Source organism: Nothobranchius furzeri, chromosome 6, assembly GCF_043380555.1.
Source record: "Nothobranchius furzeri strain GRZ-AD chromosome 6, NfurGRZ-RIMD1, whole genome shotgun sequence".
Taxonomy (NCBI): Eukaryota; Metazoa; Chordata; class Actinopteri; order Cyprinodontiformes; family Nothobranchiidae; genus Nothobranchius; species Nothobranchius furzeri.
Genome location: NC_091746.1, coordinates 36,776,676 through 36,913,976, shown reverse-complemented (window position 1 = coordinate 36,913,976; position 137,301 = coordinate 36,776,676). Strand labels below are relative to the sequence as shown.

Below are 137,301 nucleotides of genomic sequence, written 5' to 3'. Positions count from 1 at the left end.
CCACAAGAGTCACTTACCGGTACATCTAATTGATGGCTTTACCTGGATTTTTGTATAAGCAGCAATATTTATTCAACATGCACCACCCCTTTCCTTGTCTTTGTATAAGCTGTGAATGAACACAAGTGTAATAACTTGATTTGTTCCACTCCATCAAACTGCTGGGTGAAGAACAAACAACTGATCATAAAACTGTAATGAGTATACACGGCAGCAGAACACGACTGCATGTGGTTCAAGTGCAGCCAAGTGGAAGATCCAGACTGAGACAGATGTCGGAGGCATCGTACAGGATGAAGACTTCCTCTCAACCACGCCCAGCGTCAGAGTTACAGGGAAACAGATTTCAGGTGATGTGCAGTTGTTTGTTCTCAAAAATCAAAACAAAAAGTATTTTATCAAGTGTTTCAGAAATTACCTGACTGGCCAGACCACTTTTTGATTGAACATATTTTTCTCAAGAACAGCCGCTTTAGGCCCTGCATGCCCATGATAACTGATACTGTCCAGGTCAGGGGTCACCAGACAGGCACTGAGTCGCCCTCAGCAACCCTATAAGGTGCCCTCAGTCCTGTTCTTAAAATGGCCAAATTCACCACTCAGCAAAGTATAAAATATTATTTTCTGTTGCTATTTTTTTTAAATCCCACTTTATTTCATTAAACACATGGCTTACAGAATTGTGGGAGCCAGAGGAATTAAGCTAATGAGTTATACAAAGAAGCTCAGGGAAAGAGTGGTAGAAGCTACAGCGTTAGGTCAGAAGTGAGTCTTTGTGAGCAGCAGTATGGTTTGATGCCAAGAAAGAGTCCTACACATGTTATTTTTGCTTTAAAGGTGCATGAGGAGGTCTGGGGTGGCATAAAAGAATATTAGAGTGGTGCAAAACATGAATGAGAGCTGTAAGAAAGCCATGTGGTGTGTTGTAGGAGTGACAGAGAAGTTCAAGGTGGAGGTGAGACTGCTTCAAGGATCGTCTCTATGTACCTTCTTGTTTGTGTTGGTGATGAACAGACTGGCAGATTATGTTAGACAGGAGTTTCCATGGACTATGAAGGTTAGCAGACGACATTGTGATCTTCAGTGAGAGCAGGGTGGAAAAGCTAGAGAGGTGGAGATGTGTACTGGAGAAGAGAGGAATGAAGATTAGTCACAGCTAGACTAACTACGTGTGTGCAAATAAGACACAAGGTGGAACAATGATGTTGCAGCCAGTAGAAGTAAAGAAGGTAGAGGACTTTATTACTCAGGGTTTGTGGTCCAAAGCAACAGAGAGTGTGGAAAAGAGGTGAAGAAGTGTGTCCACGCAAGATGGAATGAGTGGAAAAAAGTGTCAGATATGATGTGTGACAAAAGGATTTCAGCAAGAATGAAAGGAAAGGTGTTCATGACCGTAGTGAGACCAGTGATGTATGGTTTAGAGACAGTGATTCATGAGGAAAAGGTAGCCCTACATATGGCTCAGTAATCACGAAGTATAGCTGTTAGCCTCACAAAGTTGTATTCTCTGCTAAGCTCATCAACGTGTCGATGAACTGTGTGAATCTCAACCGAGTTGACTGCGGAGGATGCGAAGTTTAAAACATTGCCAATTGCATTACCAATTGAGAAAAGTCCGTCCAGGAAACGCTTTGGTCTTCTGCTGGTACCGGAAAGTTCACTGATAGAAACTGTGTACTTAAGTGCCTGCTTAAGAATGTGACTGACATCAGCTACTGCATGCTGTGTCATGGTACGAGTCCAGTGTTCCCCCGTTTTTGAGAGGTTGCCGAAGGCATTCTTCATCTTATCAGTACACGCCATAGCGGGGTCGAATTTGACGAAGATCTTTTGTGTAAATAGATGATAGTTAGTCATTAGTAGACCTGGGCGGTCTCGGAGTGCGATACCCGAAGAGGGCCCAGGTTCGTACAGATGCATTAGAGGTGGCCGGTGATGGGTACCAACTGCGGTTGATAGCAGCCCAAACCACGCGACTAACAAAACGTATTTTACCAGACCTGGAAATGGAAACCAGGGACGTTGTCGGTTGTAGAGTGGCACGGCCTTGCGAGGGTTTGGCGCAGGTGGAGGCTCCGAAGGGCCCTCGTTCGACACGCAGGAGCAGTCAGAGAGATCGGAGTCAACCAGTGGTGGTACATGGCACCGGACCCCCTCGCCTTCTGTAGGTGAGTCACCAAACTCTGGGCTAAAGGTCACCAGCGCCTGCTGTATCGCGGTAACGTCAGCGACGTCATCAGCCTGTCCTTCGGCAGGGGGAGTCCCCACCGCAAGGTTCTGAGCTTCAGCCGGAGTATCAGCGCCACCCTCAGTCCCCCCTTTGGCAGGTGGTGTTCCCACCGCAGGGTGCGGAGTCTCAGGTGGTGTCTCACCTCAACCGCCAACTCCCACTAGGGTAGGTGTTTTCCCCACCTCCGTGTGGAGTGGTGTTACAGAGACTATGCAGACTGGATGTCACTGACCTTACTGGTAATGGATTGACCGACCAGGTTGACGGTTCCATTGATTTTGTCACCGCCTGAACCTGTAATGAGGTTTTCAAGGGACGCCAAGGGCGTCGGTTGGGTCGCCTCAGTTTGGAGTGTCCAATCTTTAAATGAAATGCCGGTGTCAAGGCGTCGTAACAGGTCTCCTCCCACTACGAAAGGAAGCGCTTCGACGTTAGTCACTAACACTGGAAGGCTCATGGACATGTCTCCCACTGTGAAGTTGATGGATACCACATCTGACAAGGATCCTCGGTCTGCAGAGAATACCCGGATCTGCGTAAGCAGGTACCGCAGCAGCGACACGCCCTGAGACAGCTGGGCATATATGGAAGGTGTTTGGTTACCTCTCTACCTCTTCAGCAACAATTGTACCAGTGATAAATGTGGTTTTGTTGCAGACAAAGCTGCAGAAGAGTTTGATAGATGTGGGAGTTCATCTCAACTCAGTTAGCTTCTGTTGACAAACGGTTCCATGGTTGAGCCTCCTTAGCAGCACAGAGCCACCAAGAGCAGGAGCCGACAGCCGGCAGACTCTGTTGGTTGAAAGCTCCATCGTCCAAAATATCCACAGCTGATCCATTATGCTGCCATAGTTCTGATGAGGGTTAGAAGATCACTTTCTTCAGTTCTGGCATCATTAATAGTTTACTGTGACTCATCGTCGTCGTCTTCCTCCGCTTATCCGGGTCCGGGTCGCGGGGGCAGCATCCCAACTAGGGAGCTCCAGGCCGTCCTCTCCCCGGCCTTGTCCACCAGCTCCTCCGGCAGGACCCCAAGGCGTTCCCAGACCAGATTGGAGATGTAACCTCTCCAACGTGTCCGGGGTCGACCCGGGGGCCTTCTGCCGGCAGGACATGCCGGAAACACCTCCCCGGGGAGGCGTCCAGGAGGCATCCTGACCAGATGCCCAAACCACCTCAACTGGCTCCTTTCGATCCGGAGGAGCAGCGGTTCTACTCCGAGTCCCTCCCGAATGTCCGAGCTCCTCACCCTATCTCTAAGGCTGAGCCCGGCCACCCTACGGAGGAAACTCATTTCGGCCGCTTGTATCCGCGATCTCGTTCTTTCGGTCATTACCCAAAGCTCATGACCATAGGTGAAGATTGGGACGTAGATCGACCGGTAAATCGAGAGCCTGGCTTTCTGGCTCAGCTCCCTCTTCCCCACGACAGATCGGCTCAGCGTCCGCATCACTGCAGACGCCAAACCAATCCGCCTGTCGATCTCCCGATCCCTCCTACCCTCACTCGTGATCAAGACCCCGAGATACTTAAACTCCTCCACTTGAGGTAGGACCTCTCCCCCGACCCGGAGGTGGCAAGCCACCCTTTTCCGGTCGAGAACCATGGTCTCAGATTTGGAGGTGCTGATCCTCATCCCAGCCGCTTCACATTCGGCCGCGAACCTACCCAGCAAGAGCTGAAGGTCAGAGCTGGATGAAGCTAGGAGGACCACATCATCCGCAAAAAGCAGAGACGAGATTCTCCTGCCACCAAACTCGACACACTCCACACCACGGCTGCGTCTAGAAATTCTGTCCATAAAAGTGATGAACAGAACCGGTGACAAAGGGCAGCCCTGGCGGAGTCCAACCCTCACTGGGAACAGGTCCGACTTACTACCGGCTATGCGGACCAAACTCACGCTCCTCTGGTAAAGGGACTGAATGGCCCTTAACAGAAAGCCACCCACCCCATACTCCTGGAGCGTCCCCCACAGGGTGCCCCTGGGGACACGGTCATAAGCCTTCTCCAAATCCACAAAGCACATGTGGATTGGTTGGGCAAACTCCCATGCCCCCTCCATCACCCTTGCAAGGGTATAGAGCTGGTCCACAGTTCCACGGCCAGGACGAAAACCACATTGCTCCTCCTCTATCTGAGATTCAACTATCGATCGGACCCTCCTCTCCAGTACCTTGGAGTAGACCTTTCCAGGGAGGCTGAATATAAAAACTAACATATAACTCATGATTCTTTCAAGGGAAATTGGCAGAATGCATTAAACTTATGCTATTTTACACCATCCTTAGCAACAAAAGGCACAATGTGTGATAAAACATCACCCGTGGCATTATTGAGAAATAATTGTTTAATGAAACATAAGTAATTTTTGTCACCCATCCCCATGGTATGTTGTGACTGTTACTCATGGACATGCAGACTCATTTATCTCATTTAAAACATTCCAGACCCTCTCTTCTTCTGGACCTGCTCTCATCAAACATGATGAAGGTGGGTTTGGACTAAACAAGTCATTTGATCATAGAAGCAGAAACTTAAGAAACAACCTAACAAACCCCTTTTTCTTCTTTTACCTCAATGGTTTATGCTGTGTTTTTAAGTGAAGCTTTTATTAAAATAATCATTTCCAAAGTAAATATGTAGCGCTGCATGAGCTAAGCAGCAGAGGGTAAAAGCTGGTGGCTGGTCAGCAGCTCTCATTCTGCAGCCTGTCACTGAGGCTCTGCTGGTTCTATTGTGGCCCGTAATGTGAGCCGGTTCCCCGACTCTTGACTCGAGTTTGTTTATTGTTCTGTAAAGTGCTCCTTCTTTCTCTCCACTAAGATCACTGGAATCATGTTGGGCTTGAACTTCCAGGGAAACCCTAAACTTTGGCTTCCAGACAGTGTCCATTAATAACAGCAGGCTCCTGATGACATCCACAGTATACAGGAGGAAAATCAACATTAAGAAGAGGCCTGACACCTGTCTGCAGCTACATTAGCAGAGTGCCACTGGGCCGAGAGTTTGTGGTCAGCAGAGAGACGCTTGTCCAGCTGCCTGGAAGACTTCAGTCTGCAGCTGGAGCGGCTGCTGTAGACAAGACACACTGAGTGTACACGAGCAGCTAGGTTCACAAGTTTTACACAAAATAATGTCACACACTGCTATCACCCACTGCCATTAGGAAACTAACAGTGTGATGTTCCAACCAATGTGCATGTGTGTGTGTGTGTGTGTGTGTGTGTGTGTGTGTGTGTGTGTGTGTGTGTGTGTGTGTGTGTGTGTGTGTGTGTGTGTGTGTGTGTGTGTGTGTGTGTGTGTGTGTGTGTGCGTGTGTGTGTGTGTGTGTGTTTTATTATTTTTGAAACATGCATTTCTTTGTTTTTGGATCTCTGGGTTTTTTTTTAATATGATTTAGTGCTAAATACTGAAAGGGTCAATGTAGTGGGGGTTTTATTATTATACCTGATTTATCCAGACATGAAAGTAAATTTCACTATAGTCAGTCTCTTTCTGACAACGCAGTTGCATCTTTTAAATCAACTGTTCCATCTTTACTGTCTTCAGTATCTCAGAGGAACATAGCAGAGGGCAATATTTTCATTTCTAGCCCTTCACAAATTGATGATCTAGTTCATAATGTTACTTCTTCTTTACGCGTGGCATTAGATGATGTTACCCCTTTTGAAAAGGTTACTAAGCACAGGAAGTTGGCTCCCTGGTTTATTTCTGAACTGCTTGCTTTAAAACAAAACTCTAGAAAATTGGATAGAACATGGTGCTCTACACACCAGGACGAGTACTACTTATCCTGGAAAAATAGTCTTGTGCTTTATAAAAAATAATGTAGCGGGCCAGGGCTGTTCGGGGTTTGTTCTGTTATTGCAGTTATGTGTTTGTTGTCATGTTGCTATGGTGACGGGTGACGCGCTCTCTCGGCGACTGTTTTTCCGGTGAGAGCGCGCCTTTTTGTTGTTGTTGCTGTGTCCGCGCTGAGGTGTGTAGATTAAACGGGTGCTCCCAAAGAAACCTCTGTCTCCTCCGTGACTGAGCTTGCCACATTGGTGTCAGAAGTGGGATACTCACCCTCGCCGTAATGGAGAGAGACATTCGGAGGCTGGAGCAAGCTATTGAGGAAAACATTACCCGTCTGGAAAGCTGGCGATTGAAGAGAGAAGACATGATCGGCCGTGTAAGCTCCCCGGTGGGTCCCGATGGCACGAGCGCAACGAGACGGCGGCCCATCGCGACCGACGCTAGGGCAATGCGTGATGGGCTGCCTCCGTCGGCCGACACACCGGGCCCCCGACAGCGAGCAGTGGTGCCTGCAACGCCAGCTAAAGTACCGAAGTATAACGGGCTAACCCCGCTAGAGCCCTACCTCTCACAAGTACGGCTAGCCGCGAGACATAATGGCTGGAGTGACGGCGAGGCTGCTACACACCTAGCGCTAGCATTGGAAGGAGATGCACTGCAGGTACTCCTCGACCTAGCCGCGTCAGAGCAGCATGAGCTCCAGGCCCTCACCACAGCACTCGAGAGACGATTTGGGCAGCGGCACTCCACTGATCAGAGCAGGGAGCAGCTGACCAACCGGAGCCATAGGCCAGGGGAGAGCCTGGGCACCTTTGCAGCGGATGTGTTGCTGTATGCCCGTCGTGGCTACCCAGAGTTCCCAGCAGCAGCCCGGGAGGAGCTTAGCCTGCATGCTTTCCTGCGAGGACTTTTCCCAGAGCGACTGCGCCAACACGTCCGCCTGGCCATGCCTCAGACTCTCAGTGAGGCGCTCCTTCAGGCTGAAAGGGCTGAGCTGGTGCTCGCCTCTCCACCCCACCAGCAGGTGCCCTCCCCAAGCTACCCTCAAATCAGAGCCGCAGACTGCGATGAGGAGGGGGCGGTCGCAGAGATATGTCAGCTGCGGCCCTCGGTGCCTCGGAGGCGTCCTCGTCGTCCCACTGACCGCTGTTACCGGTGCGATGAGCCTGGCCACGTGGCGCGAGACTGCCCGGCACCTGCCCCATCGGTCAGAACTCCAGGGACTCCGGGAAACGGGGTGGGAGCGGTGTAGTGAGGGGACCACCGCCCCAGCTTCCTGCCCCCCTCCAAGGACGATGCACAGTGGTGGGCCAGGTTGGGCACCTCAAGGGACTCTAACTGAGCTGCTGCATTGAGGGCCAGCCATGCCAGGCCCTGGTGGACACGGGGTCTACCATCTCCCTGATACGACCTGGCGTGCTCCCTGGAACATCCGGGTTGTTGGTGGAGGGTTGGACGCCTACCGACACCCAGCTGATGACTGTGACGGGGGAGAGAACTGTATGCGGGGGAAGAAACTGTTGCAGATCCGAGTGAGGGATCTGGAGCTGATTCACGACTTCTGGCTGGCTGACATTCAAGACCAGTGCATCATCGGCCTTGATCTGCTGACCCGCTGGGGGGCCTGCGTTGACACCGCAAAGCGGGCTCTCACTCTTGGAACAGAGACTCTCACCCTCCAGTGCGGGCAAAAGCAGGGAGCGGGGGGGACCAGAGGCAGACGTCAGGCAGCTGCCGCTCAGCAGATTTCGGGTGCCAGTGGGTCCGGGTCATCTGTACTCACCGCAACCCCGGCCCCTCAGCCCAACAAATCTCCCTCGACCGAAACAGCCGAGGCTGTTGGTGACCTGTGGCAGCGCAGCAGCGTGGGTCTCAACGGTGATCAGCGCCAGCGGTTGAGGTGCCTCCTGGATGAGAATGTGGACATCTTTGCCACCAGTGATAAAGACTGCAGGCAGACAGGGCTGGTCCAGCACACTATTGACACCGGCTCTGCCCAACCTATCCGTCTACGCCCGCACCGGCTGCCCCTTTCAAAACGGCAGGTGGCGGAGGAAAAGATCCGTGAGATGGCTGCAGCTGGGGTGATCGAGCCGTCCAATAGCCCATGGGCGGCACCCATGGACCTGGTGGGGAAGAAGGATGGCAGCCCGAGGTTCTGTGTGGACTGTCGCCGTCTCAATGCAGTCACCAAGAAGGACTCATACCCGCTTCCGCGGATCGACGAAGCCCTGGATTATGTCTGCGGCTCCAGCTGGTTCAGCTCCCTCGACCTGCGCAGTGGTTACTGGCAGGTGGAGCTAGCCCCCGAAGCAAGGCCTAAGACTGCATTCACCATTGGCCAGGGGCTGTGGCAGTTCAGGGTCATGCCCTTTGGGCTCTGCAATGCACCAGCGACGTTTGAGAGGCTGATGGAGAGGGTGCTCGTGAACATCCCTCGTAGCCGCTGTGTTGTGTACCTGGATGACCTGTTGGTACACGGTGGCGACTTCGACAGTGCACTGTCCCACCTGAGCGAGGTCTTCGGTGCCATCCGTCGAGCCGGGCTGCGGCTCAACCCTGCGAAGTGCCGGCTGTTGACGAGAGAGACTACATTCTTAGGCCATGTAATCAGCGCGCAGGGTATCGCCACCGATCCCGCTAAGGTGGCGGCGGTCCGGGATTGGCCGACCCCCTCGAACGTCAAAGAACTGCGGAGCTTCCTGGGCCTAGCCTCTTACTACCGTCGGTTCATTAAGGGGTTCGTAACAACAGCCAGCCCCCTCCACCGCTTAACCGACTAGGGCCAGCCATTTGGCTGGAGTGATGCCTGCGCTGCGGCTTTCGCACAGCTGAAGGAGGCCCTCACCAGAGCCCCAGTCCTGGCCTACCCCGACGCCCAGCAACCCTTCATTGTGGACACTGACGCTAGCAATGTAGGAGTTGGGGGGGTCCTTTCTCAGCAGGGCGATGCTGGAGAACAAGTGGTGGCATACTTCAGCCAAGCGCTGGGGCGAGCCGAGAGGAACTACTGCGTGACCCGGCGGGAGCTGCTGGCCGTGGTACTAGCAGTGCGGCACTTCCGGCCATATCTGCATGGCTGCCGGTTCCTCCTGCGCACTGACCATGCATCTCTGACTTGGCTCCTGAACTTCAAACACCCAGAGGGTCAGGTGGCCCGCTGGCTGGAGGTCCTTCAGGGTTACGACTTTGAGATCCAACATCGGGCAGGTCGACAGCATGGCAACGCTGATGCCCTCTCCAGAAGGCCCTGCATGGCCGTCGAGTGCCGCTACTGTCTGCGACAGGAGGAGCGGGTCCAGGAGGCGCTGGGTGTGGCTGCTGCTCAGGCCACAGCCAGCGGAGGGGGGTGGCTCCCATTGGCCCCACAGCAGCTGAAGAGGGAACAGGAGGCTGATGCGACATTGGTGCAGGTGGGGGCCTGGCTGGAGGCGGCGCAACGCCCCGACTGAGGGGGGGGGGGGGGGGGGTGTCGGGACAGGAGCCCGAAGTGAAGGCCTATTACTCCCAGTACAACAACCTGGAGACCCACGACGGCCTCCTGTACCGGAGATGGCGGGCCCCCGGGCAGGGCAGAGATCTCCTGCAGCTGTTGGTGCCTCGGTCGTTGCGGTCGCAGGTGCTCGAGCTCGTCCACGGCTCGGTGGGGGCCGGCCACTATGGGAATGCCAAAACTCTCCGCCGTCTCAGAGGACGGTTCTACTGGCCTGGCTGTCGACGGGATGTGGAGCTTCATGTGCACTGTTGTGACACCTGCACGGCACAGAAAGGCCCAACTCTGCGCTCCACTGCCCCTCTTCAACAGTACCTGGTGGGGGCCCCGATGGAGCGAGTGGGTGTGGACGTCCTAGGGCCTTTCCCTGTTACGGAGTCAGGGAACCGGTACGTGTTGGTGGCCATGGATTATTTCACAAAGTGGCCGGAGGCCTACGCTGTGCCGGACCAGAGTGCGTCGACGACGGCGGAGAAGCTGGTGGAGGAGATGTTCACCCGGTTTGGGGTCCTGGCCGAGCTCCACAGTGACCAGGGGCGTAACTTTGAATTGAAGGTCTTCAAGGAGATCTGTCAGCGGCTGGGGGTGGAAAAGACGAGAACCACACCACTCCACCCGCAAAGCGACGGCTTGGTCGAACGCTTTAACCGTACGCTGGCCACCCAGCTAGCCATTCTCACCGGTTGCCACCAGCGAGATTGGGACCGACATCTGCCCCTGGTCCTTTGGTCGTATCGGACTGCGGTTCAGGAGTCCAGCCAGTGCACACCTGCCGCTTTGATGTTTGGGCGGGAACTCCGTACACCCGTGGATCTGGTGTTTGGGTCCCCCCCCGAGCCGGAGATTGACGGCGGGCCAGAGATGGACTACTACAGGAGGCTAAGGGAGCGGCTGCGGGTGGTTCATGACTACACCCGCCAGGCCCAGGCCAGCGCCGGAGTGCGACAGAAAAGAGCCTACGACACTAAGTGCCGGGGGAGGGGTTTCACGCCTGGCGACAGGGTTTGGGTGTACTGCCCGGTTCGCAAGAGAGGAGTGTCCCCCAAACTCTGCAGTCACTGGCAAGGGCCGGCGAAGGTCGTGGAGCGGCTAACAGAAGTGGTGTACCGTGTTCGCATGCCGGGCCCGGGGCGCCTGGTGGTGTTGCACCAGGACAGACTCTCGCCGTATCGACCGCTCGCTCAGGCTGAGACCGGGGCAGGGGATGCTGGCAGCACCCCATGTTCTGACCCGAGTGACTTTTTCCCCGCCTGTCGAGACCGGCCGGTGCGCCAGAAGAAGGCACTTGGACGGTTGCAGGACTTTGTGTGAGGTAATGGGGTTGTCGGGGACGACTGACCCCTTAGGTGGGGGCTGTGTAGCGGGCCAGGGCTGTTCGGGGTTTGTTCTGTTATTGCAGTTATGTGTTTGTTGTCATGTTGCTATGGTGACGGGTGACGCGCTCTCTCGGCGACTGTTTTTCTGGTGAGAGCGCGCCTTTTTGTTGTTGTTGCTGTGTCCGCGCTGAGGTGTGTAGATTAAACGGGTGCTCCCAAAGAAACCTCTGTCTCCTCCGTGACTGAGCTTGCCACAATAAGCTTCAACATTTTTTATTGCTAACTTCGGAAACTTGAAATTATCCTAAATTTCTTTTCAGAGTTATCTAAAATATAAGCTTCATCTAAACCTACAACTTGTATTTTAGATCCAATCCCAACCAAACTATTTAAAGATGCATTTCCTTTGGTCACTGCCCCATTCTATATATAATAAATCTATCCTTAGTAAATGGATACGTACCACAGGATTTTAAGGTTGCTGTAATCAAACCTTTACTTAAGAAACCTTCTCTGGATCCAGATGACCCAATGAATTATAGACCAATATCTAACGTTCCATTTTTATCCAAAGTCCTTGAAAAAATAGTGACCAATCAAGTATGTCAGCATTTAAACACCAATGATTTGTTTGAGGAATTTCAGTCTGGTTTTAGAGAGTATCACAGCACTGAAACTGCATTAGTGAGAGTTACAAATGATATTCTCATGGCCTCAGATAAGAATCTTGTGTCTGTTCTAGTCTTGTTAGATCTCAGTGCTGCCTTTGGTACAGTTGATCACAATGCTCTTTTAGAAAAGCTTGAACATGTTGTAGGAATCAAAGGAACAGTGCTAGGCTGGTATAAATCCTACCTGTCTGACAGATTTCATTTTGTAAATGTACATGACAAATCTTCTTCATACTCCAGGGTTCCTTGTGGAGTACCACAGGGTTCAGTGCTTGGACCAATTCTTTATACACACACATATATATTAGACAGCATGGGATAAACTTTCACTGTTATGCCGATGATACTCAGTTATATCTATCCATTAACCCTGATGAACCCGATCAGTTAGGTAGATTACAGGCTTTTCTTGAAGACATAAAAAATTGGATGACTCTAAACTTTCTGCTTTTAAATCAAGACAAGACTGAAGTTCTCATCTTTGGACCGGAACATCAGAAAAGGAAATTGCTTAGTCAATCACCTTACCTGAATGGCATTAAATTAGTCTCCGACAACAAAGTAAGGAACCTTGGTGTTATCTTTGACCAGGACATGTCATTCAAATCCCACGTTAAAGAGCGAGTCACATCTAAATTTAGACATAGATGCGGGTCTAACAGTGGTGTATACATGTGTAATCATTTTATATATAATGTGTGTGTATATATATATGTATTTATATATATATATGGTATATATATATATATATATATATATATATATATATATATATATATATATATATATATATATATATATATATATATATATATATATATATATATATATATATATATATATAAATATATATATATGGGATATATATATATATATGGTATATATATATATATATGGGATATATATATATATATATATATATATATATATATACCATATATAAATATATACCATATATATATATATATACCATATATATATATATGGTAAAATGGTAAATGGCCTGTATTTCATATGGTGCCTTCTAGAGTCCTGGAACCCCCAAGGCGCTTTACAACACATTCAGTCATTCACCCATTCACACACACATTCACACACTGGTGGGGATGAGCTACAATGTAGCCACAGCTGCCCTGGGGCGCACTGACAGAGGCGAGGCTGCCGAGCACTGGCGCCACCGGTCCCTCCGACCACCACCAGCAGGCAAGGTGGGTTAAGTGTCTAGCCCAAGGACACTACGACAGTGACAGACTGAGCGGGGCTCGAACCTGCAACCTTCTGATTATGGGCGAGCACTTAAATCCTGTACCACCGTCACCCACAACACTACCAGTCAAAAGTTTTAGAACACACCGATTTTTCCAATTATTTATTGCAGTTCAAGTCATTCAAGTCCAATGAATAGCTTCAAATGGTACAAAGTTAAATGGTGAACTGCCAGAGGTAAAAAAGGTAAGGTTACTCAAAACTGAAAAATAATGTACATTTCAGAATTACACAGAAAGGCCTTTATCAGAGAACACAGCTGTTCTGCAGCAAAGGAAGTTGATCAAGCCTTGAAAGCTGATGCTACTAATTTCCACAGCTGTTCCAACTTTTCTGGATTACTTACAATTACAGCATATGAATCTCATAATATTGTGAAAAGGTTCAACATTCTAGATGCAAAGTGTCACACTCTAATCAACTCATGAATCCAGAACACCTGCAAAGGGTTCATGAGCCTTTAGATGATCTCGCAGTCTAAGTTGAATAATTATTAAAATAAATGGACCTTTGCACCATCTTCTAATTTTTCAAGTTTCACTTGTAAATTTGAAAAAGACCCAAAAAGAAACACATACGAAGCTAAGAAAATGTGTTTTATACAACCCCGCCATCTACTGGTTATAAAAGGCATTGCAGTCTGTTTTTACTGGACCTCCACTCCATGACATCCAGGGAGCAATTCCACATTTTGTCTCTGTGAATACTGTCATGTCCTGTGTTCTATGTCTCCCCAGTTCATTCCATGTTTCTCCTTCCTAGACGTCCTTGTCCTCCTTGTCTCTTCCATACTCCATCTCTCCAGTCTCTGGTCCCCCATTTATCAGATGGGTTTCCAGAGGTGTGGACTCGGGTCACATGACTTGGACTCGAGTCAGGCTCAAGTGATTATTTTAATGACTTCTGCCTTGATAAAATCTATAAAGGCTTACAACTTGACTCTGACTTGAACACCAATGACTTGCGACTTGAATTGACTTGCATCTGTTAACTTGATGATGACTTGAGCATATTTGAAATTTTAGCACAAAAGTGGCACGACATGGACAAAAATCATAAATCATTCTTGGTTCTGGGTTTGATCTTGTACGGCTAAATGCAGCAGCACTTTGTTTATAACCAGTTTCAGTTGCACTTTCTGCTTGTATCAGCAAATAAATGAAGTTTTAAGAAGCTTTATTTATGGAATTTATTTAGTATCATTGTCATTGAATGGAAGTTGGACAGATGACTTGATTATGACTTGAAAATTCAAAGTTAAGGACTTGGACTTGACTTGGACTTCCACATCATTGACTTTGGACTCGACTTGGTTGTCTTTGTCTTGGACTTGACTCGAGACTTGACTGGAAAGACTTGAGACTTGCGAAGCAGTAACTTTGTCACACCTCTGGAACACACCCAGATAAAAGAAGGCAACACTGCTGACCTGCGGACAAGCGGGACATTCACCTGGACAATCTCTGTTACATGAATTAAATTCGTTAGAGACAGGGTGTCCATCAGGAAGAGAAGAAGAAAACCTGTTTGTGTTTCTTTGCGAGAGAAAAAAGCAAAGCTGTAGTTTACGTGGCTTTGCTGCTGTTTGGATAGACGCTAAACTCTGTTGGAACAGAGAAAGCACAAGTGTATTACCAAAGGGCTGTAGTAGTAGTAGTAGTAGTGATTGTAAATGGTCTGTGTTTCTATAGCACCTTCTTAGGATTCTACAACCCCCCAAGTCGCTTCACAACACAATTATTCATTCACACATTCACACACACATTCACATGTGGTGATGAGCTACGATGTAGCTACAGCTGCTGTAACATCCAGAAAGGGTCAATTTTGACCTATATATTGACCTACATGGTGACCGTTCATCTACCCATGACCCAGAAGATTCTGCAGGGCTAGTTGACATTCCATGAAGACAAGATCGTCAAACTAGGTCTCCAAGCAAAGCTGTCCTCTTATCTCAGACTGCTGGATTCCACACTCGGAAAAAAAAGTGTGACCGCTACACTGCCCTGGTGCACACTGACAGAGGCAAGGCCTGTTGAACACTGACGTCACCGGTCCCTCCGACCACCGCCAGAAGGCAAGGTGGGTTAAGTGTCTTGCCCAAGGACACAACAGTAGCATTCTCTGGTTGGAGCCGGGATCAAACCTGCAACCTTGCGATTACTGGACAACCCGCTCTACCTCCTGAGCTACGGCTGTCCCAGTAGTATTAGTAATTCATTTTCAAACATATTCACTTACAATATAATTAAATGATAGTTACGATATACAATCTTTATTCTTTCATCCATTATCTATACCCGCTTGTCCATGCAGGGTTGTGGGGGGGCTATCTCCAGCTGTCATTGGGCAAACAGGCAGGATATACCGTGGACAGGTTGCCAGTCCATCGCTGGGCAACACAGAGACACACAGAGACGCACAGGACAAACAACCACGCACACACACACACACACCTAAGGACAATTCAGAGAGCCCAATTAACCTAATGGTCATGTTTTTGGACTGTGGGAGGAAGCCGGAGTACTCGAAAAGAACCCACACGTGCACGTGGAGAACATGCAAACTCCATGCAGAAAGATTTCAGTACGGGATGTGAACCTAAGACCATCTTGCTGCAATATAACAGCCCTAACCACTGCGCCACTGTGCAGCCTACAACCGTTGTTATTTGGAAAAAGGAGCAGGCAGAAGTATAAACTTGTTTAGCTCTACCACTTAGATGTAGCTCATCTACAAAAAATAGAAAAAAAATTTTTTCACTTTATAAAAACAAAAACGATACAAAATATAAAAATAAACATAACATTGAAATTAAATTCTACTAAACAACAGAACTAATATAAATATCTTATATAAACCAAACATAAACACAACCAGCAAAACATCATTTCTTCAACTGAACAGAAGATATCATCCCCTACTAGAAAAATATGAAAATAAGATTAAATATAACAAACCAAAACCAACAAAACAAACAACACACCATAATTTCTTTCAACTAACTAAAAGATGAAATAAGCTAAGCAATCACTTTTCTAACAACAAATCAGAACAAAATGGAAGATCTGTTTACTTAAATCACCTCCACGGGCTAAACCATGTCCTTATCTTTAAATTTATGTATAAAATTTGGTTTTTATATCTTATTTTAAACAGATTCATGCTTTTAGTTTATTTTATTATGTTTCACTTTTGCAGCTGTTCAGCAAAACCTTTTTATAAATAGGACATCCTGAAAATGGTATGCAGCCCTCATGAATTCACTGGAAATTTCACAGCGTATATAGAATTTACCTATCTGATTTATACAGAAATGAAAACATGTAAATGTAATGTCCAAAAGGGTCAATTTTCACCTATATATTGGTCAGCATAATAACCGTTCATCTACAGCATAAATCCACTTTCTATTTGGCCTTCCAGAACCAGAAGGTTCTGCTCAGCACGTGTTTACATACCATGAAGACAACACAATCAAACAAACATTCTCTCCCAAGGTCCTACACTCTCTGCATGAAAGCCAGACGTCAACATTCTTCACCCTGATCAAGTGAAGTTTCCATGACTTTGACAACTCATAAGCTTAAAATAATCATATGTGACTAATGAACAAGATGTTTAAATGAGATGTTTGAATAATTTGTGCTTAAATCAATGAATTTGAAATGAGTATTGTTCTTACTATGTGTTTGATTTAACAAATTAATCATACACATCTTCATAAGATACACATTAAGGGTAAGGTTCACCTCACATAAGTGTTTTAAGCCATTCTTATTCACAGTATTAAGAATATTGTATCTGAAGGAAGGCGTGGCTTTCTGAGGGATGTTGGTAAATACCCAGAAACTTGTTTACATGGAAAATCACATTTTATTGGTCATAATAATATGTAATAATTGCTACATAAACATCAAGAGGAAAGAAATGATGTGCTGTAAATTCAGTCACATTATACGTCTCTATGAGAGAGAGTATATCAGGACCACAGAGACCGTCCCTCCTCCACAGGATGATGAAATGATGGTTAGCGAGAGACGTAGAGCTAGAAGAGAAACCCGCAGGTGGACCTGCTCTCACTCAGCTGCTGCTGGTTCCACAGGTGGAACAGTCAGGTGAGTGCAGGTTTAGGAGGTCATTTTTATCTCCAGAATCATTTTATGTTGTTTCATATTCCTGTTCTTGTTTGCAGAATGGAGTGCGGATATGATGTGGACGTGGAGGAGATGTGTCCGGTGTGTGGAGACAACGTATCCGGATACCACTACGGTGTTCTCACCTGTGAAAGCTGCAAGGTAAATGCAAGGCTCTGCCAGAGATGAGTGGCATCCAAAAACAGTCTCTAAACTCCAACCACAACATTACCTTGTCGTTTTTCATCAACACGTGCAGGGATTTTTCAAAAGAACGGTTCAAAACAACAAGACCTACAGCTGTGTGGAAAACCAGCAGTGCAGCATCGATAAAGCTCAGAGGAAGCGGTGTGCCTTCTGCAGATTTCAGAAGTGTCTCCATGCTGGCATGCGTCTGGAAGGTGAGGAACTCCGTAGACAGCCGCTGATGCTTTTACACATCAGAGCAGCTTAATCTACATTATTGGTGTTTGGTTTTACCACGAACATTTAAATATTCTAATTAGTTGCTGATGCCAATGAAAATCTGATTCTTGTGACACAAAAGAAAATATGAACTAAAAGTAAAAAGAAGACAAAATAAACAACAATTAAAACAGAACAATAAAAATCTGGCATTAGACAGTTTCAGTCTGCTGTAAAAATGCAAAAGATGTTGCTGAATATTTTTATTTATGGAAGAATCATGAACAAAATCCCTGGAGATCTTTGTTTTCACAGAAGTTGACTTTTCTAACGTTTGATCCTAATCCCTGCTGCTCAGTTTTACATAAACAAGATGAATCTATCGATAGGACTGCTTTTACCTGAGTTTTTGTCTAAATCACTACGATGACATCAAACTATTCTGTATTCTATACATTTTGTTATTGTACCTCAAAAAGGTAAATACAGTTGTGGTATTTTTTTCTTTTGTTTCAGCAATTCAAATAAAAGAATACTGAGTCTTTTTTTTTTTTTTACATCTGATTCGTCCTTTTTACTTTAGCTTTTCTGTTTTCTGGCAGCTTGAATGTTTTGAGGCGTGGACTTCACCATCCACAGACTCTTCTGAATCTATCGGATCAAAACTTTTCACTCAGCCAGTGACGTCGCTTTCACTTGTTCTCAGCAGAACTTTATAGTTAGACTCAGATCCAGTTTGTTAACTGTCACTGAGATGTTTTCCAGAAGAAAAGTTTAAAAATGTTTATCTTTATTTGGAATAAAAATCCTAAAGCTGGAAAAACAAGCTGCTCTCCGCTGAAGGACTGACGCCATGTCCACATGGTGATTCAACATGAAAGCTGCTTCTAACAAATCCACATTTCTCAACAGCTGTTCGTGCCAATCGCATGAGAGGGGGGAGGAACAAGTTTGGCCCCATGTACAAGCGTGATCGTGCTCTCAAGCAGCAGAAAAAGGCTTTAATACAAGCCGGTGGATTCAGACTAGGAAACACATCTTGTCTGAACGCATCTCAGCAGAAAGCCGTTGCACTAACTGGGAACATCCACTCAGTCACCATCCTTCACGGTACTCCCCTAGACACAGATCAACCTTCATCAGTGTCCTTCCTCCTGCCCCCTGGTGTTGCCCCACACCACTGCTCCTCCCCATCTAACCTCCACAAGTCAGAGATCAGCAAAAGTTGTGCAGATTCATCAGGCTTTGCTGCAGGAATCTTCATTGATCCTTATGACTCATACTCCAGACTCGTTATCAGTCGAGGTCCAAGGGTGCCCCCGCTTGTGATGGAGTTTCTACGCTGTGATCCAGATGAGCTGCAGCTGCAGAATAAAATCATAACTCGCCTACAACAAGAGGAAAGTAACTGCCAAAGAGATCCAAACATCTTCAATCCAGTGTTTGTCTTGGTCGATCAGCTGCTGTGCTCCATTGTAGAGTGGGCACGCACATCCATCTTCTTCAAGCAGCTTCAGGTAAGACTGTTTACTCCGACTGAGAAGGAGACGACAGGTCTCAGGGAGGCTAACCTGGATAAACAAAGATTAAAATAATAAACTGCAGGAATCCTAAGATCGACTTGTTCATGAATCATTCATTATGTGCTCCCAGGTCAGTAGTTTAGAGTTCATTTTCTGAACTAAAATTATAAATAATTGGCAGGGTGGGGTCTCAGTTTTAATAAAATGTGGACCAGAGAGTGTTCCGACTGTTGGGGATTACACTAATGTGCTTCCCAGCTACAGTGTACTAAGGTACATGCAGTCTTACAATCAGGCAAAGGTAGGCTGTTGCCTTGGGCCTCGAGACAGCAGGAGAACTCTGATTCATCAACTCAGCAAGATTTTTTACTGGATGGATGGATGGATGGATGGATGGATGGATGGATTTGACATGAAGTTTCTGGTGTGTGTACTAAACAACAATGACCTAACCCCAGTTCCCCTTGTTCTCGCTGATCAATCCTACCACAGTGAGTTCTGGCTCCCCGGTTTGCTCTGATTATCTCTTTGATTGTTCCGTGTAATGACTTTATCAGTAAAACTCCTGGATCTGCCATAGAGCTGCTGGTGATTGAGAAGATTTGTAACTGCAGCTGACAGGCCACCAATCCTCAGTAAAACTGTCATTGACTCAATAAAACAATAAGAAAGAGGCAGTGGTTCTGGTCAGAGCTGCTCAGACAAGATGAAGACACTTGTCTTGTAGTGGAAAAGAACCCTCCCCTCTTGAAATATTTCAGTGGCTTTGCTTTACGGGCTTAAATCAAAACACCAGCTTTATTTACAGCATCCAACGGAAAAGTATCACAACTACAGTTCAAGAAATTTTTCTAAAACAAAAAATGCTGAGATTAACGAAGGACCACGCATACACACACACACACACACACACAACAGCCTTGAGTCTTTTGGGATACATCACCGTTACACATCAAGACTGAGCCATATTTGCCTACTCTTCTATACAGAACTGTTCAGGTCGGATCAATAGTAATAATAGGTATTAGTGGACTGCAATCTTCAGATCTCCCCTCAGATTTTCAATTGGATTTCAATTTATCAATCAAATTTTATTTATGTAGTTCCTCCTTGAACCGTCACCTTATCGTGGTGGAGGAGTTTGAGTGCCCTAATGATCCTAGGAGCTATGTTGTCTGGGGCACTTAGTGCCCCTGGTAGGGTCTCCCATGACAAATTGGTCTTAGGTGAAGGGTGAGACAAAGAACGGTTCGAAGGATCTTTCATGGCGGTTAAAACGAAGAGTCGGAGTACCCGGCCCGGAGGGTTACCGGGGTCCCACCCTGGAGCCAGGCAAGGGGTTGGGGCCCGTGAGCGAGCGCCTGGTGGCCGGGCTTTCGCCCATGGGGCCCAGCCGGGCCCAGCCCGAACCGGATACATGGGCTCGTCCAACTGTGGACCCACCACCCGCAGGAGGAACATGAAGGGTCCGGTGCAATGCGAATCGGGTGGCAGACCGAGGCGGGAGCCTTGGCGGTCCAATCCCCGGACAAGAAAACTAGTTTTTGGGACATGGAACGTCACCTCGCTGGCGGGGAAGGAGCCGGAGCTTGTGGCAGAGGTTGAGCGGTACCGGCTAGATATAGTCGGACTCACCTCGACACATTGCATTGGCTCTGGAACCCGAGACCTGGAGAGGGGTTGGACACTCTACTTTGCTGGAGTTTCTCCGGGTGAGAGGCGGAGGGCTGGGGTTGGCTTTTTGTTAGCCCCGAGACTCTCTGCCTGTGTGTTGGGGTTTACCCCGGGGGACAAGAGGGTAGCTTCCTTGCGCCTTCGGGTCGGGGAACGGGTCCTGACTGTTGTTTGTGCTTATGGGCCAAATATCAGTTCAGAGTACCCACCCTTTTGGAGTCCCTGGGACGAGTGCTAGATAGTGCTCCATCAGGGGACTCCATTGTCCTGCTGGGGGACTTCAATGCTCAGGTGGGCAATGACAGCTTGACCTGGAGGGGTGTGATTGGGAGGAACGGCCCACCTAATCTGAACTCGAGCGGTGTTTTGTTACTGGACTTCTGTGCAAGCCGCAGTTTGGCCATAACGAACACCATGTTCGAACATAAGGATGCCCACCGGTACACTTGGTACCAGGGCAATCTAGGTCACAGGTCGATGATAGATTTTGTAGTCGTATCATCTGACCTGCGGCCGTATGTTTTGGACACCCGAGTGAAGAGAGGGGCGGAGCTGTCAACTGATCACCACCTGGTGGTGAGTTGGATCAGATGGCAAGGGAACATGCCACGTAGACCTGGCAGACCCAAACGCATAGTGAGGGTCTGCTGGGAACGCCTGGCAGAAGAACCTGTCAAGACGGTCTTCAACTCCCACCTCCGGCAGAGCTTTGACCACGTCCCGAGAGCAGTGGGGGACATTGAGTCCGAGTGGGCCTTGTTCCACTCTGCGATTGTCGAGGCGGCTGTTGCTAGCTGTGGTCGTAAGGTGGCCGGTGCCAGTCGTGGTGGCAACCCCCGTACCCGCTGGTGGACACCAGAGGTTCGGGGAGCCGTCAGGCTGAAGAAGGAGGCCTACAGGGCGTGGCTGGTCTGTGGGTCTCCGGAGGCAGCAGACAGGTACCGGATAGCCAAGCGGGGTGCAGCAGTGGCAGTTGCCGAGGCAAAATCTCGGGCGTGGGAGGAGTTTGGTGAGGCCATGGAGAAAGACTATCGATCGGCTCCAAAGAGGTTCTGGCAAACTGTCCGGCGCCTCAGGAGAGGAAGGCAGCAACTCGCTCACACTGTTTACAGTGGGGATGGGGAGCTGCTGACGTCAACTGAGGCTATAGTCGGACGGTGGAAGGAATACTTTGAGGAGCTCCTCAATCCCACCAATGCGCATTCCGAGGAGGAACCAGAGCTGGGAGGCCTGGGGATGGACTGTCCGATCTCGGGGGCAGAAGTTGCTGAGGTAGTCAAACAACTACACAGCGGCGGAGCCCCGGGGGCGGATGAGGTTCGTCCTGGGTATCTCAAGGCTATGGATGTTGTAGGGCTGTCATGGTTGACACGTCTCTACAACATTGCGTGGTCATCGGGGGCAGTTCCTAGGGAGTGGCAGACCGGGGTGGTGGTCCCCATCTTTAAGAAGGGTGACCTGAGGGTGTGTTCCAACTATAGGGGGATCACACTCCTCAGCCTCCCTGGAAAGGTCTACTCCAAGGTACTGGAGAGGAGGGTCCGATCGATAGTTGAATCTCAGATTGAGGAGGAGCAATGTGGTTTTCGTCCTGGCCGTGGAACTGTGGACCAGCTCTATACCCTTGCAAGGGTGATGGAGGGGGCATGGGAGTTTGCCCAACCAATCCACATGTGCTTTGTGGATTTGGAGAAGGCTTATGACCGTGTCCCCAGGGGCACCCTGTGGGGGACGCTCCAGGAGTATGGGGTGGGTGGCTTTCTGTTAAGGGCCATTCAGTCCCTTTACCAGAGGAGCGTGAGTTTGGTCCGCATAGCCGGTAGTAAGTCGGACCTGTTCCCAGTGAGGGTTGGACTCCGCCAGGGCTGCCCTTTGTCACCGGTTCTGTTCATCACTTTTATGGACAGAATTTCTAGACGCAGCCGTGGTGTGGAGTGTGTCGAGTTTGGTGGCAGGAGAATCTCGTCTCTGCTTTTTGCGGATGATGTGGTCCTCCTAGCTTCATCAAGCTCTGACCTTCAGCTCTTGCTGGGTAGGTTCGCGGCCGAATGTGAAGCGGCTGGGATGAGGATCAGCACCTCCAAATCTGAGACCATGGTTCTCGACCGGAAAAGGGTGGCTTGCCACCTTCGGGTCGGGGGAGAGGTCCTACCTCAAGTGGAGGAGTTTAAGTATCTCGGGGTCTTGTTCACGAGTGAGGGTAGGAGGGATCGGGAGATCGACAGGCGGATTGGTTCGGCGTCTGCAGTGATGCGGACGCTGAGCCGATCTGTCGTGGGGAAGAGGGAGCTGAGCCAGAAAGCCAGGCTCTCGATTTACCGGTCGATCTACGTCCCAATCCTCACCTATGGTCATGAGCTTTGGGTAATGACCGAAAGAACGAGATCGCGGATACAAGCGGCCGAAATGAGTTTCCTCCGTAGGGTGGCCGGGCTCAGCCTTAGAGATAGGGTGAGGAGCTCGGACATTCGGGAGGGACTCGGAGTAGAACCGCTGCTCCTCCGGATCGAAAGGAGCCAGTTGAGGTGGTTTGGGCATCTGGTCAGGATGCCTCCTGGACGCCTCCCCGGGGAGGTGTTTCGGGCATGTCCTGCCGGCAGAAGGCCCCCGGGTCGACCCAGGTCACGTTGGAGAGGTTACATCTCCAATCTGGTCCGGGAACGCCTTGGGGTCCTGCCGGAGGAGCTGGTGGACAAGGCCGGGGAGAGGACGGCCTGGAGCTCCCTAGTTGGGATGCTGCCCCCGCGACCCGGACCCGGATAAGCGGAGGAAGACGACGACGACGACGACGACGATCTTAACTGCCTTCCACTTCCTTTACTGGAGCCCAAGGATTTTGGCGTGAACTCAGACTGGGACTCATGAGGGTGTTCACTATTTTCTCCTTCAGTCACTGTGTGGTCCTCTAACAAGAGCCTCAGTCCCTGAGGCAGAGAAACACCCCCACAACATGACGCTGCCACCTCCATGTTTTACTGTAGGGATGGTATCCTGTGGATTGTGAACTGCGTTAGATAAGTGTACCGTTTGGTGTTGAGGCCAAATAGTTCAACATTTTTTTGGGGGGGGTCATCTCATATTACTGAAATAGTAATATTTTTCAGTTCGATGTTATAAGTTACATTTGATATGTGAAGTGGGTAAAAGATGTTTAAGTGTTTTCATTTAAGGCAGTAAAGCAAAAAGTATTTTTTTCTTTTCTGTGCCCCCTGTATATATTAGGATGGATAGAATCTGTGTTTCAGTTATCCTTCTTTTATCTCACAAGGTCAATGACCAGATGAAACTGCTGCATTGCTGCTGGAGTGACCTGTTAGTCCTGGACATCATCTCTAAACAAGTCCTTTATGGCAGAGAAGGTAGTCTGTACCTGGTCAGCTGGCACCAGGTGGGTCATAGCTTTTCCTCTAACTTTTTATTCATCTGAGATCAAATGTCTAAACATGTATCTACACCCAGCTGTTATCCGTGTAGTGTGTTATTTGTATCAGTAGAAATGTTCTGTTTCTGTTTTCACTGTGTAAATCTGTCCAGTTTGTCACTGTTCAAAAAATGTAATAAATTAATTTCTTTAAATTTACATTTTGCTTCTTAGGGCCAGCTAAGTACACCATATTCAGAGGATTATTTGTTAAATAACTTCAAAAGTAGCATAAAAACATGCTCTCAAGTTCAAAGACCGGAAAACGTGAAAATCAGCCCAAGTTCAAAGAAAAGTTGGAAAAACTTTTAAAAACTGCAGAACTGCTTATCAAGACCACTTTTAAAGACTGTGAGGAAGTCTATAGCTACTGGGAAAGAAAACCAGTTAAATGTGGTTTTAAACTTTTGCACAGGAACTCAATCCTTAGCAGCTGCTTGCTAATGAAGGTGGCAACAAAGGTTGAGGGTTTAGTACAGATGAACTGGTGAGTGCCTTGATGGGATTTTCTGTGGTTCAGTCGGAGCTGTCAGACATAGCTCCTCATAACGACCCTGCTGTGGACAGCTTGACCCAAAGAGGACACCAGTTTGTGGAGAAGCTCCGCATCCTAAGGGTGGACCGTCCAGAGTTTGCCTGCATCAAGTTCCTGATCCTATTTAATCCAGGTTAGTGGTATCTACCCTCACTGAGCTGGTGTCCTTCCTGGCAGCAGAGACTGCTGCCATGTTTGTCCTGTTGGTGCTCCAGTGTACCAGCCTAACACTGCAGCATTTTACTGATAGAATCCAGGTTTAGGATGACAATTTTACAAACTGAGGCCTCACGTCTCAAACTGTGTCAAACATGTGTTGTGTCCTTCACTGTTTTCTCTCTCTCACTGGCCAGATGTGAAGGAGCTAGAAGACCACCGATTTGTAGAGAAGATGCAGGAACAAACAGAAGGAGCTCTGCTGGAGTACACGCTGACCACTTCGTCTGAGAGCTCTGGTCGTTTCACTCATCTGCTGCTGTGTCTGTCTGAGTTACGCTCCCTCAGCGCTCAGATGGAGGACTACCTGTACAGCAGACATCTGAGTGGGGCGCTGCCCCGCAACAACCTGCTCAATGAGATGCTCCACGCAAAGCACAGCTGGACATAAGTCCTCTGGACTTGGTTTTGAAACATTCAGCTCCTATCAAGGCTGAATAGATTGTCTCTGGTGGTTTTCTGTACTTTGAAGTTGAAACGTAATACCGTGTGTAAGATAAAATGTGGTAAATTCATTCTAAACAAGTGTTTCTGAAACAGGACCTTAGGTATGAGTGTTTATCTTTCTGTCTGTGTGATAGATAAGGAATCTGTCTACATTGTACTGGTGTCTGGTATAGTAATAAAATCTGAGATTTTTAAACAACCCCTTCCCTTTGCTCTGTTTATTGCCCAGCATGTTAATTAAATCCCAAAATGTATTTATTTGATGTGATGTCTTTAAAGCACCCTGACCAAAATAATCCAAGGATATTTGTCAAACCAACAGTTATCCAAGAATAACAGACAAAAGTGAAACCTGCTCATCAAAACTTTGTTTCAGCCAATCAATTTAAGGATTTTGCACATGAAATTAAGCGTGTCCAAGTCTATCAGCATTCAATCACACCTGTAGATTGACTGGAGGGAGGAATGGGAATGTTCTTTTTTCCTTCGAAGTCTAGATCAGACCAGGGGTCTGCAATATTTACAAACCAAAGACCCATTTTTCCACCTGTCCACCAAAATAAAACTAATTTATAGCAGCAAATGTTACAAGACCTTTTAAATAATGATAATTTAGAATTTATGGAAGACAATTATGGCCACTGACACAGAATATCTCCTCTATTATTAGGTTTTAAAGTGAATAAATATACTTTAGTAAAAAGAGTATGGATATTATCTATGGGATGTTGACATCTGTTTGTAAAAAGGTAGATCACTAATATGTTTAATGTCATTCTGCTGTGGAAATTTGATGCAGTTATTCCATGAAAGAAAATGAAAAGCTGCGTAGACTGGTGTTTTTATCGTACTGTAGCCTATCTATATCTATGAATTTAAGTTTGTTTGTTTGGGTTTATTTTTTAGATAACTTTTTAGCTAAATTCATAGAGAGCCATTGTGGAAGGTCTGTAGAGCCCCATGTGGCTCCAGTGCCTCGTTTGCAGACCCCTGCTTTGCATCAATGCAGCTTTTATAATAGACAGAGATGCAGATATTTTACAAGTACTTTGTTTTTTAAATAATTCAATTAAAGATTTTAAGAATTCAAAGTATCAGAGGTTTTCTTAGTAATTTAGAACCTGTGAAAGACCAGAACCATCTCACTGATCTTTGCAGAAGCCTGACCTGAACATTCTTTCATCACACATCCCGTGTTACAAAAGAACTTAACTGCAGATCTCTGAAATATTCAGCAAACAGAGTTCACAGGAGTCAAAACTCAGATGGTTTAATAACTGGTTTGCTGTAATACTTAGATGCTCATTACCATGTTTCCTTCTCTTCTTCCTGGTTAGTTTCCTGTTTAGTTTTACTTTTAGTTCCTGTCATGTTTTTGTGCTAAATTTAGATCCTGTATTATTGAATGCAGAAAATGGTTGATTACCTGTGTAATAATGTGTTGTGTGAGTTGGTTTCTCTTTGTAGTTTCTGCCTGATATAATATTTGGTTTTAGGAAGCTAATTCACTTTCAGGTAATAAAGTTCTGTGTTCAGCGTGCCTGATTTCTCCTCCTTTGTTGAGTTTTAACACATTTAACCATGTCTGAAGAAGCCAGCAGCTACAGCTTTCTGTCCTATATATATATATATATATATATATATATATATATATATATATATATATATATATATATATATATATATATATATATATATATATATATATATATATATATACAACTTTCTAGCAGGGCAGGATGTCGAGGTTGGGCCCACTGAGTTTCTTATGACTTTAGATCAAGGGAGAAACTGTCTGACCCTCTCTTCCAAGCAACACGCTCCAGCTCCACCTGGGAGATCCATGTCCTTGTTTATTAGCTAAGTTCAAACGGAGCAGAGATTTTGGAAAACTAAACTGTACTCTTTCCAAATCCTTATTACAGACATGGAGAGAAGAGGCTTTTATTTTGATCCAAGATAATCTGGTGGAACACGGAGTCCAAGTGCACTGGGTAAACAGACAGACTTCCTGCAGGTTGTAACTTGTGCACACTAAACCTTTGTTATTGGTCACTTCGATCCCACAGTTTACACCTTCAGCCACCTGTTTTGCCCTTTCTGCCTTAGTGAGAGGCCTAATCAGCGTAATGCACTCCTCCTGTTCTCTGGTGGAGCCCTATCTGATCTGATCTCATCCACCTCACTGAGCCCATTACCAGACCTTGACATCCAGCTGGCATCAAGTCAGTGCCTGTATTGCTCAAGGACACAGTATGATGGCAGAAAAATACCATTGCCTTTTTGTACTGTAACATTATTTAATTTTTCTTGAAATAACCTAAAACAAATAGAATATACGTAGCTTGGGGCGGTAGTGGTTCAGGTGTTAGAAGTTCCCCCTGTAACTGATGGGATGCCGGTTCAAACCCAGGCTTTATCAGGCTTCATCTGTGCCAGTTGTGTCCTTGTGTCCACTTTACCCTTCTTGCCCGGTGGTGGTCAGAGGGACTAATAGCATCAATTGAAGCTTTTCTTCTGTCAGTGTGCCCCAGGGCTCATGTTGCTACAGTGTGGCTCATCATCACCGTGGGTACAACTGAAGGTCTGTTGTTAGTAATTGCATTTGTATGTTTTTATTGATAAAATTTTTTGATCATATTTTGATGCAAGCCATATATATATATATATATATATATATATATATATATATATATATATATATATATATATATATATATATATACATATATATTAGAGAGAGAAAGATTTTTGTCTGACTTTTTTTTGTTTTGTTTTTTGTTCATCGGCCTAGTTTCATTTCCTGTTTAACTTCCCGGAAACACAAACCTCTACTAATCAAGATGGCGACGGTTGCAGTGAGCCGACCACCTCTCGGGGGATTCAGTTTCGACAACTGTAAGAGGTAATGGTTTATAGTTAATTAAACCACATCAGAATAACGCCAGCCGTAACCTTCACCGTGGGTTTAGCTGTGAGTCTCGCTGTTGTGTGTAGCTGTGTTGTAAAGCGGTTTGGAGATGATGCTAGCTCGTGCGCCTTCCTTACAATGACTCAGGGCTTTAGACTCTACGGCGGTGACTGACTTTACGCTTTTATAACTTCATTTGTCTCTGTTGTAAAACGTTGAGTTCATTGTAGCGATCAAGGTTTAAGTATTTTTAGTGTTATCTGGAAACCGCAGGAGGGAAAGATAATTTCCTCTGGTTTGAGCAAATAACCGCGTCGAGCTGCCAATACGAATAAAACTACTAAATGTTCTTTTGTCTGTCAGGATGTTTTCATTTACAAATAACAAATACCGTAGATTTAAGAGTAGTGAAATAATAATGCACAACAATGTTACTATAAAAAAGTGTTAGCTTTACCATGTAAACGTCTACAATTACTCCCTAATACTCATGATGCTGTAATGATATACTTGATTTTAGAAACGCGATTTTGCAAGGAGAAGCTAACAAGGTGGGGTTCAACCTGCCTGCTGCTCGGAAAACAGGAACAACAATCTGCGGTGTTGTCTTCAAGGTGAGTGGTCGAAGCTGTAACCTCTGGTAGGACAGACCCCTGAACACTGAGAACATCTAGATGTGTTCCTCTGCCTCACAGTTAAAACCTGGTTCAACGTTTTTGCTCATTAATCACAATAAAATATTTTACCTTGAAACTTCATAAAAAGTCCCAAAATAAAAATTAAATGTAAGCTATAGCTTTAAATATTCTTCTTTAAAGTATTAAAGGGGTTCTAGAGCTACTTATTTTTTACAATCGGAAACTGTTCTTCGAGCCTATATAAAGCTTATGAAACTTTTGGAGGCTCATAATGTGACAGGAGCTCTAAAAAATGGCCAAATTAAACTCTGTGGTTGGTAAAGCCTTAATTTGGGTGGACACGCTGCAACTTTTTCACCCGTATCACTCAGCTTCAGCTCAAACTGTACGACTTCCTCGCAGAGCAAATGTCACGAGTCATGTGCTCACACTGTGCGACCCAGTTCGCGGATGCGACCTGACTGCTCGCGCTGTAAATCTGTTAGCAACACATTGGACCTACAAATATGCTAAAAAATAGCAGTTTTTACACAACACGCCGGACTTTTTTGTGTTGTTGATGTCTGTTGTCCTTCGGGAGTGCTGTAGGAGGACACACAGGGATTTATGGGGTTGGGTGAGAAAGATGAAAGAAAGTAAATCAATATTTTCTGACCAGTTTAATTTGACATAAACACGCTTTTTGACAATTCTTGTCATTGTGTGCGGGGGAAAATGTGTAGGAAGAAAAATAAACGAAGTGTGTGTGTGTTAATAGGGAAATAGCTAGCAAGCTCCGATGACGCATGTTTGTGTGTGTGCCGTGAGCGGTTCTGGTACTTTTTGTGTCGCAGCGCTGCATCAACAGTGCAGTACCCTCACGAGTAGGGTTGGGCGTCGTTTGATTTTGAACGATTCTGATTCCTCGTTTCGATTCCAGTTCCTATTGATTTCCGATTCCGATTCTTTCAAGACATGACATGTTTTACATGAGCTAGCTAACCACAGGTCCTACTTGAAGAAATTATCTTAACTTCAACATGAATATTAATTCTATGAACATCAACATCACCTTCATTCAGACAAAAATATGTTTTGGAGAAAAAAAGAAAAAGACTTGCAGCACAACCAGTGTGTTTGTTTCTGACCACAACCAAAGTCTGGAAGAAGCCTCTGGGATGAGAGGCTAAATGTCTCCAACATATCCAGAAACATCCAACAGTTTTCAGCTAAAACTCTCAGGATGATCATGTCCAGGATGACTGAGAACTACACCTCCATGCTGCAGCAGCATTCAGTCAGAACAGAAAGTGAAACTGAAATACAGCTGCTGTCAGTAACAATCTAACAGATTTTAAACATTAAAACTCAACAGAAATAGTTCAAAAAGGAATTAAAATGTTCAGAACTTTGTGTGTGATTTATTTACTTATTTATTTTGCGACGGAAGCTGTTGTGGTCTACATCAGAGAAAGTTGCTCCAGCATGATGACATTTATTATTCTACAGGTTATTGTTCAGCTTTCTGACGCTCACACACACACGAGTGTTGGTGAGAGACTGTGTCTGACTGCTGACGCTCCGTGTGTGTTTTTATTTCTGCAGTGAGACAAACTCACCTCAAACCATCCAGAGTTTGTTCTTTAAAGCTTCTATTACATCCACCGTGTTGAAGTATTTGAACAAGTTTCCTCTACGCTGCAGGAGTTAAAGTTTACGTTACGGAGTAATAGTTCGACAGACGCGTTTGTTTATATCTGGGTGGGGGGAGGGGGGACTCGGTGCTGCACACAGACAGCTGGTGTGATCAGCTCTGAAAAGCGTTGATCACAATTTGCAGATCACGTTTATTTTTCACGGAGATCGGCCGCGGATTCCTCTTCCGGTCGGTATTCTAGGAATCAAAATAAAAAACTTTGAACGATTTCGGGAAAAACTAACAGTTGATCCCGTTTCCAATTGATGCTCAATGCCCAACCCTACCCACGAGGGATGAGCAAAATTTCAAACACGTCAGAATTCCATGCGAGCTTACGATTGCTGATCGGTAGCTGGTCACGTGGTGTTAATCACCTCTTGTAACCCCGTGTACTACATGACGCTCAGCACAAAACTGGCCCTGATCTTGTAGAATCTCCCACGAGGGTAAAATCGGCTTAAAAAAGCGAAAAAGTTGCACAGTGGACGCCCGACTTTACAGCAGAATGAGTGATTTGCCCCGCCCACCCAGCTAGGACATAAATATTAAATAAGCTTCATGCTGATTGGCCAGTTTATCACAATGGCTCTATGACTGTCTGAAGCTAGAAACTTTTTATGTTTTGTTTTTTACAGTGTCTGGATAACTCAATTGGAAAGCGTTGGCTCTATCTGGCTTTCATGTAAAGTCTGAATATTCCCAGTACACCCTGGAACGTTGCATATGTGCCCTGACACTGTTCTCTGTTGTTTTCCTCTCGTCCTTGGGCCACTTTTGTCTGCTGTTTGAATGTAGCCTGATTCCAGCAGGTGCTGCAATGTTTATAAAACTCAAACAGCAGTTTTGGTTCGTAGGATGGCGTTGTTCTTGGAGCTGACACCAGAGCCACTGAGGGCATGATTGTGGCAGACAAGAATTGCTCCAAGATCCACTACATCTCCCCCAACATTTAGTAAGTGACGACTATGGCTTTAAGGCTTGCACTGCTTTGTTCTGATATGATTTTATTAGAGATCCACCAATAAAAACATCAGTTATCAGAACCAGCATTTCTGTTGTACCAAACAGATTCAACTTCAAACATTTTGTGCATAAACTGATGTTAATAGTGACATTTTGGCATGAAAATAAGGTGGAAAATGTCTGAATATCAAGAAAATCGGCCAGTCAAAATGGGCAGAGCATGTCTCCTACATTAGAAAAACCAATATCGGTTGACCTCTAATCCTTATATTCTACTCATACATTTAATAAGACATCTTATTGATCTGTGTGGTCAGATCAGATGCATCAATCTACTGTGAAAAAATTAGCTTACTTCAATTTGTTTCAGTTTGTGGTGCTAAAAGATTAGCTTTTGAGCCTCCCTGACTGCTGTACTCTGTTGTTGTGCAGCTGCTGTGGGGCAGGAACTGCTGCAGACACAGAGATGACCACTCAGATAATCTCCTCCAACCTGGAACTGCACGCTCTGTCTACAGGAAGGCTGCCACGTGTGGCCACAGCCAATCGCATGCTTAAGCAGATGCTGTTCAGGTACGTCTTCCAGTTGTAGGTTTACAGTCTACTGCTCAACTCTGGGTTTAACTCTGTTTAACTCTTTTTTTGGAACATAACATCTGCTAAATCATATTTTAGAAAAACTCATTAAATATCCACAAGAGACTCAGATGTTTCTGTTAAACCTACACAGGTGAAACTCAAAAATGAGAATATGGTGCAAAAGTCCCTGTATTCCATTAATTCAGCTATGACTGAGAGACCATCTAAAGCAGAGGTATTCAGTTCCAGGCCTGGAGGGCCAGTATCCAGCACGTTTTAGTTGTAATTCTATTTCAACACACCTAATTTCAATTAGCAGGTGATTAACAGGCCTCTACAGAGCCTGAGGAGCTGCTGCACAGGCGATTCAACCACTGAATTAAGTGTGTTGGAGCAGAGAAATGCTTACACATTAGCGTCGGCATGGTCGAGCTGGATGGCGTGAGTTTGGGCTGGCGCGGGCAGTGTAGTGTTCACATATAAATCCGAGGGACTTCTTAGGAATGCGTAAATCCCCGAGCCTGTGGGCAGCGCTTAATACGCGCGGGAAAGTCCGCTCCATAGGGTAAACCAGTGTTTCCCTTACATAGGCATTGCCGTGGAGGCCCGCCATGGCTGACGGGGCAGGGCAGGGTGGTTACAGCTAGGGATGAGTCGGATACTCGTCTGAAACGATACGGTACGGATAAAGCATTTTTGATGAATACAAGCATGAAACGAGTAAAACTCGTAAATATCTGTAATCGTGCTGAAGAAAAATCCTCATTGGGTAACTGACTGCTTTCACGCTCTGTGATTGGCCAGTCACATAAAGCGCCCGCCCCTCCCTACACACAAAACTCTGCAGTCGGAAGCTCAGTTCGGCCCACGCACACACACAGACAGTAACGGATCTCTCTGTGCTTGCCTCACTGTTGCTCACGTTTCTTCAGTGCTCCCTAGGTTTTCTTCGGCTCGCCTCTTTTTCGGTTTAATATTCAAAGTTACTTTTTCATAACGTACGTGGTGCGTTTGACAAGATAGAGCTGAAAACGGCTCGTGCATGCGTCAGTCACTGCCTCCGCTCCGGTCAGGTTTTTTCAAATTACTCACTCTCTCTCTCTCTCTCTCTCCTCTCTCTCTCTCTCTCTCTCTCTCTCTCTCTCTCTCTCTCTCTCTCTCTCTCTCTCTCTCTCTCTCTCTCTCTCTCTCTCTCTCTCTCTCTCTCTCTCTCTCTCTCTCTCTCTCTCTCTCTCTCTCTCTCTCTCTCTCTCTCTCTCTCTCTCTCTCTCTCTCTCTCTCTCTCTCTCTCTCTCTCTCTCTCTCACACCACATTATTTTATTAATTTGCTGTGTGTGTCCTCAAAATCTTGTGCCACACACACTAATTTCTCCCCTGAGCAGCTGTCGCTAGGGCAAGAGCTCCGATGCAGAGAATAGGCGCACACACACACTCACAGCTATTCTTTTCTCCCATTCCCACACTTAACGGCAGCTCCATGCTACAGACAGAAGTTTACTCAACAGCATCCAGCATGAGAATGAATCGTGCATGTGGGAACAACCCACCACCAACTCCCAGTTAGTCCGTAGTGTCGCCTCAGTCCCAGTCTGACCTCTGGGGAGAAGGTCTGAGAAAAAGAGTTGCCTCGGCACAGATAACGCAAATCTGACCTGCGTGTGAAACCAAATTCCGGTGCCGTTCGATACCTTATGGGGCCGTGCCAACGCTAAAGTGTAAGCGCCATAAAACGTGCTGGATACCGGCCCTCCAGGTCCAGAATGGAAGACCCCTGATCTAAAGGCTTGAAATATCTGGCTTTGCCTGGAATGAGTATCTCATGTATTAGTTTCAACTTCTACGATGCATTACTGACATAAATTAGCTTTTTCCACCATATTCTAATTTCTCAAGTTTCACTTTTAAAGGGTTTATCATTATGACCTGTAAAAGTACACAACGTATGTGTGTGTCTATATTTGTGTGTGTTGGTTTATTTAGGTATCAGGGTTACATTGGTGCTGCTCTGGTCCTGGGTGGAGTGGACTGTAACGGACCTCACCTGTACAGCATCTACCCTCATGGCTCCACAGATAAGCTGCCCTACGTAACAATGGGTCAGTCTCTCCTCTAGGGTTGCGCCCATTCACCATTTAATGTTACACGTACCAGTTCAACATTGATTTGTAAACGTTTATAAACGACTAGAAATAAATCCTTAAAAAAAACTGCTGCAAAGCTTGGCAGGATCATAAAAGTTGCATGTACCACCTGGACACTTTAGGGGATGGACTGCCGAAGCTAGTTTCTAAGCTTCAGCCACTGAGTTTGGGATTTACTCCTCAGGGGGATTGAAGGAAAGATGTGTACAACTACAATAAAATACAACAGATTCACTACCAGCATGCGGCAGCACCTTACACGTTTCCATCCCGGGTCAGATGAAGAGAAGAACCCAGTGGTTGTTCCTCCTAACCAGCCAGCAATCGAAGGATTATTAAAACTTGCCTGCAACTCCAGCCTGTTTAATTAAACTACGGTGTTACTGTGCTGCAAAGCTGAGGCAGCACCAGGGAGCCTTTGGCTGTTTATAAGTGGTCAGCCTGTGGCAATAACATGGAGCGATCAGGTGTTTTTCACCAACGATTACGTGACGGCAGTATACAGTGGGTGTAGGGACCGTCTCCACTCACAGACTTCATTTCAGCTTGAACATAACTTGTTTTTTATGCCGATTAAAGCCGCGATCCTTAAGCTTTTTCACGAGTTGCTCCAAAAGATGGCTGGTGATCTGAGCTTCTGGTCTAAAGGCCAGAAGCGCCACTTCTCAGCTGATTCTGTTTACAAAGGCAAAACTGACTGCCCTTGTTTACTTTCGTTTTCGTTATTCACATTCATCTGTAGATTTCATGTATAAGTAAGTTGGGTATGTGTTCAGTCTTCTTGTCTATCTAGTCCGATTATAACTTGTTGGTAGCAGATTCTAAACCTCCTAATTCAATGTTGGTGGTAAAATTTAGCCCTAAACAGATTTAATCAGTAAAAGTTTTACTACTGATGGGGAAGTCTGTGAAACTCCTGAATAAAATTCCTGTTTTGTAAGATTTAAGGGTTTAAACTTGGCGTTGATGATAAACAGAACCTTTGTTAGCGTGCATTACATCATTGCTGCCGTTTCCTGCGATTATCATAAAATTCTATGTTTGTAAGGGACTAAGGTGATTTTAAGTGTTTAGATTCCCACAGTAACGCTCAACAACTATAGGTGCCATCGGCCTCTTGCTTTAACAGCTGTAAGTTGATGTTTTTACTGCACCAAACCTGAAGGTGAACATTTAATCTGGTGGTTTGTTTCTGAAGGCTCTGGCTCCTTGGCTGCCATGGCTGTGTTTGAAGATCGCTACAAGCCCAACATGGAGGTGAGTCACACACATGTGATGAGTCAGAGTTAGAACTGTGTGCTGTGAACACCTGAGTTGATCTGATGTGGTGCTAGCTTTCACTCGAGCCTCTGTGTTGTTTTTTTGAAGGAAGGAGAAGCCAAGCAGCTGGTGCATGATGCCATCGCAGCAGGCATCTTCAACGACCTGGGCTCCGGCAGCAACATTGACCTGTGTGTCATCACTAAAGGCAGTGTGGACTACATCCGGCCCCACGATGAGGCCAACAAGAAGGGTGTCAGGTGAGAGCTGTTTGTCCTCAGTCCGGTTATCCAAACCCTTCCTGTCTGGTTGAATATCAGCCGTTGAAATGTTGCAACAGCTTCTGGGTCATTGGTATGGGGGTGCTACTCTAATGTTTAATGTGCATCAGTGACTCGTTCTCTTGCTTATTTTGCTTGAAGACTAAATGATGGAGCCTTGCAGCTGTGAGTAGATGGAGTGTTTTGTAGGTTGTAGACTAACTCGTCTGAATTTAACACAAACACATCTGCACTTACCCAGCGTGCTCTGCTGTGTCAATAGGATGAAACAAGCTGCGTGTTGTGCCTACACACATTTAATCTGTTGTCTAAAATGATCACAATAGACTCAACAACTGAAACACGGTTTCTTTTGTCCTGGCTGTAGAACGGGTGATTACAAATACCGAAGAGGAACAACAACTGTGTTGACCAAGGCTGTGAACCCACTGGACCTGGAGCTGGTGGAGGAGTCCATCCAAACCATGGACACCTCCTAAAACTCGCCTCCCCTCACGACTCTTGACACATTTTACAATAAAAGTTGATTCTAAATTCATATAGTTTGCTTCTGTTTTTGTTGTTTGAAATAAAACATCTGGATGAAAACAGCTTCCTGTGTGAAATGAGTCACTCTGTTGCCAAGTCTATGAAATAGTTTTTGGTCCCTCCTGAGCGCGTACGTACACATGCCGGATTTTTAGTAAGGAAAAGGGAGATTTTAAAAAGTAAGGATTTATAAACATTTTTGTTTTAGCTTCTCATATGAACAGAAAATACAACTCTGTGCTTTCTATAAGAGATATATATAGACAGATGTTTGGTCTGGGGGTTTAACTGCATCAGACAGTCATCACAGTGTTAGATGGTGACCTTGGGTTTGAAATCTGTCACAGCCCAGTGAGGTTTAGAAAAATGACGAGCATAAACCGGTGACGGAACTTGTCCTCTCAGATTCATAACAAATATGCATAAAAGCCAATGTACAAAAATTGTGACATGTTTGGATTATTACTGAATTATGTTTCTAACCTCAATGTATCTGTGGTACAACTTTGAATCTGCCTTTCTCCATCTTTTCCAAATAGTTTTACTTTTGAATCCAAATAAGAATTAAAACAGAAGTAGTCCTTTGGCTCTCAGGTGTGTAACAGTTGAAGCCCGTCTCAGAAAGGGAAAGCCAACCAGACAAATCCACTTGTTTCTAGCACAAACTAACTTTTGCTGTGCTGGTCGCCTTCAGCCAAAGATACAAAACTGGTCATAAAATAATAAATATCCTGAAAGAACGCATGCTTCATCTTGTTTTAGAAAACGTCGGATGGCTCAAGGTCCACCCAGATAATATTTTCTCTGCCAGCTGTAAACAGTTCATCTGAGTATCACTATCTAGACCTGTGGTTTATAAAGATTCCATTTGTAAAATTCCAATTATATAATCAACGTGCTGTACACTGCATAAGAGTTTTTCATCACTTTTATTGTGGTTGGAAATCCTGGCTTGTCTTGGACACGGGCAGGAGGGGTCCTCAAGCAAAAAGGGTTAGAAACCACTAATCTTCAATGCGCTGTCCTTTTAGAAACACGATTACAATTTGCAGATTAAGATGAAATCAAATAAAACTCATCTTGTTTCTTCTAAGAAAACAATGCAAACGACTATCCTTGTTTGTCGTTTACACTTCAGCGTGCAAAAGTTAGCTTCAAAAGCGAGACGTTCTCTACCACTATTTGATTTGTCGCAACCACTCCTTTAGAAACTCAACAGTTCCTAAATCTATGTGTGCATCAGGCTTGTCCTCCCAGTCTGCTGCAGCCAGAAACTCAGCTGATCTACAGAAAACCCATGGACTTTCCTCTAAGGCTGCTTTTCACGCACCGATCATTTTAAAAGATGCATGCTGGCATCACTCACACTAACTGCCCATCATCTATGGCTGCTCCACCCTTTGTGTGTATCGTGTTTTGTTAAATGTTGAAATCTGTATATTGATTATTGTATAATTTGTTATTTTACATGTTGTATGTTACAACCCCCTATCCTCCCTAACAAGGCCCTGCCTTTTACCAAATCACAGTTTAAATAAGACTTTTGTTCTTCCTGGTTATTTAAAAGTCTAATTTAAAAAAATAATTTAATAGCATCTATTAGACTTTTCATTCTCCGAGAAAACCAACCAACCATACTTACCAGTCAGGTATTTGTCAGAATTCTCCAGCCTCCATCTACAAAAGGTCAAAGTTCATTAAAGTCCCTCTAACATAAACCTGTCTGAGTCAAAGCCACACATTGTCTTTTTAGTTTGGACTTGATATGATGACAAGTAATAATGGAAACACAACGCTCCACTTGTTTGAAATGGTGCAGATTTCTACAGCTTCAGACATCTCTCCCATCATGTGGGTCCAGTTCCTCAGAGGAAGCAGAGATGATGAGTGGAGTTCAGCTACTGGAGCTCCACATGTGCATCTGTTTGGCAGTCTGAAGCACAAAGTCAATGTCAGGCCTTTGGTCCGGGTCTGGGTTGATGCACATGCTGACCAGGTCTCGCAGCTGAGAGAAAGAGGACACAATCATACCAATCCAAGAGCTTCAATCTGACAGGAATAAAACATTTCATCCTCTGATGTGCGCATGCTTTATGAACACTAATTGTAATCATGACAATAATAGTAGATGACCTTCTCAGAGTAATGGTCAGGAGGAAGAGGAGGGTAATCACAAAGCTCAATCTTCTGGCAGAGAGACACAAGGGTCATCCTGTCTCCATAGAAGGGACTCTGTAGGGCAGCCATCTGTGGGGTGAGGGCAATACATGATGAGTGAAAGTTCTTAGTTGTTTATTTTTTTCTTATTGAATTTGTTCCAGTTATTTCCCCCTTTTTATGCCACATAATCCACCATAAATACTGTTCCTTTGTAGCCTAGAAATCTAGATCCTTTTGCTCTGCAGGATGTTCTATCTCCGCTCCATGGGAGCCTGGCTAGTTAGCCTGTACAGTAATAATAAACACAGATTGTTCAGCTTCTATGTGAAGGTGTTGAGATGGACCCAAGCTCTCTATGTCCATGTCAGAGACTCACAGTTAGCACCATCAGAGTCCTAGTGGTGGGAGGACCTTACCTCATACAGGAGACACCCCAAGGACCAGATATCTGACTTGAAGTTATATCCATCCACATTGATCCTCTCTGGGGACATGTAGTAAGGTGTTCCCACTGGAAAATGCAGTTAATAGAAATGTACTTGCAGTTTACTGTAGCAGACAAGTACACCTCAATATATAATTAATCTACTCTGGGACACCTGAATACAATATTTCTTACATTTTATGTCATTTCCTGTCAATTGGTGGCTTTAGTAAAACATATACCCTATTATTGTAAACAATTCCTAATGTAATTATAAAGCCTCTCCAAATCCTGCCTGGCCAAAAAAAGGTCACACACTAACATTTCGTAGGACCATCTTTAGCTTTGATACCAGCACACATTCGCGGTGGCATTGTTTCGATGAGCTTCTGCAACGTCACCAGATTTATTTCCATCCAGTGTTGCATTAATGTGTCACCAAGATCTTGCATTGATGATGGTAGAGTCTGACCGCTGCACAAAGCCTTCTCCAGCTCCTCCCAGAGATTCTCAATGGGGTTAAGCTCTGGACTCTATGGAGGCCAGTCAAAGTGTGAAAATGATGTCTCATGCTCCCTGAACCACTCTTTCTCTATTTGAGCCCGATGAATCCTGGCATTGTCATCTTGGAATGTGGCCGAGCCATCAGGGAAGATGGAATAACCTGGTCATTCAGGATATTCAGGTAGTCAGCTGACCTGATTCTTGGAGCACATCCTGTTGCTGAACCTAGACCTGATCAGCTGCAGCAACCCCAGATCATAGCACTGCCTCCACAAGCATGTACAGTAGGCAGTAGGCATGATGGGTGCATCACTTCATCTGCCTCTCTTCTTACCCTGATGCACCATCACTCTGGAACAGGGTCCATCTGGACTCATCGGACCAGTTTTTAATAATCCGTTGGACAGTTCTTAACCCAGTTTTTGTCGTTTCTGCAATCACCTTAGATGTTTTCTATGCTTGATGCATGGGCTTGATCCCAATGATCTGACCCTTCTCAAACAGTCTAACATTTTCTCCACAACCACCAGATGTTTCTTTCCACGTGGTTGTTTAAGAAATGAGAAGCAACTCATTGCACCAGTTGGGGTTAAATAATTAGTTGCCAGCTGAAAGATAATTGCCCATGCAGTAATTATCCAATAGGATGCTCTTATTTGCTGAGTTAAGACAGACAGTGTATAAATCTATATGTAGGCTTACCTGCTACACTGTAAAATCTGAATAGTTACCCATATTTGAGAAAAAAAAAGCATACAAACCGATTGCACTTTAAAATATGTACACAGGAGTAGATGATAATTTGTTGGAGCCACTGATGTGCCCACAGTCAAATGCACTTAAATGCAAGTTACTATAAGTGCAGAATTTACAGAACAAAGTACTTAAATGTTGCTTACAATTACTACTGCTTAAGTCTATACAACTCAGAATGCTAGTTATTTAAGCAAATGTCTACATAATTGTTACTGATTTGTCCAATAATAATAATAAATTTTATTTCAGAATCAGCTTTATTGTCAGTGCTCCAGCGTCCCGAAGCACAGAAATTTGACTCCGCAGTACAGCCTGACCAAGGTTACACACACAAAACATGTAGAGCGAAAACAGATACAGGCAGACCACGAGGGCTGCCATTTGAGGCACTTTACATTTGATACCAAAACTCAAAAGTGCTACAATGCATTAAAAAACAAGACTTAAACACAGAATACTTCGTCTTCGTCTTCGTCTTCGTCTTCCTCCGCTTATCCGGGTCCGGGTCGCGGGGGCAGCATCCCAATTAGGGAGCTCCAGGCCGTCCTCTCCCCGGCCTTGTCCACCAGCTCCTCCGGCAGGACCCCAAGGCGTTCCCGGACCAGATTGGAGATGTAACCTCTCCAACGTGTCCTGGGTCGACCCGGGGGCCTTCTGCCGGCAGGACATGCCCGAAACACCTCCCCGGGGAGGCGTCCAGGAGGCATCCTGACCAGATGCCCAAACCACCTCAACTGGCTCCTTTCGATCCGGAGGAGCAGCGGTTCTACTCCGAGTCCCTCCCGAATGTCCGAGCTCCTCACCCTATCTCTAAGGCTGAGCCCGGCCACCCTACGGAGGAAACTCATTTCGGCCGCTTGTATCCGCGATCTCGTTCTTTCGGTCATTACCCAAAGCTCATGACCATAGGTGAGGATTGGGACGTAGATCGACCGGTAAATCGAGAGCCTGGCTTTCTGGCTCAGCTCCCTCTTCCCCATGACAGATCGGCTCAGCGTCCGCATCACTGCAGACGCCGAACCAATCCGCCTGTCGATCTCCCGATCCCTCCTACCCTCACTCGTGAACAAGACCCCGAGATACTTAAACTCCTCCACTTGAGGTAGGACCTCTCCCCCGACCCGGAGGTGGCAAGCCACCCTTTTCCGGTCGAGAACCATGGTCTCAGATTTGGAGGTGCTGATCCTCATCCCAGCCGCTTCACATTCGGCCGCGAACCTACCCAGCAAGAGCTGAAGGTCAGAGCTGGATGAAGCTAGGAGGACCACATCATCCGCAAAAAGCAGAGACGAGATTCTCCTGCCACCAAACTCGACACACTCCACACCACGGCTGCGTCTAGAAATTCTGTCCATAAAAGTGATGAACAGAACCGGTGACAAAGGGCAGCCCTGGCGGAGTCCAACCCTCACTGGGAACAGGTCCGACTTACTACCGGCTATGCGGACCAAACTCACGCTCCTCTGGTAAAGGGACTGAATGGCCCTTAACAGAAAGCCACCCACCCCATACTCCTGGAGCGTCCCCCACAGGGTGCCCCTGGGGACACGGTCATAAGCCTTCTCCAAATCCACAAAGCACATGTGGATTGGTTGGGCAAACTCCCATGCCCCCTCCATCACCCTTGCAAGGGTATAGAGCTGGTCCACAGTTCCACGGCCAGGACGAAAACCACATTGCTCCTCCTCTATCTGAGATTCAACTATCGATCGGACCCTCCTCTCCAGTACCTTGGCGTAGACCTTTCCAGGGAGGCTGAATACTATAAAAAAAATCTATGTAAATATAAACCAATAAAACAACAGCATATTTAGCTATAGGCCAGAGTAAAAAGGTAGGTCTTTTTAAAAGCATTCATCATCTGTGGGGCCCTCAGGTGGTCTGGGAGGACGTTCCACAGACGGAACAGCCACTGGGAACGCCCTTAAGCCATGTCCTGGGCACGACCAGACAGATGCCTTAGTTATAGTAACTTGCACTTAAGTACATTTTACTTAGTGGCTCCAAAAATCTACTCCTGTGTACTTATTATTTTGCAATGGCTTTGCATGCTTTTTCTATCTGAGGGTAACCAATTAGACTGTCGGGCTTCTGCACCAGCAACCTGGACCTGGACAAGTTGATATTCAAAACTTCTTTTTCAAGGGAGTACTGCAGCAAACATCACATAAATATACATAAACAAAGTTTACTCAATTAAGACCCATATAAATAATAAAAACTATATAATAAAAAATAACTACAAAACAAGTAGATTTTAAACTTTTAAACTATCTAAATAAAACTGTTGCATGTCAGTGAATTGCTCTCAAGATTTCTTTGTTTGGATTTAAAACACTCAGCTAAATAAACTCTTCTGGCTCTGAACTCATCTTCCATTTTGCCTGCAACTCATTCCAAGCTGTTGGCGCTGAGTGGGCAAAAGCTCTCTTTCCAAGTTCAGTACATGCAAACGGTACAGAAAGCAAAGCATTTTCAACAAAGTTAAATCATAACACTGTTATCTTTGTGTGTGTGTGTGTGTGTGTGTGTGTGTGTGTGTGTGTGTGTGTGTGTGTGTGTGTGTGTGTGTGTGTGTGTGTGTGTGTGTGTGTGTGTGTGTGTGTGTGTGTGTGTGTGTGTGTGTGTGTGTGTGTGTGTGTGTGTGTGTTTTTACCTAAAGAATGAGCTGCGGTAGTTTTAGAACTAAAAAGGCGTCCTAATCCGAGGTCCCCCAGCTTCACCTCCCCTGTGGCTGTGATGTACACATTGGCTGGCTTGATATCTGTTTGCAAAAGTAGATCATATAAAAATAAATAAATACAACTCTATGGAGCTGATGAAATATCAAAGATGGTTGAGAGGGAGTGCTCACTGTGATCTGTAGAATCAAGTAGGTACGTGAGTGAGTGAGTGAGTGAGTGAGTGAGTGAGTGATGGTTTATGGATACTTTTTAACAGTTTAATAACAATCCTGTTCCATGAATGTTTGTGAACTGTTAAAAGGTGTAAAATGTCTTGGTCAGTACATATGCATACATGCACGTACACACACACACACTCACACTCCAATAAGCTCAAGACTTAGCTAAACATTTATTCAGGTTCACTTGTCATTTCTCTGGTTAGAAGTGTAAAATGCCTTCTCCAGGGATGAGGTCCTGCCCCAAGTGGAGGAGTTTAAGTATCTCAGGGTCTTGTTCTTGAGTGAGGGAAAGTTGGAGCGATAGGCGTGTGCTGCGTAGTGCTGCATCTGCAGTGATGCGGGCGTTGTATCGATCTGTCGTGGTGAAGAGAGAGCTGAGCCGGAAGGAGAAGCTCTCGATTTACCGGTCGATCTATGTTCCTAGCCTCACCTATGGTCACAAGCTTTGGGTAGTGACCGAAAGAATGAGATCGTGGATACAAGCGGCCGAAATTAGATTTCTCTGCACAGTGGCTGGGCTCTCCCTTAGAGGTAAGGTGAGAAGCTCAGTCATCTGGGTGGGGCTCGGTGTAGACCTGCTGCTCCTCCACATTGAGAGGAGCCAGGCATCTAGTTAGGATGCCTCCTGGTGAGGTTTTCCAGGCACGTCCAACCAGGAGAAGACCTAAAGGAAGGCCCAGGACACGTTGGAGGGACTATGTTTCACAGCTGGCCAGGGAAACACCTTAGGATTTCCCCCAGAGGAGCTGGCCCAAGTGGCTGGGGAGAGGGAAGACTGGGCCTCCCTGCATTGGTTTTAGCCCCCGTGACCCGATGGATGGATGGATGGATAACTATTTCCATCACCACTCTTCAGTTACAATAAAACTGGATTCATCAACGTTATTTATTAAAGAGTTTATTTAATAAAGGTTGACGTTATTCACTCCAGATTTTAAAAAAGTCATAACGTAGGATCAAACTCCTCTTCATTAAGACCTAAAATAGTTATTTCTGGTCTGGTCAAATATTATGATACTCTTAATAAATTGTTATTTTAACTTTAATAATTTAAAACATTTACTTTTAGATTACTACTGTTTAATCAGCCTTTTGAGTAAATCAGTTCATTTTATTTTATATTTATATACGAGTAAAAGTTCAACTTGAGTCATCAGATAACACATTTTGTTGTGAAAGTTACCTGGAACCCTTTATTCAAACACATTTCTAGATTAGTAAACATCTATGAATATATCCACAGTAATTTGAGCTTCCCTGTGGTCATTATTACAACAAGTAAGATCCACGAGTACGCATGCATTGGCTAATAAAACCCTTTTATTATGTTTTACTAAGGTACACGTGGTTAAACCATTGTTCTCTTCACTCAGGGCTGGATTAGAATTGTTTTGAAGCTGGTGAAGACCAGACCACTTCTGTTATTTTCTGTACGTAAAACGGAGCCTTCTCTTTCCCAGGAATGCATGTCCGTCGGTGTTGATAGGTTAACTTGTAAGATTGTTTTAGCAGATATTATATTTCTGAGTTTGAAATTTGACAGTAGAAACAAGCAAAAAGAAAAACAGAGAAAAACGTTTGATACCATACTGAGAAGACTCAGTGAAGATAGAGAAACAGCACAATGGGAATGCAGTGATGAGAGGAAGTGAATTTGTTCAGAGGTATTTACCACGGTGCATTACTCTGCGTGAGTGCATGTGCTCCAGGGCACTGCACAGCTGCACAAAATATTTCCAGATGGTCCTTTCTGGGATGAGTCGCCTCTTCTTTTTAAAGTACTGAAGGATGGAAGAATCAACAGATTTGAAGTGTAAATCTGGTGAAAGTCTGATTCAGCATATTATTCTCCTGAATGATCAGAGTTAAAGAGCTCCTTCACTAATATTTTATTACATTTGCTGTGGTCTCTAGAAGGAATGAATGCCTTGTAGTACTCTGGGGAAAGAAAGCTCTGGTGCACACGATTCAGCACAGATAATTCGGCCAGAAAATAAAGTCGCTTCAGACGACAGGATTAGGAGTCTTTTTTTCGGATATTAAGACATCTCTCCTCTGATTGGCTAACAGCAACATGACTCTCCCAGTGATTTTGTTCTGCAACGTTGATGTTTTAGCTGCACAAATAACACAAGCCTGAAGGAGTTCTGCTGTGTGGTAGAGTTGCTAATGGTTAGCTTCTACTAGCTGAAACATTCTCTGCTGTTTCCTGGACCCTAAACCAACAACAGCCTTCCCCATCGTGAGTCAAGATGGGTGAGTCCATGAATGTTAAGTGACAGTGTGATGAAGATCTGTCCGGATTTTCTAATCCTAGAGTTTTACCACCTATTTTCTATCAGAAGCTAATGCAGGAGATAGGTGTAGGAGACTATATTCATGTTCAGCCTGAATGTTGACTGGAATGACGGATCATTTTCAGAAATAATAAGTAAAAATTGTTTCTCACTGACGGACCTTTTTAAGAGCTGCAGGCTACTGTGGCTGATTAACTAAAATATGCAGACAGGACTTTTTACGAGTTCTGCTCTCTTTGTTGTGGTTAGTAACGTCTGTGTGCTCCAGGAAGTAGTTTCTGACCTGTATCATCTGGGACAGATCTCCAGCATCTGCCAGCTCCAGAACAATGTTGAGCTCGGTGCCTTCAATGAAGGAGTCCAGGTACTTGATCACATTAGGGTGATTTAGCTGCTGCAGTGAACAAACAGATCCTTTAGTTGTGTTTTCAGATTCACCTGCCTTCAAACTGATTCAGGGTCTAAGAAATGCCTTCAGAAGAGCACAGAACAATGTTTAGACTGTTAAAAACAACCTGCAGGCCACATACTTTCAGCCCCTTGACACAATAAAAACAAAAACATTCAAATCAGCTAAATGATAAAGCACCTATTTATGACCCAAGTCATCTCAAAGTGCTACAAAGAAATAAATCTAATTTATGTCAGGTTTGGTCTCAGGCTGATTGGTGGCGAGGGTTCTAGGGGGCGCTGTTGATTCATTTGTCCACAACTACGTAATTCATGTTTACACCATCGACATATATATACACACACAGGCTCAGTTGTAAACTAATGCTGTTTCATTCAGGCTGAAAGAAAGTTGGAACTGGTTCTAACGTGTGGGATGAAAGAGTCAGAGTGAGGTATAAAAACCACAGCACTGCCATGAACACGCTCTCACAGTAAGGTACGGGTTGAGTCATTTCCAACACCAACAACCACTTTTACTTACTTTTGAGTTTTCTACAACATATGTGGACCTTATGAGTCATTTCCGACTTTTCCGAGACATTCCAGACCTCTGCACCACTCGCATTGCTTCAACCCTAAATCTCTGTTTCTTTAAGTTTGGATTTTTACTGCAAAGCTGTAAAGGCATTTTTGATGATGTGACAAAAATTTTATTACAAAATGAGAGACAAACAGCTGACAGAGGAATTCCTTAGAAAATACAGACATTTTCGTTTTCAAATGTAAATGATCTATTTATTCCAACTTCCTGTAGTTCCCTGAGATGACTGGACTGATAACTGGTGCCGTATAAATCAGCTTAAACTGTTAGTGCGACAGACACTGCTGCTCTTTCTCTTTGACACACTGAAAACAGCTGCTTTAGTAGACTTTACCTTTAAGAGATCGATCTCTTTGATGCAGTCCCGACGGGTTTTTGCATCCATCATCTCAGAAATCTGCAAAGGGAAAGATTTAATTTTTATTACTTTATTTTTCTCTGTCTAGATCTGAGTTTTTCTGACCAAGACACATAAGGTGTTGAAGCATTTCCTACTTCTCAAAATAATAGAACACCCTCAGATCAGTCAGACTGGTGTAAAATCAGAATTAGGGATGCACCGATACCACTTTTTTCCAAACTACTACAATACCGAAACTTGGATCGGACTAATCGCCAATACCGATACTTCTACCACACAAAAAAATGCACTGAATTGAAATACAGGTTTTATTTTTTTCTCTGCTTTCAACAGGAAATGACTGTAAGGTAGAAAAAAATAAAATATATTAATAGAAATGATCACTAAACTAAAATATTAGGTGAACAGAAATGACTAGTTACAGCGAAGCCACTTTCAGGTAGCTGCAATGGTATCGGGTAACTTTTACTGATACCAGTATCATTAGTGTAATAACAGATTCTGTAATGGTCACTGACAAGAGAACTCTGAGTTCAGAACCAGAAGTCTACATGGAGCTGAGCACCATACCTGGACCTTCTTGAGCGCCACCAGCTGTCCATCCAGCAGATACGTGGCCTTGTAGACTTCACTAAACTGACCCCGACCAATTTTCTTTTCAATGCGGAAGTTTGCCATAATACAGCAGTTTTTATGTCCTGACATGTTTTTCTGTGCAGAGAAAAAAAAAGACATACACAACTTCAAAGTTCATCCATCAGGGTCATCAGGAGCAGGTGCCTATCTCCAGCATTCATTAGGTAAGAGGCAGGGGAAACCCTGGAAAGATCTCCAGTCCAGCAAGGAGACACAGAGACAAACAATTAGTCACACCTCCTCACACCTACAGGGACAATTTAGAGTCTGCAGTTAGAATTTGGATTTGAATTTATTTATTTGAATGGGACAATGCAGATTAATCGTACAAGACTTAAATATACCAGAATTAGCTAAAAGCTAGTTTCCATCTGTAATCCCTTGTACATAAAGCACAGATATTACAATAAAAAAATAAGATAAAACAATGCAGAAAAAAAATTGAAACAAGGAAAACTAAAATATGTGAATAACTCAACTCCATAAATTCCCCTTATGTACTACAAAAAATTCAGTTAAAAGCTATGAAAAAGTTATGAAATCATCAAAGGTTGAAAGTTATATTTTCTTAAAATCTTACAAATGTGATAGGATGGTAGTTTTTGATTTAAAAAAACAATTTTTTAATGTAAGGTTAGAGTCCAAGGTGACACCCAGGTATTTATAATTTGTGACCAACTCCAATTTCTCAGCTTCCAGGAAAACTGAAGACCCAGACCGTGTTTTTCTTTTCTTAACCAGAGCAGATTTTACAGGTTTTTTTGTAAACATCATGCACGCCATTTTTTTGTGTTCAGGGACAAACGGTGTTTCCTAAGCCAGGATTGGATTTTAGACATGGCGTTTGTAAACATTTCTGCAACAATTTTCTCGTCCTTACCTTGAACAAAAATCACAGCATCATCAGCATATATAACTGTGTTAAGTTCAGGGCATACGGTCGGTAAGTTATTTATGTAAATAAGAGAATAGTATTGGTCCCAGTATAGATCCTTGTGGAAATCCAACCTCGCAAGTAACAGATGCAGATCTGACACCGTTCAGTTACACATTGTGTTCTGTTGTTGAGATATGATCTAAATCACTGAATGCATTCACTGCAGATGTTGAAATAAGTGAGCTTATTCAATAAAATTGAATGGTTTACAGAATCAAAGGCCTTCTTTAGATGTAAAAATACTGCTCCCACACATGAATTTGTATCCAATAGACCTTTGACCAGCTCTATGAATAAACAAATAGCTGTTTCAGTGGAATGTCTAGCCCTAAAACCAAACTGACATGTGGGCCAATGGAAAATGACCCTCATCCATTTTTCTGCAATTTTTGAAACAATGGGTAGAATACTAATAGGTCAATAGCCCGTTCTTAAATATTGGTGTAACAATTGCCTCCTTCCAAGAGGAGGGAACTCTAGACTGGCTCATAGACTGGTTAACCATTAATGTAATTGGTGGGACTAATGTTTCAATGTGGGTCTTGAGAAAAAAAAATGAGTACATTTCCAGTGCATCCTTTGCTTTTGAGCATTTAAAATTTGTAATGACTTTGAATATATCCTCCTTAGTTGCATTAACTGGATGAAAGACAGGCTGATCTTTATTAATTGGGCATGGAATAATCAGCTGTTAGAGGCCCAACTAACCAAATACCACTAGCTGCTGCTCATGTAAGTCCGCCCATGGTGTGGAGAGAGGAGCTGGAACAAAACAAGCAGGATAAAACAAATCTGAACCAACAATAATAAACTCCATAATAAATATGTCTGTTTTCTCTGGTGTAAATATGGATTTGCTGTCAGGAGAATTCGCTGCTGCAGGTAAGATAATGAAACATTTCACTGGATGATACCACTTTTAATAAAGAGCAGTTGCTTAAGTAGCACCTACTGATACAGAATTCAACAGAATTTAGTTACCTGTGGTTCACTTCCTGTGTGTCATCGGAAGTGGCTGCAGTTGGCAGCGAGTGCTGTTTAGTGAGAGAATTCAAACAGAAAAGAGACATGAGACACACTGTTTACTGCAGACCATACAGAAACATTCAGACTTTAACTGGAAAACTCATCCCATTTATTTTACCAAAAATAAATAATGAAAGAAATTATCCAACAGGCCAGTAATTTAAAAGCCTAGTTAAAACAATTAAATTGGGGTTTACTTTATTTGCTCTCACTGCTGCACGTGTGTGTTGTTAGTTTGAATGTGATACTGTTTGACACTTTTTGTAATTTGCCCAAATATCTAAAAGGTTATTTTTACCTGACTCCCACCTAAATGAAACTAATAGATAAACAGAACCAGGACCCAAACTTTAGAGTTTTTTTTTCTTCTTCTTTCATAAAGACCTTGAACTTTCCACCATTTTTGTGAATGTTTATGTTAGACTTTAACACCTGTTTCCTCTTCCTTTGATGGGATACCAAACACCTCAGCGCTTCTTAGGAATTCAACAACAATATTTGTAGAATAAAGATGAACAGGTTTGCCTCATCAGGCAGAAAGACATCTCTGTTATTCTACATGAGAAGGAAGCGACGTGCACAGATAAACTTTTGGTGCACTGACCTGGTGTGCAGAGATGCTGAGGCTGCCCTATCCTGCTACTAGAACGCTAGCAGCTCTAATCACATTGGATTTGGGAGACTTGTAGCAGTCAGAGTTCAAATACACTCACATGCCCGCCATACAGTACAACTGTGTGGTTGTTTGTTACTGCAAAAATCTTTCCAGGTCATCAATGCATTTAGGCATCTACCTGTAATGAAGACATGGAGAATATTTGCATACAATAAAGTGATTATCTGGATGGCATTGTTTCCTTGAACAGCCATTATCTAGACTTCCTGCTTCTTTGCTGTAGCAGTTTGTAAAATCTGCTGTTTCTGTAAAAACACACATGTGCTCAGATAGGAGCAGCAGAGCCTGACTAACTGCTGCGACGGGCCCTCATTACCGGCTAAACTAGACCGGTTTGGTTCCGTTACGACTCTGGTAAACACTTGTTGGGTTCTGTTCACAGCCAATGCTTGACAAAAGGGATGAGTGTCCATTTCAGCTGAAGTACACTTATGTTCCCTCTTCTCCACACCAGAATATCTCTTCCATGAGTCATCTCGGTCAACTTCCTTTTCAGATGCTTTCAGATCACTTTTGCCAGCCAAGAAGAAGTCTTTTTGCTGAACTGACAAGCAGTCATCCTGACTGTTTCTTTGTTGGATTATGCTTGTATTTTTGTGAATGCTTCATTCTGCTGAACAGGAACTACTGAGTATCAGTAGAAAAAAATCCAGGATTTGGACTTCGACCAACTAAAGAGATGTTTTCTAAAACGGATCTACACAACATCACATAATATATTTATCAGATCTGTGCAGTGATCTATTACACCATCCAACATTTCATAAGGATAAAGAAAAAAAGAATTCATACTAATGTTTTGTTATTTTTTTTATTTGAAGGGATTAAGTTCAAATCGCTATTTCACAAACCTTCTGCTGTACCCAGACAACTCAGATTTATAAGCATCTTCATGGCTACGAAACACGATATTCAAGAAAACGTGATTTATTTTTTATGTGTGTTATGTTTTAGCCGAAATTGTGTGGAAAAATGCTTCTTTCACAATATCAAATGTTCTTTTCTTTTGATTAAAGCTAAACACTGGTTATTGAAAAATGGGAGGTGGATCTATCAATCAGCTCTGACCAGAACTTCTGGTCCCAAACTTGTTTAAAAACTTTTAAAATGATCAGACACCCCAATTTACAATTAATTCAGTACAAAATTCTACACAGAGTACACTATACAGGTCATCGGATGTTCAAGATGGGGTTTGTGTCGTCTGACACCCGTACACACTGCACAAACAACATTCCTGACAATTACATTCACACACAGTGGTCCTGTCCACCTGTCCAGGAATTTTAGGGTAGAGTATGTGAGGATCTGTCAAAATGTCTGAAATGTCATATCCCAACTTCCCCCTCTCTTTGTTTACTGGGAAACCTGGACGATGTCCCGATTGAAACATCTTTGGTTCACGTGGTTCTGACTGCCATATGCATCGCTAAGAAAACTATCCTCTTGAATTGGAAAAATAGAGAATCTCTCTAAATTAACCAGTATAGAAATCTTTTGATAGATCAAATTGCACTTGATTTAGCCTCTGCTTCCACTTCAAATCAATCTCTCTGGGCTCCTTTGATCAGTTCCATCACATAGCGATGACGGGGGACCATTTATATTGTCCTGCGGGATGATGTGGGTGGGAGGAGGGGGGGGGGGGGTGCAGGGTCTGAGTTTGGAGTATCTGGACATTCCCTGGAGGTGGGTTCACTGGGGGTGTCTGGGACTGGGGGGCCGTTGCCGCCCTCTGGAGGTGCTTGGGTTGCCTCGAGGGGTGGACTACTGGCGGTTGTGAGTGGGGCCCCTTTGAGGTCTTGGCGGCGGCCATGGGTCACTGCCTGGCAGCTGCATTGCCCCTGGGCGGGTCTGGGTGGGGGCCTGGGGGCTCAGGGTGTGGGGGTGGCCGGCACCGTGTGGGGATCTGGGCGGGGCCTTGGGGGTCGGGTCCTGACATGTATGCTGCTGGGAAGAAGGCAGGAACATGCAGCAGTGCCTGGCCCGGGTTCAGGGGCCTCGGGTAGACCTTGGCTTCTCTGCTGTCCCATCACAGGGGAGGGGGAGGTCCAGGAGGGGGAGGACCCAACCTTACCTGGATGTCCCATCTCTTATATATTCTGGAAGTTGTGCAAATGCAGGGATGGGCATAGATATTCTGCTGGGGTGGGGCTGGGTTGGTGCCCTCGGACTCTGTGAGGCTCTGCAAAGCTGCTGCTTTGGGCCCTGGCAAGATGGGCTGGGGTCTCCATGCCCTGGGTGGCATTTTGACAACAGAGGTGCTTATTGGGGCCAGTGGGGGAGCTGGCTCCCTGGAGGGCAAAGCCCAACCAGCCATTCCTCCCCATCCCTGCATATTTCTCTCCTCCTGCTTCCTCACATCATCACACAAACATGCACATAGGACCTTGGGGGCGGACAAGTCAGGGAGTGCGGGTATGGACCCCATTTCCGGCATTCCTGTGGCAACCTGCCCCCCAATTTTATTTGCACCTTATACGCTTCCACTGACGACATTCCACGCAAATACACACTTAGGGCCTTGGGAGTCAGCACATTCAACGGCACTTGGCAGGGGGATTTCTCAGCCTCCTCCCGAGTGTCGGTGCCCACTTCCAATTTTAAACTGCACTTAGACACCGAAGGCTGTGGGTGCAAGTGGGGTGGTGCGGTGGCATCAGCTGGCATTGGCCAGACAATGCCCACACTGCCCGCTCACCACAGCCATGGAATACACCTCATCAACACACAACACTATACTGGAGCAGGCGGAGGGAGACTAGGGGTCTTAGCACACCTCTGTTGTTGCTTGGCTTCCTGGGGCTGGAGGCTAGGAGGAGGATCTAGCCGTCTGGTTGGGGTCTGGGGTGGTGGGTTGCTGTGCTCAGCATTGGGCGGGGAAGCCTGCTCATCAGCACCCCAGCAGAAAGGGTCAAACTCTGGTGACCGGTAATGGTTGTACCCAATGTGCAGCAGTACCGGGACCAGAGTGAATAGGGTGTGTATGGAGAGCATGAGTGGGTGTCCGGTGTGCATTTTTGTAAGTCTTTGGTTGTATGTGCATGTGTGAGCATGAAAATTCTCTTTATCAATAGTGGAGGTAGACAGTTCTAGTTAGATAACACTTGCCTACAGTTAGACCATCATTTGACCCAGAAACCCTATAAAACCCATGGTGCGCTGCTGCTCCGCACAACGCTGTCACCCCTCCTTTCCACGCGTCTCAGGAGCAGCCCTTACGCACCGGTTCTATTTTCTACGCGCTACACCTCTGTAACGGGCCATGTTCGACATTTTTGGGGAAGGAAAGACAGGAAATCGGACACGGAAACAGAGCGAAGCTTCCCGAGACTTTCAGAATAAAGAAAAGTACTGCCTTCCGGTTGCTTTACTTTTAAAAAGTTATCACCTAGCTTGTGGTCTCCTTTGTTTTTCCATAATGGACGACAAAAGGTTGATTACTGAAGTGATTACTCCTGCTTGATGTTATGTTTACTGACGAAGTCACGTGTGATTTTGCTAATGTCGCGTGACTTCGTGCTCTGACGGTGACAGCTGCTCCCCTGCTGCTTCGTGTCTTGTGGGGAGGGCCAAGCAGCAGCATAAGCGAGCAAGACGTGCTGCTGCAACTTGCTGCTGACGGCTTTACACTAGTTAGACAATGATGGCAATGTATTATCGTACAATAAATTAATAGATAATTATGGCGTATCATGTACTCAAAGTAAATTCATTAAAGTTGTGAAAGCCATTCCCCCTGCAATGATTCAGATGGCTAAAGCCAGTTTAACCTATTCTTCCTCTATAATTCGTGAACCATCCTTAGTTATTGATGATCGTCAATTTAATGGAAAGTCATGCAATAATAAATTCTTAAGGACGATTCTAACCAAACAACTTTTTCCTTCTCAATTAAAAAGAAAATATTTGTTTAAAGATTATAATTTTAGGTTCTTGATTAAATATCTCTCTTTTCCAATTCCACCAAAAGCAAAAGAAAATCACTTTAAAATTTTAAATGCCATATACCCGTCCAAGGACTGTCTTCATAAGAAATTCAATATAGATACGAACACATGCACTTTTTGCAAAACTGATATTGAGACTACAGAGCACCTTTTTTATTCATGTGACAGTTCCAGATCTTTTTGGAATGATTTTCAGTACTGGTTAACCTCTAAAAATATTGATTGCCCTTCTCTAACCTTTCAAGTAATTAGATTTGGCCTACAAACAGAAAATAAGAAAATAGAATTTGGGATTAACAACTTATGTATAGTTGCAAAATTTTTCATTCATAAATGTCGCTTCTTAAAAATTACTCCGAATTTTGCTGGTTTTAAAAATAAAGTCCTTGAAGGCTTCATTAGATAAGTGTAAGTTAAAGAAAGCTCAGATCTTACTTGATTTTTTGATGTTGCTTTTCAACTGATGTAGCTAGAATGTATGTGCGTACTTCTGTTTTTGTTTTGTTTTCTTTGTTTTCTTTACTTCATATGGAAGGTCATTTAATGCAAGGGTATGCTGTTTTGTTATTTCTGACCTATAATGTTCTTTTATTTTTATTTTTTTTGTTGTTGATGTTCTTCGTTTGGATGGCTGCTTTGTTCTTAACCAACTGTACTTATTCATATCTTGTTGATTTGTAAGATATGCGCTGTATTTGTGAATTTGTACAATAAAAAAAAAGAAAAACTTGCTGCTGACGGCTCCGGTGGAAAGGAGGGGTCAGTCTGCGCGTCTACGTCATCACCCTGTCACATTTTACTCTGCAAGGACCACGTGCGCATGATAAACAAGTTTTAAAAGTGACCGAACGAGACTCTGCAGAAGTTCAGAGTGCAGCTGAAGTTTCTTTATTGACTTGAGGGAATAAACATTTGGTCCGAGCTGGTACTGATGTGAAATCCAGTCCCAATGTTTCTAAATGTTCATCTGTTATCCACTGGCGTTCTGTTCGTTCGTCTGCTGCTGCTCTAATTAAAGTTTGTTATAAACTTCAAGAAGCAGTTCACATGCAAAGCCCCAAACCCGCTGATGACTCCAGCGTATCTTACCTGGACTGGAGGGAAGAGGAGAGTTCTGGGAGCAGAAAGACCCGAAAGTTCGAGACTCCGTTGTGCAGCCCATCCGAACCGTCCCTCTGAGTGGTTCGGTCGGTTCTGGGTGCGCTGTGCTGGAGAAGAACCTTGTTCTGAAGTAACGGAGACTGGAGGGCTGATGAGGAGGAAATGTGGCAGCGTTTTCTCAAAAGCTAATTAGGTCAAACGTTGCTTCCTCCCTCCCCCTCCCCCCTCCATTCTCCTCCACTTTCAGGATGGGCGGATGGACAGACGGGGTCTGAGAGGGCAGGAGAGAGACAGACAGACACATGGGTTGGACCCGTCCTCATTTCTGCAAAAAAGGTTACTGGCAGAAATAGTACAAACATGGTGTAAAGCCTTCAGATAGGGTGAATGTGGTCAGTCTGTCCTCCAACAGTCTATACATAACTAAAGGGGTGAGCCAGGATAATCCAGTGTGTTCCCCAGCAGTATAACTCACACATATATTGAGTCTGACATCATGTAGCAAATATATAGAATTACATGTCTATTCACAGGGTCAGATGGAGCTGTTCCCTAATTAAAAAGGAAAGTCTGAAGCCTGAGTCCGTTTATAAATGAGTGTGTGTGTGTGTGTGTGTGGGGGGGGGGGTCATATTATTATTATCATTATTAATAATGATAATAATAATAATATAAATAAACTTCCTGTTTAATTACAATAACTAAACAGTCTCCCCGTACCTTACCCTACCTTCAGGTGGTGAAAAATGAACGCGTTCATATTAAACTTGAGTGAACCGTTACCCCGGTTAGATGCGATTACATTTCGCGCTTTGCATTGTGGGAAATGTAGTAGTTTTACGTTCTTAGATTGCGTTGGGCCACTGCTGGAACGGTTGTTTTTAAACTACAACTCCCAGCGTCTTTCGCGCCTCAGAGCGTGACATACGCGTGTGAATTGACCATGGCGTTGTGTAGCTGTGTGTGACCTGTCAGGCAGGCCATCATCACCAAACAGCTCCGGAAGACGCGTCAGCGCACCGAGACCTGCTGCCAGCGCCGCCGGGGCGACAGATTTAACGATGGGCTCCCGAATCAAGTAAGCCTGTTGGTCCGCTGCTTTTGGCGGGCTGCCTGCTGCTGTTAGCTTTGATCCACTAGAGTCTAACAAGGCCCGGACTTGTTGCGAGACTGGATGGGTGACACACCACCGAGGCTCCTGGAGTCGCGGACCGGAGAAGCACCCTTCTGCCCACCCGTCTGCTCAGGGTGGCAGTGTGGCGTTCAGGTGACTCCTCACAGGAGGAGCAGAGCAGTAGCACCTCCGTTTGGGATCATAACAACAACACTGACCATTTTATGGTAGATGGGTTTCAGGATGAAGGCGTGAGTTTATGTCACAGCAGAGTCTTCCTTCTACACCTGTCTTACTTTAGCTGCTTGTCTCGCAGATCTCTAGTGAAAGTGTCTTTCTGACGGCGAAGTTAGACAGGAGGCTGGTTTGAGTCATTTTCATGCTGTGAGAACAGGTCCTGGTCTTGGTTTCAGAAGCGTTATTCTGTGCTCTTGGTTCGGAGGAAGAAAAGTGAAAAATTCATCTTGAATTCCTTCGTCTAATTCAGGTCACACCGTTTAAAGATTCAGCTGCAAACAAGGCAGGCTTGTTAGAGGCAAATGAGAAAAACTGCTGAAACTAATAATACGAATTGGTATGCGGATAAACCATGAATATAAACTCGTCTGGACCTGGTCTTCACCAGGTTCTACGTGGTTCTGATCTGGTCTCCAATCTAGAAAACACCCAGCAGATTCACCATGTTGTTATTGTTTATTAAACAGGAAGAAATGGTTAGATTTAATGGGATGGAGAGAGAATGCTGCTGTTCTGATGTGATGTATATCTAACGGTGTTGCACTGTTTAAGCAGACTGGTTCTAGTGTGGTTATAGGTCCCATCTGCTGTGGTTCTTTGTAAAAATCTGTGTTTTTCAGCATGTTGTCTCCTGAGAGCAGTGTGAAGGTCCTGCTTTGGAAAAGTCTGGTTACACTCGATCAAAAGGGTGTGATCATTTTTGGTTCCTACCTCCATCCAAACATTACTAATACAGAATGATAAACCGCCTCTCTGATATCTATAGTGGCTCCTGTGCTTGGAAGCCTCACCTCTGTCAGTACAACGCAAGGCAGCTGTGGCTAAATTGTAGCTCGTCATGAATGGACGAATGATACACTGTAGTGTAAGGAACTTTAGAATCTCTGACTCAGGGTCATAAATAAAGTGGGATTTGTCTTTAAAACTCCTTAAAAACACAAATATTCATGAGAGATCATTTCTTATCTTCTGTTCCAGGGAGAGTCCTGAGGCCACGTTCGAGTTGTACGTGGAGGTGGTCCAGCCAGGCAAGCACAGCTCCGGTAAGTCAGGATGTTTGGACATAACATCATAATAAACTCTAATTCGGAATAGTTAGCGTCACTGTAACATGTGTTGTTGTCAGCAGGGAGCTTCTGTTTTAGATGGTTTCATGTTTCTCTCTTGTCGTGTATAATTCAGCGTTGAACGTATTTAATACAAACACAAGCATAACCATGGACGTAATTTTCACTTTAGAAGTGGGGGGGACACGGGGGGTATCTTCACGGTATGCTCTAATGGGAAACAGGCTTCAACAAAAACGATTGTTTTCCACTTGGTCCTAGAGCTCAACCAGTGTCAAATTAATATAGCGTAATATTGTTTTTGGATGGTAAAAAGTGCAGGGGTCAAAACATGACTTTGGAAAAAGTGGGGGGGACATGTCCCCCCTGTTCCCCCCCCCCCCCCCCCCCAAATTACGTCCATGAGCATAATGGACTACAGCTCCCTTACCTGCATCAGCTTCTAAAACAGCATACATTTGATTGAAATTGGGATTTTACAGGTATTGAAATGTGTGGAAAGTTGGAGGATAGCTGAGGATAGAGGTTGACCGATATTGGTTTTTCTTTTGACGATACCGATGCAGATATGTAGTGGTCTGCTGATATGTATGGCCCATTTTCATGGCTGATATCCAGACATTTTCCGCCTTATTTTCATTCTAAAATGTCACTAATAACATCAGTTGATGCACAAAATTTCTGAAGCTGATTCAGTTTTTGAACTCTGAATTTAACTGGCTGTTAAATCTTAACTTTGTGCACTATTAATTGAGAGTATTTATTATGCAGATGTTTAAATTAAATTATGCAGCAGCACCAGATTGCCCAGAGATGTGCTTGACTTTAAATTGGCTTTAATAAGGACAAATATCGACCGATGCTGTTATATATAAAAAAAAACGGTAAATATTGTCCCAGTTATTGGTCTAATCCTAGTTGAGAAGAATCGGTGCAGGTTTGTTCTGACTGATGATTAAAGCTGAAGTTCTAGTTAAACATCTTTGATGTGAAAGTCAGAGCCTTGACCAGCTGAAGAATAAACATTTGGACTTTACTTGTTCAGACATCAGACAGGTGTTCTGGTAAAATCAGAGTTGGAGCAGCTGAAGCATGTAGGCCAGTGGCCCTCCAGGAGGGAGACACCTGTTAGTGAGCAGCTCCATCTAAAGGCGATAAGTGAGGGGTTTGAAAAGGAAAAACTAGCATATCTCATTGTTTTGGGCTTCTTTTATTGTGCAACTACTTTCCTGTGTACTGGGCCGAGCTCATGTTTCTAAAGTCCTTCCTATTGGTGTCTTGAGCTTGTCATAACCTGTCATCACTTCCTGTCGATTCATGAGTCTCCATCTCTGTTTTAACACTGTTCCACTGTTGGAAACAAACATAATAATTTACCACCATTCAAATGTTTTATTATTTTTAATTAAATTCAGAAACCCTACAGTGCTTGGTGAAGTTTGACCTTTGACCTGACCCATCAGTTGACTGAAGTTTGTTCTCCTCTTACAGAGGTGGAGGTCCAGAAGCAATACCCTGAAGACTACACCGACCAGGTCTGAAGCAGCACGGTCACATCGATCCTTCCAGCCCCATTCTCCTAAATCATTCACACATTTAAGGGCCACTGCGGCGAGTGACTCTGCTGTACACCCATTTGCTTTGGTCGCTGTTGTAAATGTGTTAATATAAGCTGTGATTTATTTCTGCTCTCCCTTTTACTCTGATTGTGTTCAACAGCAGCAGAATGACTCTTAACTCTCGTCTGTCTCACAGGAAACACTTCTTACTGTGCCAAAGTTCTGCTTCCCCTTCAGCATGGACAGGTACACACACACACACACGGACAGTTTATTTTTTTAACAGAAGCATGACGTTTTACAGATCTTATTCTAAACGTCAAACTCTCTTTGTGTGTAATCCCTCTGAAAGTCAGTTTTCATATTTTTGTTATGAAATCCGAAGCTGAGTTGTTCTGAAAGTCAGGTTGGTCGCTTTTCCCAGACTGTTGTGTTGACATTTTCTGTGACACCTTGAGGTCAAATCTGACGCCGATTGATGATTCCCTTTGACCTTAATCGTGATTTGGTATAAATAGCATCTTTATGAGGTTGAATCATGGAGAAGCAAAAATGAATGGAGAATCTCACAAGTGAGAAAATCTTCCAGTCGATTCAAAATCGTCAAAGAATTTAACAAATTCCCTTGAGTTCAAACAGCAGGTCGGGTGTCTTGTTAGAAATAAAAACACAAAAAGCTGAAGATTTCTGGTGTTTTCAGGTACATCTGTGCTGTTTTTGACTCATGTCTGGTATAAAGGTCTTTCTGTTCCCACCTGGCCTTCTTTACCTTTCTCCCACTGCAGCCTGACAGTCAGCCAGGTGGGTCAGAACTTCACCTTTGTGTTGACGGACATCGAGAGTAAACAAAGATTTGGCTTCTGCCGCCTCTCCTCTGGGGCACACACCTGCTACTGTATTCTCAGGTGAGTCTTTATGTGAGTGTTCAGTCACTGATGCTTAGGGCTGGCCAGCATGGCGCCAGATCAGTGGGATAAATTGAACAGGTCACCTTGATGATGATAAATGACCTGTACGGAGGCAGGCAGAGGGAGCAGTGGTGGTGATAGATTTGGTCGAGGAGAAGCCTGTTCTCACAGAAATCCTTCAACGACCATTTGGCAACATTTTGGATTTGGTTGTTGCCGTTGACTTCTGCCGGCCACTACCTGCTTCCAGGGTCCGAAATTAACACTCGCCACTCGCCAAATGCGAGTAAATTGCTCCATTTGGCGAGTAAATTTTCGAGCTCTACCTGCCACCTGGCGAGTAAATGTTTGCACCAAATTAGTTATGTTTATCAGTCATCTTCCATGGATTTCTGATACTCCTCCCGCCTGCATGCAACTTAGTACGCGAAACGTGAACGCCGCATCCAACGTCATTTCCACCTATCCCATTCAATCAGTTTATCAAGTTAGCTTCGTGTTAAAACTAGCGGTGAAATGTGGCGGTTTTTAACTGGAGTCAGCCAGCCTTCCAAAGGAAAACTCGTCGAACTGGAAGAAAAACCACCAGGACCAGTGGCAACCAGAAGATTTTGTGAAAAGTGGCGAACTGGAGATGGCGGAGTCGTGAGACAATGGCTACATTATGATGGCCACGTAGCGTTGCTGCCTTTCACAGACAACTGTCCCTCGGCATTCTTCAAATATCCAAAAAATGCCCATACTTCCGACTTTGTCTTCTTTGAGGGATAATAAATGTCCCAAGTGCTGCCGTCTCCTCCTTTGGCCATTATTTCAGCTTTAGCTTAAAGAAAGTTTTGGTCGTAAACAAAGTGCGCATGTGCCGCCGGCAACTTCTAGCAGATGATACGGTGGCTGGTAAGGGTCACTGCGCCTACACCGCAGCCACGGTAATCCACCGAGATAATATATATATATTTTTTAAACAAGACTGTTATTATTTATTGTCAACTTTTTTACCGGGGTTCACTGCTACACCTGTTACCGTGACAACCCTAGCCCTGACACACTTTCAGATATTCTCATGGTGCAGCTGTGTTCTCCAGAGATCAAGGACTAGGACCCAAATGAGGCTGTAATGCTTTGGCACAAAGACGGTGTCAGAAGCAGGAGGCCAGACTTCATGGACAGAGAAAACAAGGTGTCTGACTAGATTTCAATGAAAGAGTTCATAAAAACATCTCTAAAAATAAATAAATAAATAAACAGTAAAAATGACAAAAGAGTTGTTTTCCTTATTAATTGATGTTTTAATTATTTTGTCACTCTGTTTGGAATCAACATAATATAGAATTGCATGCTTTAGGTAGATCTAAATCATTTATAATTTTGGCCGGTAAAAAATATGCTTGGCCGGTAGATTTTCATCATCTACCGGCCAACTTGGCCGGTGAGTAAAAAATTTAATTTCGGACCCTGCCTGCTTCCCTCTCCCACTGCTTCAACATTTAAATCGTCCTCCATGTCCTTACTGCCTCTCCCTTCTTGTTACAGATCAGATGGGGAGGAGTCACATGACTACACAAAGTCTCGGGACTTCTCCCCATCCAGTTTGTAGCGCAGCATCTTAAAGGAACATAAACATCAGCAACCTACGCTCATATTTTAATGTTTTTATACCTAATACATGGGCAAAATGTCTGTAATAGACATCAATTTCTGTATCGATACATTTTTGGCCAGGTTTTGCTTGTTTTCTTAAAGTGACAAGAGTCCTGAAACAACTCATTGTGGAAGAATAAAGCTGTCGAGAGTAAAGCTGCTGAAATATCTATATCTGAGAGGGATTTAGTGCTACGACTGAACATCGACTATTGAACTATTCTAATTTTTTAAAGTGCCCCTTTTAAAGAAGTGAGGAGAGTTGAGCTCTTCTAAAATAATCCGGACCGAGTGTAACCTTTGACCCCTGGGCACTGAAGAGTAAACCTTTTATTGTAAAATAAAACCACGTGTTTTCTTCCTCCAGCTACCTGCCCTGGTTTGAAGTCTTTTACAAGCTGCTTAACATCCTTGCAGATTATGCCGTCAAAGGCCAGGTTAGTAATGACAGCTGGTAGCGTCAAATGTGCCTTGTTTGATTATTATCGTTGCACTGTAGTTCTTGTGCAGGATGCTGCTTGCGTACGTTAGTCTGTTTGCTTGAGAACATGTTTCTTTAAGACCACTGCATTGATTTGGATTGCTGTCCTATTCCAGGAGAGCGAGTGGCAGGAGCTCCTGGTATCACTACACACACTCCCCATACCTGAGCCTGGAGTCCCTGTTCACCTCGGAGTGGTGAGTGATCCCAAGCAGCTGGACTTTCTTCTACCTGAAAATACGCTCTCCTTCTCACTGCTGGTTGCAGTTCTGATCTCCTCCCACCACAGAGTCACTCATCAGTATTATCTGTTCTGAAATAATCACCAGCTGAGTAAATAAGTCGAGTGTGTTTTTATTCTCTGTCTCTCTGATTTATGCAGACTTTCCTTGACTCCTATGTTTCCCCCTCCCCCAGCATTCTTTCTTCACTGTGCCTGATATGATGGAACTCCCCAGCATCCCAGAGAACGTGAGTGCTTTTGTTCAGTTCAAGTTCATTTTGTATTTGTGCGTGGGAAAGAAAACCTCAGACCATGCAGTATAAACAGCATCTAGTGGTGGAGGGAGGGAACTGCAGCACCGAAGGTCCACACATTAGTTTACCCAGTAAATAACGATGTCAGTGGAAATGGAGCTGTGTCACATAATTGGTGCTAAAATCTATTAATTACACCTGTGACCGACGGGACTCTGACATTGTAGCATGGCTGATCTTGTGTTATTGGAGGATTTGGTAGAGCGAGCACTTTGGAGGGAATGCGTCCTCTGTGAGCGCACTCAGCTGGTTCCTGAAGGAGATCTCTGCAGAGCTATGCTGTGATTTGGGATCCTTTGTGGAGCGACAGACAAACTGCACAAATCCCATTCTGCCCCATATTCCATTTTACAACTACAAGAACCCCCAGAACCTCCTCTGCTCCTTGACCACACACTCGTTGCCAAGGTAACCTGATGACTGACAGCTCAGAAGTGGCAGCGCTCTCAGACGTTTTCAGATAAAACTAACTCCAAACAGAACAACTCCTTAAATAAATGTAAATGACAGCCCGTTACTCTACGATTTATCATGTTCAATTTTACGTGGAAACATCTTTATTCCTGGCAGGGACCTCTCCTCGGTCCGGGACCGCATTTAGAACCTCCTCAACTTGTTTGGTTCTCTTGCACTTCAGCCAGTGTCTTGATCTTGCTAATACATTTTTTCTTTCGGGAGGAAGGCAGGGATTCCCTGCACAAACTGAGGACGTAGCACGGCCAAATATGGTTAATTGAGGGCATTTCTGTATGTAAGTGACTGAGAACAGACACGAGCACCTGGATACGCACAGGAGGGATTTATCAACAGACTTTTGTGGAGGAACGTGCGTACGAGGGGCCATCACATGTTTCAAGAATCCGGAGTTGGACTGTTTGTATAAATATTCTAAATTTGTTTGTACGGAAAATAGGAGTATTTCTATGAACGTTTGATGAATGAGGCCCCAGGGATTGTTTGTGTGTTAAGTCCAGGATTGGAATATTTCTGACAAAAGAACCTATTCTACAAACGATTTTAGCATATTTAGTGTGTCTTTATGCCATCTAGATCAAATCACTCTTAACATCAACCCCAGCATAGCTTTATTTAAAGAGCAAGTCACACCCCTACCAGAGTCGTACTCCACCTACTACGCCGGCAGTGACTGACTGCACCCCTATCCCACGCTCTGAGATTCTCTGTTGGAGAATTTAGCCGCTAACACACACACCCCACCTCAGGTGTACAAACAGCAACATGCTTCCTAGTCTGGAGGATTTCTCGCCAGCCCCTTCACCAGAGGAAAGGCAGGAAGGTTTTTTGGAGGAGCCATATTGTTTTGTATGGGCTCTTGAGTTCCCCGAGGCCAGCTATGCCGTACCAGCTGGAGGCGTGGCCGAGAGTCGGCTGCTTTTATGCCCCACAGCGTTTGTGCAGCAGACGTCACAAATACCGGCTAACATATATCACTGCTCAGCTGAAAGTAATAGCTGCTTCGATTTCGAATGAAATGCAGACTTTTAACCTGAAGAGGGCCTCACACTGATGGTTTAGGCTGAATATTTTTATTTTAAATACGGTGCACTAAAATGACAAACTAATGGTTACGCATGACTACAGCACTAATAGACACTTTTTACAGTTTATCGGCAAAAAAAGTTGATTTTGGGGGCGACTTGTTCTTTAACTCCCTGAGGGGTCGTTTTTTTTTTACAGCAGAAACGACAAACTCAAATATTAACATCATGTAGATTTGTTTGAACAATCACACAGTAATTTAAATTGATCCAGACAGCTGACATCTTGGTCTCTTTGAGTAGGAATGGTGATAATCATATTTCTCTGTTATCTCTGCGTCAGTAACTTAATACCGCTAAAACACAGTGCTACCATGACATCAGACATTCGGACTCCAAGCAGATTCTCTCTGGGATGTTGACTCACCAGAAGAATGAGGCTTGTGAACCTTTAGTTTAATTATTACCGCTACAAAACCTCTTTGTCATCATGAAATGATAAAATTATGATAAAGGATGTGATCCGTAAACATGCACAGACATCAAAACATCACTAGTGCTCCTTTGGATGAAAGGGAAGGTTCCTCCATAGCTCCTTATGTTCCTCATAATATAATAGAGAGGAAATGTGATATAATATAAAATAATAATTCAGGAAACCTATTTACTACAGCATCTAATTTCACTTTGGGATTGATAAAGTATTTTTGATTTGAGTGATCTTGTTTATTGATACCTACAGATCTGATGGATTCTGACTCACTCTGAGCACCACAGTACCAGAACTCATGTTTCTCATAAAGACTAGAACATAGGTTGAGTGGTTAAGACATCACCATTTAAAGTAAAACCTTCCATGACAGACTGGGTTGTAAACATGGTCTATTTGCAGCATTTAGGTCTACAGTCATGTTTTCTCTCATCTTTGCTTTTTCGTACAGAAATATCAGAAACATCAGGTACTTTGTGTAATCTGCACTTTTCTGAGTTAATCTTATAACTCTGTTTTTTGTTTTTGTAGAGAAACCTGACAGAGTACATTGTAGCCGTAGATGTCAATAACTTGCTTCATATATATGCCAGTATGCTTTATGAACGTCGAATCCTCATCTGCTGTAGCAAACTAAGCACTGTAAGTACACTCCACTTCTATTTGCTCTCCTTTTGCAGTCTTGTGACAAGTAGATGCACGAATGCAGGTTAGCTCGTTATGAATTGTCCCTTACTTTACTCGGCGTACCTTCTGACATACGTAGCTCTGAGAGTAGAGTGTGTAAATGGTTTGATTTGGAAGGAGCTGGCTTAGTAGTGCATCCACCTGAGGGCAGCAGTGGAGTGTAATTTAGGCAGTTTAAAAACAGCGTCAGATGACTCTCCACACATCGCTATTTATTTCTGAAGCCTTTCAGTTATTTGGGTTTTATTCTACATGTGTGATAGATATGCATTAGCCTTACCACTCAACAGCCATGCCCAGTAGATTTCTGCTTTTACTGGTTTTAGATCCATCACTGCTTTTTTCAGTCCCCATCAGTTCATAATCCAGTGATCACTGAGTATAAAGGAATGTAATTAGATTACATTATCACAGTTTATTTTAAATGCATATTCAAATTATCTGATTTTTCTCTTCAGTTAACAGCTTGTGTCCATGGGTCTGCCGCCATATTGTATCCAATGCACTGGCAACATGTTTACATTCCTGTCCTTCCTCAGCATCTTCTGGATTACTGCTGGTAGGTGTTCAAGCTGAGCAACGCACCGCATACAGGTCCGTCCAGTAGAGTCACAACAACACAGCGAGATCCTTTGGCTTTGGCCCAGAGGTCTGGACTGTGACGTTTTCTAATCAGAACCTTGAAGTTTCTAACACCCAAACAGAATTGGTATTTGTTTTATTATCTTCTAACAGTTCAGTTGGGGGTGTTTTAGTTAGGAATGCTCGATATTGGCTTTTTCTGATATACCGATATTGTCTGACTTACTTTCCAATACCGATACCCATATTTGCTGTGTCCCTCTCTCATTAAAAAAAAGAAAACGAAATATTTTACGTTACTTACATCACGTCTCCAATCTCCTAAATGTCAGTTAAGGTGGTAAAACATTTATAAAGATCTTCATGTAAGAAAAGCGAGCCTTGGGGTAAGATTCTTGTTTATGTTTTAGGCGTTTGTTAGCTGTCTAGCTACACATAGCTACGTGCTGTTAGGACTGCGTACGTTCACAACACAGGGCAAATTTCTACTTCACAGGTTGTGTCGAAGGATTTAAAATATCTCCAAAACTTGTGGCTGAAGAGTTTTAAGTATAATATGTGTATGTTATGTAGAAGTTGTCAATAAAAGACTGAAAACCAATATCGATATTTTCCCATATAAAATTTTAGGCAGATATCGGCCGATATTAACGGTAGACCGATGATATCAAACATCTTTAGTTTTAATGTATCTGTGGGCCTTAAAGTCCTAAAAGCCTATTAAACTGAGATTTTCTTTTATTGTTTAATAAAATGACAAATATTCAAAGATGGAACCAACGTGATGATTGTATCGCTACTTTAAGGCATTTCTTTACTTGTTTCAAAAAGCAGTAAGGTCTCTGACTTTACACTTTGAGCAAAGCTGAAGTACATTTTACCAACTACCGTAATTTCCGGACTATAGAGCGCACCTCAATATAAGCCGCACTGGGCTAAAAGCCGCAGATATCTACTGAATTGAAAACGTAGTTTAACTGAACGTGACTGAACTGATCAGTATCAAACAAAACAGAAAAGTTATTGATTAGTTTATTCATCGTCCTCCTGCGCACTGAAACCACTGAAGTCCTCTTCTTCAGTGTCGGAGTTGAACAGCCTCAGAAGAGCTTCGTCACATACCTTGTCTGTGGCGATGTCAGTGTCGCTGTCCGTGTTGCTGTCATCATCCCGGGGTGAAGCTGGGAAAACAAGCAGCACCGTTTTACTGTGAAAAAAATCCTCCTGGCGCTTTCCGTAGCACTTCTTTAACCATTCCTTCATTAGACTTTCCAGCATCCATCCTTTCTGGTTGACTAAAGCCGCACCTCATTATAAGCCGCATGGTTCAAAGCGTGGGAAAAAGTAGTGGCTTATAGTCCGGAAAATACGGTACTTTCTCAGAAGAGATGGTAAATCTGTTTTTTTCTCCTCAGCGCCCCCATGCCCTACCTTATTGGAGTTCATTCCAGCCTGATGGAGGTAGATCAAGTCTAAATCTTTGCGGCACACATTTACAAGATCATTCATGGTATGGATGTTCACACATGCAACCCTATGGCATGTTGCTAGGTAACCCTGTTCTCTCCATGTTTGTAGAAAGTTCGAGGGATGGCCCTAGATGATGTGGTGGTCTTAAACGTAGATACAAACACACTAGAAACCCCTTATGATGACCTGCAAAGTCTGCCTAATGATGTGGTGAGAAGCTGCTGGAAAGCTACTAACCAGTTTTTAGGAAAAAATCCCACGAAGGATTCAAAACCTTCAGATTAAAATTAAGGCCACTGTTCTTGGAAAAACTGAGTTCTGTTTCTGTGACTTGTTCTCCTGCAGGTTTCATCCTTGAAAAGTCGTTTGAAGAAGGTTTCAGCAACAACGGGCAGCGGCGTGGCTCGAGCCTTTGTGAGGAGTCAGGCGGCGCTGTTCGGCAGCTACAGGAACGCCCTGCAGATCGAAGCGGTCAGTGGATTATTCAGTCCGCAATGATGCTGGCTGCAGAGAGGAGAAGAGAAGAAAAATGTCCGCCTTTCTCTTCCAGGATGGTCTTGATTCTTATTTAAGAACAGATGTTCAGATTAAAAAGCCTCACTCTCTACGTTTCAGCAATTAAAAGTAGGGATGCACCATATATAAGCATCAATACTGGTATCGGCCAGTGTTAGTCATTTTTTAATGCAATAACTGTATTTGTTTTCTCCAGTTGGCATTTGGTTATCGGTTTCAGAAGGGGAGGGGCTGGTAGTGTGTAATTGTTTGGTCATGTGACAGTGGTAGTAATCATCTCAGAAGCATAAATGTATGTGGTGTGAGTATAGAATAATAATATATTTAACTCTAATATTTAGTGCTTATTGGAAAGGAACTGGCAATATGATATATAATATAGGAGAGACGATACAAGATCTTGTGATAGTAAAGGCAAGATGATATTTGTGATTTTTGTTTTCATTGTTTTTACTGAACTTGAAAAACTCAGACCAGATGTCTCCAAGTGTTAAGTGCAGTGTTGCCACAGTTACCTTGAAATAGTAATCTGATTACTGACAACTTATTACTTCTTCAAAAGTAACATGGTTACTTTACTGATTATTTAATTTTAAGGGTAACTTAGTTAGATTACAAGTTACTTTATTAGTTACTTTCAGCAGCTGCCAGTAACACTCCCCGCTGCCTCAACACAAAAACAACCGGTTTTGCCGATACTCGATAGTGTATTTTAACAGTAATGTCAACATGTATCTTCTGACGTTTTAAGTTGAACTTAAACCTTATTTTGTGACAGAAATACGCTTGTATGAAAGTAAAATAGACAGTCTTTCTTGACTTTGCTTAACATAAATACTTATTATAAAAAATAAAAGACCTGTCGCCCACTCGTCACTCCCAACATGCAGGAAAAAAGAAATGGTGACCCTGCTCACTGCAGAACAAGCAATGGGTGAGGTGCATTGTGGGTTTATCGCCTTGGTTGTGTTAGATGTTGTTTGTCTTTGGTTCAGTGGTCTGATTGTGCTGTTTTTGTTTGTGTTAATTTAGCATCATGAGCGAGGGTTCCATTCCAAGGAATGGGACTTCTGTGCCGTTGGGATGTTTAGGTTAAAATTCACTGCTTTTCCTGGATTTAGTATAAGTGCTCCTTTTAATATAAACATCCTGCAATGCCATCTTTCTTCTTAACACAATCACAAAAATAGTAACGTCAAGTGGCTTGGACTTTAAATATAATACAAGTGTGGAAATAGTAACGCGCTAGATTAGTCGTTGCTGAAAAAGTGGTCATATCAGAGTGACGTGTTATTGTGTTGTTCATTCAGAATGAAGGCGGTGAAAACTGCTGGCACCTAGCAGTTGTGGTTTGAATTGCACCTCACAAAATCAATATAGTAAATGTTAGTGTGTAAACTCTCAATAAAAAATCGATACACTGCTTCGATCCAGTATCGTTGCACAAAAATCACAATATTTCAGTGTACTGATATTTTCTTACAATCCTTCTTATATTAATGTAATATCAGTTATCAGCAACAGAGATATTAATACCGGCCCACATTTCCATATCGGTGCATCCCTATTGAAAAGCACTTTTGAGTTGAAAACAGCAGGCGTTTTGATTTTGAATTCCCATTTGCTTCAAAATCTGTCTTTTTTTGCCTGTTTGTATTTTAGATGAATGTTGGCTCTGCAACCTGCTGATGATTAGGAAGTTCATCACACTTTAATAATTACCGAGTGTTTGTGTCTCTTAACTGTAACATTTGGGATTTCCAGAGTTGTAACAGTGATGTGTCGTTTCCTGTTAGGGGGAACCAATAACGTTTAACGAGGAGACCTTCATCAACCATCGCTCTAGTGCCATGAGACAGTTTCTCCAGAATGCCATTCAGTTGCAGCTCTTCAAACAGGTACACACACACACACACACACACACACACACACACACCCAAACTGCGTCTGTACCACACTCTACAGATTCATACAAACAGCTTCATTTCCTCTCACATTCTCACAGTTTGTGCTTCTGACTGCAGTTCATTGATAACCGCTTGGACCTGCTGAACTCGGGCCAGGGCTTCAGTGACATCTTTGAGGAGGAAATCAGCATGGGTGAATATGCAGGTGAGTCAGCAGTAAAGCTTTCTGTTTCTGTTTTTACCAGCAGATGCACAAAATCTAATAACTTTTTATGTAATACCTTCCCCCCACAGGCAGTGACAAGACCTACCACCAGTGGCTGCTCACAGTGAAGGTGAGATAGAAACTCTCCAACAAATACTAAACATATCTTTTACCGAAAAGTTTCCTTGTGCTTGGTCAAATAATGTTTGTGCAATGTTGCAGAAATCACATATCCACTACATCAGAGCTATTCAATTCCAAGCCTGGAGGGCTAGTGTCCAGCACATTTTAGTGGTTTCTCTGGTCCAACACACTAGATTCAGTGGTTGAATCACCTGTGCAGCAGCTCATCAGGCTCTGCACAAGCCTGTTAATCACCTGCTGATTGAAATCAGATGTGTTGAAGCAGAGTTAAAACTAAAACATGCTGGATACCGGCCCTCGAGGCCCGAAATTGTATAGCCCTGCACTACATCATTGCACCTACACACACACACCACACCTAAAGTAGAATTTTGATTTTTGTGTAATTCCATTCATCTGTATAAATCTGAGGGGATTAAACAAAACACGAACATGTCCAAATTAGTTTAAAACTGTCTAATTCAATCAAGTCTAGTCCATATCAATCTATTTTACTATAAGTTTTAAATCATAAAACCAGGAAATTAAAAGTCACCCAGGTCTCTGGAAGGCATGTTTATGATTAACTGGCTATATTCATCAGACTTCATGGATATATAGAACCATCACCAATGGAAATGTGTCCATTAATGACTATTGGTCTTATCCTATGAAAGCACATATAAAGAAAATATTATTGGACCAAGCTCAGAACCCTGAGGAACTCCCAAGAGGAAGATTCATTAATAACACAAATAAAATTGTATCTATCAAATATGACTCAAACCAGTCATTGTTGTATTTTCATCCCAATTCATTTTCAAGCCTCTGTAACAAATATTGTGGTCAGTTGGATATACAACTGAGATCTAAACCAGTATAGACACCAGTACACTGTCTGAGGCCTTGAGAACATCTTTACTAATTTTAATCTCTGATGGGGTTGAGCACCAGTCTAAAAGTGGGCGTTGTTCTGTGATGGATGCTGGATTAAGAAATCTAACATTTTTTTCTGTTATGGAAACACGTCTTTGGACTTTCACTAAATTCAGTTTGTAGGGTCTCCTCTGTCAGAACCTTGGCCTGGTTGTTTTTTCATGTGCAGATTTAATTCTGTGTAACAGTTCTAGAACATCTGAGGGTCACATATTTGTGTTTTTAACAACCTATTCAAGTAGATTTTTGTTCAAGCTTATGCAGTGTTTTTAAATCGGCTTGATGCGTGTCACGTGGCTTCTGTGTGTACCTCTAATCATTACGTTGTTTTACAGAAAGGGGGTGGAGCTATCTTCCAATCAGTAAAGACTAAAGCTAACCCAGCCATGAGGACTGTTTACAAGCTTGTAAGCACTTCCCCTTTTTCAAAACTACCCTGTCCTTTTATTCTAATTTTTAAAAACCCTCCTGGATCAGATAAATCATTCTTTGCTCCACTTCAGTGATTTACAATGAGGACTGAGATGGCAGTAGGGCTCCACGATATCAGATAAAACCTGCAATTGTGATATAATTCTAGAGTATTGTGATAATGATGATGATGATGTAGATTGTGACAAACCTAGGCTTGGACATTAACAGTAGAGTATTATTCCACATGCAAGTGCATGTCATACACAACATAAAAAATATTGGTAGAATTTTTCTGATCCAAGCAGTTTGTTGCAATAGTGATATTGCTCACATTAATATTGCATGATATGTGCAGCTCTAGTTGACTGTGATCTGATTTGTTCAACAGGCGAAGGACCATGCAAAAATGCGCATCAAGGAAGTCAAAAGCCGGTTGAAGCAGAAGGTAGTTAACTCTGCATCACTGTTACAATCATGGCTGACTTTTAGTCGTGACTTAAGTGAATACTAAAGATATGCCTGTGTAATATCATTTATCATCTTGGGATTCAAACCATCATAATTCAAGAGATTATTGGTATCATCTTTGAAGATTATGGGGTACGTCTCTCTTGCAGGACTCTTTTGTTGCACATCAGCCATGACAGTGTTGAATGCTACACCTCTTTCACAGAATGTCTCAATAACAGTAAAAAAAGGGAAGGTGGTGGGTCCACAGAGGTCTTTAGGGGCCTCATGTCATGAATCAATTACTATTCAGAGGGTCTAGCTCCTCAGCTAACATAGAACCAAATCTATGCTAAATTTAAAGCAACACTAAACAGTTTCAAACTCTTCTGTCCTATGGTTGAAAGTGGAATCACAACTGTCGAACAACCCTGCAGTAGGAGCCAACACTAACATAAGCCAAGTCCTACCAAATGAGCTACGAATTAAAAGATCCACACTGTTTGACAAAAAATATAATTACGTACAAGTCCTGTAGCAACAAAGCCAGGCCATCATCACCCTGTGTTTTCATAGCCTCATTCAGCTCCCACAAACTAGTTTAGACTCTAATTTCCCTCTGGGATTAATAAAGTATCTTTGAATTGAATTGAATCAAATTGAACTGTATGGCAAGCCATTTAAACATTTATTTTGCAGACTAGCTATGTATTCCAGATGTCTATAATTATATTGTTCCTAGTAGAAATTAACATTCCAGATCTCCACAATAGCATACCTACAATCCAGAATGAACATTTCAGATATCTGAAATGTAATTCTTCCTAGCACAAATGACATCACATTTCCCATTCATGTGTATTGGGTTTTTAGCACCTCCTATCCACAATTACAGTCTTCCTGTCAGGAATTGTGGATAAGATAAACGGAATTCTTTCTAGGTGAAACTCTCCTTTCAGATAGCTCTGATTGTTACTAGTAAAAACTCATGATGCCAGCAAAAGCACTTTTCTTCTTTTTCTTGTTTTTTATTGACGATTGGCAAACTGAAAAAGCTAACTGCTAGCCTTTTATTAGCTATAGACACAGAAAATAGCTAGCAGTCGTTAAGCAGATAAAGAGCACCCCCTGCTCCACAAAGCTGTTAAGTGCTGTTTCTGGTCAGCAGAGGGCTGCAGAGTGCTGTCTCATGGAACGCTGGTAAAGTTTCCACCAGCACAATCGCTGACCCCACTTTTTAAGGAATTGGTTACAACAGGAAAAAAATTTGCTTAGTGTTGCTTTCAAATGTTGCAATATTGAGCCTTGACAGCTATGCCTATTATTGTTCTCTGTTTTTCTTTTATACGTGCTCTCCCTCTGTCTCTTTTGCTGTTTCATCACTGCTCTCACTCATGGCCATGTGTTTCCGTGGTTCCAGGAGCAGATTGAGAACGGCTTGTCCAGTCCTGGATCAGTGGTTATTGATGATGACAACACAGTGGGAAATTCCTCCTCTACTCATGCAGCCATGAAGGAGGGGCCCCTGCGCCTCTGGGATGATCAGAGACCCATCACCGTGCACTTTGGACAGGTGAGACAAATGGATTTTAAACACAAAGATGACATGCAGCTGGGAGGGTTAATGAGAGTGGCAGGAGGTGTTGGTTTGATATCTATTGAATCATTTAACTAAATACTTTTTAATAAACAGGCTTTTCCTAAGCCAATCAGAATCTGTTGTGAAGCATCAGTCTATCTAGAGAGATCCAGTAGGCCCCCTCGTTTAGTTCTGTCATAGCTTCTAGCAGGAAGCAGCCTCGTAAACAAGCTACCACTTCTGGAGCGTTGATCAGCTGACTAACATGAAAATTAGTTTTATGTAATAGAAATGGTAAGGCCAGATAGTGCAGCTGTCAGCAGGGTGGTAGACTGTAAATTAATCTTGTTTTCCATTTTGAAATACTTTTCTGAATCCGTCCAGGCTCGGCCTCCGATGTTGTTGAAGAGACCGAGCAGCAACGTGAGTCTGGAAAGCATCTCTGACCAGTAAGCCTGCCTTTATCTTACACATCTGTACGGAAGTGGAGCTGGTGTGTGTCTGGATATCTGCCAAAAGATGAAAAACTCCACAGCAGTGATTTATGTTTTCTGGACATCACTGATCCCTTGTTAGGAGTAGAGTGATGTTTCTACTCACAGCTTATTTAACACATAAAGCATTAGTTGTGCTTTAACAAATGTGCAGTTTACCCTTTTCTTGTGTTGTTCCTGATAGTTATGATGCATTGGTCCAACTCAGCGAATGATCTGTAAGACTGCTGCTGTGTCAGACAGAAATGTAATTAAACACAAGCACGCTACTCCTTTGCGTTACAAGAATGTTCTCATATCAGTTTGCTCACTGATTTTATTTTCTGACCTGTGTTGTCGTCCTTTTTTCACACAAATGATAGTTCCTGCATTTCCAGACTTTTTAGGTGTTTTTTCAGGAACACTACTCAGAGTAACTCGAACCGATGCAGCTCGGCCCAGCCACTGTTCCCAAGGGCACGGTTTGGTATTTTCCCGCTACTTCTCTATTTTTAGTCCCTGCTCCACTAAGGTACCTGGCAAGGCTGAGTCGGACCACATTGTGGTTCTGGCCGCTGATTGGCTAGGGGGTGGAGTCACTGGTTGCTCTGAAGTTTTCTGTCTTCTGCTTCACCGCCTGCAGCCATTTCCTGGTTCAGGGGGACAAAAAGCCAACTGAGCTAAATGTCCAGCAACACCACCATTTTTCAGCTGAGGTTGTTTCTGTGGAGCATACAAGTTACCTTACACTGTTTACTGATCACCTCATGCTATTTTGTTATGAGTAAAAAGTGCGCCGGCCCCCCCTCCCCCCGCACCTGTGAGGGGCGTGCCCACTTTCTGTCACGGAGCTGACATGGGAACAGAACTACACTCAGATGGGCTGACTCCATCCACGCCGTACAGAGCTGTGTCGGGCTGAGTAGTGCTCCTGGAAAAGCACCTTTATCAGTGAAACTCAGTAGTACACTAGTAGAATAATACACACCTGCTTTAAGTGGACTCGCACCAAATTTACACTAGTAACTATAATAACTATTATATACAGTAACTATTGGTAATAACACCTGAGTTCCTCATCTTTCCTTCCCTCTTTAATGCACTAATGACTGTGTGGGTTTTGTCTCTCTTGACTCCAGCTCTAGCCGTCCTACCCGACATTATACCGTCTTTCTGTCTGAGGATTCATCCGGGGATGAGCTCCAATACGACACTGATTCCATCTCTGGGTTTCCTGACAGTTTCCTCTTCTCTGTCCCTTTTGACTGGTCTCCTCTGTATGAGTCTCACTTTTCTTTCAGATATATATGTTTTTGCTTCTTTGACATTTAGCCCAGGATGTTTTCAATATTAAAGAGTTAAGCAACAGAAACACAGAAGCATCAATTTAACGAGCTGCTTTAGGTCCAAATCCAACTTTTACCCGTTTTCAGTGTTCAGCAGCCTCGCCTCTGTCAGTGCGCCCCAGGGAAGCGGTGGCTACGTCGTAGCTCGTCCCCACCAGCGTGTGAATGTGTGGATGACTGATTGTGTTCTGAAGTGCCTTGGGGGGGTTGTAGTACCCTATGAATGTGCTATATAAACAGAGGCCATTTACCATTTATTTACCATTCACTAAGTCAGTTTTGTCTTGAGAAAAACTCAGTTTGTTAGTCAGACTCAAAACATGAAAAATAGACTTTTATTTACGCTTTAGGTGTTTGTTTAGACCCAAGATGACCTCCTGTCAGAATAACCTTCAGTCCATCCCTCTACCTGCAGGCCACAGCCATACCGCTCGCTCAAGGAGGTGGACCTGATAGAGGGGGAGGATGCTGGTTTTGGGGCAGAAAGTCACACTGCTCCTCCCAGTCCAGTTACTGAAAAGTTCTCCAACATCAACCTTCTGGGGGACATTTTTGTCTGCCAGGACGAACCTGACAGCCACCCAGTTACATTGGCCAAGAGTCTGGAAGACCTGAGGACTCCCAAAGACTCTGAGGAGCTACAAGCCAAGTTCACCTACCAGGTCAGAGGTCCACTTGTGATTTCAGATTGGAGGAGATAGTCCACCTCCTAGGCTTGGGCAGTATCCAAATTCTGATACCGTTATTACCGTATAAAAACTGTGACGTTACCTTCAATGTTCAGAATCTGAATACCAAACACTGTTATTACTGGAAAAAATAAAACATTAAATTACCTTATTACCTTATGACACATTTCATTTAAAAAATGCAGCTTATTACCAAGATTTTTCACCAGAAAAACAGCTTCAGCGTTACACGCTATGGACCGACAACTGTGAGCTTGTGGCACAGATACGCTGGCTTTCAGGCCAGTCACGACATCTGGGGAAGAGACTAGCAGCATATCTCCTCCAGAAAAGGGATTTGTTGTCTCCTTGAATAACGGGCTTCAAATACGCTGCTATTCCTGCTCCGGGGCGTTTCTCTGTTCTGCCGACAGGACCTGCATCTCGTCATCACCTCCTTATTGCACGCGGAACCCTCGTAGACGGGAAAACGCGGATTGACACAACGCCGGCTCTCTTTTATCATTTGCTTGGAACCCGAAATACTTTCAAACTGCAGAAGTTCTTTTTTCGACACCGTCAGTTAAATCACGGCCTGCCATCTTTCTCCTCGTCTCGCTCTCCTCCACGCAGTCACGTGATGACGTCATGTTCATAAACTTTATGGAACGTCGCCAAAAGTCAGCCGTTAACCATCGAAAATAAAATTCAACCCTTCATCAACTGATGGAAAAATTAACTTTTTTACACATAAAATGTTGATTTTATTTTAATCCTTATCTCCTAAGTGCTCTGCAGTTGTTTTCATTTTTTCATGACGGTATTGTCTCTGATACCATTTTTATTTTTAAACACCAGCGTTATTATACGGTATTACCATAATACTGCCCAAGCCTAGCAACTACATTAGTACCCTGGAGGGTTAGAAGCGAGGAGCTAAAGCTCCATCTAGGTCTTGTGAGCATGTTCACTGAGCAGAAGCTTCATTCTGTAAATGTGTGAAAACACATCTGTCTTGTTTCAGGTTTGTTTCTGTAGACGTATCAGGTCAGCAGACTTGCTGCAGACTAACATGACTGAAGCTGAAAAAGAGATCAATCAAACCTCTGCTGGCTTTGTGACCTGTTTTGAGTCATGTAGGATAACTATCTGAGCTGCTTTTAATCATCTGGACTGATCTTTAAACTTTTCCTTACAGCGGTTGGACTTGAGTAGTGTTGACAGGTCACGGATGCTTCCAGGCCTGAAGCTTTCTGACCCCTACACCAAGCTGTGGAGTTCAGAGCGGGTGCCTCCTGTCTGTGAAAGACTATCATCCACCCAGCTCCCTGTGCAGCTGGACTCCTCCTCCCCAGCACGTGAAAGCTCCGGGACAGCCTCTGACCTTTTGGATCCCTCCAACCCTGCCAACATAACCATTCCTCGTCCCCATGGTAGGAAGACTCCTGAGCTGGGTTCTGTCCTCGCTCCCCCCGCTGCCCAGCCACGCCCTAAGGTAGCAGCCTTTGGTGAAGGAAGGACTTCATCGGGGGGGCAGGAGTTCAGGCAAGCTCTGAGCATGACCTCAGATGGAGATCTGCTAGGACCCACCAAGGCTGCTGAGGACAGCATGGATCTGCTGAGCCTTCTGGACCCTCTGAACAACTCCTCACAGTCCAACTCTACTGCACTGACTGAAACACTAGATATCAGTTCCAAACCACCACTACCCCCCCGGCCCTTCCCTCCGGGTTTGCCACCTTTCACACTTCACCCCCACATCCCGATGAATCCTTTCACCCCGTCTCTGCAGCACTACTCCCCCACTGTGTGTGGGAACCCCTTCAGTGCTGTCTGTGTACCTTCTCCAGGTTCCTACATACACACTTCCTCCCAGCCTCAGGCCTTCTCTACACTACCAGGTCTCTACAGACAGCACTCACCCAGCCAGGGACCGCCCCAGTCCACTTTCCCCTCCTCGGTCTCCCCCGTTCCTCGCTCTGACAGCAGCCTCACCCTCTCCAGCCTTGTAGACTCCACCTCTGTCTTTAGCTCGCCTATGAACATGCTGCCAAAGCCGCTACAAGCAGAAAACCAGGGGGCTCAGGACCCCTTTGGGGACCTGCTGAGTTTGGCCACACCTGCTGCACCACAGAAGAAGAAGGTGGAGGAACTTCGGAGGAAGTGGGAAACGTTTGACTGAACCTGTACAACGATGAGCCCTTTCTCATCACCTTCAGGGCTTTCTGCTGCTTTAGATGGTGCATCACCTCTGATGATTCTGCTAATGCAGCATTCAGAAGTTAAAAAAAGTTTGTTTTGTTTTGTTTTTTTTTCAGCTGAGGTTGAAGTTTAGACTTTTAGACAAAGGAACATCATAGTTCTACTAAAGTCTGGACTGAGACTGAGTTATGAAGGGCCCTCAGCGTTCCAGGACCTCAGACATAGTTAAAAAACTCACACTAATGTTGTCTCAGTGAATGTCCTTAGATTAGTCCTAGAGTCCCCGTGGGTGGCCTAACTGGGTCTCAACTTGGTTCAGGTTCTTTGACTAAGTTGTGTCTGATGGGAACTTGCAAACAGATCAGGACAAGTAACTTAACTGCAACAATTTTACTCGACATTTGCTTGTAGTTTTGACATAAATCAGGTAAGACCAACATTTACCCAAACTGTAATCTTCAGCAGTCACAGACCAATGAGATTTGATGCTGTTCCATTGGTTCTAAATCTCCATTCTTCTGTGCTGAGGAAAGGAACAAGAGTAGATGGATCTGTGTTTGCTTCCAGGTTTAAAACTGAGTCCATCACCAGGCAGGATTATACCCATCAGAGTTCCAGTGGTAGGAGGACTGGATAAAAGGGGCTCTGGGGTCCCAGCTGGTGGTGTTAAGTCACCATGCCTTAGTCTCACTCATAAGCAACAGTAGGTAACACTAGCAAGGCTCACGGTTGTGTCCATGGCAAAGTGATGGCAGCATCCAACAGTGAGGCTTTGTTAAGGATCTGGAACAACCAGTGAGAGTGTATAGCAGAATCACAGGAACTAGAGCCTAACAGATCAATCTTATGGATCTCAGTTATTAGTTCCATTTTTTTCTACTTTAGCTTGTTTTTAAACTTTTTTTTTCAAACACATCAGAGATGATGGACCATAAACTTCCCCAGAAAGTCCTGCTCCAGTAAACAAAACTAGTGACACCACGACGTTGCTGCAGCTGTGTGTAGTAAACATCTGGTGGATGTGAACTGCCTCCTCACCACTTCATCTCACCGGTTTCCCACAGTCAGGATGTTTCCCTGCACTTCCTGATCCCTCTGAAACATAAGGCTTCAGCTCTGTGACGAGGCTGTATTATTACTACAATCGGCTCCTTGGCTATAGCTAACACCCCGTTAGAGGACCTTGGCTGCAGGCTGTGGGGCCGGCGGTTCACCTGTTAGTGGTTTATAGTCTCCTGTAGACAGCTGCTGCTTTTCTTGGCCTTCATGATGCTTCCTGTTTCTGCTTCTTTCTTTGACCTGTGGAAATACTTTCAACTGCTGTTTAAAACCATTCATTTAAAAATAAACCTGCAAGCCTATAATTACTATTATTCCAAAAATTATATTTAAACAACTCTCTTATTAAACAGAAACATTTTGAAGCATTTCATTTGCAGTCTGTTGTTTCAGAGGATCTTTTTGGTTTGTGTTTGAGTCCTGCCCGATAATCCAGACTGCTACAGAGTTATGGGACAGCTCTAAAGTCCGCATAGAGGAAGGAAACGGTTTGGCTGATTCCCTCGTCGTCGTAACGGTGATCCTTGGTAAAGAACCTGATATCGTTGGAAAGTCTGATGAGTCACAACAGGGTAGAACTTGGCAGGATGAGCGAAACACCCTTTCATTTTATTATTTTTGGCGGGGTCTTTCATCAATAGGTACCAAAATGTGACCTTTCAGTCAAAAGGGTGAAGAAGCCAACAAGTTGTGGCTTTCAGCTTACTAAGAGGTTCACTTTTGAGTGGTTCTGCTTCAAGTAGTAAAGAAGTGTTTCCAGTGAGAGCGTTGAACTGGTGCAGAGTTGTAAACTAGTAGAGACACAACTTTTGATATCAGTGAGTTTCAGTAAAACACAGCAGGCTGTTAGTGCTGTTAAGAAGTACTCAACATGGATCGTTGCCAACTTTTATTGAGTGCTGCTTAGCTGGTGAGTTAAGGCTCACGTTTAAAAGAAAAAAATAACTAAGATGCAAACATCCAATGGAAACTGAAAGCTAACCTGGTGAGGATCTGCTGTCAGTGAAGACAGGGAAGGCTAACGGGTGAACTGATAAAAGTAGCAAAACAAAAGGAACGGAACCACTCATAGGTACAGATAAAACTTGAAAAATTGTAATGTGGTGCCAAAGGCTATTTATGTCGGTCATTCTTAAAGGTGAAACTGATTTATGAGACTCACAAACAACACAAAAAGATGCAAAGCCAGATATTTCAGCCTTTATTTGTTATAACTGAAGATTATGGCGCACAAATTATTCAAAATCTAGCACGATTAGAGTAACGTAAAAAGGTTCAGTATTTTAGACTCGGTGTCACACTCTAATCAGCTAATTAATCAAAAACTCCAGCAAAGGGTTCCTGAGCCTTTAGATGTTCTCTCAGTCTAAGCTGAATTACTGATATAAATGGACTTTTGCACCGTATTCTAATTTTTCCTGTTTCACCTGTACTCTGAAACAATGTCAGCTGTGTGTGTATAAACAGTCCTAGTCTACCCAAACACAATGTGATTACTCTTGTCTCTTTGAATCTCCCTTTTGAGGTTTTTGTTCTTTTTCCTCTGGTCAGAGATGAAAACTCAAAATCAGGATAAAAAATCTCAGGCTTTTTATTTTGATAACCATATGTTGATTATATCTGTGATTAAGATGACATTAATAAAAAGGATGTAGTCTGTTGTTTTCAGACATACGCACCGATCAGGGCTGAGCTGCACTGACATCAGTAGTAGGAGAAACTAACTTATCAAATAGATGATTTGTTGATGAAAAATTAGCCTTCAAGGTGAATTCACCTACAGGTAATTAGTTTAATAAACTATATAATTTAAAAAACAAGTTAGAATTACTTGATAACTTAATACAGGGGCTCCATAAATGCAAGCAAATGAGAGATATGTTAACGGTTCTAGGTGTGTGGGCTTACAGGCTGAGAGTGTTGGATGGGAAGTACAATATGTTCTTAAGACTTTCAGATGTTCCTTCAGGCCCGTACAGCTCTGAATGGGTTCTTATAGGTTGTTGAGCTCCAGGAGAGTCTGGTCCAACACCTGGTGCATATCCAGATTCTCTTCTTTGGCCTGGGCCAGCTTCTCTACAGTTGGAAACAAAATAAGTCAAAGACATAGTAAATAAGCGCTCTGTATTTCTTCACATTACATACAAAGACACATTAGTTGCTCTTTTTTTAGTAAAAACATATGTAATGTAAGACCTATTTGGAGGTTCTGGAGAGGATGGTTCATCGGATAGTCAAACCTCGGATTCATGAGCAATGTGGTTTTGGCTTTATACCAGCTCAAGAGGTAGAACGGGTTGTCCAGTAATCAGAAGATTGCAGGTTCAATCCCCACTCCTACCAGAGAATGCTGCTGTTGTGTCCTTGGGCAAGACACTTAACCCACCTTGCCTGCTGGTGGTGGTCAGAGGGACCAGTGGCGCCAGTGGCAGACCTCACCTCTGTCAGTGCACCCCAGGGCAGCTGTGGCTATATTGTAGCTCATCCCCACCATCATGTGAATGTGTGTAAATGGGTGGATGACTGATTGTGTTGTGAAGCACTTTGGGGGGTTGTAGAACCCTAAGAAGGTGCTATACAGGCCATTTACCCGTCCTGAAGAGTGAGTGGGAGTTTTCCCAACCAATCTACATGTGTTTTGTGGATTTGGTGAAAGTGTATAAGTGTCACTCAGGGAGGTCTGTGGGCAGTATGGGGTTTTAGGCCCATTGATACGGGCTGCTAGTTCTGATTGGTCTGATCAGTTGAAGGTATGATCGATGAGAGCTTGGTCCACATTGCCCGCAGTCGCAAGTCAGGCCCATTCCCGGTGGGAGCTGGATTTGCCAAAGCTACCCATTGTCACCGATTCTGTTCATAACTTTTATGGACAGAATTTCTAGCCAAGATGATGAGGGGATACGTTTGGGTGGTCTGAGGATCAGGTCTCTGCCTTTTGCAGATGATGTGGTGAAGAGAGAGCTAAGCTGGAAGGCGAAGCTCTTTCTTGGATCTACGTTCCTACCCTCACCTGTCATCACGAACTTTGGGTAGTGACTGAAAGAAGGAGATCACAGATGCAAGCGGCTGAAATTGGTTTTCTTCGCAGAGTGTCTGTGCTCTCCCTTACTGATAGGGGGAGAAGCTTGGTGATCAGGGAGGGGTTTGGAGTAGATTCGCTGCTCCTCCACATCGAGAGGAGCCAGTTCAGGTGGCTCGGGAATCTAGTTAGGTTGCCTCCTGGACGCCTCTCTGGTGAGGCTTTCCAGACACGTCCAGCTGGGAGGAAACCTAAAGGAAGACCTAGGACACGCTGGAGGCACTATGTCTCTCGGCTGGCCAGGGAATGCCTTAGGAATCCCTCGGAGGAGCTGGCCCAAGTGGCTGGGGAGAGGGAAGTCTGGGCATCTCTGCTTAGGCTGCTGCCCCTGCGACCCGAAGAAGTGGAAAATAATGGATGGGCCAAAGGTTTAAATGCCTTCCATTCACACCTCTTAAAGTCTCACTGTCATTGCCCATGTTACAGTTGAAAGACTTGAGTCCCCAGTTGGAGCCCCATCTAAAGCTGGTTCTAGGATCTCTGAAGTGGGTGGGTACTCTGAGATGCTGTTTGCTGCATACGTTTAAACCAGAGTTGGGGCCTGTTCCTCGACCTGAAAGCACAGTGGACCTACCCTTTTATCATCTTGGGTAAATCCCAACAAACAGGCAATCAGTCTGAGGGCTAACAAGAACTTCCTCCGCTCAACTGGGTCAACTTCATTGAAGAATAAGGTCCAACCCCTCGCTTTTAATTGGAGACCCTACCAGGGACAGCGTGATAGCTCTAAGGATCTTAAGCAGTGCCCAAAGTGGGCCTGTACTTACCAGTACACACTCCTTATACACCCACCAGTGCACAGCTGATTCAAATTAATTGGAGTGAAGGCTCTTATCTTGATTTATAATATTAGAGTATCCACCAGCTCAGCGGCCTAGTGGTATGAGTGTCTTCCCTGGGACTGGGAGATCCATGTTTGGGTGATACCAAAGACTTGGTGACCCAATGTTTCCCCGCTTGACACTCTGCATTAAGGTGTTCGACTGGAAGGGATAAAACAACAAATAGTTCCTGAGCACAGCTGTGTCTGCAGCTCACCTCCCCTCCCCAGGCCATGCGTCAAATGTGGAGAACAAATTTTACACAACAGTGTGAACACTGATGGGACTTTTAACTTTAACATCAGACTCCAAACTTTACAGGAAGCAGAACAACAAAAGGAAGTAAATTTCAATACATTTCTCTGGTGTTTATTTTATGTTTATGTTTATTCATTTAGCAGACGCTTTTATCCAAAGCGACTTACAATTTATAACCTATGGGGCATGTTGTGATCTGTGGGGGGAAACCGGAGTACCCGGAGGAAACCCACGCATGCATGGGGAGAACACGCAACTCCACTCAGAAAGGCTGCAGCCGAGTTTTGAACCTGCAACCTTCGTGCTGCGAGGCAACAGTGCTTACAACTGTGCCACCATGCAGCCCATTGTAGATATTTAAAAAATCTCAAATATAACGGTTATATTAAAAACACCCTGATGGCTTTATTGCAGCTAAAAACCATCAAACCTGACATTAAATATGAGCATAAATAAAAAATATCAGTTGAGTCCTTTTTACATGCTGACACTTTTTAGATATATCATTTTTGATTTTAACAGGAACTGTCAGCACCATCAAATTAACTAATAGATACAATAAAACCTTAAATATACTCCTTACAAATTTAAGCATCAATATTCAAATTTCGGTGTTTGAATAGAAAAAATGTAATCACACAATTTTTACTCCGGGCTATCAAATCATCAGAACCTCACACTGACCCATAATTATGTTGGTGGGGAACTAAAGATGTGGATTAAGGCTCAGGGTTTGACTTTCCCCATGAAGCTGTGACTCTACGACAGATTAAACCCCAATCCTACAGCGATCAGCGCAAATACCCAAATTTAGTGAGCTCAAATTATTTACCTTTGGTAAAAATTTGATGTATCCTTTTTAAAAGTGATCTACATGTTGTTTGTTATTAGGACCTTGTGTGGGGTTGGGTGCTTATTTGTGCGTGTATCAAAGAGTTCTTTTCCCAAATGTATAATGGGGTTTATTTCCTGAGCCCTAGCATGTGTGTTACGTGTGCAGCAGGTGGTCAGCAGAAAGCAAGGAGGAAACCGAGATGAGACAAAAAGTCAAGAGAGCTTTAAATCTTTATTACAGAAAGGAGAGGAAACAGAACTAAATAAATATTTCACTAATAAGGACATTAATCAGACCACATTTAAGGTAAGCAGCAGCTCCTGTTTTTAAAAAGAGAGAAAACAATAGACCAGTCCTGTGTCACAAACATCTAACCGCTGAAGGGAGTCTGAATTTCATTTGATAAATCTTCCATCGCTGCTGCAAAAAGGAAGAGAAGAGCAAAAAGGTGGAGGGACGATGAAACAGAAGGGGAGGAAGACAGTGTCTACAGTGTGGTCATGTCGTTGAGAGCCAGGTCCAGCTCCTCGCTGAGAGCTTTGCCCTTTAGCTTCTGAGCATACACCTCGTCTGGAGGAGAGGGGTGAAAGGTCACAGACAGACACACAGGATGGAAAAACATTGAGATGAAATAACAGGACAGAGAAAAGTCCAGAAAGTTAAAAAGGGTAAAGAATCGCTGCCACTGCCACCAGTACTATGTGAATGTCATCACTTCAGCTCAAAACACACAACAGTCAGTTAGACTTATCCTGGATCTACGTCAGCTGATGAAAGTTAGTCACACACAACCCATCTGTCCGTATGCAAGATGTCCAAGATAAAAATGAAGTCAACAACTTTAGACTGATAGAAACGAGCCTCACACCTCCTCTGTAACGGGATGGAGCTACTAGATGTAGTCCTGCTTCGACAAGCTCGAATGATCCTCTTCCAACCACAGTCCCAGACCAATCGGATCAATAATCCAACGTTGTGCATGATTGTTTCTCTTTATTTACTCCTGCTGTTTTGTCTTTTTCTTGTGCTTTGTCAAGTTTTCAGCTAATTTTATCAATATATCACAACAGTCGGCTGCTTTTGGAGATGCTGGCTGGTAGTTCTACCCTTTATACTTTTACTTTACTTTGGTCTATTGAAGCACAGTCATGGCTTCAACTTTTTCAAAAACACTTATTTAGACTAACCACTTCAGCGTAATTCCACCCAGAAACTTCAAACTTTAAATGAGTCTCAAAACTTTGAGATGTTACCATATAATTCAGATTGTTGATTTTCATCGTATTTTGTAAAAAGAGTTTTAACACAAACAAGACCACCAAAGCACTCTGTTGATCATGTTTGCTGGATCATTTTGGTCTATCATGGCTGCCTCCATGAACCCTGTAGCACTTGTCTGTCTTTGTGTGTGTGTGTCTGAGTGAGTGTGTGAGCAAATGAGTGATTGATCCCACACTAATGGCGCTTTCACATCTGGGCCAGCACGGACCAGACTGGGTAGCTTTTAAAATGTTCACATCTAGGTGACCTTGCATTTTTCCGTGCTCAGCCGATCTACACACATACCAAGACGGTCTGCTTTGGGCTGAACAGATCCAACACACCCACTGCCAACTGATTGGCCGGCTCAAATAGACGCCTACCGTTAGAAGAAGCTTCCGATTGGCAGATAGAATAAACCAGCAGGGACTTCCTGCTTGCACGATTCATTATCATTCTGGAAACTAAGTAAATGTTGCCTCAGACAAAAGCTGCAGCGGTCTCTCCTTCTCACTGCTGTGAGGAGCACACACACACACAGAGAGAGAGAGAGAGACAACGCTGCCGTGCCTTGGGCTGCACAGCCGTCTAAGGGAGACACCACAGACTTTTCCGCTCGTCTTTTGCCCCGCCCACGTGCTCGGAGATTTCCCCGTTCTTGAAAAGTGTTTGTGAACAATCCCTATCGGTGCTGGGCCTGGACCTTCGCCACCCAGCCCGGTCCATGCTGGCCCAGATGTGAAACTTCCATAACAATATGCTAAGACCGATGTTAACAATGGGTTAGCATGTCTCTAATGTTAGCATCGCATCTCACTAATGATGAATGTTATCAGCTGTTTGTTAATCTGTTTTTCTCTCCAACACGGTCGTCAAGAACAGGAAACAGAACCATCTGAGTACCTTCCAGGTCGTCGATGGTTTTCTCCAGCTTGGCGACAGATCGTTCTGCAAACTCAGCTCTGGTCTCAGCCTGAAACACAAACCACAGCGTATTTTGGGTTATGGTCTTGGTTTACGTGATTAAATTCCTCCTTGTTTTATAGTTTTGCATTTAAGTATGGACATAAATGAACTTTTGCACCATATTCTAAGTTTTCAAGTTTCATTTGTATCGAATTACATTACGAATGTAATTATTTGATGGTTAATTTTAACTGGAAACAATACAACAAATATAAAAACTCGGAATTTATTAGCATGTCTGAACTTGCTCATGCATGTGCAGTTGGAGTTTGGGTTGGGGAAGCTGAAATGACCACGTTCTACAACATTGCTGCTCTGACTGGATCACTTGGTGATTTTCTCCTGATTTAGATATTTTTCTGCTTGAAACATTTTTCTAGACTAGTGTAGATGCTGTGTTCATGAAATCTCCTCTTCTGGCTCTTTTTAACACCTGATATGACAACAATCCTTTCAGGAGGAGGAGCTGACTGAGCCCCAGGGGGAGAACTCAAATCAGATCACCTGAACAGGAGCCCGTAGCATCCTGAGAATAGTGGGAGGGTTTAGTTTAAACCTACAAATGTAAGAATGAACATCTCAACACTTCACGGGGAGCTAAAGAAGTCATTTCAACAGGAAAAGTCTTACCTCCTTCAGTTTTTCTGTAAGAACTTTTATTTCTTCTTCATATTTGTCCTCCTTTTGTGAGTACTGGAAAACAAAAAGATGAATTTAACAACAGTTCACCACCTTTAACAGGGAAACGGACTTTGCTAAATCAGATTATGAGAAGAAATGAATTATAAAATAATAATAGGACACAATAAAAGGTCATGAAACTAAAGAAAGGAACTTATCTAGATGTTTTACTGCATCATCTAACCTGTGCTTCATGTTAATTGCACTACAGTTGTTAATGTTCCCATCAGACATGTGAAGGAATATGAAGATTTTATTGTTTCCAGATTAAAATAATAAAGTCAAAGCCTTTTCCAGATTCAGTCAGAAAGAATGGGAAAGGAGTATTTTTAGATTAAAAGAGGGAATAAAAAACAAAACCGGCACATTAATACCCATCATGCCTTGTGTTAATGAAGTACAGAGGTTTTACTTCAGAATAGGTTTTCATGATAAAGACTTTTTAATCCCTAATCTGAATCTGGACCTGAACAGAACCAGTTTAAACTCCCAGCTGTTCCAGCTCCAGGAGGATTAAAGCCAGAATCAGGATCCATCGCATGATTAAACTGTTGTTCAACACCTTTTCCCTCTGTTCTCAACAAAACGTTAACTCAACAGTTTCTTTATCTTCCAGCTGAGAATCAAAATAACTTTTCTTGTTTTTATTCTAAGTGATGAAGAGAGATCAGACAAGGACTATGATTCACTGACGGGATCTGCACGCTCTCTGGATCATCATAATCGAGCAGCGTTTTGCTGACTGGGCGAGTGTTTTGTGTTTTTAATGGACTTATTTTATATACATTACATTTATTAGAACAAATGTGTCAAATATGCAAAGTCCAGTGGAACGTCCCTCTCAGCTCCAACCCTACCTTCTCAGCCTGGGCTTCCAGAGACTTCAAGTTGTTGGTGACATTTTTCAATTCTTCCTCAAGGTCAGCTGATTTACTGAACAACGTAAGAAAGAAGAAAGGAAAAAGCAGAAAAAGGCAGTAATTTGAAAGACAGGAGAGCTCAAAGGTTTAATGAGTAATCTCAAACATCATGTTAATGATTTATTAGGTTTAGTCCAGAGAAGTAATGGCAGAGAGTTAAACCTGAAGTGGGAATAAGACGGAAAGGGGAGCACAAATAATCTCAGAAATAAATCAACTTCAATTAAAGAAAAGGTTGAGCTCATTAGTGATTTTCTTATGTATTATCTTATATAAGAAATGTGATATATGCACATCTCTTTGCTGGCTCTCGGAAGATCCAAAAAAAAAAAAAAGATTAGAGGGACACAAAGAACATCAGAGGTAAACAGAAAATACTGTGAAAGCTGAGAGTCTGCAGGCCAGAGGAGCACAAAGCAGCAAGAGGGACAGCAAGTACCTCTTCCTCTCCGCACATCATCAGCTTCAGGTTCTGGTCCATCAGTTTGAGCTCCTGCTCAAGCTCCCTCACTCGCCTAAAGTGGTTAGCCCAGAAGACCGTGGTGTGGTGGGGTGAGCCGGAAACCAGCAATATTGGTGCATTCATGCATTAATGTTGATCAGAAACACACACACATACACACATTCAGGGTGGCTGGTTATGTTCAGCAGGCTATACTGGAGTTAGTGCATCACAGCAAAGTCAAACCACTCAGAAAGCATTCGGTCGTCTGCTAAATAAAAGAGCCAAATGCAGAAACTCGTTCTAAAACATAAGGAACATTTATACTGTTCAATTCTTGCTGTTTACACAAAAAAAGAAAAATAACACAAGAAACTGTAGAAGAGAAGTGTGCAGGGTTTGGGTCCATCAAGGGGCAGAACTGCTGATTAAAATCATATTATGACAGCTCGCCATTTGCACTTTTCAATTGTGAAATATTAATAGTGAACCGTGTTATATATCTGCAGCAGCTGGATGACCTGGTCTGATAAAACACCAGCCAGACACCATCTGTGTGGAGCCAACAGAACCAAACATGTGATTACAGCCATCAGAACCCATAAACGCTGCAGACTTCTGGAGAACTTCAACATGCATTTTTAAACATATATCTAAGTCCTAGTGACCAGGCTGTATTTTCCTCTAGAACATCATATTTATTTTTTGTGAGTGAGTTTCTCATTGCAGGTGTTGACTTACGCCTCAGCCACCTCAGCACGTTCCTCTGAGCGCTCCAGGTCTCCCTCCAGAATCACCAGCTTACGAGCAACCTGCAGAAATGAAATGTAACATGAAAAACTGAAGTAACACACACACCTGTAACTATTATTACCAAGCACTCTGCAGCTTTGCAGCTAAATGCTCTCAGCGGTTCTTTATTCTGTTTTGCAGAGATCTCCGGTCTGTTCTGGTTTTTATGGTTCTGGCAGCAGGGGGTCAAACAGCTTCCTGCCCAGGGTGCGATAAGTTCTGGGCTTTTCTGAGGCAGACGGAACTGTGTGGTCATGCAGATCCCCCTGAAAACCTTCAGAAAGGGAAGTCTTGGCTGTAGTCTTGTCTGTGTCCAGGAGCGTTATCAAACCCTCCACCCTGCAGGTGGACTCAGCCCACCAGAACTCTGAATGGGGTCAGACAACACCCTGAAACCCTGTCTGGGTCCTACGCACTTCAACAGAAGGAAATTAAAGTTCCTTCCTGGACTTTTTTTTATATCTGATCTGTAACAGGGTCAGTCAGAGCTGAGAGGTTTGGTTCAGAGCCTTGACTTTAATCCATCAGCAGTTTTTAATTGTTCAGGTTTGGAGTGGACATGTGACCAGAACCCCTCACACCAGGTCAGTCAACAGCTGGTTACTGCTGGAGATGAGTTTAGGAGGATCCAAACAATAAAGCCACAGCTGGAAGACTCTCTCAGCTGTGGTTCGTTTTAAACGTTGTGATGGTCTAAAGCATATCTGATCAACTCTGGAACTGAAATATGTCACTTTGGGTCCTCCATCTCTCACCTCTTCATATTTGCGGTCAGCCTCCTCAGCGATGTGCTTGGCCTCCTTTAACTGCATCTCCTGGATCTCCATCTTCTCCTCATCTTTTGTTGCTCTGTTCTCTATGACCTTCATCCCTCTGAAGGAACAGCAGGACAGAAACAGGAGGTGTGATCAACTGCTTCTCTAGATCTTTAGCAGAAGAAATTACCAAAAACAGGAAGATGAAATACAACAGGACTAAACACAGCGTTGGGAAATTTAGAACAGAAAAATAAAATATGACAGACTTTTAGCAGTCAGAGTGAAATTTAATTCAATTCAACTTTATTATCAGATTCAAGGTCCACATTAAAAAAAACATAAAAAAAACGATACAAAAGATTATAAAAGACAGGCATACCAGTGTCTCCACATGGATGACTGGTAATGGACTGCACTAAAATGGGGATCAACCAGCATCCGCACAAGTCTGTTCTTAAGAGTTCTTCAACCACAAGATAAACCTGTACATCAAATTCCTCATTATGGCTTGCAAGGTCCTGACATGAGCGTTAGAAAATAAAAGACTTGCACCACAGGACCGAGGCTTCCCTAGCAGAGTCCTAAACGCATCGTTGTATGCTACTACAGTTAAGCTTTTGCAAGCTGGCTTTCCTATACTTACACCACAAAGGTGCAGTATACAAAGGTGTGCAGTAGGTTCTAAAAAGGTGGATTTTTAATCTTATCAGAACACACGTGGAATTTCCTGACCACAATACTGGCTTGGGCATACAAAGCGCGACATTGCCGGTAAATGTCGTCATCGTCACAGAGCTGATCTGTGAGGATGTGACCCAAATATTTGGCTTTGTCACTGACACTTTATCTTCTTGTCGACCAAGTAGAAGTCTGGGAAACAAAGATCCTTATCCCCTTTGGTTCGACAAATCAGCACAACACTCTTTTTTGCATTAAACTGCACATCGTACTTCAGCCCATATTCAGAGCATGTGTTTAGCAGCTGCTGAAAACCAGCACTGCTGGGCAAAATGATGGCCGAGTCATCAGCATACATGAGATGATTAATCAGCCTGTTACCAATCATACATCCAGTTTTACATTTCTTGAGTTGATTTGACAAATCATCCATGTAGAGGTTGAACAGAGCAGGTGACAGTAGCCCTCCCTGACGCACCTCGTTGTTAACACCAAAGGGGGCTGATGTGGTATTGTCCCATTTAACTTGCATCGTCTGATTAGAATACCAGTATGCCAAAATCCTCACAATGCTATCAGGGACACCACTTTCGCTTAACTTACAAAAAAGCTTGGAGTGGTTGACCCGATCAAATGCCTTAGATGCATCAATAAACCCCATCATCACTGAGGAGTTCTGTCTCAAATAAAGATGAGCTGCTTCCTTAAGGCTATAGATACACAGATCTGTTCCCAGCTTGGATGTAAAACCAAACTGGTGGTGTGTCGTTGTTATGAAAAATCACATTCCTGCAGGCATCCCATCTCCGCCTGCATAAAGTGATCCAGGTTTAGAATCAACTGGAATATCAACACTGTTTATAAATATTTGAGGTCATCTGGAGGTATTACAACTAAAGGCAAAGACCTAGGAGATGTGGTAGCTTTCAGAAACACGTACAAGTCGTTTTAATTTAAATGAATATCAGGATCTCCAGATGAATCGGCCCAAAGCTGCTGATAACCACAAACATTTATGATTCTTCTGGCCTGCCTTAGTTTAAAAATCCCCTGCAGTGTGATGGTGACAGGATGAACGAGCTCTTCACCTCTCGCTTTCATCTGCAGCTTTCTCAGCTTCCTCCAGCTTCTGCAGAGCTGTAGCTAGCCTCTCCTGCGCCCGGTCCAACTCCTCCTCAACCAGCTGGATACGCCTGTTCAGAGAGGCCACCTCTGCTTCAGCCTGGAACACACACACACACACACACACACACACACACACACACACACACACACACACACACACACACACTACATTATGATATGATCATAATTCATGTGGTACACTGGTCATACTCTAATCTGTGTTACAGCATCCTTGAGCAAGACAATATGTAGTTTGTGTGTGTGTGTGTGTGTGTGTGTGTGTGTGTGTGTGTGTGTGTGTGTGTGTGTGTGTGTGTGTGTGTGTGTGTGTGTGTGTGTGTTCCCCTACCATATGTAGAAAACAGTCTAGTGAGATGGATTTTAGATGTGTTCCTTTTTGTTACAGATTTATGGTGTTTTAAATTAGCATTTGAAAGCATTTGGAGTGGATTTAGTCCAAAATTAATTCATTAATGAATTAATTAAACTCTGCCTAAGATAATACATTTAGTTATATTCACACTAATAATAAAACATTTGCTAAAGTGGGAAACACATTCCAAAAACCATCAGCTGATTAAACATTAAGTCTTGAGCTCAGCTGATTCAAGGACTTCTCTATGATTGACAACCCTATAATTGATATTTCCTCCGGCAGACGGTCGGGTTCAACAGGGGTAACAAGGGACCTGCAGACTGCGCAGGAGCGGTGTGCCGCACACCTGCGCAGGTGTATAAATGACCGTGGGATGAGTTCTTCTCAAAGCTCAGAACATCAGTTTAGTAAGCAAGCCAACGACATAATAACTTCATAAGTTGTTCAAAAGAAAACTCTACAGCAATCTTAATGAAATCGAATAAAAGCTATGACCGAGTAAATAAAGTTTCCTGTTTTTTTTAACCACAGCGCCCCCTAGAGTCCCAGTGGACAATGCGGTGAACCCAGAGTTCGGTCCGGTTTGTGGTACCCGCTGTCTGGTCTGCCTCTCCATGTCCGCCTCGGCCTGAAGAAATTCCGCTCGGTCCTCCGCCTCGTAGACGACCTGCTGCAGGCCCTGAATCTTCCTCCTCACCGCGTCTACCGATGCCAAGGTCGTCATGCTGTGGCCGTTAGCACCGAGCAGTACACCAGCGTCACCGCAAACTCTAGCCGCACTCTGGGGACCCCCACGGTCTGAAGCCCCTGCAGCACCAGGGCTTTTCCGGTTTAGGTGACTCACGCATGCGCAAATAAATTTAACGTCGCTAACTGTTTTGTGGCTACTTTTTTGGTTAATATAAACATTAGTTTAAATTAATTTATTAGTTAACAATGCAAATATTTTATTTTAAGTTGAAAATGTTAGATAAATTTTTATTTAAAGTTGATTAAGTTGAAAAAGCAGGAAGCAGTGGAGAAATCCGATATCTCAGTTTCTAAAGAACAAACCAATCCTCTGGTCAGGGAAGGTCACCAAGCGCCACAGAGGTAAAACGTGCTTTGTACATTTAAATCAAATGACATGTTTCTCCTTTTCTTCCGTCACCCAGCTTCGTTTAGCCAGCGGACTCAATTTCAAGCGTATGCGTGAAGCGGAAGAGGTCTGAGCATGCGGGCCTGAGAACGACGGAGCTTGAGAACGTTGGAAGCAGCCGGATGCTTCCGGCGTCATGGTGTTTCCTTGGTAACACATGGATATCCGGGTAGGAAGTCAAAACAACGTTTAAACCGGGGGATGGTGTTAATGTGTTATTAATTTTATGTAAACAGTTTATACATAAATGTCGATTTTTTAAGACTAAACCAACACTAGCCTATTGGAGAAATGACTTAAAATTATTACTTAAATCTTTGAATTTAGTTAAAAAGAAAAAGGCTGGTTTGTTTATTTCCTTTGTAGAAGATTTTGAGTTAGTAAGTCAATAATCTATTACTTAGATGACCCCAGCTTTAGATGTTCTTTTTCTATTGTTTTCTATTGTTTTTTTTCATATACGTGAAAATGTTGAATATGTATGCATGTAATGATTATCTTTTGAATATATAATGTAAGGTGCATTTTGTTTGTATGTTACCTTTTCTAATTAAAAAAAAAAAAAAACGTTTAAACCGGGGGCTCTTATTTTGAATTTTTTTTCCTTCATTTTTACCTTGAGCTCAGTCACGACCTAATTTCCAAAAATTACCAATAAACTATTTTAACTTTGTTTCTTACCACCTGGTGGAGGATAGTGTACATCACTTACATCTGTTGCCTTTTTCTCTGCCTGCTCCAGCTTCTCTTGGGCATCCTTAAGGGACTCGGAGTATTTGTCCAGTTCATCTTCCACTCCTTTGAGCTTCTTCTGCAGACCGAGGAGCTCCTCCTCCAGCTGCAGGCCACAGCACACAGAGCATATCAGAAAACAGACACATCTTCATGAACATGCAAAGGGTGGGGGTGCCTTGGAGACAGTAGGAACCTGTTTATGGAGGATAAATGTGAATAAAACATTCACTTTGCAGGCAGAGGAAATTGGTAAAACTTTCTAATCTAATTTGCACCGATTTATTTAGAATTTTCCTACATGTGCATGTAGAGCAAAATGAAGTCATGCATGGTTGACTCATTGTCGACTGTTGTTGCAACTTCACATCAAACTATATTGGCTAAAATGTCCTAGTGGAGTTTTAGGATTAGCACTCTGATCAGAAACCTGCTGACCCTGGCCTGTTTAAATCTAAAGCCTTCCTATTCAGGAAAGTAATGTGGACTTTTGGTTTTATGTGATCTGACTGTTTTAAAGGGCTATATAACCAATAAATGGGGATGATGATGACATCTATTCATAAATGTGTTTACTGCCCTCTAGTGGAGGATGTGTAGGTGGCAGTGGTCAATGCTTTTTTTTTCTTCTTATTGCTAATATATTGTTATATAATTATGTAACAAAAAATGAAGCTGGTTATAACATACTTGTTAAATTAAAATAGAACAACAAATAGGTAAAAAATTTTAAAGCTAGATTTAGTCTATTTAACTCATATTTCAGGCTTGGAGGGTTAACAAAGGAGATGCACTGAAGCATGAACTCCAACACCGACTAATGGTGTGTCTTTATTACTTCTGTTTTATGTTTTATAACTTGTGACAGAAACATACTCAGCTGCTCAGCACAGACAAAAATAGGAACCACCCCTTTGTGTCTGACTTTATCCCTTTGAAGTTCAGAACACTAAACACTAAATCATGAATCAGTTCCATAAATTCTTTATTCATGTTTTATCATTTATTTATCAGAGTTTTCACATTGGCAAATTTAGACAAATAAATACTGTACAAATGCAACAAACCAAAAATGGTCCAAAGGCTCCAAACCATATCTGTTAGTTAAAAATGAAGAGATTTCATTCTCCAGTATGACAATGATCCCAATCCCAATGTGTAAAAGCATGGTTTAACCAGAAGATAAAGTTCTAGAAAGGTCTGACAGGAAATCAGGATCACCAAATCAAGGCTGCTGCACAAGGCGACTAAAGGCTGGGATTAAATCAGAACACTGCACACTAATATGATGCAACCAGCTTACTGCACTTTTTATTTTCCCCAGAACAGATTAGTAAAGAAATTTCAGGATTTGTTTCATATATTTTACATTACCAAACACTAAAGTGTGTTTATGCTCAATGTGCCTGCTATGAGCTGAGATGAATACACTTACAATACTATTTTAAAGTAGTTCCCCTCAAGGCTGGGGCTGCTTCCAGAACTATATAAAGGCCACAATAAAGCACCAAGACCTTCTTAAATTCCTAGAACAAATGTCCTTTCTGCATCACCTGTTACAGCCCGTCTGCTCAGAGCTATGTCGAGCCTCTGACTCCCTCATGGAACTGGAATCTCCTAATCCTTTATATTTAAAATGGTAACTCTCAAACCAGCCGTGTTGATTTTAGAGGCCACAACAATTCATGGGGGGGGGGGGGGGCTGGCTATGTGGTAGCACAGGAATAGACATACCAGTATTAAATGCTCCCAAGTAGAGAAGAGCAGGCGTTGTAACAGCTTCAGCTGCAGCCCTCCGGGAACAATATGATGTCAGCGGTTAGGCAGATAAACGACAGCTTTCTTTATATAGACCGTCAACTAATGTGGTCAGATATACTGAGTAGTAACCAGTCATCCATCCATCTGTTAATTTTCTCCTTTTTATCCAAGGCTGAGGTTTGGAGGTAACAGATGCAGGAGGGAAGCTCAGATCTCCCTCTCCTCAGCAGCCTGTTCCAGCTTATACTGGATTCACAATACCGCCAATAAGTTTTGGGGTTTCCTGGTATCTTCCTCTTAGTAGGACATTCATGGCAAACCTCCAGATGTAGGCGTTGAGGAGTTCTTTAAGCCAGAACCACCTTAACTGACTCCTTTTGATCTGGATGAGTAGCAAACATAAGAGCTCCTCACCTTACTCCTCAGGCTGAACTCAGTCACACTTCTTAGGAAGATCATTTTGGCCAGTTTGATCCAGCATCTCGTAATTTTGGTCCTCATCTCAATCTCATGGGGTGGAGTGTGGACAGATCTGTACAGTATCTGCCTTTTGGCTCAGAAATTTCTTCACAAAGAAAGAATGGTGCAACTAACTGCCTCTTTGACCTTTACCAGTATAGTAGATTCAGCTTACATTTTCAGTCTCTGCCTCCTCATCAGGGGACATGTCAACTGGACGAAGGACATCCTTAAAATTTTCATTCAATTACCCTGAAATCTCCAGCAATTCCACAAACGTCTGGAATGAGTCATTTTCTTTAATGACTTGTCAGTTTGGCAGGAACGTCACAAGACCAACCAAAGGTCCGCCTCCATGGCAAAATCCTAATTTCCCAGCTAAACGTAACAGAGATGTTCATGGTCATTGAGAAAATCTTGAGAAAGCCCGTGTAGGAACAGGGAGAATATGTGCCGTGCTCAGCATTAATGAGTACACCCCTCTACATTAGTCAGAAAACCTTTAGTTTCCTGTCAGAATCAACATTTTCTATGACACACCGCACTACAGAATACTCCCACAAATGTGGACCATTGATTGCAAACAAGATTTGTTCATTTGCACACAAAAGTTTGATTTTCCTAACAAATCCATTCAAGCCCATGTTGCAAAAAAAAGAGTACACTCCAATTGGTCTTGAGAGAAAAGCCCCACTTAAAACTACAAAATTCTAATTAACAGGCATTCAACCACACAATGATTCATCTAATGATTCATTGTTCAAGCTGAGCACCACTCTCCATCCAGCATCCAGGCTCTACGTACTCTTGAAGACTGGAAAAAGAGAGATGATAATACGTCGCCAGCTTTTGCTGCGGATTGGTAAAACTGAAGATTCTGTGATCAAAGTTATGTTATTAACCTTAATTTTATGTTATGGAGTTAAACAAGTGTTCAATAAAACACAGTCTTGTGAAAAGTCTGATTAAATTCATACTTTTTAAAGGCGGTGTACTCATTTATGCTGAGCGCTGTAGATTCTAGTACCCAGATAAGAGTCAAACCTGGACTATTCTCCTTAACAGACAGCATCACTGTGCATAAATGGCACTACACAACAAGAACAGCTAATGGTGATCAGGGGAGAAAACCAGTCAGAGAATTATTTAGAGCGTTGGATTCTGGACAGCAGAGACTAAATGAAGTTCTGGCAGATGACATGTCCTCTTCTACTGCTGCTCACTGAAAGTATGCTGACACCTTTATGTTTTATTCTCTACCTTCAGTTTTACAGATGCTAAAATTTCACACGTTAGCAGCCGAGTCTTTCAGAACGGGCACTGCTAACAATCTTGTAATGCTGTGATTGCCTACAACAATATTTTCAAGATCCGACTAACCAGCCAGAACTCCATCATGTCTCATCGTCAGAAGATCTCAAGAAGAATAACTTATGATTAATAAGCAGTTGTTTCTGGGGCGACAGGACTCTATAGCTCCTGTGTCTGTCTGGCCTGTTCCATCCAGCCTTCCTGCTGGACTGTGATTCATTAAAGGGTTTTCCCTCTGTGCTACCATGCATGTGATCAGCTATTTTCAATGAGCACAGAGAACCAAGACAGGAACATTTTGATGAATGATCTACTGTATGGTTAAATGGAGTCACACAGTTTTACAATCAAAGGAAAAGATCTCTTCACCTCCCTTTTATTTTGGTAAGATACTCGAAACAGTCACATTTACTTTTATTTTCACACATAACTTAGACTGAATATTGTAATTTCCCAAATAAATGCAGAGACAGCTAACTAAAATGTGCTGCAACTTTTGATGGTTTGTCTTAGAAAACCTGGGGCCAATCAGGAGGGTTTGGTCCATGTTTGCTCATGTTCAAACCAAAGTGAAGAAGAAGTATGAAAGACCCTCAGCAAAGAGCTAATTCACTCAGAAATTATCTGTAAACACCAGAAGCCTCTCAGACCTTTTAGGGAAAACATGCTCAACAGAAGATAGTCTGGGGATACTTCTGTAGGCACGAAGAGTGCCCAAATGGATCATCTGATTTAAAGCAAGTGATCCCAGCCAAAGCAGACGTAGCAAAGATGATCAATCATAACTCTGATAGGACCATAAAAGTCCTGCGGATTAAAGTGAAGACAGCTCCCATCTGACTGGTCAGATTAATTATCTTTCTGGTAATCATGATAATCATTGCTGCTGTAAATACAGTGGAGCAAAAATTATTTGGAAGTCACCGATTGTGCAAGTTATCCCACCAACACAAAAATGGCAAATCCACAAAACAAGCTAATTTTAAACCTTTTCCTCATGACTCTTAACTTTCCAGCTATATGTATATATTGTGGAATTATATTTAAAAAGAAGTGGTTCTTTCCCATTTGTCTAAAAACCAAAGCCATGGTTCAGTCCAAAACCAACGACTGGACCATCCGGTTGTCTGTGTCTCCAAACCACTGCACTTCCGCATTCACTGTGGTCCTTACGGCATTTTGCTGGCTGCTACCACTTCAACTTTAGGACAAACTATCAGAGTTCCAAAAAAAATAAATAAATCAAAAAACGCCTTTGGAAGTTGCAGACAGACAACAAAAGACATTTAGACCTATCTGTGCCCGGTGTTTAGCGTACTCTCATTTACTCTGGTAATGTACTTTCTGGTATCAGAGGGATGTGGCCCAGGGATGATAGCTGATGGGAGTGGTCAGAGTTCAGTAATTTTGTGTTTAAAAGCTAGCTTGTTTTGCTATTGCAGCTTTAAAAAGATGAGGGAGGTCTGTAATTTTCATCACCTGCAAGAGATATAATGTAAAACAAAAATCCAAGAAAATCACAAAGTATAATTTCTAAATAATATGGTGCAGGAAATAAGTATTTGGTAAATAACAACATTTACCTCAATACTTTTTCATGTAATCTTGGTTGGCAATGACAGTTGGTCAGATGTTTCCTGTAGGTCTACACCAGGTTTGCACACACTGTTGCTGGTATTTTGGCCCATTCTTCCATGCTTCTATAGAGCTGCGATGGTTTAGGGCTGTCGGTGGGTAAAACGGACTTTCAAATGTCTTCACAAATTCTCTATTGGATAAAGGTCTGGAGTGTGACTGTTTGAAGGTGTAGACAGGTGTAATTTATTCAGGTAAGAAGTTCAAACAGGTGCCATTAATACAGGAAACGATGATAGAAGAGCTTCTCAAAGAAGAAGTAACAGGTCTGTGAAGACATTGCTTGTTTGTAGGTACTAAATTATGTATTTTCTGCACTGGGGATACTGTGGTCTGCAACAGGAGGGTAGCAGACTCGAGCCCTGCTCACTCTGCCACAGTCGTTGTGTGATTGGGCAAGACACTTCACCCACCTTGCCTGCTGGTGGTGGTCGGAAGTATGTGGCACCTGTGTTCAGTAGCCTCGCTTCTGTCAATGTGCCCCAGGGCAGCTGTAGCTAGAGCTACAATGTGGCTCATGACTACCAGCATGTGTGTGTGTGTGTGTGTGTGTGTGTGTGTGTGTGTGTGTGTGTGTGTGTGTGTGTGTGTGTGTGTTTGTGTGTGTGTGTGTGTGTGTGTGTGTGTGTGTGTGTGTGTGTGTGTGTGTGTGTGCGCGTGGGTAGCTGGTTGTGTTGTGTTGTAAAGCGCCTTGGGGGGTTGTCGAACTGTAAAAGGCTGTATATAAATACAAGCCATTCAACATTTTACAAATAAACAGTTTAATAACTGTACCTTGTGATTTCCTGGATTTTGCCTCACAGTTAAAGTGTAGCCACGATGAAAATTACAGACCTCTCTCATCTATTTACGTGGACAACTCGCAAAATCTGTGGCTGCCAAAGACTTTTTGCCCACATAAAGAAAAAAAAAGCTGATTAATTTTTGTGTAAATTTTCTCTAGCAGCAGTGTCTTAAGGAAAGCAACAACACTGGTGTGGTTAAATGAGAGAAGTGAAAATGGAGCACATCTGTAGTGTTCTGCTCCAGCAAACTTCACCCTCAACTCATCAGTCACCAAGATTAGAAAGGAAAACAGGAGTAACAGTGCTGGACTTGCGTGTGTCCTCATAACGTGTGAAAATAGACCACAATGCACCTGTTTTAATTTTGTTACACTTGCTTTTGGTACATTTAAAAACATTTTTAAAAGTTGTTTTGAATTTTCATGTTCTGTGCCTACATCTCTGAACTTTAAGAGCTCCTCACACCTTCTTATAGTCTCAGGTCATCCAGTCGAGGGCTGCTGGTAGATCCATGAAGGGATTTAAGACCAGTGGCCCGCAGGTTGTAGAATGTGTTGCTTCTATCCTTTCTCTCAAGTGGCTATATCCTCCTAAAATATAAGTTAATTAATAAAAATCAATCAATCCTTTTGACCATTTGAAAAAGCAGATAAAGGGTTTGGGCTGTGTGATTACAGCTGCTTATTTTATTTAGCTTTCACACTTTCTCTTTTATCTGCGTTTGTACATTTGTTTCTTGTTTTTATTGTAGAGATCTTCAGTTTCCTGTAAATGGTGCTTTATCAATAAAGTTAACTTATTCAATAGCAGGCCCCAGAGGAGCTCCATTGCGCTTTAATCCAACTGTTCTCGTTTGCACATCTTTTACTGGTTCTGACCAGACATAAAAACTGATTTTTAATTTTCAGACGTTTTATTTGTTGAAGGTTTCTCCAAAGTCAAGGGACAGGAGGCCTTATTGGTTTTAACTAAATTCCAGAAGACAACCACGACTCTCTCTGATTATCTTTTCTTTTTGATTTTTTTCACCTAATTAATTTCCACACATCTTGTTTCTGTAGCTCTTTTTTTTTTTACCCATGAAAACTTCCTTCCCCTCTGATCTGTTGCTTGGTACCATCAGACCCACCTGTTTGCATTTGTCCTCCGCTCCCTTCTTGTCCACCTCAGCCTGCTCTGCACGGTCTATCGCATTTTCCTTATCCAACTTCAGCATCTGCATCTTTTTCTTGATGGCCTCCATGTTTTAGTGTGTGTTGGCTCTCAGCAGAGAAAAGAAGAACACAGATATCCAGACAGAGACTCAGGCAGCTGGATGGGGGCGAGCTGTGGTGCTGGACTGAAAGACTCCAGGGTAACTCACAGACTGGTCCAGCCCACCAGCTGCTGCAGTTGCAGCGTGAACCTCATCCGTTACAGACCCGCTCCAACTGTTGCCCATATTTAGGCAGCAAGAGCTGGTCTGTGTGTGTGTGTGTGTGTTTCTCATCGCTCTGTGTGAGACAGTCATCTCACATCCCAAATATTTAAAAAGACAACTGTCCAGGACTGGTGGACCTTCCTCGCAGAGGAGTCTGGTAGTGATCGGAACAAGTTTCCATTGGCCTCCTGTTCAAATGATGTGAGCTGGAACTAGATGGATGAAATTTGCAGCTGAAAACTCACCATTAAAGGTTTGGTCTGACTTTTCTAGTCTGACAGGTTTGAACTCAAAAGATTAAAATAATAGGGGGGAAATCATCAAATCACAAAACATAAAAAAGTTTAAATTTGTGCTTTCATCTAAAATCAGAGACACAATAAATAAGTAATATGGTTAATAATACGGCTGATGTGTAGCAGATTTAATCTATGGAAGAGTTATAGATCCTCCTGTTGGGTTGTTCGTTAAATTTATTGAATTCATGACATGAAAGAACACATCTGGCTCAGATAACCTAGGACAAAGAGTTCAAATATCTTTCCTGTAAAGTACAGTTTGAGTTTAGGTTCTGATCCCATCATGTTGCACAGCACGCTATAAAGTGATGAGTGTATTCTGACCGCCCCGCTCTTTGATGCTTCTCTGCATGCCATGGGTGATGAATGTCCTCGACCTTGGAGACCACAGGTGGATGGGGGTGGCGGGCCAGAGACAGGAGATGAGTCCATCATGATCTGGGTAGAAAACTCCCAGTTGGATGGGTACCAGGAGGGGATGAGAGTTGTTCTGAGATGCTGATGCTGCCATAGCTGACGTGTCTATTCAGGACCAGAACACCACCTGACAAGTCGGCTATTAGGCTGGAGAGTTTATTCCACCTTAAGGGGAGATTCTGCTCCTAACCCACTCTAGGGTGGAGGATGGTTAACCAACTGCAAAGAGGTTTGAAAAAAACTCTTAAACCAAAAATCCTGCTTTAACTGAACAGTTTTGTGTGTGTGTCAGCTTCTATCTACAGCTTAGTATCACCATAGGCGTCATTTTAACCGGGGACGCCGGGGACATGTCCCCGGCAAAATTTATGATTGGCAGCTGTCCCCCCCCCCACACACACACACACACACTTTCAAAAACGCCTGCTGATGAGGATTTTTGTTTTACCAGCTCAGATCTTATACCAGGGGTCGGCAACCTGTTCCCATCAAAGAGCTATTATTACCCAATTCCCACGGTAATTTTGGTCGGACCTTAATAAGCAGTGACTTAAGTGAAGCAGGCAGGTCGCGCTAGAAAATTTAGTTTAAAAAGACTTCATAAATGTGTTCCCCCGTCCTTTTTATTTATAAAATATGAAGTAAAAACTCACAATTTAATTTTCATTCATTTGTCATTAATATGTAGTCTACACCCGTGCGTTAAGTGGACCATATCCAGTAAAAGCAAAGCATCCAGCCCACCTCTCCAAATGCGTAAAATGTGCATCAGCCGCTAGTTAGGCGCGCCGCGCGCACCATCAGCTACATCAGCCCAGACAAGAGCAGAGCAACTAGAGAAAGAATAGAGGATAATTCTGTCTGGATGTGGATGGAGATTACATTTTACAGCAGCCTGATCATCATTTAAATACGTAAACCATCACCTGGCTTCTAGTCCACGCTATCAGCATTATCTTAATTGGTGTGTGTGTGTGTGTGTGTGTGTGTGTGTGTGTGTGTGTGTGTGTGTGTGTGTGTGTGTGTGTGTGTGTGTGTGTGTGTGTGTGTGTTTGTGTTTTCCACTTCAAACACTGGTCTAACCAACCAGATCAGCGCGTCCAGTAACACATTAATGTTACAATTAAACAGTTTCACTTCATATAGGCTAGGAACGTTTCACCTGCCGTGGCCCGACCGCTTCTGCTCCACATAAACTTTGTGCGTGATCAAATGTCTCTACGCGTCATGCGTCTCCATATTAGAGACGGGAACAAGCGCTGTTCAGCCAAAGTTTCATACTTTCATAAAAAGAACATTTTTCCAAGTGACATCCCTCAGAGAGACCGGGTTTCCAGACTGTTTCAGTGGGAGGAAATCTTATCGCATGCGCCGTGGTTCTGCACTGCGCTAGGAACCCCAGATCTTCAGCTCACTGTCCACCGTGGGCGCTCTGAGCCGCGCTGAACACAGTGTCCAGTATAAAGCTCTGATGTTTTGATGGGAATATTTTACCTCCGCGATGTGCGTTAACGATTAAAATGTCAGCTCATCCATGCGCATCAGTATGCGTCGAGGTAATTCTTTCAAACCAAGCAACATCCTTGAGTTCATCTGTCAAAATAAGCAGTCAAATGGAAATATATGTAACCTGCCATTTAACTGTTTTGCCTTCCTGTGAAGATTGTTGCAAAGAGAAACAATTAAACTTGATTAACCCCAGAGCCACCCAGAGAACCAGAGCGCATGCGGGAAGATTCCTCCCACTGAAGCGAGTGTTTTCCAAACCCTGTCTCTCAGAGAGACTTGTCACTTAGAAAATGTTCCCTGATTATGAAACTTTGGCTGAATAGTGATTGTTCCTGTCTCCAATGTGGCAACACATCCAGGAGCCGTCTGAGGAGAGTCCCAGAATCTCACATTGTCTTCAGCTCATAAAGTGCCCATATGATTACGCACAAGCGTGACCCGTCAACCCGGTCTCACAGTAAGACCGGGTTGGACCTGTTCAGGTTTACGCAGACAATCTTTACATTTAGAATTGGCATACAGGTGTAAAATTAATGCAGTAAAATATAAAGCATTTTATTTAAATATCCATTCATTATTTTACAAGCACAGAGAGCCGCATCAGATGGATGGAAGAGCCGCATGCGGCTCCAGAGCCGCTGATTGCCAACCCCTGTGCTAGCCTACTTTATTGTCCCGAGCAATTTTTAAACCCCACTCAAGTGTATGGTTATTGTCCCCAGCAACTCTGAAAACAAACTGACGCCCTTGAGTATCACTCAGTGACAAAGAGTTGAACAAGTGTCGAGAGAACACAACCAAACATTGACTGTGCAGTATTATCAGGATCAGGTGTACATTCTGCTGATACATTTTCATGAATCTATTTATCGTATAATTTATTTTGTTTATATTGCTTTTATTTTATTATAGCTCTTTCCATGTTTATATATATTTTTCTGTCACTACTGGAACAAAAGAACCTTCTTGATGGATTAATGTTCCTTCTGGGTCTGAACTCAAATGTTGAGGTTATTGTGCTTATTTCAGAAACTCAAAACACGCCACAGTTGGCACCTCGAGAATTCACGTAACTATTCATTATCGGTCCTCAAGTAAAAAAACAAAACAAGGAAGAATGTGTACTGATGTGTTGAATTATGAGCCTGTTGATTTTCTAAGTTTGTGTTGAAAAGATGAGGAACTGTAAACTTTCAAGGCAGCTAATTGAGTCCTGAAGCTGCACCTAAAAGAGAGGGAGGGATGGAGGTCTGCTGCAAACAGAATGAGTGAAAGTCAAAGATCAAAGAAACAAGTGTCACCAATTTCAGTGAAAATGAGCTTTATTGCTTATAAATCTCTGTTACAGTGCTCGGCAGGTGGTACTACTGTGCACCAGCATTACCATTATGTCACCATAAAGTTAAAATGTGATCAGAAGAACAGTTTGAACGCTTTGCCGCTCTGTTCTACATGATGTCAAAGACAATGAAGCTGCTTGTGCTGGAACTTAGCGGAGTGATGAAGTTATTGCACTTCTGGGCCAGATAGGATGAGTAATACATAACAGACACTGTGTAAGCATAAACATAACGCTTTGGGTCGTAATACCGTGGTCACTGGGCTCCACAGACAGAACCCGTTTCTGTTTGCATCACTGGAGTGACTCAATAATGGCTGAGCTATCAACAGTCATTCTGATAGAAAACGATCTGACATTAAATATATGGCTTTATATCACTAAATACTAACACAAATACACACACCTCTTTAAAACAGTTTAGAGCCATTAGTAAAAAATACTGATTCCATCTAATTTGTTCTAAATCTCTTTTCATTGTATTTTCTGAGATGTAAAATTCCAACATTTCATTCAGTCCTTATTTTAGACGTTTTACTGTAAACGTAACAAAGTGAATGTTACCAAACTCCTGGCATGAGTACATAGAGGCTCTTTGGAAACGTGTTCAGACAAAAACATCAAATCAAAGAAAACTTTGCATAGATCATACAGAATCTGGCGCTGAAGCATAGATTGTACTCGGAGCCCATCTTCTCACGTGAGGGCGTAACAGTCGAGCTCGAACTGGTCCGACTTTGACATTTAACAAAGTCACGCAGCATGTACACACAAACTGCAAGGAAAGTTTTAGAAAGTATACAAACATTTTTTACCAAAAGCAATGATAATTTATTCAGCCCTTATTTAGCTTAACTCATCTTATTATTAAACGTTCTGCTCTGGAAACTTGACACCATAATTGAATAAGAAGCACCTGGACATGTTAAGGTGTGTTGCTAAAGCATTAGCCGGTGGGAAGTCCTGAGCCATCCAATGGTTGCTTCTGCGTTAGTGATGATGCCGTTTATCACTGACAACACACACGTTCACACACTCTCACTGTTCCTGTCCATCCTCTCGCAGCTCTGATGGGAGGAATTTGTACTGCTGCTGTCTGATCATGGCCAGCTTCTTCCTGGCCTCCTCCAGTTCCTTCTCCTTCCTCAGCATCTCCTCCTGGGCCGCAATAATCTGCAACATCACACCAGCCTGTCAGTGCACAAGCTCAACACACACAAGGAGCACTAAATCCAACTTGTTTCTTTCAATTGTACCTTTGATTACTCATCTATCATTTAAACCATTAACCATCAACTATAACATGTGTCCCTGTGGGATAACTAAAGGGTGGGAAGGCTTTATTTTAGACTCATGGACTTGAGTTAGTAGTTTCAAAAACTTGGTGTCCCAGATGAACCTTTCTAAAATATGATCAGATCCCTTCTGAAGAACCTGGGTGGTTGTTGAAGTGGGCAGACACTCGTTCGGATAAATCGGCAGTGGTCTCTGGTATTAAGGAAGACCTTGTGAGACATTCTCTGTTGAAAAAAGCTCCAGTGTTCTTGTTTCAGGAAGAAGTTAGCCGGAGGGGGGGGGGGGGGGGGGGGGGGGGGGTGGGGGGGGGGGATCAGCAGAATTTGGAGACTTACTAATTAATATTCATGACATTCGAACATCTCACCTCTGATTGGCCAACAGCAACATGACTATCACTGACTTAGTTTGCTCTGCAAACCGAAACGTTAGCAAAACAAGGTAAAGAACTACTCGTATTTTCTGTGTTTTAAAAGAACCAAGCCTTGCCTGTCAGGGCGCCCCAGGGCAGCTGTGGCTATATTGTAGCTCATCATCATCAGGGTGTGAATGTGTGTGTGAATGGATGAATGACACAATGTAGTGTAAAGCTCTTTGGAGTCCTCTGACGCTGAAAGGCGCTATACACGTGTGGGTCATTTATCATAAACCGTAGCTGTCTGTTGTTGCTTAACGAGCAGAAACTACCTATAAATACCCCTCCTCCCTACCTCCTGATGAGTCGTTGGTGTTGTTAGCCTCTATTGTGTGGGAGTTGCATTGATTAGACGCAGGAGGGTGTGACTTAGACTGAAACTGTTTGGGGGAAAGGTTCAGAGCTGCATTAGAGGTGCTGGAAAGATGAAACCTGAGGCCCCCCCCCCCCCCCCCCTGTTTAATGCAAGTGTTTCCAATTTTACATAGATGGCTTACTTTACTCCTCTCTCAAACCATCTATCTTCTCTGTCCAGAATGTGTACTTTGTCATCTTCAAAGGTGTGTCCTTTGTCCGTCAGGTGTAGGTGGACTGCAGAGTCTTGACCTGAAGCGGTGGCTCTCCCGTGCACTTTTGTAATTGTTTAGTTTGCCCAATGTAAAGATCTGGACAGTCCTCACTACACTGGACTGCATAAATGATGCCACTAAGCTTCTGTTTGGGTGTCATATCTTCTGAATGGACCATTTTTTTGTCTGAGAGTGTTGTTGGCTTTAAAGTTGACCAGGATGTTGTATTTGGAGAAAATTCTCCTCAGTTTCTCTGAGACTCGATGGTGCCTTTGTGCCTGTTCTCTTCTACACTATTTGCAGCTGTAGATTATTTTTCATTCCAGTGAGTAAGATTACAGAAGAATATCCAACTCTGCTGTGTAACAGCTCTGCGTTTGTGACCTTCGACCCACCTGAGCGATGCCTCCCACCATCTTACTCTTGACCACCACAGCATGGTCATCCTGAGCATCAAACGCTGCTTTCTGTGCCGCTTTCACCAGGTTGTCAGAGGCTCGCTTCACCGCGTTTCCAGCAGCCTACGGACACACACACACACACACACACACCAGAACACACATCTCAGACACAGGGTAGCAATATGAAACATAAACGCAAACCAGACTGACAGAGCTTGTCCCAAAGGGAAGAGAACAAAGGAGTAATATGAGCACAACACTGGCACTTCTAAGGGAGACTAGCAGCAGGATGCAACCAGACTGGGACTCCTGGAAAGGGAATGTTGAGGTCAGTTTATGCTCAGAGACATGCAGGACATTTTTCATTTCTGCTCAGGGCTGAAGAGGAGCTGTAAAAGGCAAAGCAGAGCTACTCTTCCCTGATTGGGCAGCTCAGCTCTAACATGACAAGTTTTCCTTTTGTGGCGCTGTGGGCTGAAATTCTCCGCTCCTGGTTCAACACTGACCGCGACAGGCAACAGGCTGTCCCTTTATAGCTGCGCTACATGGTCGCTCTGCAAACTGGGACACTCCGCATTTTAGGCGTCATCAATGACTTACTACATACAAGCTAAATCACATTAAATGTATAAAACAACCTAAACTGTTTAAACATTGACCTCCTCGAAACCATGACTTGGTTTGTGATTTAACAATAAAAACACATAAATCAGTAAATTTGATGTTCAGGAGGAAATATCAATAGAAAAAAGGAAAAGTAGGAATGACATGGCATCAGACAGCTGTTGTGTTCCTCCACATTGCCTTAGCTTTGGAACACTAGATTATCCATCCATGCATTTTCTTCTGCTTTTCAAAAATCAGGTCACAGAAGTACCAGGTCCATGGGGGTAACCCAGACCTCCCTCACTCCAGCGACATGCTGCAGCTCCTCCTGAGGGGGCTCCCAGGGTGTCCCCAGGCAAGGGAGGACTTGTATTCTCTTCAGTGAGCAGTGGCTCTGCCTCAGAGTCTCCTCCCAGTGGGATGATCCCAGAAAATCCCCAAAGGGAGGCAACCATCAGCTGGCCAAGTAAATATTCAATATATACATCAAAAGTAGGTCGCACACAGGATAGACTTTTTGGCATGCCACTTTTGACCACCCAGGCTGTCTTTATTCAATAACCTGAATGCTGCCAATAACCTTGAGTAGAGTTTATATGGTGCCTGAGCTGCAGCTTACTGTTAATTCTTGATGGTGTTTTACAATAACCCTTATATGTCTGTATATTTCATGTTACATCATCCCTCTGTGTATTTAAATATCACTGAGAGAACAATGGCTTTTAATAAAAGTGTATTAATTATGGGCCATTCCCATCTGTACCGGGTCGGCCCGGGCCGGGTAGCGTAGGTTGTTTACATATCGGGGTGGCCTGGTATTTTTCCGAGCCAACCAAGGCTCATTCTCAGCCCTCTTCTCGAGGGGGTCTGCTTCAGGCCGACCAGGGCCAACACACCCACTGCTGACAGCAGATTCACACCTTCCATTAGAGCAAGCCTCTGATTGGTGGGTAGAATCAGCCCACATGGGCTTAAGGCAAGGATGTGTGGAATCAACCGGGCTAGGCTGGGGCCGACTGGGGCTACCCGGCCCGGGCCAACCCGGTACAGATGGGAATGGCCCATTACATAATCAAAATGTCTCAGTATAACCTAAGGCCTGATGGATGGAAATGCTGGTATTAAATCACTGTTAGTTACAGCATGAATCTCATTTACGTGCACACTGCAACCCTTTGAGCATGTGTGTAGTTCTCAATAAGAGGACGGTTTAACACCAAACTGCTTCAACAGGGTTTAAGACTGTGCTCAGGGATGCTTCATGATAGCACTGGGCCAAATATACAGTTCAAAAAGTGTTAGCAACTTCAAATGAGAACATTGTGGATGTGAGACTGAGCAGATGCAGTATTAACCACTTCTGTCCCAGAAACACCAATCACCTCCTTCTACATTTGTCATGAGTCTGAGTAATTACAGCTTTAAAAAGGAACACAGCAAGGAATGGAGAGAGCATTGCTCCGAGTGTAACCATAGCTGCAGACTAATGCTTCCAGTGTCTGGTGCCATGGATGGACTGTGGATTGTTTCCAGAGCTCCTGTAGACGTAAATGTATGGGAATTACTGTGGTGGCAGCTGCAGGTCCAGAAGAGGAAGGGATAAGCCTCCGCTGATTGGAGCTGAGAATATGAGCTGCTCGGGCAGGCCAGCGTGCTCCTAGCATATGCACAGCATCAAAGATAGCACTTTTAGATGGATGCTTCAGTTACACATAAAGGTCACAACAACCCAGCAGAACCAGATTATTTCTACCACTGTGGCACTGATTTACAGACAGGTCATCAGGTAAAAAAGACTCGGCACTTACGATTTAACATCTTATTAAAACAGCTCGCTGAGTATTTAGTGTTACACAGTGCCAAGTATTCTTCACTAAACTTTATCCACTGAAAAAGTCAACTGGTTATTTCTAGAAAACATCAAACTGGGTTGATCTAATCAATTCAACATTTGCCAAAACCACATTAGCTGGTTTTCAATAAAGCAGCAATAACAAACAAAAAAGAGAGACCACTGACACGAAAAATGAATGACTTTTGTTTTTAACCATACATGGAAGTGTAAAGGAGCAGGGGGAACGACGTTCTAAGCACTAAATAGCTTGAGATCACTCCACCCCACCTAGAAGTTAGTCCCTGTTGTTGGTTACCATTTTCAAAATGTTATCTTTGACTGCCACTGAACTTTTAGACTTTTGAAAAAGTGTATTATGATCTCTAGTATTATTTTTCAAGCTGGATATTGGTGGGGACACACCACCTCCGTCCATGCCAAATCTACGCCATTGGAATCTGCCATGTAACATTTCAGAAGCAGACTGTTCAACAAACACTATCAAACAAAAGAGGCCAGCTGTTGTAAGCTGATGCTGAATGATACAGACAGAGCTGATGTCTCAAGTGTCATCAGAGCTAATATCAGACAGGGCTTGTTTCAGAGCTAACATCAGAGCTAATATCAAAGCTAACATCAGAGCTAACATCAGAGTTAATATCAGGGCTTGTTTCAGAGCTAACATCAGAGCTAATATCAGAGCTAAAATCAGAGCTAATATCAGGGCTTGTTTCAGAGCTAACATCAGAGCTAACATCAGAGCTAATATCAGGGCTTGTTTCAGAGCTAACATCAGAGCTAATATCAGGGCTAATATCAGGGCTTGTTTCAGAGCTAACATCAGAGCTAACATCAGAGTTAATATCAGGGCTTGTTTCAGAGCTAACATCAGAGCTAATATCAGAGCTAAAATCAGAGCTAATATCAGGGCTTGTTTCAGAGCTAAAATCAGAGCTAACATCAGAGCTAATATCAGGGCTTGTTTCAGAGCTAACATCAGAGCTAACATCAGAGTTAATATCAGGGCTTGTTTCAGAGCTAACATCAGAGCTAACATCAGAGCTAATATCAGAGCTAAAATCAGAGCTAATATCAGGGCTAATATCAGGGCTTGTTTCAGAGCTAACATCAGAGCTAACATCAGAGCTAGTATCAGGGCTTGTTTCAGAGCTAACATCAGAGTTAATATCAGGGCTTGTTTCAGAGCTAACATCAGAGCTAACATCAGAGCTAATATCAGGGCTTGTTTCAGAGCTAACATCAGAGCTAACATCAGAGTTAATATCAGGGCTTGTTTCAGAGCTAACATCAGAGCTAACATCAGAGCTAATATCAGAGCTAAAATCAGAGCTAATATCAGGGCTTGTTTCAGAGCTAACATCAGAGCTAATATCAGGGCTTGTTTCAGAGCTAACATCAGAGCTAACATCAGAGTTAATATCAGGGCTTGTTTCAGAGCTAACATCAGAGCTAACATCAGAGCTAATATCAGAGCTAAAATCAGAGCTAATATCAGGGCTAATATCAGGGCTTGTTTCAGAGCTAACATCAGAGCTAACATCAGAGCTAATATCAGAGCTAATATCAGGGCTAATATCAGGGCTTGTTTCAGAGCTAACATCAGAGCTAATATCAGGGCTAATATCAGGGCTTGTTTCAGAGCTAACATCAGAGCTATCATCAGGGTTAACATCAGAGCTAGGATCAGGGCTAGGACCAGAGCTACTACTGGGGCTAGTATATGAGCTAACATTGAGCATTTTCCTCCACTCTGGAGCCACAGAGATGTGACATCATTGCTTCAACATGACTGGATTGCTGTGCCCAACAATAAGCTGCCCGTTGTTGGTCCAGAACTGAAACCAGTACAACGACAGACTGTGTGTCACTGTGGAAGTCAGCAGGTCAAAACTAAACATCACTTTGTCTGTTTTTACCCATTGTTCTATTTATTTGTTGAGGTAAGTCTACTCGCCAAAGCACAAACCCAGTGTGCCTACTGTGTGGTTTAATGAGTGTGCAGAACTGACCTGGAGCCTCTTCATGGTCTGTGAATCCTGATCAGCCTTGACCTTGCAGGCCACCAGCAGCTGAGCAGTGGAGGCAGCCACCTGCTTGGCTGAAGAGATGAGCTTCTCCTCACTGGCGTGTCCCTGCACGGCAGAGTTGGCTGCCTCACACAGGTTGTTGGTGGCAGCCGCGACCATCCGGGCCTGACCAGTCAAAGCACCAGTTTTAAAGCAGGTGATTTAAAAACCTTTCCCAGAGTTTAAGCTTCAGACAGAAAACTTACAGCAGAAATCAGGCCCTGAGACCACTGTCCATCATCCACTGCATTAGCCGGGATGGCTCCAACCTGAAAACACAAAGAAGCTTGACTCACCCTGACCCATCACAGCTGGATGTTACACACAGAAATGGCAAGAATGCCTCTTTTGAATTATGCTTGTGGTAAAACTGACAGTGAACTTAAGGATATTATAAAATAAAAGAATAATAGAGAACCCCTCTGATCTCTATTAAGGTAGCGCGACTCAGGTTGCGAATGACCACAGTCACCAATTCTTGCCATGTGTCTTTGCCTATGTGTGTGTGTCTGATCTCAGAATTGTGTGTACTGAAACTCTAATTTCCCTCTGGGATTAATAAAGTATCTTTGAATTGAATTGAAGCATTAAGTACTAACCTGTAGGTACTACAATATAGAAAATGTGTTGAAATAGTGATGAATGCTCTAAGATTAGAGGTTCTGGTTGTACGTCTTTGGAGTAAATGAGCATCCAGATTTTCTTGGCTGATGAGTCGTTTTCCTGACTCTCCTACCAGTGAAATCCTTCCCGATTCTCCACACGGACAGATCTATGATTGTAGTGTGATGCAGTGCAGAAACCCACAGGTAACATGAATTGTTTCTCTTTGGGCTGTGACATACCTTCCCTTGAGCCACCAGCTCTCTCTGAGCTGCTGAAGCAGCTTTGACCAGTGCGCTTGTGGCTGCTGCGATGGACTTGGCTGCCTCCAGAATCTGTTCCTCAAAGTTCAAGCTCTCATCTGCCTCCTATTTACGAGAGGAACCAGCAGGCAGAAAACACAATGACTTAGGGCTGTGATGGACTTCAAAGGATGTCAGGAAAAAGGGGTTTAGATGGTAAAAAGCAGAGGTATTTGTGTTCACATGAACTATAAATAGAAGAAATGAAAGGCAGCAGGGTAAGGTGTGGGGGTATGTTACACACACACACACCAAGTGTAACCCTGGGGTTGGGTTAACAAATGAGGTGCGAATGCCTCTGCTCTGTAAAAGGCCTGCTAACCTTGGGTTTGGTCCTTGGCCTCAGCTGCTCTAGTTTCTTGGCAGCTGCTTCGATGGCCGCCGCTGCTCCCAATAGCTCATTCTCTGCGATGACAGTAGGATCCTCAGGGTCCACCCATTCTGTGCCTGCAGCAAACAAAAATAACACCAGCTCAATTGGTGCCAAGCAAAACACCTTTCTACTCTCTTCTGCTGAAGGCTTGGACGGAGAGCAGGACCATCCATCCCATCATAACTGGGGACACAAAGGATGTCCTGTCCAGTTAGCTCTAAAGCTGAAGAGTTAGGAGCTAAAGTATTACTGTGGTAAACAGGAGGACGTTATACTCAGTTATACTCTGATGTGGCTCCGAAATGAGAGAACACTCATTTATTTACTGAAATAAATAAACTGAAAACCACCACAGTAAGCACAAATGTGGACAAATGTGTTGGTATCCTTTGGTCAATGAGAGGAAAACCCACAATGGTCACAGAAATTATTTTTTTTAAATCAACTCATGGAACAGGCCTGGACAAAAATTATGGTACCCCTAACTTAACCTCTTGAGGCAATCACTGCTATCAAATGATTTCTGTAGCTGACAAGGAGATTTCTGCACCTCTCAGCGGGTATTTTGGCCCACTCCTCATGAGCAAACTGCTCCAGGTGTCTCAGCTATGAAGGGTGCCTTTTCCAGACGACATGCCTCAGCTTCTTCCAAAGATGCTCAATAGGATTGAGGTCAGGGTTCATAGAAGGCCACTTTAGAATAGTCCAATGTTTTCAACAATGTCTCCTTAGTCATCTTAGATGGTGCGATCTGACACTGATGCTCTTGAGATTCAAGTTCACCTTGGGTCTCTTTAGAAGTTTTTCTGGGCTCTTTTGTTACCATTCAGATTATTAGTCTCTTTGATTTGTCATCAGTGTTCCTAGTGAATAACTAACAGAAGCTACACTCCTGAGGTAATGCTGACGGACCTGCCAACATGTTGACTTTGTTGATCAAAGTTCAGGTCTGTAGACCTTCTGTTAGCTCTAAGAAAATGCATTTTGATCTGTTGGCCCTCTTGTCAGGGGTCAAAGGTTAAGATACCTTTCATGGCCTCGGCAGCCTGAATGAGCTCAGTGACAGAACCTGCCACACGTTTGGAGTAGCTGGCCAACTGCTGCTTCAAGTCGTGGGTGGGCTTCTGGATGATCTGAAGGTAGAAACAAACAAAAACACATTCAGAAAGACTCGGACACAACTGTGCTGCTGGGTTTCTGATGTAACTTGGTTACATGAAGTCATTCCATCCGAGTCTGGCAGGAAACGCTAAACGAAACGTAGTAACGTCTCCTAGGATTCGTTATTAAACAGGACAGGACCAGATGTCAGTGTGATGACATCGGGTCAGGATACGGACAGACAGAGATCAGCAAGATGGGTTTAATCAGGAATCTGCCAGTCTGAAACTCAAATATCAGAATCAGCAGGTGTGAACACACCATCGTTAAGAACTAATTTATAATAGCAACACTAGATATCCAGTGTGGACTTTAGCACTTTTTGAATCATAGTTTCCAAGTTAATTATAAATTGAAAACAAAAACATTTCAGCTCTTTACGATAAACGAGAATTAGCCCAATGTATGAGCAGGTCAGAGCTGTAGACCAATCAGAATCACTTCTGAGGGGCAGCAGAAGCTCAGGAGGTAGGGCGGGTTGTCCTGTTATCAGTGGGTGGCAGGATCAAACAAGAGAAGGCCTGCAGCATCCCTAGTCTCAGCTGGTCTCCTGTTAGAGCAGGAATATGGCCCGGGGGCCATTTTTGGCCCTCAGGAGGATTTAGTGTAGTCTCCAATTGCATTCCTAGAATGATGAACTTTGTTTCTCCAGTGGGCTGTTGATGTATATGGATACGTTCTGAATTTTATATACAGATTTGTAATGTTATGCTGACTTTGGACCAATTTTTAGGAGTACAGCTAAAAATAATACCATCATTTAGTTTTAAACAATAAAATATTACATTTTTGTGGTCTGGGAGAGGCTCTTAACTCATTAGTTTGAGAAATTCAAAACTGGAACAAGACAAACACATGCTTTTAACGAGACGGTGCTCTGAGTGAGCCTTTCTCCAGCTTGATGGATGAAATAAGATCCACCTGCCCTCCGTAGGGCCATGGAGGGGGGGGGGGGGCTACAAGATAATTTGCCATCTTATACTGCAGCTCAAACTGTCATCAGCTGGAGGAGACAGAAACATTAAACTTCATACAACAGCTGGAAATGATGTGCAGATGCCTGAGAAGAAATCTGAATGGCGGGGCACCCTGGGGTGAATCTGAGCTTTGTAAGCTCTCCATGTCTCACCTGACCGGACCTGATGACACACTTGGGTGTTTGGAGGCAGAGCTTTCAGGTTTCAGGCTGGATCCACAACAGAAAAATCCACAGCTTAGCAGACACTTAAGAAGTTATTTTCTCTTCCAGTTTCAAAGGTAAAATTAGAACCAGTGATGGCTCCATAAAGTTGTCCGGCTGCTGGGAGCGATGAGATGTTTCTCTATAACAGAACTCTGAAAGGACCAAGGGAGCGGAGGTGGCTGAACGGGGGGAACGGTTGTGGTGGGAGGTTTGATCCCAGGTTGTGTGTCAAAGTACTCTTAGGCTACATGGAAGATGTTGTTGCTTCGCTGATCTGGTTCCTTTTATCAAAACAACATCACAAAATGTCTTGATGCTAATTCAATCCATTCATCTGGAATTAAAGAAGCCTGCTGGGGGAATATGGATGCCTCACCCCCAAGGGGACAGAAAGCTGCTCTCACATGACCCAACCTGTTGCTGCTGACTGTTGACCTCACTCTGTCTTAGATGGACAGAAGTATTCACGTTGGAGAAGTGTGAGACAGGTGCAGGGAGTTAGCAGGGCTCAGCCTCTAGCTTTACTCAGATGTGCTGTCAGAATAAAACTGATATTACAGCAGAGGAACGCTTAAGGAGGGCCAAACAAAAACACGCCAACAGCCCGACGGGTGGGGTCACACCGGTGCTACCGACACAGTGTGTCAAACACAAACTAGTGAGTTCTACCAGAGGTGAAGTGGCGTTGAAGGAATTCAAGTCACTGATTGATCATTGAATCAAACACAAACCGAGTGAGTAGTTAATGTTAAACTAACAAGCAGGCTGGGGTTCGCTCTGTAAGACTCGGGTTCAACAGCGTTAGAAACACGGGCCTGTTACGCCGTCTCTGTGTACATAAATACAATAGCAGCCAGTAATAAACACCTGTAGCCATGGTGACGTGGACAAACAGCAGACAGCTCAAAGGTCAGAGGTCATGAGCCTCAGGGCATTTTAGACTGTTAGCTCAGCAAACTCACAGCTCAGATGCTTTGTGCAGGGATGGTGTGATATGAAACAGTCACAGTATCATTTACACAATGCAGCTCCACACTTGTGCACGCCACTCATGCAGTGTACTCACCGGCTAGCACCAACACCGGTGAGTTCAGGCATCAGGACAGAGACAGAAAGATAACATGAGATGCTTGTGGGCTTGATCTGCTTGAGCACATCTACATCAGCTTTGTTTTAGGTGTGTTTAAACCATTGACTGTAATATAATGGATGGTCCCTCTGCGTCATCACCCGTAGGTTTCTGAAGAGCTAAACTAAAGACCAGTAGGCATTCAAAAAAAAATCACTCCCCTCAGAGTTGTCAAGGCCGTAAGCATGTTCATTTCTGCTGTGAGCTGGCATTTTTGACTTTCGACAGGCGGAGTTTTCGCCTTGGTTTAAAGGGAGACTAGGCAGTTTTGGCTTGTTTTAGCACCCCCTAGTGTCCGTTTGTAGAACCAAAAGCAAAATTTATCGCCTCACTGTGCACTCGTCTTTTTAACAGCTTAATCTAACAGCTGAAACATCTCCCCAGCCCTCAGTGTCTACAGGAATGGTCCATCACTAAATTAAACAAATCAGCTGTGTTCATGATCTAAAACATGCAAAGCGCTGGAAGCTAACCGTAGCACCAGGTATGTCAGCTGGAACATTCCGGCCACAGGGGGGTGCTAGGGGCTAGGTGGCCTTTCATTAGCCCTGTAAAAGGACATTTTAGCACATACTGGCTGAAGAAAATTATTTAAAAATATGAAAACTTGCATAGTGTCTCTTTAAATATGTTTAATTCATAAAAAACATTTTTCTCTAGAACTCACAAGAGATCTGACATCCTGCGTTAAGTACAGAATATTCATTAGTCTGTGAGCAGAAATGTGGTCAGAATCTCTGAATTATTTATTGACATCTGCAAACACCTGCACCAAAAACACACATCAAATGTATTTTGACGGATGTTTCAGATAAACTTTGTGAAAACGTTCCAGCTAAAGATCCACATAATGGCCACTGGATCCGAACCCATCTGTTAACCCCGTATCTGAGCGTCCACTCTGACAAACCGGAGACGGCGCCTATAAGGGAGTCTCCAGAATACCTCAATATGTTATCAAGGCTTCCTTTGGTTAGCTTTAAGGCCTCGGTTCCATGTTGCTAGAGTTTTTATAATTTTTTTTATTTTATTTTATTTTTTTCAAAAAATGGCACAGAGGATCTTGCTTGGTCTAGTCAGAAACTGTAGGTTCACCAAATTGCCCAAAACACTAGAATAAAGTATAAATAGATATTTGAGACATAAATAACACTTTGTGCTCCAAATCTGTGCAGTGGTCATAACTTCTTAATGCCATATGTCCCATGTGACTTGGTCGGATAGAAAACTCGTCTAAAAGGTTTTGTACGCATGAATTCAATGTGATCCCAACTGAACATTTGTGTGTTTTCTCGTCTCCCACTCTTTGCCTGCTGCCCGGCCCTCTTAGACTCTGCCTTTAGGTTTGAACCAGATTCAGTCACTCAGAGGAGTCTAAACTAAAACCCACAGGCTATCACATGAAGAAAAAGCGGATTCTCTCAGAAACCAAAGTGAAAACATGGCTGCTGAACAGACTTACTGGGACCCCATCTCTTCATCTCTAGTGAGTTGTTTATGTTGACGGGTTCTGATTAAAATCTTCTTTTGCACCATCATTACCAGCAGAAGGTGTGTTTTCTTAGCCTGGCAAGCCAGACTAAATAAATGTATTATTTACAAACTTTGCAAAGCAAGAATTTGGTCTAGTTCACTAGGCTAGTGTTTTCTTTTACTTTGCATAGAGTCATGAAACCAGTAAAGGCATGAATCCATCTGCTGCTCAAACCTAGTGAGTGGTTTGGTTTCGGGACGACACTCCTGCTGTACTCTGAGGTGCGACTCTGCAACAAGTTCCGACGTTCCTACTTGTCTGAAAATCTCCAAAACAAACTGTAGGAAAGAATGAGGTCTCACCACCAACACGTGTTCGAGCAGCCCCAGATATCCAGTAGCACATTCTTTGCCGTAACGAAGAGCTCGCATCTGGACCTCCATGCCGACGTCTTGGTGATGAGCAGCTTCCTGAAAACACACAGATGGACAGATTTGATTTAGAACTGGCTTTATTCTTTTGTTCTTTGTAATTTATGTACAATGAAACTACTAATCTATTCAAAATTATCCTCCAGGATTCTGTCCTGCTGCACATCTACATTTAAACAGTGTTGGCTTGTTGATTTTCATTGTTGAATGAGAAATCCCGGTGCATGCATGGTAACGTAGACCCAGCACAGAGCAGCCTGTACCACTGAAGCTGATCGCAAACTCCCAGCATACCTTGCAGGAGTGCAGCATGTCAGCAATAGCCCTTCTGCTGAGGTTGGCTGTGGCGATGATATCCTCCTGACGACAGGAATTCCCAGCAGCCACTGCTTTTGCCGTTGCCACGGTGATCCCTTTTGTCATGCGAATGAACTCCTCTGGTGTGGTGGTCTTTGGAGGTGGGTCAGAACTGCAGAACACCTGCGTGGCAAAACCAGAACTGTTAGTTCTCTACAGGGCTGCTCAATTAATCAAATTTTAATCCCAATTATGATCGGAGTTTTTAACGATTATAAAAACACAACAAGCCGATTATTTGCTCCTCCCTCTTGCGCTGCTCTGAGTTGAAAATCAAGCGCTCCCCCACAGTGTTGCCAACTTAGCGGCTTTGTCGCTATTTCGGACAGCTTTTCAGACCCCCTTGTTTACTTTCTAAATCCTAAACAACCTAGAAACATCTCTGATAACCCTTAGCTACTTTCTGGATAACTGTAGTAGACATTCCCTGCAGGTTAGCAAAACACAGCCTGTGTTCCAGGGTGTAACTTAGGACATTAGGAAGGGGATGTAGCGTTGTGTCGGTCGCGAAAAAACGGCTCCCAGAGCCGGCTTCCTCCTGGATTAGCCAGAGTGAGAGACAAACACTGTACCCGCAGGCTCCTGAGCAGCTAAAAACGGCAAAATGTGCATGTGCGGTGGTAAACGCAGCTTGCCCCTAATTGCAGTGAGACCGGGTTGGGAGGTGGGGGGGGGGGGGTTGCAGCGCACCTTCGATCGCTGCCTGGGACAATTTTACATTAACTGATGGGACCTATAGATAAATAGTTTACAAATAAGTTGGAAAATAGATTATAGAAAATAGAAATAATTTACTCATGCTGATAAATATTAATTCATCTCTCTGAGCGATACGTTGCCACACTCCTACAGCACCGCTGGAGAGGACTAAACGATTATTATGCAACATTCTGTGAACTTGACTAAAACAATAATGTTTGTGGGTTTTTATTTATTCTATATTATAAATACACTGTATAATTGTATTTGCAAGATATTGGTTGGGTATTTGGGTCTGCAGTAGGTAACCTTAAATGAGTCAAACCTCAGCCTAAACCCTTTGGGTCATAAACCATAAGCAGGTGTATTTTTATACTAGGAATCAGGAGTTGCTTTTGTGATTATCTCGTTTCTTTTTCTTATTTATTCTTGTCCTGATTGTGCCCTGTACAATTTTATGACAGAATAAAACAAATCAAATCAACACTAATTAAAAAATCGTCTTAAATAACCGAGATCTCAGTTTCAGTCACAATAGCCGTGATTATTATTTTTGCCATAATCAAGCAGCCCTAGTTCTCTAAGAACCAACCAAGTCATTTTCACAGCAGCAGTGTGAGAACTCACAGTCAGCTCCTGTTTGATGTGTTCTATGGTGGCCTCCAGCGCCCGCGTTCCTTTGGTGGCTTCGTCCTCCACCGCCTTCACGGTCTTCAGCAGAGATGTTACGTTGGTCACCATCACCTACAGGGTCAAGTCAGAGGAACCGTCATAACATAACAGCTGATTGTGGCATCTATCCATATTACGTACACTACCCCATCATTCCTTAGAAGAGTCAATCTCCCCCACTGCCTTTCAGGTCAGTTTTAAACTAAAATTATTTTATTAATTCAGTCTCATTTTAAACATAACTTATGGACAATCTCACGTGATCAGTTATCCTTCGGTCATCATACTTTAGCTCAATGACTGAGTTAGACACATTGAAAGGTCTGTTAATGTTAATCAGCTGTAGCAGCCATCTTTAACCTGACTGACTCACCCCGGCTTTCCACGGGAGCCGTCAGCAGCACGTTACTGCAGCAGCACGTCATATCTGCTGATAGGAACCGCTGAGGTCAACAGAACCTTTTCCACTGGAGCCGTCAGCAGCGCGAGTCGGCCGCATCTCAGGAGCAGCATGTCGCGACCTTTACGCGCCGGTTCTATTTTCTAAGCGCGACGCCTCTGAAACGGGTCAAGTTCGACATTTTTGGGGAAGGAAAGACAGGAAATCGGACGCGGAAATGGAGAGAAGCTACCGAGATTTTCAGAATAAAGAACGTACTGTTTTCCGGTTGCTTTACTTTTAAAAAAGGTTACTAACTGTGCGTCCCCGTGAGAAGTTATCACCTAGCTAGCGGTCTCCTTTGTTTTTCAGGTCCGTATTGGCGATTATAAAACGGACAGAACATAAAACACAAACCATGTTGTAGTTTTCTCCTGCTTGTTGTTGTGTTTACTGACGAAGTCACCCGTGTGACTTCGTGCTCTGTTGGTGACAGCTGCTGCCCTGCTGCTTCGCGTCTCGTGGGAAGGGCCAAGCAGCAGCTTACGCGAGCAAGACGTGCTGCTGACGGCTCCCGTGGAAACCCGGGGTTAGTTTATTTGTATGTTTCTGATGGACGTGGAGGTAGTTATTTCTATGTCTGCACTATTATATCTGTTGAGGCTGGAGGGTCTGTGTGAGTTTTAGTGATGTATAAAGGAACATTCAGTTCTAGGAGCACAGTTACTGAATCCTATGGGGTGGTGGGGTTTGTGTATCCGACCTTTGCCGAGCTCTTCAACTGAAGCATGCTGGGGTCATCATGAGGTTTTCCTGCTGCTGCTTTAGTAGCACTGATTAGGTTGCCCAGAGCTTTGGCCACATCCTTCACAGCATTGATCAAGACCACCTGAGAACAGAACATGACAGAGACAGACGAGCTTTCATAAGTGGAGGTAAAACTCTCCCAGTTGTAAAAACGACATAAAATGGTGTCGTTACAGTGCCAGTTACTCACATCTCAGGTTTCTGAGGGAGAATTATATCATTTTATCCAGAGGCGCCCCTACAGCTAATCTCTGCTGCAAATAACCTTCAATGTAAGTAACTATGACATGAGTTTTAGTTTTTGCATGAACCTGCTTTGAAATATTTGTGATTAGAGTTGGTTTAAGAAAGCTAAACAACTGTATCTGGTCCATCAGCTCACCTGTCCTGTCAGAAAGAACCAGTCACTGGTCTGATTCTGGGAAGAGCTGCTGAGTGGATGCACTACTAAACCTTGTGTCTACTTTAATCCAGCTCTTATATCCTTCTGAAGCTGTTTGTGTTACCTGAATAGAAGTCCCAAATCTTGTCGTCAAATCCTCAATAACGTGGAAGCTTTAAGCCTTCAAACAGACATTTATAGGGAAACTAGGTGGTTTTGGATTGCTTTTAGCACCCCTCAGGGTCCGTTTGTAAAACCAGAAGCTAAACTTTTAATTTTTATGTAGAATATTTATTAAAGGACACTTAGCAGTTTTGCTTGCTTTTAGCGCCACCGAATCAGCATTCTCCGTACTCTCCTCTCAAAACTATCCCTGGTGCACTGAGAGTCCATATAAATAATATCATACAATTAGAAACAAGATCTTGTTTTGGGCTTCCCCTGGGTTTCTTAGTTGAGGGCTTCTAGGGGAGCACATCACCCTTTCAGGGGAGCCAGGCTCCCCTCAGCTCCCTCATTAATCAAACCCTGACCATGGGGTTTTATAAGGAGAACAGATCAGTGTATAAAGTCTCACTTGTGTCTCGGGATCCTCAGAACCCAGGCTGGCTGCTCCCAGTTTGACCACATCAGCCAGTTTGGTGATAGTGGAGACTGAGGACTGGGCAGCTTGTGCCAGTTTCTCCTGACTGGCTCCAGCTCCAGACACCAGCAGTTTGGTGTCCTCCACTAGAGCCTTGGCAGTCTTCAAAATGCATTCTCTGGAAAAATAAAAGCACATCAAAGGTCACTGGTAACAGTACAAGGTGGGAAACTATAAAGATTCAAACGGCAGTAACACTTCTGATCTTCACACTTGATGTGGTTTGGAAGGAGACTCCATTGTATTTGAAGTCTTGAAGACTGAGTGGCCGGAGTCGTTTACTACCAGTTTCTTTAGCTGATGAAATTAGCTAATTTTGGCTTTATTGTAGAAAACACAGCACTGGTTTTAATAGAGGTTCTGCCAGATCCTGGGATGCTTATGGACAAAGAGCAGAGAACAGCTCAAAGCTTTTTCATCACTACACCACTAGAGCAGGCTCTGATACACCGCAAACTACCAGACAGAACTAACCAGAGCCGCGTTCTCTTTCCGTTCAGTGTTGGTGGTAGTTCAGGCCCAACCCAAGCCTTTACCCAGGGGTCTGACAGAGGCCAACAACAGAAGTGTTTGACTAGGACTCAGTGGCACATTATTCAGATACTTTAGTGTAAACACACTGAGTAACAGTTCCTGTGATCATGTATTACAGAACAACGGTCACTACCTGTGGTCTGCAAAGGTCTCAGCATTCTCTCGGTTCAGAGTGCCAGCTGTGGCAAACATGATGGTGGTGTCGAGGTCAGCGATGATTCCAGACACAGCGCTGGCGGCTGTGATACAGGCCTGAGTGCCGCGATTACCGGCCTGGAGGGACGCCAGCACATGGGAGACCTGCAAAGACCAGTGAGTATAAAGACTTGCATCACTAAAAAATTCATGTTCAACTTGATGCAATAAACTGTAAATAAATGAAGCCAAGAAGCTCCAAGAAAAGTCTCGTTTAGTTTAGAAACATTCTTTAAACGCCTGATTGTTCTGACCTTCTCAGAGACTCTGCGTGCGCTTTCAATCAGCTCCTTTTTAGTGAAGGAGTCATTGGGGCTGCACTGTAGAGCTCCAGCCTTGGTCACCAAACCTGTACAGGAGAAACCCAACTCCCCCACCTGCTTCTTAATGTGAGAACCAATCTGGAAAACAATAATATAACAGTAAAAAACAAAAGAATGCACGTGAAACTAGCACTGATTCTTGCTTACAACAGCAGAAAATGTTCCTTACGTCATCGTTTTCTGCTGTAAGAGCTGCATATTTGGCCTCATTTGCAAGATTTCCAAAGTTATTGGTGAGTTGGTTGGCCAATCCTCCGAGATCATCTGGGTTGGTGTTGGACTTGGTCACCTAAAGAAACCGACGGGTTACTGGTTATACAGGCATCAGTCCCGACCAGTTAAAGCTTGAAAACACACGTTTCTGCTTTTGAGTGCAAACTTTACCTCCTTGCATATTAATTACTGGTACATTTAGAGATTTTTTCCTAAATTTGCAGGAGGTGTAGATGCTTATTTAATCACCTGGTCAGTTATTGTAAGATTAACGAAAACAAAACATTTGAAATAATCTCTTTTGTACCATCTCTTGCACGGTGACAGCAATGGCTTTAGCTGTCTTAACCATGGTAGTCTGGTAGTCCACAAAGGTACCATCCGGTTCTTGCACCGTTGTGTCTTCCATCTTATTGATAGCATCATTGATGGAGTCCACCATCCCGCCTACAGCACCTGCTGCACCAGCAGCCTCAGCCAGTGTAGCTCCCAGATCGTCCACGGCTTCTTTCATCATCTGCACCGACTCCTCCAGGGCATCCTGCATGTGCGCTGCCTGGGGAACAGAAACACACCTGAGCAGCTGACATTAAAAGAGTCAACATGTCACCCTAACTAATCCGCAGCGGGTGGGTGCAACAATTCTAGGATTTCTACTTTGACCGAACCAAAGCTATACGATGCTAGTGAGATCACATCCTGGTCTGAAAGTGTTAAGTGAAGAAGACAAGGCAGCTTTCAGTTCCACCTGTAGGTATTTAAAAACTGGAGTAGGACTAAAGGTATGCACCTGGAAATACCACACAGACACAGGAAGCCATTGTTTCAGAGTGGCTTACAGTACCTTGGGGTTTCCTCCAGCTTCCTTGGCTGTGTAGAGCATCTGCAGGGCAGACTCTGCCAAGGTCTTGGTCTGGTCTAAGACAGCCATCTGCTGCTGGCTGGTGAGGATCTTAGAGGCTGTGTCAATGGCTGCCATGATCAGGGGCTCAAAGTAGCTGGCCATCTGAGACACCTGTTCAGGTGCAGCAAACATTTGATGCATTAGTCCAAGTTCAAAGCCAATTCTGAAACAGAAGAGGAATGCACAGCTGCAGTGAGTTATAGCAGGCTTTACCTTGTGACCAAGCTGTGATGCTTCTGATCGAGCCGCTATAGCCACAGGATCGATCAAGTTACTGATCTCATGAACGGAGGCTGCCATCTGCTCATGAAGAGTCTGAAACACACAAACACACACTGTAAGCTGGTTCAGGTCACTGATACAAACATGGGTCAGCCTCTTATAATCTCTGTAACCTCTGTTTACCCGGCGACCAATCAGATGGCCCTTACACACCAGCATCAGCTCCACTCTGCCTGGACCAGGTTGGGAGTGTTCTCATTTAGGTAGCCTTGAATTCTCCCTAGCGCAACTGGCCGTCTTTTCAGCCCTCTTCCCGAGGCGGTCTGCCTGGAGCGGACCAGGGCAGACACGCCCACTGCTGACTGATTGGCCGGCTCAAAATCATGTGTACCATTAGTGGGAGCCTCCAATTGGCAGACAGAATCAGCCAGCGGGGGCATCCCGCATGCACGATTTATTATCATTCTGTATGCTGTGGAGTTAACGAGCCCCTGACTGAAGTAGGTTTTACTCACGACTGGAGGAGGCACACACAAACACACGGAGTGCTCCTAGACACAGCAAAGCAGGATGCAAAATCAGAGACAGAGTCTCCAAAAGCAAGACTGCTCAGGCCACTCTTATTTATAACAGCCACACCGCCGACTCCTCTGTGCTCTCTTGCCCCGCCCACGTGCTCAGAGATGTACTTATGACATCACAGGCCACAGACGACTATGTGCTGGATCACGTCTAGATTCCTAAGGCAATGTGGAACGAACGCGGCCAGGCTGGGGCGGGCGGGGCACAGTGGAGTGGAGACGATGCAAGTGTGTAAGTGGAAAGAGGAGTTAGAAACCAGCAACCAGAGTTACATCAGGGATTATCCCTGAAATACTGTAGCTCCTGAAAGCTAACACAGATTTTTCTGAACTAGTTCTGCTTTACTTTACAATCTGGTTTTGTTACAGTGCAAAATATCAGGATTGCAGATCACTGAAGTTAGTTAGAGTTCAAGTCTTCATTACAGCATCACATGAAAACCAGAGTAGAATCCCACATCTAACAGGACTTCTTCTGTCAGTAACTCATTAACAAACAATATTTACAAGGACGTTTCCAGATCGTCTTTCTACATTTACGGGATTCTAGATTTCCTTGAGAGAATTGCAGGTCATTCTAAAAATGTGAACAACAAAAGATCACTCATTTGTTGCTGGGGTGCCTCACACTTCCAAAACTTGTCTCAGTTGCTGTAAAAGTTAGTTCTCATGAAATGCACAAAACAAATGACCTGCTTTATGAACATAAAATAAAGCCAGTCCTTTGAGAATGGAGCTCCAGGCAGAAAGCCTGGTGCTCTGATAACCAGCATGAGACACTGAAGTTCGTTGGAAGTCACAGAACACCAGGGTAAAGAAACTTGATGCATTAAAATGTCTGGGAGTCTGAGGACATAAGTAGGTGTTAATGTTTTTTTAAAAGGTGAACAGAGATAATAAAGGGGATTAAGAATTTGGGGCTGAACAGAGCGGTTAAACCAGGTCCTCAAAATTTTTTACCAAAACCAGGATTTTCCTCTAAAGCAGAGTGAAGTTAAACTTGATATTTACCTCCATGGAAATGTCTTCACGAGGTGTTAGCTGCTGGCTAATGGCAGCAAGTGAGGCATGGTCAACCTTCCGGATGCAACCGTTCAGCACCTCAATAGCATCATCACATTCTCTCTGGCCAGGGGCTTTTTCCCTGGGAAAGGACAAAACAATCGGCTGTAATAAAACTAGACTACCAGAGTCATGACACAGCCCAAGATCGTCACCTGTAACCTTACTGTATTTGAACCTTAATGGGGTGAAGATGAGGGCATTCTATGGCAATCCCATGTGAGGCAGCTCAGCACAGAGGAGCACTTACCTCATGTTGGTGATGAGCTTCTTAATGGAGTCAGACACAGTTCTGGAGTGTCCAGCCAGAACGGACCACTTAGGTGGGTCTTTGGGGTTGACAGCGAGAGAGCGTGCGGTCTGAATCAAGCCAGTCGAACTCTCCAGCATTGTCTGAGCTGCTGCCAAAATGGGCTCCATGGCTGCACGACCCTGAAGGGCGAGAAAGGACATCGCGTTGCTGATGTGTGAATGTTTCAGCTGTCAGTAAATACTTTAATAATATAACTCCATGTAAAGAACGGAACCCCAAATTCTCTCCAGTTTCACGAGCCATTTTATTGTCGTTATTCTGCTTTGGTTGTTGTTTCTGCTGTTGTGAAGCAGCATGACACGTTGTTTTGAAGATTTATCTTCAGTCCTTATTTCATTTGTTTTCATGTTGGAAGAAACATGTGAGGTGGATTTGGGAGCACTAACCTCAGGACTGATCTGCGCAGGAATGCTTGCGAACTCTGGGTTGGAGGCAAATGCCGTCAGGTTGTCTACAGCTTCGATCAGAGGACCAGTGGCAGATCTGCACTTCTCTCTGTTCTCCTGATTAAAAGCTCCATCTAAAGCCTGCAGAGGGGACAGATTAGTATCAGAACCTTCCAGAATACTGTGTTTAATTCAATTCAATTCAATTTTATTTATATAGCGCCAAATCACGACAAGAGTCATCTCAAGGCACTTCACATAATAAACATTCCAATTCAGGTCAGTTCATTAAGCCAATCAGAAAAATAAATGTTTCCTATATAAGGAACCCAGCAAATTACAGCAATCCTCATACTAAGCAAGCATATAGCAACAGTGGAGAGGAAAACTCCCTTTTAACAGGAAGAAACCTCCAGAGAATCCTGGCTCAGTATAAGCAGCCATCCTCCACGACTCACTGGGGACCGAGAAGACAGAGCACACACGCACGCACACACACACACACACACACACACACACACACACACACACACACACACACAACAAGCAATGTGTCCATGGTTACACCGTGATTGCTTAGTAAATATTCTATTTGGCGAGAGATAAACTTTATTGTATTTATCCTAGTGAATCTATTGTTAAACGGATAAACTAGCAGTAGCACATCCAACGGTACATATCCATTTACTAAGGATAGATTGATTATATCTAGAATGGGGGCAGTAACCAAAGGAAATGCATCTTTAAATAATTTGGTTGGGATTGGATCCAAAATGCAAGTTGAAGGTTTAGATGAAGCTAATATTTTTGATAACTCTGAAAGCTCAACTGGATCAAAACGGTTCAAGCACAGATGAGGTTCTACAGTTACCTCTGAAGCTGCCTCACTTACTGAGGAAGAAGAAATCGCATTAGGGAGGATGCTAAAGATTTTGTTTCTAATAGAATTAATTTTACTTGTAAAAAATCCCATGAAGTCATTGCTGCTGAGGGCTAAGGGAATAGATGGCTCAGAGCTACGATTCTGTGTAAGTTTAGCAACTGTACTGAAAAGAAATTTAGGATTATGCTTATTCTCCTCAATTAATGCTGAAAAATAAGCAGTTCTAGTTTGTCGAAGCTTATTTTTATAAAGCACAAGACTATTTTTCCAGGACAGGTAGGCCTCCTCATGGTGCGTAGAGCGCCATGTTCTCTCCAATTTCCTAGAGTTTTGTTTTAAGGCTCGTAGATGAGAGTTAAACCAGGGAGCCAACTTCCTGTCCCTAATTACCTTCTTTTTTAAAGGGGCAACATCATCTAATGCCACACGTAAAGAGGAATTCACATGATGAACTAAGGCATCAATTTGTGAGGGGCTAGAACTGAAAATATTGCCCTCTGCTACATGCCTCTGAGATGCTGAGGACAGTAAAGATGGAAGAGTTGATTTAAAAGATGCAACTGCGTTGTCAGATAGAGACCGACTATAATGAAATTTACTTTCATGTCTCGAGAACTCAGTTATAAAAAACTCAAAGGTTATCAGAAAGTGGTCCGAGAGGACTGGATGGATTATGTGGAAAGATTGTTATTTCCTCACACTCAATGCCATAAGTCAGAACAAGGTCCAATGTATGATAGCAGGAGTGGGTGGAGCTATGTATTCTTTGAGTAAAACCAATTGAGTCTAAGATATTACTAAAGGCTACATTGAGGCAATCATTTTCGATGTCCACATGAATGTTAAAATCCCCCACTATAATGACCTTATCAGTATTTAGCACCAAATCAGATAAAAAATCAGAGATCTGATCCTGATGGACGATATAAAACTACAAACAAGGGTGGTTTTACAGTTTTGCAATCTGGATTAGGAAAACTAAGAATAAGATGTTCAAACGAACTGTAACTATTAATCTGTAAGGGACTGATTAATAAGTCCGAATGAAAAATGGTTGCCACTCCTCCTCCTCGCCCTGTACTTCGAGCAATATGATGATTTAAATAATTTGAAGGAGTCGACTCGTTTAAGCTAACATAGTCCTCTTGCTGCAGCCAGGATTCTGTGAGAGAGAGCAATGAGATCTGATTATCACAAATCAACTCATTAACTAACAAAGTCTTAGAAAAAATGGATCTAATGTTCAATAACCCACATTTAATTTTTCTAGTTTTCTGCTCAGTTGAATTTGTTCTAATATTTATGAGATTTCCATGGTTTGCTTTATTAAGCCTGATATTTAATCTGTGTGATTTTGGCCGTGGGCAGGACACTGTCTCTATGGGGTAGTGGGTGGGTAACAGTACAGAAGCTGCAGAGGGGTGGGTTAAACTAAGACTCTGCTTCACACCCCAACTATGCTAACCAACATGGTAAAGGCTCCTGTTGACCTGTGAATGTATTATGTTTCTCTCCATCTTGCTGTGCAGAAATGCATTCTGCTAACATAAAGTTCTGGATCTAAACCAACATGTTTTTGTGACGCTGAAAGGACAGACCTTAATGGATTTGACCAGGTTGGCGGTGGTGTTGGCCACTTCTTTGGCGGACTGAACAAACTGCCTCTTGGCGATGGGGTTGGAGGTTTTGGAGGAGGCCAGGCGGCAGGCGTTGCACAGCGCAGACGTGTGTTTGGCCACGATGGTCGCTGCAGAAAGCACCTAGGCAGGGACAGGAAAAAAAATGTTAAACAACAAGCAGGAAAACAGCATTGAGGTAGAGCTGCACATACCTGAGACTGAGTGCAGGCTGGGTCCACCAGGTTCTGGCACGCCATCTGAATAGCCTGATTGGCCCGGGCAAACTGGGTGGGGTCCACCAGGCCCTTTTGACCTGCTGAACTGTTGGGGTCTGAGACACCCACCAGATATGCGGCCTGAAGACATGAGCAGATCACAGATCACACACACACAGCTAAGACCTGCAGTCTGGTTTCTGAGCTGATGTCTCTCGTCAGGGGCTGTACCTGCGCAGCAGCTTCAGTGAGACCACACAGGGCTTTGGATCCACCACTGACAGAGTCCCCAAACTCTGGCAGGTTGGAGTTCTTAGCGTTGTGTGAAATACCAGCCATGGACTCTCCAAGAACCTGTCCACAGAACACCAGAGAGATTCAAACATTCAGACACAATCTGGAGCCCAGCTGGAGGTTTTAATGGTCACCACTTCAATAAGAACATAAGTAGAAGAAGGAAGGAGCTGATCTGCAGGAGGAGATTGGTGTGTGTGTGTGTGTGTGTACTTGTCTTCATATGTTTAAGTGGACACATTTTAACTTTAACCGGTAGGGTGTGACCATTTCCACATTGTGGGGACTTTTTGCTGGTCCACACAATGCCCCCATTGGTTAGTTAGGGTATGGGTTAGGCTTACCTTAGAATTCTCCATGACACTGTCAATGCACTCAAAGAAGGACAGATCATTGACTGCTTCCGTTGGGTTCTCCAGCATTCCTTTCACTGACTGAATACACAAAGACACACAACTTTCACAGCACACACCACACAGAGCTGCCAGCCTGTTTTATGTCTGTTCTCTGATGGTATCAGAGAAGCAAATGCATGGTTCAGCTGGAATATCAGGTCCACCAAAGACATGAAGCTCCCAGGAGGAGAACCGACCTGCAGCTCTCTGAGGGCGTTGTCACACTCCTTCTGACCTGGAGCCTGCTGAGTACACATGGTGATGAGCTGGTTGATGCTGTCTGTAACTGCCCTGAAAACACAAAGACTCACACTTGTAAAAAAAAAAACACAACCTGGAACAGCGGCCATGGGGTGGATCTAGAGAATGGAGAATGTTTCTCACCGAGCGGCTGCTGCTAACTGGTTCTTCAAGTTGGGGGAGCTGGGATCGGTGGACAGGGCTTTAGCAGCCAGCAGCAGTTTGCTTGAGGACATGGAGATGGTCTTAAGGTTGGACACCACCTGTGTCTGGTCCTCTTTGGACTAGAAGAGACAAATACAAAATCTCTCTGACTGTGGGACAGAAAACCTGAGAAGATTCAGCAGATCTGCTAAAAGTTTGAAAACAGGATGAATTTAACTGTTAACTAAACTCACTGATAATCCAGAGGAACTACCAAAGGATTTTAAAGAGGTCCTTCTCATAATTTAATACATTTGCAGAGGCCTCTTGTAGGAATGAATTCCTTGTAAGTCATACTCTGGGGAAATAAAGCTCCAGTGCGCCTGTTTCAGCACAGAGAGTTCAGCCAGAGGAGAAGGTAGCTTCAGACGGCAGGATTTGGAGTCTATTTCCTGATATTTGAACATCTCGACTCAGATTGGATAACAGTAACCAGACTCTACCACTGACTCTGTTTGCTCTGCATCATTGATGTCTTATCACAGATGTCACAAGCCTGGAGGACTTCTCTTGTGTGGTGGAGTTGCTAATGCTAACAGTTAGCTTCTATGGGCCGGGACGTTCTCTGCTGTTTCCTGGACGCTAAACCAACAACAGCCTTGTCTGTCACAAGTCAAGATGAGCGAGTCCGTGAATGTTCAGTAACAGTGTGACGCAGATCTGTCAGGATTTTCTAATCCGAGAGTTTCATCGTTTATTTTCTATCAGAAGCTAATGCAGGAGATGGGTGTAGGAGACTATTTTTCATGTTCAGCCTGCATAAAAACTCAAGAGTGACTGATTATAATCAGAAATAATCATTAAAAATAGTTTGTCAGTGAATGACCATGGATGATCATGGTGCTGTTCTCCTAAACTGCACATGCTTAGGCCAGTCTGCACCAGAAACACATCATCAAAGCTGTCCCTGTTGGTTTTTATAGAGTTCTTTATTTTTACAAACCCCAGGCTTTTCTCTGATTCCTGTCACTAACCCTGCTGAAGCTTTGACCAACAACATATTTTCAGTCAAACCTGTCTTTTCTGTATTATCTGTAAGGCTGTTAGATCATCATGGCGTTCCAAGTGTATCATTAAAGGCCAAAGTTCTCCTGCTGTGACCTCTATACCCTCAAATTTTAAAGTGAAACCGGTTTCCGACGGATCCAAAACCACAAGCTTAATGTCACCTGGGACGTTCCAGCCATGTCAACACCAGCCTTCAGGAACTGGCTGAAGTCTTGTCCAAACTTGCTGGTGGCCCTGGACAGGTCCTGGGTGGTTCCCCTGGAGGCCTGGACCACCTCATTGGCTGACTGGTTTAACTCAGCAGCCACCTCGTTGAGCTGAGCCTGAAGCTCCTGGAAGCTGCGCCCGCTGGACGGAAACTGGAAGGAAGAATAGATAGGTTTTCACACCATGAAGGGAATTAATATAAGTGTTGTGAACAAAAACATTCAAGTTGTTACATTAATGATGTGATAAATATAATAAAAAAAATCAAATGATTAGCAAAAACAAAACAGGTGGAGTACGACTGAGATGGTAACAGCTACAGCTTTAACTTATGTGTGGTGGCGTGTTAATGCCAGTGTTCTGACTGGATGTGGGTACTGGTGCTGATGCTGGACCCAGCGGTACTAACAGATTCAGCCAGGAGAGACTTGCTGGATTCCCCCACAGTACGGATAGCGTTGTCCACATCCCTCTGGCCAGGGAGGCTGTTCACACATCTGTTCAGAGCCTGAGACACCGCCTTAGCCACCTGCGCGCGCGCACACACACACACACACACACACACACACACACACACACACACACACACACACACACACACACACACACACACACACACACACACACACACATCAGTCACCGCTCTTCTAAATTCCAGCTGCCTCTTTTCTTCTTTTTCAAACACAAATAACAAAAATCAGTTTGAGTTTGACTGCATATCAGAACCCAGAGGAGAGAAATGTTTCTGTCTTGAGAACAAAGGCTCAGTGTTCAGTATTTAAATATTTGCAGAGCAGCCAGACGAGGAGACCTGGTTGTGCTCCAGAACTCGGCTGTATTAGATTTGCTGTGAGTGTTTTAGTAACTGAGGGTTCTGAGTGTTATTTTAGACCAGGAGTCTCCAACACGTCGCACACGAGCTGCTGGCAGCTCGCGACACACTTGAAAGTTGCTCGCCTGGAATCAGCCAGTGAGCCATCCGGACGTGAAATTAATGAGGGAGCTGACTCCCTCCCCCTCTCTTCTCTGTGTTGCGCACAGCCGTCAGACCCACGCAGAAAATAAAACTACAAGATGCAGAGAAATAAACCTCCAACCTTAATTTTGTCAGTAATAAACGCAGCAAAGCATAATTTACCTTCTCATGTGCAAAAAAAACCCATAAAAATTATTTTAAAAAAATCAGGAAGCAGGAAGAAATGTTTTATGTTTTTACATTTTTTTACTTCAGTTCAGAATTTTTTGTTTTCACCACATTTAGCTTGCATTTTATTTAAATATATTCAGCTTTATTCATTTAATGAGAAATTGTTTTTGCATTGTTGGGAAAAATAATATAACAAAACAATTACTTGAAAGGTTTTGTATTTAATGCATTTTAAAGATCATCAAACATTCTTTAAAATGTATTCTATAACTTTTGGAAGTATTTGTTAATCTATGACAAAGCAGCTGAACATTATGAAACACTGACAGTGCTGCTTAGGGCACGGCGCAGGGTCAGGGACTGAACAGGAACATGTTTGCTTCTCCTGTGTGCTCAAAATGTTACTGATCCAAAAGAAAATGTCAAATCATTCACATGAAGTAGATTTGTATTTCATTATCTGAAAATATCTGATTAGTTAAAAAAAACACGTTTTGTTTAGTTAGATTTTCAGAATGTCACCATTTCATTTGTGCCTTTTTTATAATATTGATGTATTGAAATACAGAAAAAGCAACTAGTGAACATGATGCATGTTAATTTAGTTAGCATAGCATTCTTAACATGAGCATATTCACACGTGGAAAGTATCAGTGTGAATAAATCTGATGGCAGTAGATCTTCCGTATTTTCATTGAGTGAAAGTAGCTCACAAGCAAAAAAAGGTAGTTTTATAGGGAGAACGACTAAACCCAAACAAGTGATTTTCAGAACCATGTTCCTGGAGCGCTGACCGGGCAGGAGCAGCCTGGTACTGGGCCGAGCAGCACGGAAGCAGAGGGTCTGGTTCTGGACATTGATGAAGACCACTGAGACACTGTGACTATTTAAGCCTGTGGTTTACCTAAAAGCCCACAACCGGCCCCTGACCTCTTCTGAGTGGCTTTTATACGCTATTGTCCAGATCAGAACTAAGCTGCTTTGGGTTTTGCTGCCTTAAGGTCTCTAACCCCCAGAACATTCTCCTCTCTGCTGGGCTCAGGGTTTACCTGGGCCAGCCTCTGCTGACTTTCAGCATCTCCTGGTTTCACGATAGCCCTCTTGGTTTCCTCGATCAGGTTGGCCGACTTGTCCAGAACATCACCGGCACAGTCCAGCACAGCGCCTCGGGCTGCTGGGTCATCCGTGGTGGCTGCGACTCCTCTGGCAGCGGAGGCCAAGGACTTCAGGGTCTGGGCCACGTCTCTGGCTGAAATGCCTGGAGGGAACAGGAGATGATTCAGAGACTCTACAGGTTTCTGAGGAGGGCCAATCAAATCTTTAAATGAATCAGCATCAGTGAACTTCAACTCCAAGTGTGACGTGATTATCAGCAAGAATTAAATATAAAATATCAAGCCAAAAGTTTCAGGAGCTGAACATTTATGTCTGGTTCAGAAATATTTGAACAACATTGGAACCCTGAATTCCTGTTTTATTGTGCATGTGTTAACCCACCGATGTAGTTCTCATCGCCCTGAGTGGTCTCGCTCAGCAGCTGGGCGATACCAGAGGTCACAGCCTTGGTGCTGGTTCCAAGATCCTGAGAACACTTTCCCAGCTGTACAGAACAGGCGGGAGGCACGGGAACAGATGGTTATCCAACACGCAGCTGAAATGTAGACGTGAATGTGTGTGTGTGTGTGGGTGGGTGTGTTTGCTTTACTGTATCTCCTGGCAGCGGTTGGAGTTTTCCTTCTCGAGCAGCAGCCTTAGCTTCCTGGATGTCCTTCTCCAGGTCTCGGACCATATTCAGTGCGTTGTCAATCTCCAGCTGACCACAAGCATCCTGAGCCTACACACACACACACACACACACACACACACACACACACACACACACACACACACACACACACACACACACACACACACACACACACACACACACACACACACACACACAATATGAAAGCAGAACCATTTGAACATTTGCTGCTTCCTGAAGTCTTCATGAGCTGAAATACAACAGAACAAGTCAGATTTATAGTTTCCTGTGATCAGACTGAACTCTTTGCTCTACTGTAACATGGAACCATGAGTTTTGGGAGATTGGGTAGGTTTGCTGTGGTGCCTGCCACCACGCCAACAGCAGCAGAAGCTGTGAGATGGGGCCTCCAGTCATCATGGAGTCAGGAGAATATAAATGTTTTCCCTCAAAACTCCCAATGTTCCCAGACTTTCATGTTCCAGCAACAAAACACCAGAGGAAGCGGTAGAAGTGTACAAACTCCACCAGTGAGTCAACAGGATTTATAATACACAGAAAACCAGGGTGCATCGTGGGATCAGATCATCCTGCTGCTGTTCAACCGACACAAGGCAGGCTCTTCCGCCCTTCATCCTGTTATTGCTTCACTAGCTTCCTGTCCTTGGAGCACACCGGACCGGCTCTGAACACGACACTAAAACATGTTAGACAAGAGCTGCAGCTGTGGAGATGCTCAGACCCAAGAATCACAGTCTGCTTTAAGACCAGAGCAATCCCACCCAGAGCAGGACATGATGAGCTAACGTTGGTTTGTGCTGCTACAGGTGACTGCGGTAAAAAAGTACTCAGCAGGCACGAACTGAACCTCCACCACAGATATTCTCACAACACACAAAGAAGCTCCTCTAAATCACCAAAGTGAAAACCTGTTCCACCATGTTGACTTGAATCCAAAATTGAGCTAAAACTGTTCTGCTAACTGTTCCAGTCACGCACCGGCAATAGCAAACATCTCCAAATATGTGCAGTGATGTGACGTGACATCAGCGTTTCTGCCTGTGCGGAGTATGACCCGCCAGGTGTGTGGTACCTTCTGGGCAGCAGTGCGAAGTTCTGCCAGGGCGCTGGCCAGGTTTTTAGCACACTGGCTGAGCTGCATGGCCGACGCCTGGTCACTGATGGTGGGAACTGTGGCTTTGCAGGCGGTAACCATCTTGGCTCCAGGCTGATGAAGACAAGGAGAGAAAAAAACTGAACCTTCAATAGGTCTGAGTTTTCAGCAGGAACTCAGAAACAGAAGCACAGCAGCATCTGGTCCTTGTTACCTGGCAAATAATCATCAAACTAAAGAAATACAAATAAAAACAACACTGAATAATCTGGCTGCATCTTCAGTGATGGAAACGTGTGAGTCACCTGCATGAAGTTCTGACTGGCACCGATGAGGGCAAGCTGAGCACTGGGACTGTCAGGCTGAGCCTGGCTGCCTCGGACTCCCTGGACCAGCTGAGGAATCTGGTCTGCCACCACCTGGTTACAGCACACACAGGAGAGGGGACGAATGAGGATCTTTTGGTGTAAATTGTTGCTCTGATGCGACGTTTGATTGATTTTGGATCGTCAGCGTCTTCTCTCTGCAGCATCAGGATCCAAGCGGACTTTGACACAGGTCTTAAAAACCAGAAATGTCTGGTTTTAAAATGTTTGTAGGTGAATTAGTGTGACTGCGGTTTCTTCACAAAGGGGGAGTCAGACTGATACTTGATAAAGAAAAGTAAATAAATTATTCATTGTTTAACTAGTAAAGGTCAATGACAATATTACACAACACAGCATAAATAAACTTTCATCTAGATCATTTTATATCTTCATTCCTGCAATCTTTTCTGGATCATGTTAGTTTCTGTTGGTGCCCCACCCCTAATGACCTGTGAACTTTGGGAAACCCTGAGTTTCATATGAAATCAATCATGTTTTCTGCGTCGTTTGTTGGGAGAATCTAATCTCAGTGGGAAT

The 137,301-nt window shown here is 43.8% G+C and overlaps 7 protein-coding genes across 19 annotated transcripts in view; 3 read left to right on the top strand and 4 right to left on the bottom strand.

Annotated features, from left to right (window-relative positions):
* The first annotated feature begins 16,596 nt into the window (after positions 1 to 16,596).
* nr5a1b (nuclear receptor subfamily 5, group A, member 1b) lies at positions 16,597 to 25,336 on the top strand. The gene is made up of 7 exons (XM_015974021.3): positions 16,597 to 16,898; positions 16,976 to 17,078; positions 17,176 to 17,317; positions 18,234 to 18,838; positions 23,787 to 23,906; positions 24,460 to 24,607; positions 24,828 to 25,336. Exons 1-7 carry the CDS (start codon positions 16,612 to 16,614, stop codon positions 25,079 to 25,081), a joined length of 1,659 nt encoding a protein of 552 aa, XP_015829507.3. The 5' UTR covers positions 16,597 to 16,611; the 3' UTR covers positions 25,082 to 25,336.
* Positions 25,337 to 27,917: 2,581 nt separating this feature from the next.
* On the top strand, positions 27,918 to 36,179 carry psmb7 (proteasome 20S subunit beta 7). Its single transcript, XM_015974066.3, has 8 exons — positions 27,918 to 28,042; positions 28,569 to 28,662; positions 31,219 to 31,316; positions 31,760 to 31,900; positions 33,888 to 34,003; positions 35,247 to 35,305; positions 35,417 to 35,568; positions 35,957 to 36,179. The coding sequence occupies exons 1-8, from the start codon at positions 27,981 to 27,983 to the stop codon at positions 36,066 to 36,068; spliced, it is 834 nt and encodes a 277-aa protein (XP_015829552.3). The 5' UTR covers positions 27,918 to 27,980; the 3' UTR covers positions 36,069 to 36,179.
* Positions 36,180 to 37,845: 1,666 nt separating this feature from the next.
* nek6 (NIMA-related kinase 6) lies at positions 37,846 to 55,045 on the bottom strand. Of its 4 annotated transcripts, none has more exons than XM_015974045.3 (10): positions 54,833 to 55,045; positions 49,073 to 49,125; positions 47,256 to 47,347; positions 46,492 to 46,554; positions 45,447 to 45,557; positions 44,539 to 44,647; positions 42,618 to 42,725; positions 38,694 to 38,788; positions 38,251 to 38,364; positions 37,846 to 38,122 (listed from the first exon to the last, which is right to left on the bottom strand). In XM_015974045.3, the coding sequence occupies exons 4-10, from the start codon at positions 46,543 to 46,545 to the stop codon at positions 38,012 to 38,014; spliced, it is 702 nt and encodes a 233-aa protein (XP_015829531.1). In that variant the 5' UTR covers positions 46,546 to 46,554; positions 47,256 to 47,347; positions 49,073 to 49,125; positions 54,833 to 55,045; the 3' UTR covers positions 37,846 to 38,011. The 4 variants fall into 4 exon arrangements, with proteins under 4 accessions (XP_015829531.1, XP_015829538.1, XP_015829518.1 ...); XM_015974052.3 differs by having other exon boundaries at positions 45,447 to 45,554; XM_015974032.3 differs by lacking the exon at positions 47,256 to 47,347 and adding an exon at positions 47,089 to 47,229.
* Positions 55,046 to 55,767: 722 nt separating this feature from the next.
* On the top strand, positions 55,768 to 78,605 carry dennd1a (DENN/MADD domain containing 1A). Of its 3 annotated transcripts, XM_015974078.3 has the most exons (23): positions 55,768 to 55,922; positions 57,174 to 57,238; positions 58,754 to 58,797; positions 59,018 to 59,067; positions 59,607 to 59,726; positions 61,738 to 61,807; positions 61,968 to 62,048; positions 62,269 to 62,322; positions 64,909 to 65,019; positions 65,523 to 65,623; positions 67,062 to 67,107; positions 67,225 to 67,326; positions 67,462 to 67,587; positions 69,429 to 69,530; positions 69,657 to 69,744; positions 69,834 to 69,874; positions 71,139 to 71,210; positions 71,606 to 71,662; positions 73,085 to 73,237; positions 73,628 to 73,692; positions 74,856 to 74,993; positions 75,478 to 75,724; positions 76,929 to 78,605. In XM_015974078.3, the coding sequence occupies exons 1-23, from the start codon at positions 55,906 to 55,908 to the stop codon at positions 77,910 to 77,912; spliced, it is 2,934 nt and encodes a 977-aa protein (XP_015829564.3). In that variant the 5' UTR covers positions 55,768 to 55,905; the 3' UTR covers positions 77,913 to 78,605. The 3 variants fall into 3 exon arrangements, with proteins under 3 accessions (XP_015829564.3, XP_015829573.3, XP_015829577.3); XM_015974087.3 differs by lacking the exon at positions 74,856 to 74,993; XM_015974091.3 differs by lacking the exons at positions 55,768 to 55,922; positions 57,174 to 57,238; positions 58,754 to 58,797; ... (1 more) ...; positions 59,607 to 59,726; positions 61,738 to 61,807 and having other exon boundaries at positions 61,969 to 62,048; positions 62,234 to 62,322.
* Positions 78,606 to 80,176: 1,571 nt separating this feature from the next.
* tpm2 (tropomyosin 2 (beta)) lies at positions 80,177 to 101,264 on the bottom strand. 7 transcript variants are annotated; one of them, XM_015974114.3, is made up of 9 exons: positions 100,933 to 101,264; positions 93,833 to 93,958; positions 91,570 to 91,703; positions 89,801 to 89,918; positions 88,995 to 89,065; positions 87,749 to 87,824; positions 86,841 to 86,903; positions 86,148 to 86,217; positions 80,177 to 81,067 (listed from the first exon to the last, which is right to left on the bottom strand). In XM_015974114.3, the coding sequence occupies exons 1-9, from the start codon at positions 101,044 to 101,046 to the stop codon at positions 80,985 to 80,987; spliced, it is 855 nt and encodes a 284-aa protein (XP_015829600.1). In that variant the 5' UTR covers positions 101,047 to 101,264; the 3' UTR covers positions 80,177 to 80,984. The 7 variants fall into 7 exon arrangements, with proteins under 7 accessions (XP_015829600.1, XP_070408288.1, XP_054600015.1 ...); XM_015974103.3 differs by lacking the exon at positions 80,177 to 81,067 and adding an exon at positions 84,197 to 84,554; XM_070552187.1 differs by lacking the exons at positions 87,749 to 87,824; positions 93,833 to 93,958; positions 100,933 to 101,264 and adding exons at positions 88,251 to 88,326; positions 92,575 to 92,915.
* Positions 101,265 to 105,292: 4,028 nt separating this feature from the next.
* Positions 105,293 to 137,301, bottom strand: part of tln1 (talin 1) — an 89,489-nt gene continuing 57,480 nt past the window's right edge. For both annotated transcript variants that reach the window (XM_054744042.2, XM_054744043.2), the window contains 34 exons: positions 136,702 to 136,815; positions 136,376 to 136,510; positions 135,241 to 135,369; positions 135,033 to 135,135; positions 134,585 to 134,793; positions 132,798 to 132,917; positions 132,343 to 132,540; positions 131,114 to 131,253; positions 130,927 to 131,020; positions 130,679 to 130,768; positions 130,272 to 130,394; positions 130,038 to 130,181; positions 129,805 to 129,966; positions 127,324 to 127,464; positions 126,875 to 127,056; positions 126,574 to 126,706; positions 124,973 to 125,074; positions 124,700 to 124,870; positions 124,163 to 124,411; positions 123,812 to 123,931; positions 123,574 to 123,720; positions 123,258 to 123,424; positions 122,525 to 122,708; positions 121,522 to 121,647; positions 120,335 to 120,451; positions 118,946 to 119,131; positions 118,583 to 118,690; positions 114,301 to 114,406; positions 113,223 to 113,347; positions 112,841 to 112,966; positions 112,202 to 112,264; positions 111,939 to 112,121; positions 107,463 to 107,588; positions 105,293 to 105,960 (listed from right to left, as the gene is read on the bottom strand). In XM_054744042.2, coding sequence (XP_054600017.2) covers positions 105,826 to 105,960; positions 107,463 to 107,588; positions 111,939 to 112,121; positions 112,202 to 112,264; positions 112,841 to 112,966; positions 113,223 to 113,347; positions 114,301 to 114,406; positions 118,583 to 118,690; positions 118,946 to 119,131; positions 120,335 to 120,451; positions 121,522 to 121,647; positions 122,525 to 122,708; positions 123,258 to 123,424; positions 123,574 to 123,720; positions 123,812 to 123,931; positions 124,163 to 124,411; positions 124,700 to 124,870; positions 124,973 to 125,074; positions 126,574 to 126,706; positions 126,875 to 127,056; positions 127,324 to 127,464; positions 129,805 to 129,966; positions 130,038 to 130,181; positions 130,272 to 130,394; positions 130,679 to 130,768; positions 130,927 to 131,020; positions 131,114 to 131,253; positions 132,343 to 132,540; positions 132,798 to 132,917; positions 134,585 to 134,793; positions 135,033 to 135,135; positions 135,241 to 135,369; positions 136,376 to 136,510; positions 136,702 to 136,815 — 4,758 coding nt within the window. In that variant the 3' untranslated portion in view covers positions 105,293 to 105,825. The remainder of the gene's footprint in view (positions 105,961 to 107,462; positions 107,589 to 111,938; positions 112,122 to 112,201; positions 112,265 to 112,840; positions 112,967 to 113,222; positions 113,348 to 114,300; positions 114,407 to 118,582; positions 118,691 to 118,945; positions 119,132 to 120,334; positions 120,452 to 121,521; positions 121,648 to 122,524; positions 122,709 to 123,257; positions 123,425 to 123,573; positions 123,721 to 123,811; positions 123,932 to 124,162; positions 124,412 to 124,699; positions 124,871 to 124,972; positions 125,075 to 126,573; positions 126,707 to 126,874; positions 127,057 to 127,323; positions 127,465 to 129,804; positions 129,967 to 130,037; positions 130,182 to 130,271; positions 130,395 to 130,678; positions 130,769 to 130,926; positions 131,021 to 131,113; positions 131,254 to 132,342; positions 132,541 to 132,797; positions 132,918 to 134,584; positions 134,794 to 135,032; positions 135,136 to 135,240; positions 135,370 to 136,375; positions 136,511 to 136,701; positions 136,816 to 137,301) is intronic.
* Positions 110,260 to 111,880, bottom strand: LOC139070295 (clumping factor A-like). Its single transcript, XM_070552185.1, has one exon. It carries the CDS (start codon positions 111,666 to 111,668, stop codon positions 110,493 to 110,495), a length of 1,176 nt encoding a protein of 391 aa, XP_070408286.1. The 5' UTR covers positions 111,669 to 111,880; the 3' UTR covers positions 110,260 to 110,492.

Excerpts from the sequence above, each read along its gene's own strand:
- nr5a1b (XM_015974021.3), top strand. The coding sequence starts at position 16,612 with ATGTTGGTAAATACCCAGAAACTTGTTTACATGGAAAATCACATTTTA. Across the intron at positions 17,079-17,175 it reads TCACCTGTGAAAGCTGCAAG|GGATTTTTCAAAAGAACGGT; the intron begins GTAAATGCAAGG and ends CAACACGTGCAG. Across the intron at positions 18,839-23,786 it reads TCTTCTTCAAGCAGCTTCAG|GTCAATGACCAGATGAAACT; the intron begins GTAAGACTGTTT and ends TTATCTCACAAG.
- psmb7 (XM_015974066.3), top strand. The coding sequence starts at position 27,981 with ATGGCGACGGTTGCAGTGAGCCGACCACCTCTCGGGGGATTCAGTTTC. Across the intron at positions 28,663-31,218 it reads TCTGCGGTGTTGTCTTCAAG|GATGGCGTTGTTCTTGGAGC; the intron begins GTGAGTGGTCGA and ends TTTGGTTCGTAG. Across the intron at positions 31,901-33,887 it reads CTTAAGCAGATGCTGTTCAG|GTATCAGGGTTACATTGGTG; the intron begins GTACGTCTTCCA and ends TGGTTTATTTAG.
- nek6 (XM_015974032.3), bottom strand. The coding sequence starts at position 47,223 with ATGTCAGGACATAAAAACTGCTGTATTATGGCAAACTTCCGCATTGAA. Across the intron at positions 46,555-47,088 it reads TGGCGCTCAAGAAGGTCCAG|ATTTCTGAGATGATGGATGC; the intron begins GTATGGTGCTCA and ends TTCCCTTTGCAG. Across the intron at positions 45,558-46,491 it reads AAGAGATCGATCTCTTAAAG|CAGCTAAATCACCCTAATGT; the intron begins GTAAAGTCTACT and ends TGTTCACTGCAG.
- dennd1a (XM_015974078.3), top strand. Across the intron at positions 69,745-69,833 it reads CAGCATGGGTGAATATGCAG|GCAGTGACAAGACCTACCAC; the intron begins GTGAGTCAGCAG and ends TTCCCCCCACAG. Across the intron at positions 69,875-71,138 it reads AGTGGCTGCTCACAGTGAAG|AAAGGGGGTGGAGCTATCTT; the intron begins GTGAGATAGAAA and ends GTTGTTTTACAG.
- tpm2 (XM_015974114.3), bottom strand. The coding sequence starts at position 101,046 with ATGGAGGCCATCAAGAAAAAGATGCAGATGCTGAAGTTGGATAAGGAA. Across the intron at positions 93,959-100,932 it reads CGGAGGACAAATGCAAACAG|CTGGAGGAGGAGCTCCTCGG; the intron begins GTGGGTCTGATG and ends TGTGGCCTGCAG. Across the intron at positions 87,825-88,994 it reads CGTGCTGAGGTGGCTGAGGC|TAAATCAGCTGACCTTGAGG; the intron begins GTAAGTCAACAC and ends TACGTTGTTCAG.
- LOC139070295 (XM_070552185.1), bottom strand. The coding sequence starts at position 111,668 with ATGCTCAATGTTAGCTCATATACTAGCCCCAGTAGTAGCTCTGGTCCT.